Raw genomic sequence first — 144,179 nt, 5'->3', positions numbered from 1 at the left:
ATTGAGGTACTTACCATCTATACCCATTTTGTTGGGAGTTCTGTCATGAATGGATGTTGAATTTTGTCAAATGCTTTTTCTCCATCTATGGATATGATCACGTGATTTTAGTCCTTCTTTTGGTTGATATAGTGGAAGATGTTGAAGGTTTTTTTAATAATGTACCATACATTCATCCCTGGAATAAATCCCACTTGACCATGATGGATGATCTTTTTGATGTATTTTTGAATTCAGTGTGCTAATATTTTGTTGAGTATTTTTGCATGAATATTCATCAGGGATATTGGCCTGTAATTTTCCTTTTTTGTGGTGTCTTTGGTTTTGGTATTAGACTGATGCCAGCCCCATAGAATGAGTTTGGAAATATTCCCTCCTCTTCTACTTTTTGGAAAACTTTAAGGAGGATGGGTATTAGGTCTTCTCTAAATGTCTGATAAAATTCAGTGGTGACACCATCTGGTCCAGGATTTTTGTTCTTGGGTAGTTTTTTGACTATCAATTCAATATCATTGCTGATAATTGGTCTTTTCAGATATTCTGTTTCTTCCTGGGTCAGTCTTGGAAGGTTGTATTTTTCTAGAAAGTTGTCCATTTCTTCTAGATTATCCAATTTGTTAGCATATAATTTTTCATAGTATTCTCTAAAAATTCTTTGTATTTCTGAGGTGTCTGTATTTTTTCTTTCTCATTTCTGATTTTCTTTATGTGTGCAGAATCTTTTTTTCTTGATAAGTCTGGCTAGGAGTTTATTTATTTTGTTGATATTCTTGAAGAACCACCTCCTGGTTACACTGGTTGCCTCTGTTGTTTTATTCTTCTCAATTTTATTTATTTCTTCTCTGATCTTTATTACATCCCTCCTTCTACTGATTTTGTTCTTCTTTTTCTAGTTTATTTAATTGTGAGTTTAGACTGTTCATTTGGGAATGTTCTTTCTTGAGATAGGCCTATATTGCTATATTCTTTCCTCTAAGAACTGCCTTCACTGCATCCACAGAATTTGGAATGTTGAGCTGTTGTTTTCATTTGTCTCCATATATTGCTTGATCTCTGTTTTTATTTGGTCATTGATCCATTGATTATTTAGGAGCATATTGTTAAGCCGCCATGTGTTTGTGGACCTTTTTGTTTTCTTTGCACAATTTATTTCTAATTTATACCTTTGTGATCTGAGAAGTTGGTTGGTATAATTTCAATTTTTTTTAATTTACTGATGTTCTTTTTGTGGCCTAGTATGTCATCCATTTTAGAAAATGTTCCATGTGCACTTCAGAAGAATGTGTATCCTTTTGCTTTTGGGTGGAATGTTCTGTAGATGTCTGTTAGTTCTATCTGTTCCAATGTGTTGTTCAGTGCCTCTGTCTCCTTATCTTCTGATTGGTTGATCCATCTTTTGGAGAGAATGGTGTATTGAAGACTCATAAAATGAATGCATTGCATTCTGATTCCCCATTTAATTCTGTCAGTATTTATTACACGCATTTGGGTGCTCCTATGTTGGGTGCATAGATATTTATAATGGTTATTTCCTCTTGTTGGACTGACCCCTTTATCATTACAAAATGTTCTTCTTTGTCCCTTGTTATTTTCTTTGTTTTGAAGTCTATTTTATCTGATACAAATACTGCAACTCCCACTTTTTTCACCCTATTGTTTGCATGAAATACCTTTTTCCATCCCTTCACTTTTAGACAGTGTATGTCTTTGGGTTTGAAGTGAGTCTCTTGTAGGCAGCATATGGATGAGTCTTGTTTTTTACTTGTTCTGTAGCTCTCTGTCTTTTGATTGGTGCATTCAGTCCATTTACACTTAGGATGATTATTCATAGATATGTACTTAGTGCCATTACAGGCTTTGGATTCGTGGTTACTAAAGGTTCAAGTGCAGCTTCTTCACTATTTAACAGTGTAACTTAACTCTATTTCACTATTACAAACATTATCTAAAGGTTCTTTTTGTTTTTCTCCCTTCTTTTTCTTCTTCCTCCACTCTTTATATATTAGATATCATATTCTGTACTCTTTGTGTATCCCTTCACTGACTTTGTGGGTATCTGATTGAATTTTGCATTTTCTTACTAATTAATTTGCCTACTTTATTTACTGTGGTTTTATTTGCTCTGGTGACAGTTATTTAGCCTTAGGCTCACGTTTATCTAGAGCAGTCTCTTTAAAATACACTGTAGAGATGGTTTGTGGGTGATAAATTCCCTCAACTTGTGCTTATCTGGAAATTATTTAATCCTTGCTTCAAATTTAAATGATAATTTTGCTGGGTTGAGTACTCCTAGTTTGAGGCCCTTGGGTTTCATTGCAGTGAATATGTCATGCCACTCCCTTCTGGCCTGTAAGGTTTCTGTTGAGAAGTCTGATGATAGCCTGTTGGGTTTTCCTTTGTAGGTCATCTTTTCTCTCTCTGTGGCTGCTTTTAACATTGTTCTTGTCCTTAATCTTTGCCATTTTAATGAGTATATGTCTTGGTGTTGTCTCCCTTGGGTCCCTTGTCTTGGGAGATCTGTGCACTTCCATGGCCTGAGAGACTATGTCCTTCCCTAGATTTGGGAAATTTTAAGCAATTATTTCCCCAAAGACACTTTCTATCCCTTTTCTCTCTTTTTCTTCTGATACCCCTATAATTTGATTATTATTCTGTTTTGATTGGTTGCAGTTTCCATTCCTAGAGATTTTTTTTATTTCTCTGCCTTAGCTTCTTTGTATTCCTATTCTCAAATTCCTATTCCATTTACTATCTCCTCTACCTCTTCTAATCTGCTTTTATATCCCTTCATTATATGTTTCCTTTCAGATACTGTAGTTTTCAAAATGTCTACTTCACCCTTGAATTTGTCCCTTAGGTCTTGAATGTTTTTCTGTAGCTCTGTTAGCATGCTTGATTTTTATTTTGAAATATTTTTCAGGAAGATTGGTGATTTCAGTTCACTGAGCCCTCTTTCTGGTGTTTGAGGGATTTTGGATAGCAGAAAATTCTTCGGCTTTTTCATAATCTTACTGGATAATGAGGAATAATAGGTTTGTGCAGGCTGCGCCCTCTAGTTCTGGGAAGCTCTACTCTTCAGAGCTGCCCAGCACCTGGGGCAATGGAGAGGGTCACAGGCGATTGCTGGTGCTTGCTGGGAAAAGAGAGCTGTTTCCTGCTTCCAGGTCATAGTGCCTGCCTCCACTGTCAGGACCAGTGGGCCAAGCATGCAGGGAGCAGCCTCTTGGATATGCCCTTGTGGCTGCTGTAGGTGGGATTGCCATTTGGCTGGCCTGGTGCAATGGTGGGGGACAGCAGGTTTGTGTGCAGTTGCTCACCAGGAGGAAGGAGATGGTGGGCTGTGTATCCCCATGGAGGGCTTTGGGGCTGTGTTAGCAGCCAGGGGGATGGAGGGTCTAAAGCTCCTAAAAGTTCCCAACCTGCTGGGCTAAGTGCTGGGACAATTTTGTCCACTTGTTCCTTCTCCTGAGCAGCAAGCTCTGTGTAATCCTTGCTCTCTTTAGAAGCCCCCTCACTGTTGGGAACTCTTTCAAAGCATCTGCCTTTCTTTTATCCCAGAGGAGCCACTTGTGGGAACCTGTTCTCCACAAGTGGCTGGAATCTCTGTCTCTTCAAATATTCTGCCTGTCTTGTTTTCCAATCCCTCTAATCTCCAGAGCACCATGCAATGTTGGTTTGTGCTTCCAGAGACTATTTCCAGGGCTGGGTATTTAGCAGTCCTGGGCTTCTACTCTGTCCCTGCTTTTTCTTTTCCTCCTGCCTGTGAGCTGGGGTGGGAGGAAGGCTGGGTCCCACCAGATCATGGCTTTGTTACTTTACCCTTTTCCATGAGGTCTGCTCTTTTTCCAGATGTAGGCCAGTTGTTGCAATCTTCTTAATGGTCACTCTTTTAGGATTAGTTGTATTTGCTGTATTTTTGTATTATACGTGGTTTTGGGAGGAGATTTCTGCCTCATTTCTCACACTGCCATCTTTTTCCCCAACTATCAATCTCAAAGTATATTAACTTTCAAGTTACTATTGCCATTCACGTGACTGATATGATAAAAGATTGTTGAAGGCCAGCAGGATGTTGGACAATATCCTGCTGGCCTTCAACAATCTCCCAGATTCTACTTTTCCAAACTTGTTTCAAACAGACCTTCTATCAGCTAGTACTTCTCTTTATTTTCCTGATAATCATTTTATGTACCTCTACTTTATCCACAAGGATATTAAAATATTTGAGTTATATCTGCTACATCTTTTTGCATTGCAAGCCTTAGCACTATTAAGGTTTTTTTTAAAAAAAGACTCTAGTTTAGACATGACTACTTCTTGGCCCATTTTAGCCTCTAGAGAAATTATTTTCACAGAGAAGACAAGTTGATTCTACAGCATCTTACTGCACAGATGGACAGTAACTGTAATGGGGTATGTGGTGGGGACTTTATAATGGGGGGAATCTAGTAACTACAATGTTGATCATGTAAGTGTATATTAATGATACCAAAAGAAAAAAACAAGAGACAAATGATTTTATTCTTTTTCTCTCTTAAGGGCTCAGAGTTTTATAATTTTACAATAATACCATAAATTGCCATAAAGCTCATGTTTATTAATTTCCTGTTCCACCCTCTTCCTTCTATGGAATATGAATATGGCATTAGCCCACTTCTGGTCCTGTACCATCCCCCCATACTGTGCTGCTCATTAGAGACCTTTGCCCACTCTCAGGCCAGTACTCATTGGCACTCTTCATGCATTCTGCAATGGTGACCTTGCTTCCCAAGCTAGTTCATTCCATCTATGTACACTTATTTGAGGATGTTTCATTATATTGAGTCAATCTATATTTCCTTTCAGGCATCTACTTAATGATACACCAATGAACAAACATAACAAAATGAAGAACACAAGGAAAGAGAATATACTAACCATTCCATATTTTATAAGTACTATAAACCCTGAGGTGTCACACTTCTTAAATTATTGAAAGAATGAATAAAGTATAAAGTATTCTCATCCAGAAAACCCAATCCTGTTAATCAACAGTAAAATTCAAACCCTTATATTTGAATTTGGTTAATATACTCTTTGCTCTAACACACTACAAGGGTGGTCATAACTTATTTATTTTGTTTCACTTTCTTCTGAAATATACATTTTCTGCCAAGTTTTTAAATCAATAAGCAGAATATTTCTTCAGTTACTTACTGTGCATGAAAAAAACCAAGACGACAGAAACAGAGCACAGCTCTGAAAATTAAAGACCAGTTTTAAAATATTTTCAGATATGAAAATATTTCAGTAGCTTTAGACACCATCAGAAAAGGAGTGTTCTGCCTGTCAGCAAAGAATACTGTTACATGCAGGCAATAAGCCAATATGAAGATATATAAAATAAGTTATTGTGTGATAATTAATAAAGAACAATAAATATAGCTGAGATAATGAAAAATGTATTTTTTAAACTATAGGTCCTACTTTTAGGCTATTCCTTGAAACACACTTCAGATGCAATAAAGAGTTAAGTTCTAAAAAGAAAATAATAAATGTATAAAGACTCCTGCACATAAAAGAACAATCGGTATGAAAGGACAATTCCCCAAAAATGAAAAGGGAACATTTTAACAAATATATTGAAAGAAAAATGTTTATCCTCATGAGAAGCCAAATAAATAAATAGTATAATAATATGTAGTGATTAATTTCAACAAATCAGCAATGGTTTAAATCTGATACACACACATACAGTAATGCCAGTTGGTGGAAGGTGAAAGAGACACATTTATGGCAACATAAATGAGTGCAAATTACTTAAAAATTCAATTGAAAAGAACATCTGTCAATATCTGTTTCTAAAAAGCCTTAAAAACACTAATTTACTTAATTTACTAATTTCATTTTTGGAAATATTACTAGAATCTCCTCCTTCCCTTTTCTGTGTGGCAATGTCTTACTAAACATCTAGCTAAACCCGTGTCTTCTTCCGCAGCTGGCCTGAGCTTCATTTCTTTCTGACGCTTAGTGGCTTACTGTCTTAGCACAGGAAATGTTTTCCCCCTTGTTCATGCTGGTCTAGCCTTGCTGGAAGGGGTTTCTGATTATTTGTAAGGTATGGCTCTGTGTGGTTGTGGAGGACACAGGGAGTGAGAGGCAGGACACAGCAAGGAACTCACATTTCTATCCGGAGTCAATGATATGCTCTTTCTAATAGTGAGCAGCCCTTTGTTCTTACAGGCAATATAATCCTTAATTACAGAAAAGCAAGATCAGAGGTCACATTGCAAAGAAGAAAAAGGAGATGGAAAGAAAGGTAAAGTTATCTCTGCTGGTGCTGCCAATGAGCAAGCAAGTCCAGTAACAGTAAGGCTGGAATGGAAAAGATTCAGGTCAAAAATGTTGCTTTGTTGTAGTGATGAGATGACATTTCACGGCCAACCTCAGAAAAGCAGGCAAGTTTAATCAGAGAGCTACATTGGTGGGAAGGAGGTCACCTCCATGCTAGGCTTTCTGGACACCAAGTGAAGGGTCTGATTCCAAGCTTCATAGGTTGGAAGAGAAGAGAAACAGAGAAACCTCAGAAAGGTTTGCAAAGGCAGGGAAATGATATGAAACAAAATAAATGCAGGCTTGTACACATACACAGACACAAACACACAGCTCTTCATTTCTTTGTTCATCTTTCTGGACTTCCAATACACAGAATTGAGCTATTTATACTCATTAGTCAACAGTACACTACAATTATCAGCCAGTAAGACAACTACTTTTATTGTATTTTTATTATTTTTTAACTTTCATGTCCTATCACCAAATCCACTCCAACTCCTTAAAACTCATTCTCATAAATTATCATTCATGCCTGTGTTCCATATATTTTGATACAGATATTTAATTGGGAAATATGGACTTGCCAATTTTTTAGTTTAGAACTAATCTGAGGGAATTATAAATATTAATTTGGGGGCTGGGGAGGCATAGATATATCGGTATTACATTCTCTGTAATTTTCTACATACTTGCATTATTTTAAAAATATAAATATACATATTTAATAGACAGCTAGTTTGGCTTTTTGATAAACACAAAACTATTGCGCTACAATTCCCATGCTGTTTTCTCCCTTTCTTTAAACAAACTTCAATACTCTTGGGAGCTAACCATGTTGGTTTAAGCAAATATGTTCCTTGGTATTGATACATTATATTCTGGGTCATGTATTTTGCATATTTTTCAATAGCCATGCTTCCAGCCATTTCCTTCAAAATGTCTTACTTTGGATTTAAGACTTTCTCTGCAGTCTTGCTGAGCCTCCAGGTACATTCACACTCAATTTCAACAAACCCTGATAGGTTGGCTATGCCAGCTGACACTCATTACCAGCAGGGCATGGAAGTTGCCACGTAAGCTTACACCCATAATATTACATTGTTTTTCATGTTTATCATTTGGTACTATATAAAGTATAAAGTAACATCGCCTTGTTACATAAGGGGATAAACATTATGTCATAGTCTTATAAGATTATTTGAATTTTTCTCTCTATTCATACAGAATGGCCTTTTCATATTCTTTGTTCAATTTTTCCACTGGAGAATTTGCCTTTTTCTTACTTACTGTTGTTCTTTTTTTTTCTATATAATAATACATTGTCAGCGTTATCTCTTTTTTGTTGATCTCTTTTTTGATGTAAATATGACTTTTTTTAAGTGGCTTTTAGATCTTTTTTATTTTTTGCCATCCAAAGACCCAGAAATATATTTCCTTACACTCTTAGTAGTTTCATAGTTTTATCTTCCACATTTAATTTTATTTGTATATGTTGTTATATAGGATTCTATGATATTGTGATTCATAATAAGAAATATATATATTTCATCTTGAACCTTGTTCCTGGCACAGAGCTCCTAAAACTCTTAAAATTTCCTGAGTGATAAAAGAGTGGCAACATTTCCTTTTGTTATTCATAACAATCTCCTTTCAATCAGAACTGAGTTTATTTTAATGAAAAGACTTTTGGAAAGCTCATAAGATGGGGTTGATTGCCAGGGGAACCAACCACCTGATTAGACAGTTAGGCCTTTCAGCTGCACACCCCATATTTGGGCTGGGAAGAGGGGCTGGAGAATGAGTTAATCACTAATGGCCAGTGATTCAGTCAGTCATGCCTATGTCATGAAGCCTCCACAAAAATCCAAAAGAACAGGAATGAGAAGTTTCTGGGTTTGGTGAATATGTGTGGGATGGGAGGGTGTCAAGCCTAGAGAGAGCATGGAAGCCCTGGGCCCCCTTCCCCATGCCTTGCTCTATGGATCTCTTCCATTTGGTGGTCTTGATCTTTATCCTTTTATAATAAAACCATAATCTAGAAAGTAAACTGTTTTCCTGAGGTCTGTGAACCATTCCAGCAACAGCTAGAGGAGAAAGTGGTGGGAACCTCTGATTTATGCAGCCAGTTGGTCAGGATCACAACCGACAATCTGAAGGTGCTGGAGAGTCAGTTCGTATGCCCAGGTAGATAGTAGTAATCTGAGTTAAACTGAAACATGCCCAGCTGGTATCTGAAAATTGTTTTGGTGAGAGAAAACCCTGACCATGTTTGGTGAGCAGAATTATCAGAAGGGTCCTGGAAGTGCTGGAAGAGAGAGTATGTTCTGCAAATACACAGAAAAATAGTTTTTCTTTTTCAGGTTCCAGTATAGTTATCTTTTATTGTAAATTTTTACTGTATACTAAGCCAGTTTTTCAGCACCCTCTACTAAATAATTTGTTGTTTCCTCCCTCTTTTGTGACATAATCCTGTACAACCAGTTCCCACATTTATGCAAATCTCTCTCTGGGCCTCTAACATGTTCAATTGATCTATTTCATCCTATGTCATATTATTCAATTTTTATCACTATGCCTGTAAGTCCTCAAAATGGCAAGTGCTTTTTCACAAAAATTAGCTATTTGATAAGCCTCATTATTCCATGTACTTCTTAGAATCTTGTTCTTTCCAAATCTTGGCAGAGCTTTGATTAAAGTCGCATGGAATTTATAGAATAAACTCAGGATAGTGACAGCTTTACAAGGTTAAAATTTATACTAATAAACAGATATATCTCATTTTTCACTCAGATTTTCTTTTATCCTCTTTAATTAAATTCAGATGTTCCTTTATAAAGGTTTTCTTTCTTTGTTGGATTAATTCCTGAATACTTTATTTTAATATTTGTTTTGTATTGTGTTTTTAGTTACTTAGAGCTGTTTTAACAGATGGCCTTTGGCTCTTACGTTTTGGACCAGGAGGACTGTTGAATTGTCTTATCCGTTCTAATGACTGTTTTAGGATCCTTCTGTGTTTACTAGGTAGATGATAGTATCACCTGCAAATAATGACTTTGTGTTTCCCTTACGACATCTGTATTTATTTTTTCTTGCCCTTGTCCTAAGCATTTACCAGGGGCTTCAGTACTACAGTGATTAATACTGCATATTCTAAAATTTGGAGATTCATTTAGTCCTATTGGGATCAGTTAGAGAAAAGATGAATATCACGTAGGTTTGCCAAGGACAGAATGTCCAGTTTCAACCAGAGGTAGTCACATTTTCTTTTTTATGACTTTGTCAAATTATGATTGAGTAAATCATCTGGATTAGATATTCTAAAAGAAAAAAGGGGGAGATGATTTCTCAAACTGCTATCCATGATATTATACATGTGAAAGGACATTGGCTCTATTGCCTACATATCCTGAGAATGGCTCATAAAATGGCAGAACAAAAGTCCTTACACTGAGAGATTAGGGAGATTTTATTATTCTCACACTACCTTCCAAAACTGGCCTAACCCCACCAAAGGGATGGAAATTCATCAACCAATGCCAATCAACTTCTTTTCAAATTGTAGTATTACTTTCCTTTGGCTAGAGCATGGAAACAAGTGTTGAGTGTTGTGGACTGGTGGGTAAGCCTGATTCTGCATGGCAGGAAACCTAGATGATAAAATGAAGCCAAATGCACCCTTCTAGACAACGTGAGAACAAGAGATTTCGATTTCTTTTTCCTTTGGCTAATAATTTTATCATCTTCAGAAAAAGAGACAGCTTTGAGGAGGCTCCTGTGCAAAGCTACAAAACATTAAATGGCATTTGAAATGAAGGAAAAGGATACTATTCTGGCATCATTTATGAAATGAACCCATGAATTCATTTTAACTTTATAGAACAATCATTCACAGATTTGGAGATTAGCAGCCTAGCTCAGGGAAGTCAAGGAAGGGAAGTCTCAAACTAATTAATAAGGAAGTAAAAGTTAACTCTTAAGAAAAACTGTCATTTTTTCAAAGCAGATCTAAACCAAAATCAGAAAAGAACTGCCACTCTTTATATTTACTAAGTATAGCAATGGAGGGAACATTGTATCCAACCAAGGAAACTCTACTGCCTGGGCTGCTGATTTTTAACAGTAAAGTTGGGTAACAACATTAGCAGAATGTGATCCCCAGATTATGCTGCTACTTAGGAACATTATCTGTGGGTATAACTTGAAAATGCAGCCTCATGCATAACCAAAGACAAGCCAAACGCCAAGAAAGGGCAGTTTCCCAGAGCAAGTCCTCAAGTGTTCTCCTGAGGCACTATGTCTCCCGAATGCCACCCTCCTAAGGGAGAGATGCTCAAACAGAAAGCTCCCACATCAAGTAAACCAGCTTGAGGAAAGTTCCTCCTAACTTGATCCACTCAGTAGTGGACGGAAGGAAGTTTTAGTGCGAGGCTACCTGATTTCACTTAACCACAAAGCCTGAACTCTGTAGCTGTGGCCTCATATGAATATGCTTTCTCTGTGATGGCTAAATGGCTGCTACTGACACCACTTTCCCAGGAAGAGTGGTCAGAAACCAGGTATCACTGACTTTGAAATATAGCCTCTTTAAATAAGTGTGTGTATGTATGCTTTTTACCACACTGAACTAATTTTGAATTTTTTCCCGTTGGTTAGAGAGTAAGGTTTCATGTCTCTGTGAGGTGCCCAGTATTGCACAAGGTTCTGAGTTTAGGCTGATGTATGTGACAAGTGTAACCCCTGCCAGCAGGAAAAACAGATCGAAAATAGTGGTATTAATTACAAATGAGTTTTTAGACAGTTTCAAGTGAACAAAGTGCTGAGAAAGAGAAAAATAGGATATTCTGGGGACCACCGTGTGAACTCTAACCTCATCAGGGTTGGAGGTAGAAGGAGCCAGAAGTGTATTCCCAGACACTTAAGCAGACAACCGAAAGGACAGTCAGAGCTGGGCACGTGAAGATGACAGGAGGAGGGCTCCAGGCACCCAGCCACATCACTCATGAAGACCCAGAGGGCAAAGAAAATGAATTCATCTTCTTGGGGATTCACAGTGGCAAAGCTGTCTGTTCCAAAAGAGAAATCTGATTCTTTCATCCTCTTTGCCCAAGATTACTCCATCATATGCACATTTTAATTGACTCCATCCATGCCTCAAGGATTCAAGACTGAACATTCAAAACTTTATGTTCAGATCAAACTTATTATTTCTAAACTCCCAAATAGCCTTTCTTATTATTCCTTCTTAAATTCCTTTTTTAATTTCCCTAACAGAGCCCAATTCTTCTATCTTAGCATAACTCCAGATCAACCACCTAGGATTATCCAATGGCATTATCTGCATGAAGTAATTACTTTTTTCTTTTGCAACTATTTCATATTCCAAGATAAGTCTTTAGGCTTTAAGGCATGTACTTACTGTACAGTTTGCAAATTTTCTTGGAAGTTAAAAATGAGGAGTCAGCAGTTTACTCCACTGACTGAAAAAGAAACTTTACAAAACCATTCTACCTATGCCTCTTTGACACCTACAAAACCTTGATTAATTCCTTAAGATGTCAAAAATGGCAGTTCAGTGTATGCCATTTGTTGAAGATTAGGAACCTTTGTTCTGGGCATTTGAATAATAGTTTTATGATAATGTGCAATTGTAGTGAGTACCAGTCACACTGAATCATTTACTCTGGAATTGAAAACTAGAAAAAGTGTCCTGCCTGATAAAACAACAGGAAAGTGACTTGTGAAGGGACTTGGAATATAAGGTATTTTATTAAAAATCTACCTGATAACAAGAACGAAAGATTGGAATATAATGGCCTAGAATATATTTTCTTTTTCATCAGTAATTCTTAAGTGTTTACTACATTGACATTTGAAATTGTATATGCAGGTGTGTCTTGTTTCACACAACAGATGTCTTCCTAAAAAGATACATAGAAATTACTAAAAAGGAACTCACATTATACATGTGCTGAGGAAACTTCCTGTTAAAGACAATCTGATAGACGCTCCTTTACAAGGATAGTTCCAGTATGCAAATGACTCCTATCAATGGGACTTGTGTCATGAGCTAATTTGGGCTTTGTTTCAGGTGTGCCTGAAAAGTATGGAACATAAATCTCATACAATTGTTTCCGGCTTTGGAACTTATGTGGAATTTAAGAAAAGAGCACCGTGCTAAAGAAGAGGGAGAAATGAAGGAAGGGAGGGCAAAGGGAAAGAGGAAGAGGAAAACAAGGAAAAAAGAAAAATGAGTCATAATATTCTGTTGTGTTGAGCTCCAAAACAGCCATGGGTGCCATGCTCAGATCTGAGAACACCTCCATAGAATCTGTTGGCACTCACTGTTTTTCACATGGTATCTTTGTGTAGGGATATGTTTGTCATTAAAAGCTTGATACACATTTTCAGTGGCTCGGGCCATCTGAGTCAGGCCAAGAGGTGGCAAGTACAGTGTATAAAAAGAAATGCTTATGGACTTTGAACTAACTGGAAATTACCTCAAATCCAAAACAGGTACCAAAAAAATAGGCCATGATGAAAAAGAGCCCCGCTCTAAGACTCTAGAATCTGCCTATTGGGATGGACACAGAGTCATAAACGTTACCCAGGCTTTCCTTGCATCATTTTCTTGTTGAGGCAAATCCCTTTGTGATAACCCTGCCCTAATGATGCCCAATCACATCTTGATAAGGATACCTGATACTCTCCAGCCCTATCGCTCAATCCTTGTGATTTTAAGTATTCATCTTGTCCCACTTCAAATTATGTACTAAGAACATTATTGTGTTTTAAACAATGTAATAGTGCATTTAATACTCCCAAATCCTAAACCTATGTAAAAATCCCCCTCTTTCTGATAGTCCCTTTTTTTTTTTTTCATTTTCAGAGTAATTACGTAAGGCTCCAAGAGTTTGAATTACCTATCCATACTTTCAAGGCTAAGTGGCAAGGCATGATTTTTAACACATATTCCAAAGTCTTGATCTTTCCATACTGAAAACATGATGAAAAAATAAGAGTCAATACTTGAAGGAATGAATGCATTAGTAAAAGAAAACAAAACACTAACTACTCAGTAATTATCAAAAGAAGAAATCAAAATGACAGAATTATGAAATTCTATATAATAGAAATGATATGGGTTATCTGGAAAAGAATGGCCTCCCTTCCAAAGCTCATTCCACAAGTCTCCCAACCCAAGTGCTGGTGGAAAGAGGCAGGATTCACAAGCTTATCTTCCACATGTGCTAAATGTGGTGCGCATTCCTGGATTTCTTCCCTAACCAACAGCTGTCCCCCAGGCTGTCCAAATCCCTACCGTTGGTTTGTATTCTCCTAGTTATTTCCCTTCTAAAAGGAACATGTCTATTACAAGATACCATGGTTTATCTGTTTTTGTGCCTACTTTCTACACTAGATCGCAGTAACATACTTCCCACTCAGAAGAATCTCACTGAATATGTGTCAAATAAATGGATAGGGAAAGAAATAACATTGTTTAGTCTTTCTGTGCTGTCCTGCTTGAGTGCTATGCACTCAGAGACCGCAAGCCTCACAGGGCAGAGGGCGTGTGCATTACGCATTCTTTTCCAAGTCCCTCTCTGTACCTAGCTCAGAGCTGGGCACAGTGTACACCTGGTTGTTCTATACACAATGCTGTGTTGGCTGATAGGTGGATTCCATATTCCAAGACCTTGAAGGAGCACAATTATGTGGGCATTAGCATATTTGTCAGTTCCCAAGATCTCCTTTTTAAGCATTTCCCCTCTTTGGGATGGTCCCTGTATTCCTCATGCTTCTGGTCCCCCGCCATACCAAAGCCACCCTCGGGAAAGAGCATCATTAGGGCAATGAGTGAAGTTGGTGAGTTCTCTTGAGCAAGATCCTGCCTATGGTCCATGTGGAAGGAAGGGCTTCTCTCCTTCCTCCCCCCTTTAGAGGATCTACTCAACAGAGAAAGAAACACTGCAGGTTTGAATGTCTTCCTGGTCATCCTGAAACACAGAATAAATGGCTAATTCTCATGCACACGGTCATCTATACAAAGGCATTCTAATTGGTGGGCTCTAATGTTGATTGCTTCATGAGCAGGATGTTAGCTATGATCCATAAATGCATGCATGATTTACACTGTGCATGTCATGAGCCACCAGCTATAGTCACCCCTGATTCTTTTCGGTGGAATTAACTGAAAGAAATAAAAGGTGCCCCCCAGAGTTAGCCTGAATTAATCAAGACAGGTGGTTTACAGTGGCAACAGTGTTTTCATTTGACTTATTTTATTTATCTCAGCCAAGCCAGGACCTACCATGAGTACCTGACAGTAAAAGTACACAGGCTCTCAGGACTCGGCAGTGAAACCAAGACGTGAAGAAGCCAACCAGCACTTATCTCTAATGCACTTGGTAAGGTTTAGTTAAGTCCTGGGGATGGGGGGGGGGAGTTCTTTGTGATGTTCAGATTGCATATATTCTCAAAGGTCAAAGATTATGAAGATAGAGAGGAATACTGACTTAGTACACACTCCTCAACTGGATCAGAAGGACACTTCCAACATTTTAAATCTTAATCATTGTTTTACTATTAAAATCCTGGAATTGACTGATCACACTTAGGGCATTCAACTGAGAAAATGTATTGCCAGTGGTGGTGGTTTTTGTTTGGTTCAAAGACAGTGGTGGGTGCATCTATAGGACAAGGAAGGGTGGGGAGGGGCTCCTTCTGCCCTCTTCCATTTGTCTCCTCACATGAGGCCTCCAAGCCCCAGTGAACACATGTACCTTCTGAACCTTGATTTCAGAGGTCTTTCTCACGGTACAAGGGACTTCACAATGTTAAAATAGCAACCTGTATTACAGTATTGTGCAAGTTCCCATTGATGTCACTTAGCAGGCTGAAAGAATATTCTTGAGGGAATTTGAATTTACTTTGTTGAAATCATTTTCTTAATGCACTCATGTTAGTCAAGAAAGTAAATTTTATTAAAAAAAATAAATACCTACTGATGCCACCCTCTGGGAAAAGAATGGAAAGGAAGACCCAATTTTCCCTGAAGGCTTCCCTGGTCCCTCCAAGACTGAGACCAGCACACAGGGACGTCTGATGTGTGAGAAGGGAGTACCAAGAGTCAGCTAAGGGTAATTAAAAGCACCGGTCAGCCAAGTACAGATGAGAAAAGAACATGCTACTTAGACTAATCAACATTTTATTAGCTGAAAACTGAAGGAAAGAGCAGCAGCTGACCTCATGAGAGAAGGCCGAACTCATTCTAATCAGAATTAAGTTATGCAAAAAGCCTTAAAGTGAGAGAGCACAGGACCCTTCAGGAACTCTCCGAAAGCCATTTTCAGGAGTGTCTCTAAGAGCCTGCGGTAAAAAGGGAAAGAGCTGGCGAAACAACTCAGGGCTGCTCACAAGGGTACTTTATCATGTGGCTCCTTGGAGACATAAAGTTTTTTAAAGTTTAAAAGTGACCACTGAAAATAAAATTGCTTTTTAGAAGACTAAAGTTGGCTTTAGAGGGAGTGGTTGTAAGTGGAAAAACCCAGAAAGAACAAAGACCAGGGGGGCAAGTAGCAAGGACTTCTTGGGAAACGGGACTGTGGCCTGAGAAAGTGTAAGACCAAGGGCACAAGAGGGAGGAGGGGTTTGCAGACAGTCAGTATGCAGAATGAATGGGATGTTCTACTGGACTAGATAGAAAAGCAGATGGAAGGGGTAAAACAACCTGAGTTTCTGGCTTATGGCTTCTACTAGGAGGGGTGGTGCCAATCACTGGGGCTTCATATAGGAAGGTGAGGGGCTTGCCCAGGGACCCTGCTGGTGCTGGTGGTAGTGTTTGGAGAGGTGGAAGAAGAATATACATGTGAACTGCTTTTTAATTTTTCAAATATGTATCTAAAAATGTGAATTTCACCAAATTCACTCTTCCAACCTATTAGCTTTCAGATCCCGAAGCCCTAACTCATTACAAAACCTTTTATCAGGTAGTTGTTTAATCAGCAGAGCTCCTCAACTCTGTTATTCATCACTTATCTTAAAATATAATTAATGCACAGTTTATGATGTCCTTAACAGAGATTATAGGATGAGTTTTACTTTTTTTTTTTTTTTGCTTTTTTTTTTTTTTTTTTTTTTTGTTTTTTTTTTTTTTTTTTTTTTTTTTTTTTTTTTTTTTTTTTTTTTTTTTTTTGAGAGGGCATCTCTCATATTTATTGATCAAATGGATGAGTTTTACTTTTTAAAGGGGCTGAGAGTATTTTTAATACTGCAAGACTTTTTTTTTAATTAAAAATTATCTATTACTTTCAGTTTAAATTTCTAACACCTCGAGGAGGAAGATCAAGAGTGGGTTATAGTCTCTCTGGTTACAGAGGGAAAAGCCCAGCATCACAAGGTTTGCGACTTGGCCAGGGTCACCCGCAGGCGGTGTCCTTGCCCCAGGAGCTCCGTCTGTCCAGTCCTTGCCTGGGGCTCATTACTCTTCCGCCCTGTCCACAAAGGGCATCGTGCTGAGTTCAGCCAACAAGCCTCTCATTGGCCATTAGAACTTAGCACTGTTACTATCACTGCTGTTATTTTACTTGGAAAGTTCACTGCCCTGACCAATCTTCAGACAAATGGAATTGTCCTTTTATTTTAAAGCACAGTGCATAAAAACAATGCATGAAAAAAAATGTCATCCATGGTTGTTATGAGAATATTTTCCCCTCAAATGCACTTTAGAGCCTGGTTCACCAACAAACTGCCCACACTGGGAAGGCACGCTAATAAAAGCACAAGCATTATGGAGGTGGGAACACTTGAAGCCACATTTGCATATGCTGCAAGACTCACAATGTAATGGATTTCTAACTAATTAGCATGATTTCCCAGACTGAATTATGCCACATGTAGGAGTAGCTGGATATAAAAATAAATTTGATTATAATGTGCATAAATTGCTCATTTCTTACAGAATTATAGCTTTTTCTTAAGTGAATGCCCAACTTCCCCAAATTGTCAATGAAAATGTGTTTCCAAACGGCTGCGCTTTTTTGGGCTTTGCTGTTTCCCGGGAGTTTGGCTCCTCGTGGCAGCTGCTTTGCTGGAACATGACATACACAGCACATCAGGCAATGAGTGTGACCTACATTCAGGATGTTTATGAGTTCTGCCGAAATTGGGTAATTTCACTCACTGTTTTGTTCTTCTGCTGATGTGAGGGGTCTTTGAGCACCTTTTCAGGCAATAAGTCCCTCGATGCTAAGAGGAAGGTACAGTGATTATAGGAGAACAAGATAAAAAGGTGCAAATCCACCATGGCATATTTCTCCCAGTCCTGTGCCAGGTTTTGTCTGAAAGGGATAAAATCAGTGACAAATGTGCCTCTCTATTCCATGGACCTCCCATTATCGTAATTCATACACACACAATTCAGAAAAAACAAGACAGAATGTAACCAAATGCTAAATGGCAGGGTACCAACTCTATATTCTATAGTTCAAAGGACAGGAAATACCTTCTTCCAAAGGCAAACATATGGCACTTAATAAGGAGAATAGGTAAGACTTGGATGATTGAAGTATAGAAGATATTCTGCATCTGAATCTAGAATAAAGGTGAGAAAAGCATCTTTCTTTCATGCACAGATTCATCCATTCATTATTAGGCTTCTACTGCATGTGACCTATAGTGATCCTGTATGTGTGATGTGTCATTAAGTAACATCCCATAGGTGTTTTACACATACAAAAAAGTATTCTTTGTCAATATACTTAGGATGCATTGATTAAACAAAGTTTTAAGATGTCTATTTTAAGACTTCTCAGTATTTAGTGTTTCCAAAACGTTGAATGAGGGGAAGCTTTGTTTTAAATTTTGAACCATGATAGCCAAGGAATTTTTTTTTTAAATCACATACAGATTCCATTTAAGCAAAAGAAGCTACATAAGAAAAGAATTATGAAAACTTTATAATATTAAGGAAGATTTGCTGCCTTCTTCATCAATCCCAAATCACAAAAACATAGTATCAATTATCATTTCTTGACTACCTGTTATGTGCCAGGCACTGTGGTACGTATTTGACATGCATTTTGTGTAGCTGTCACAAAAACTTTCTAGATCATCTATAGCTATTTCTATATACAGATGAGAAAACTAAGGATGACAGATTAAGGATCTTACAGGTCACATAGTTTGTAACTGGCAGAATCCATGCTATCTATGTCTACAGATGGCATTTCGTTAAATCATATTTTGTATTAGTTTTGTTTTGTGTCTGACTCACTTGCAATGGAAGTACTAGAATAACAATGGATATAGTCAGGGAAGTTTAATACAACTGATGGTTGAGCATAAGTCCACAGACAAGTTCAACCAGTGTTTTTAGATGAAGAAAGGAATGCATTGTTTATTTTCAATAGGGGGTATACATTAAGGACAAACGAAGTTCACATCCCGTTTACCGTAGGGAAGTTACTTTAAGGATCTGATTCAGAAAAACTAAGAACTATTCAAAAAATAGAAAGACTTTGGATCTAGGAAGAAGGGGACCCAGCAAGGCCAAACAACCTACAGAGTCTGTATTTACACTACTAAGATTCAAGCTCCAACTTTAGAATGGTAGCCTCAAATTTGGAGTAGAAAGTAGACCGCTCCTATGGGGAGGATCGGTCCACCAGCTCCAATGTTTTCTTCTCCAAACTATAAACATTCAGTATTTGATTAGTAGATATCAAATGAGATCATCTTTTTCCCAATCTCTTATATATCAGTTCTCATAAGCGTCAACTGACCATTAGGAGGTCAGGATGAGGCTTGAGGTTGAATGTACAATGTAGGTCACCTAGGGACCCAGGGGCTCACTGCAACACAGTGGGACTAAAGTGATTCATCCGGCAGAATAGAACAAAGTTAATCCAACACTGTAGTTTTCACAACATCAGTACCTCTTACTCTAAATTGACCCTTTCAAGCACAAATGAATAGCTGGCCCTTTGGTTGGCCTCAGTAACAAAACCTGAAAGCAAGTTTGCCTTCAGCCTGAAGTGGGCAGTCACACCCACTGTGTAATTAGTGATGACCAGCGGGAAGTTCAATTATGTTTTTTTACATGGTCTGAAAAAGCTGATTTGTCCTCATTCAGTTAACCCAATAGGGAGTGTTGGACACAAAAAAACAACTGATTCCCAAATCCCACTTTAATTATTTGTTGTAGGCCCCAGTGGCCAATTTCATCAGAGAGTTTGTTCCGTTTGGGCAAGAATGCTTATTCAGAGTACCGTGGAGACTTATTTCCAGAGATGGCAAAAAAAAATGTGTGCTCCTGAAATGAAGCCTCTCCATTATTCACAGAAAATATAAAGGCACTGTTTCTATTAACTTTCCAGCTATCACTGATTTCATTTAAACCAAAATATCAGATTTAGTCTATTCAGAATACTGTAATCACAACATAGTTATCACTTTGAATTGCTGGTATTTCTATCTATTCCATTTTAGTTCTTAATTTGTTTCTTTTTTTTTTTTAACATGTTACACCTCAGTATTTTAATTATGTTCCGCTGAATGTATCTGAATGCTCACAGCATGCTTCATTATTTATATTAGTAGAAAACCACATAAAATCAAATTGCATGCTGACATTCTATAATTTGTACTTGCATATCTCTAAAATATTCTATATCTACAGGAACTATTCAACAGTGGCTCTAGATATGCTAGGATTTTTAAATTTAACTGAATTTTAATGTACTCCCGAAATAAAATTTGAGTTTTTACTAGAAAATGGCTTATCTGATTATTCATATTCTACAATTATTATTAACTGCTCCTATTCTCCATTTGATTGAATTGTAAAAAGGTGAATTCCTTCTCTTCTTACCCCAGGAATTAAGCTATAATTTCTATACATTTTGAGTTTTCCATATCTAAATTGGAAATTATGATAGAACTACTGAAATATCAAGTATAAATAAAATATAAACCTTTTTTTAAATTAGAAATGGACATTGCCGTTTAATTTTACAGTAAGGAGGTCTATGGCCATGCTGCCTTTCGCACCATAAATTTCTTCCGTGTTAAGTAGACACTTTATTAAAAAGTTGGTTTAAACTCTCTCCTTCTTCATTTGGAGTTAAGAACTGGGAGTCCCGGAAAGAATTACGAGAGCCTATGCTTTCATTCTCAGCGCTCACCCCGAGGACGGAGCTGCACACCTGGGTCCGGGCAAAACCACCTCTCCATCAGTTTTGTCTGAGACTAGGAGTCGCCAAATATGTGCTTTATTTTGGTTTTTAGCCTTATTCTAAAGGGAAAAAAGGCAGAAAAATAGCAGAGAAAACTGCCGAAATCTAGTCTCTGAATGATCAGGGAATGCAGAGGATATTCGTATACATTTTCTCCCTGATTACAATCTCCTCTAATATGCCACATACCACCGCGAAAGAGGAGGGGGAGTCCATTTAGTTGCGGGCCTCAGTGAGATCTAGTCAGTCCTTAAAGAGTGAGTAAATCAATAGAATAAGACAAATAATGACATTTCAGATTAAGAGAGTACCTAAACAATTTCCTGAAGGAAGAGTGTAAATTTTAAAATAGCTCCGTGGTAAGAAAAGCATGAAAATGGGGTTTGGGGTTGGTTCAAACACGCAGCAAGTATGCACGTGGCATGCATGAGTAACATTCAGAACAGAGCACCCCTGCACAGGTGAGAAGGAAGGCCGCATCCACCTACTCAAGAGGCAGTGGAGAGCTTCTGAATGAGTATCTGTGTGCAGGAGGATAGAGATGGTCAGGTTTGTTGCTAGAATGTGAATCTGGCGGTGAATGCCCGATACTGGGGATATCACTGGAGGCAGAGCGAACAACTGTGAGGCTGAAGCAACCCAGGAAATAGCTGATTCAATTTAAGTCCAATTCAGCAATTTAGTGAATGCGAAACTGAGAGGGGCGCAGTGCTACACGTTGCAGGCGTAAGTGGTAAGACAGTCTTTGTTTTCTGAAGTCGTGGGCATATTACATATGTAGGTAAGTATTGGAAGAAAAAAGGAAGGAGACAGGGCAGGAGGAAATGAGGGAGCTCGGAAACACGGAAGGGAAGCAGCAGCAGGCAGAAAGTAAGGAGAGATGGGACTGAGGACGGTCAGGTAAGGAAAGGATTTACCCAGAGACAAAAAAATTAAAGACAAATAAAAATAGAAAAGTAACCCATGCAACTATCTGTTAAAACCTCTAAGCATTTTAAAGACATTATTCCTAAGAAAAATACAAGAATATCAGTGCTCATAAGTATCTATGACCTTTCCTTTTCTCTGAACACACAGACAGAGATGAGCAGAAAGGGTGTGAACCTCTTAAAGCACGTCCCATAATCTCCCGCGTGCAGTTCTCTGTCTCTCCGTGAGCTGCCTTGATGTGGTCGACTCTACAGACCCACAGGACAGCCAAACCACAGAACGGAGGAACACTGGATTCTGAATGACTGAGTGGAACAGGATCTCCCCAGTTACCGACCGACATGCTGCACTAGTGACATAAATAATGACTAAATGTTTACTGTTTTAAAGCCGTTTGAGTGCCTTAGTCTACACTTATAAGGAAAAATATGTACAACTACCAGACACTAATATGACTGATATTATAAGCATGTTCTACTAAGCTTTCAAGGAACAGATAATTATGAGTAATTAAAATAACTAGGCTTTGAGAAAATACCCCAATAAATTTTAGAAATCACCAAAGCCTGACACTGTATGTATATGTTTCTTTATGAAATAATATAATTTATCAGTAGAGATGTACATAAATGTAATATAAATACCATTTTGTAATTAAAATAGTAAGGGTATATTCTACAACAATGTAAAATTTATCCAAAAAAGGTAGAAACTTATTAGAAAACATAATATATTGTATTGCCCTAAGTGATTGGATAAGAACTATAATATCATCTTGAAGAAAAGACTTAATAAAAGTCAAAGTTCATTTATGAAATAAAAAATTATCTTAGTAAAACAGGAACAGAAGACGATTAATATGGTAATGAATATATAAATAATATTAACAGCAAATATCATCATAGAGGCACTCACATACATTAAAGGCCACTAACAAGACAAGAGTTCCCTATTACCTTATAATTCTATAACTATTAATTTTCTGGGTGGAAAAAAGAGATGTAATATAATAAAAAATTAGAGACCAAATTTCAGTCTTTATAGTATGATTGTAAGATTATGTGAGTGTAAGATTCAATCCAAGGAGTTATTAATACATTATTGTATTATTATAAAGATCTATTGCTAAGTGTTAGAAAATATAAACAACCCAAAAGGATCAAAAAGTTTAAAAAAATAGAAAGGCAATTTCACAAAAGATCTATAAACATATAAAGACTGCACAAGTGCAATCACAAAACAAGGAATGCAAATTAGAACCATAATACACGATTTTTCTCTATCAAGCCGTCAAAGACAAAAAAAAGGTAACTGCCAATGTTGTCAAGGGCTGGAGGAAAACAGAAATGCTTCCATAGCACTGCAGGTACATAAATTGGTACAACCTTATTGAGTGGCCAAATGTACCACATTTTTTTAAAAGCCTAAGAAGGTGCAACCATCTGATTAGCAATTTTTCACTTCAGGTGACTATTGGTACAGATAAAAGTAGTAATTTACAAATAAGGCTTTTTCTAGCAACATTGCTTATACAGCCAAAAAAAAGAAAAAGAATTAAATTTTCTATGGTAGCAACATGGTGGTTGAATAAATGTTGGTGTATCATGTAATAGAATAATAGGGAAGCATTAAAAACATTATGCAGAGAAATTCAGTGGCCTGAAAATATGCTCATGAAAAATGTTTTAGGCTTAACAATATAGCTAATACATATCATAAAATAAAGTGCTTTCAATTTGCATGACATACACAAGTGAAAGTATACACTGATGCACACATATACACCTCTCACGTTCATCAAACTAAATTATAATGAGAGGAATAATTCTGTGATTATTTCTGGGAAATAAGTGTTCTTAACCTTTTTAAAATTTTCTTTTACTTACATTTATTTTAGAAAATACACAAAATAATTGTGCATTTAAGTAAACAAATGTGTTATTTTAAGAAATAAAGAAGCTCAGAAAAGACATTCTAAGGAAACAGCTATTATGTTTTTCTCATATAGTAAGAATACCTCACTTGGGTAATAGAGATATCTTAATTCATGGGTGGTCATGAATATTTCTTTAACTGGGTTAACTCCCTCTAGAAAAATCACTTTCTGTCTCCAAGCCTCAGTTTAACCCTTAGCAAAAAAAAAGGAGGATTCAGGATTGAAGTGAATGATCCTCAAAACCCTTCAAGATTCCATGTTTATCAAAAATATTTTGCATACACATGTAACTTTTTGGCATTATTCCCCTTCTTAACCCGTAAGCTCCCATATCCTGATTAATTGATGATGGAAAATGTATGTGTTTTCTTCCATTTCCAAAGTGGTTAGGTAAGAAGGTCCATAAGAAAATTTGGGAGTCTGGTTTCCACTGTCCTAGTGAGTCTTGCAGACAAGAGTGGCCCAGAGGATGGAATCTGGGGGGCTGAAGGGCGGAATCTGGAACAGGCATGTTAGATGAACCAGTGAAGTGCTGACACCAGAACTCTGAGTAATGTAAATCATGCAACCATATATTTTATCCTATAAACAGGGACCTTAATAATTATTGAACTAACTAGTAAAAGGAGCCTAACCGAGGAAAAGTAGGATGTAAATTCCAAATAAGACCTGGAATTTGGAAAAATAATATTATTCTCTCTGAATAAAAACTAAGAAGAAAGGAGGGAGGTTATATTTGGGTGGCAAAATCTGTCAAGGAGGTTTGCTGGCAACTAAGAATGTATCAGACTTACTTCAGACAGGAGATCTGTGAACTTCTCAGTGACCTAAGACTTCCCGGATTCTATTCCATGTTCACATGGCCTGCCTACTTGAGCATAATTTACACCCCTGGTAAAATTTTAAGAACCCAAGAATGATCTTATTTACCACCATATTTCCTTCAGTCACTAAACACATCCTTACTCTTAACAGTGGCCGTGGGGTATCCAACACGTGACCAAGGTGAACAACCATTCCAGTTTGAGGATTTTCTCAGGATATAGGACTTTCAGTGCTAAAACCAGGCACACAAGGATGGCTGGTCAAGAGGCCGGTAGATCAGAACCCTATTCTGGTAAGTTACCCTATTAATTTCCCCTCTATCCATTTCTGGTATTTTTGACATTTTGGTTCTCTAATCTGTGTATAATACGTGCACTGAATATTGTTATGGGCTGAATTGTGTCCCATCAAATTTCCTATGTTGAAGTCCTAACCTCTAGTACCTTAGAATGTGACTGTATTTGGAGAGGGTCTTTAAAGAGGTAAAGTGGAACACGTTCACATGGGTGAAGCCTTAATCCAGTATGACTGGTGTCCTCAGAAGAGAAGGAGACACAGGAATACAGGGGAAAGGCCATTTAATTAAGTACACGGGAAGAAGACAACCATTTAGAGGCCAATGAGAGAGACCTCAGAAGAAACCAGCCCTACCAGCACTTTGCTCGTGGACTTCCAGTCGTCACAACTATGAGGAACAACATTTCTGTTGTTTAAGCCCCCCAGTCTTTGGTACTTCGTTATGGCAGTAAACAAGTTGTAAACTAATACAAATATACTATAAAAGAAATTCTCTTAACTTCATTGCCTAGGAAACTTGAAAATCTGAATTCCCCAAAGGAATAGTTTTCCTGGTTGTTGGAAATATGGCAATCTATCTTGTTGCAATGTAATTATTTTTCAGTAATTTGTACACTAGGAATAGCTGTCCAGATTTTTCACAGGGCTTTAAATTGCATTTCAATTCTCTTTCATTAAGAAACCTGTCATGATTTGCATTCTGTCCATCTGTCCAAGTTCATTTCATCTCTCTGAGGAGTTGACCTGTCTCTTTCTGTTTAGTACATATAATTGGTTTTGATGTCCATGTTAGATCAAGTTTAATTATCAGGTGGCCAATAGTCCCCAGTGGCTTAGTTATTTTAAGTTTACTCATTTAGAATATATTGTTATTTAACAACATATCAGTACTGAAATTATCCTAGTTAGAGTCTGTCATTTAAGCCTTTACAAATCACATCCTCAGTGCATTATGGATTTGTTCACTAATTACTAAGTATACTATGAAAAAGCAAATTAACATTCTGAAAATTAGTATCATACTCACAAAAGTGAAAAAGTACCTTATTTTTTTCCTCATTGGGAAGACTTTAAGTCTAATCCTTTATTCTTCCTTTAGTGAACTTGTAGTGAAACAGAAACAAAGGTTCTTGGTCTCAGGAGATGAAACAATTCTTACTTCCTGGAGGACCACTATTACTATTAGACCCAGACTAAGGTAACTAGCGATTAGGACCAGTGTTGGCTCTAGACCCTACTTCACATCTAGTTGCTGAGATCTCCCTCCCTCAACAGATGGGCTGACCTCAGTCATTCTCTCCTGACATTCATACCTGTTATTCTCTTTCTCCCAGTGCACCAACAAACCCACTTTGCTGTAATTAGAAAGACTTCCCTTTCTGTCTTTTTCATTATACTATTCTCTGAAAAGGATTATGGACTCTTAAAAATATTTTCTCATCTATATGATGGAGCAACAGAGGCTCACATCATCTGAATGTAATTTCCAAAACATAGTAGGGAGTTAAACATTGGGTCAACTGAGTTTTAAGATGAGACTGAATTCCCTCTTTGGATTGCTCAGATGGTACAGACCTAAGAGAGCCCAGCCTGTGCCTAGCACTTGGCACACAGTAGGCCTTCGATAAACACTTTCTGATTTCACTTAGCCAATATTTTAAGAATAGTCACTCTAAGAAAGCAATTTGGCAAAGGGAACTCTCAAGGTTAGATGTCACATATATTCCAAACCCTCCCCATGGAGATGAAGTATGAACAACAGAGTTGGATGACCTTGAGGGGAAGCATTCCCACTTGCCTAATAAGGACAACTGCAAAAACAAAGGGAATGAGGTCAGGGTAAGGACTGCAGGCAGCTACATGGAAACAAGCAGAATGTTCTTGAAAGCTTGGAAATGCAGGCAACTAAACTCAGGAGAATCAGAGGATTGGTTCCTTTTGGATACCCCCACTTATTTAAGCTTAGTTTTGATGCAAGACACCCTCAAAAGATGGCCCTGGCACAGTTAGCCCTGAGTGCTTCAGCCTATTCCAAGGAGCCAGTGTTTGAGGCCTGCCTGCAGAGGCTTGTAACAGGGGGTGGAGGTGGGGAGGTCATGTGTTCTGGGGCAGGCTCAGGTAATAATGCCTTCTGATTGGGAAGCAATAAGCATAAAAAATATAAATATGATCCAACTGTGAATTCTCCTTGATCTGTTCAAGACAATATGTTTATTTTGTGCAGGACAGCATTTATAATCACATGCCACTATTCTTCAAAATTGGACATTACAAGCTCTTTACATTTCTAAAAATATTTCACTCCATATTGCTTGAGAATCATCTAATAGGATTTCCTAAGCATTTAATTTTGTCTTTTTTTGGGACTTTTCTTTCTCCTTATTTTTTGCATGTTTAGTTACCCAAACATTTTCATAATACATAATTCATACTACACTAAAAGATGGAATAAATGGTCTTAGAGATAAAAATCTTCCATATCTCAAATTGGCTTTGGTGAATACTTTCCTCATCAGCCCTTTATTATATGAATTACACCTTATTTATAGCAAACCTTGCCTTAAAATCACTCACCCAATTGAAAGACTTATTTTACTGTCATATGTGATTTCTCTTTTGATGTCTCCTGAAGCCAGAAGACTTGCTAATGTTGAATCATTTTTATGTCTTTTAGGATGGGTATCAGAAATACATTTAGCTGCAAGTTAAAAAAAAAAACTTCCAGAAAACCTGGTTGAATGGTTGAAATAAGACAATTACTTTTGTCTTCAATAAAAAATCTCAGAGACAGCCAGGGTTAGCAGAGTTGCCAGCACGGACTCCAGCTGCTTCTAGTATTGCATTAGGCTGTAGTCTGTCCTCATGATCCAAGATGAGCGCTAGAGCTCAGGGTCACATCCACAGACAAAGAAAGGAAGAGAAACCTGCCACCCGACTCTACCCTGCAAGGGAACTTCCCAGAAGTCCATGTCACAATTGTATTTACATCTTACTCACCAAAACTAGTCTCAGGGCCACACTTACAATCAGGAGAGTTTTGGAAATGCAGTTTTCAGTAAACCCATAGGCAGCTAGGAAAAATCAATGCTGCATTTCATGGAAAATCAGGAGAAGAGATACTGAGAAGCAATTAACAGTTTCTTATACAGGAGATTTAAAGAAATGGCTGTTATCGTTAGGAAGTCATACTGAATCACGAGCCCAACAGTGGCCAGTGGAACCAGAGTCAGATTAAGACAAGCAGACTGCCAGGAATGGCCGGCAGTCCCTGAGACGATGGGTGAAAGGTGACGCCACACCTCACTTTGAAGCAAGAGAGGAGAAGGCGAGGGGGGTCAGAGGCAAAGATGCTTTTCCTCTGTTCACTCTCGTATTTATTATGTGCTTTCAAATCTTTACATCATGATTAAAAATACCACAGGTTCAGATCACAAGAGTGCAGAAAGTCACAGGATGTAATCATTCTTAAGCCTTTCATGCAATCAAAGGCTCTCAATAATCAAAGTGTTGATTATTATCAGAGACACAAAGCAGAGCCCTACGTGTGCTAAGTGGTTGGTTAAACTAGAAATATACTATGTAAAAACAGTATTTGTGAAAAACACCTTCAGGCTCATGGGAACTGCAGGAGGGGGCGACCCTCACAGCCTTCCAATGATGAAGTCCTTCCGCAGACGCCAGAATTCCAAGGGTCTACGCCCCATTCAGGGGTCCCAGGAAGCCCTCTGGAGATCCCTACCAATGCCTTAGCAAGCCAGGCACTGTGCACAGCCCTGTCATTAACATTTCCATCCCCCACAGTAGACAGTTACATGCAAAACAAACTGTCTGAATGAAGAAATGAACAATGAAGTAATGTCTTCCTAATGTAAGTTAAAATAGATAACGAGTATTTCCCTTGAATCTGCTCAATTTCAAGAACTCTGTGACCATCCCCTGCCCTGTGATTGTTAAATGATATGAGGTCCGGGTGAAATGTGACTGCAATGGAAATCAGTAGTTGTCGGTCTGGTCACATTTCTGCCTCTACTTGCTATGTGACCTTGAGTTATTTACTTTTATTGAGACTGAGTTTCCTCACTTATAAAAGAGGCATAAAATACTTTCTCATTGATCTATACATTAATTCAACAGATATTTATTGATTGGTTATTAGGTACTAGTCCTATGCTGGACACTGAGGAGGTAAATAATGCATAGTACACACTCTCCTGGTGCTTAGCAGAGAAGATAAATATTTAAAATAATCCCTTATATAAATATATTTTGGCAAATTATTTAAAGGAAATGCAGTGTGCCATAAGGCATTATGGACATCCTTACCTTAAATCACAAAGCTTTTGTAAGAGATATGCAACATGGGACTGTTATGGTGCCTGAAGCTAATGAGTGTTCAGCAGATGCTATTTCTTTCCTTACTCTCCTTAAGTTAGAGATGAAAAACCATACAGGATGGTTTAAAGCACAGCATTGTCCTCTGGAGGTAAGCACTGACAATATCGTACTGCATGCAACCGTATTCAGTGTTGAAAGATCAAGTTGATTGGAGGAGAAACAGAAGTCAAGGAGGATTTAAAGAGGATGCCACATTTAAACCAGATCTTTCAGGAAGAGGACTGAAGCATAAAGGGAAGGAGAGGCATTTCAAAGGAAGGAACACCTTGAGATGCTCTAGCCCTAACGTGTGCCCGCCCTCCAGGGAAACGGGGAGCCCATCATGACATGCACCCTCCCTCCAGTTCTTCAACTTCAGGCATCTGTCTCCTTCACTTCTTCATATACTCCTCTCTCATCCTATAAGGATTTAATGCCTTTAAATTTCTCCTTCCCTGTCCCTCTTCAGGAAAAAAAAAAATTCTGATTGAATCTGCTCACACTGTGAAGTTCATGATACACCAACTTGAAAACTCCTCAATGCAGCACTCTGATAAGTCACGAAATCCAAACAAAGGGCCTAACACAGTCAGCGCTATTTTGAAATTAAGTGATGAACTTCAGTAATAAGCTAAAAATGATCATTTTGTTTATTCTCTCTTAAAAGCACTGCAAATCTTATGTCTTCAAGTGAAACACAGAAATACCTATCAACAGAATAAAAATCCGACAGTTCTGATTACAGTTATGGAAACCAATACAAGTGGAAATATTACCTAAGGTGATTAAACCTAATCTCTTAGCACTAAACTAAGTAGTTCTGGGGACTGGGTAGATGGTTGTGTATCATTTTATGAAAATTGTAAGAATTAAGATATATTAAATAATTTATTAAAATCAAGGCCTGTATCCAGTCAGCCAATTTTTTAAGGAAAAGTAAAGCACATATAAAGATGAGTTCATCCACCCAGGTATGATAAAACAGGCTAAATGAACAGAAGTGAAAACATGGCATAAAATGACAATATCCAAATGAAAGGACAGAAGTGACAACCAGGAATGGGTTCTGAGTAGGATGCCAGGAGCATTGTGTGGGAAGCCAAGGCTAGTTCGTGAAAAAGAATTAAAATTCCATGTCATGTTGAGTCAAAATTAATTAAAGAGTTGTCAAAGCTATGGAATTTAAAAAATGAGCAAGCAGGTGGAAGAGATGTTTGGAAGGCAATGGGCCTTTTTCCGCACCCCAGAAATCATGCTCACATTGTTCTCCTCTTACTATGAGACTCAGGAACAGTGCATTATTGCATCCTTGCTTGCATTCCCATTGGACTTTAAGAAGGTCTTCACAACACTGGTTGAATGAGTGCATGAAACAGAACAGACCAGACACGAAGGACCCTAGGACAGGTATCTGTCACATCCAACTCCATTTACTTACAGCCCGCTGAGTCAGTGCCAGAACTTCTTCCCTGCTAATTTCAAGTTCCAGGAATTTCAATTGGCACTACTTGTTGCAACCGATTTATTAAATGACTTAAGACTCCAAAAATGAATATGCACTGGACACAGAGGAAAACAATCATTTCCGTAGCTATGTCCTACAAATTCACAAAACCTCTAAGTCCATACATTGCAAGCTCCAGATGGCATATTGCCACTCAACTAAAGACATTTTTTTCCTACATTGCTTGTTTGGCATAGACTTTATTCCTGAGTTCATTAGTGAGTAAAACAGATTGGGACAAAATATTTCCACAGTCCAGGGACAACTAAGCATAATCACCATTTCTAGGGAATCTTTCTCTTGTCTCAGACATGTCAGGGTCCTTAAAGAGACCTGAATAAGCGATTAAGAAAACAAAAAATTCAGCAGAACCAGAAAGGGTAGCCATGGTAGCCATGAATATGTAGGTGATAGCATGAAAATAGTTTTCTTCCCCCCACTAGAACATAAGCTCCGTGAGAGAACAGGTCTTTCTTTCTTGTTCATTGCTGTTTCTTCACTGGCTAGGAATTTATTTGGTATATGATTGGTGTATAACAAATATATTTTTTGTGATTGAATTACTGTTACCTCATTAGACTGTAAACCAAATGGGAGCAGAATTGTGTTAGTCTTGTTTACTGATGCATCCTCAGGACCTGGCATCTAGGAAATATTTAAAATTTGAAAAACAATATTATGGATGAGGAAATTTAGAAAAATTAAGTAAATTTCCTTAGGTCATTTAGCTGTTAAGGGCAGAACCAAGGTTCAAACCCAGGCCTTCCTAATTCTAGACTATTAATAATAATGAAGCACCTGGCACATAACAGTTGCTCAAAGAATTCCTTTCTTCTTAATTCTCTATTCTTGTCTTTTTAAAATAAACCTATATAAATCCTTTCAAAGTTATAATTAGTGGAAATGTACCATTTGGAATCTATATGTTCTATGTAACATTCTTTAAATATTTGTATATGTCGGCTCAGTTCATGTACTAATTTCCTAGGACATTTTGGAAATGTATAGTTGTTTCAATCACCTTATTACCTTTTTATTCTATTTCAGGGCCTGGAACCAAGAGCTAAAACTCTTAATATTTCATTTATTTTGAGTCCACAATAAAATTTATAAGAGTATAAAACAGATATTCTAATGGTCACTCTAAGGTATCCAGTAAATTCAGTAACATTGTATGGCAAACGTAACACCTTGTACAACCCATGCACCGTTCAGGACCTTGGAGGAGAATACATGGGGGAGAACGCGTTGTCTACACTTTTAACTTTAAAGCAGCTCAAGTCATAAGAGAAGAAAGGAAACCTGAAGTACTTTAGTTTTCTGTGGATTCTATGAATGTAAAAATGATCCATTCTCCTACTTTTCTCCTGTCTTTAATATTTATTGAAATAGCTGGAGGCTTCTGAAATGATATGTCCCAGATAACTGCCCTCAGGTAAACATGGAATTGCTCTTGGAAAAGTTATCCCGAGGAGGGATACAAGATGACATGTGGTTGTCTTTGGGTTGATGCACTAAGACTAGAGATTCAGCCTATTTTAGTCTATTAGGCTAGCCTGGTATGTTGGGCTGAATTCTCTTGGCCTTTGTGATACAGCTTTAAAAAAAAAGAGAGAGAGAGAGAGAGAAAGAGATTGAGATAAAAGTTTTTTCTAAAACAAGTTGAAGGTAACAATCTAATTATGATATATCCTACAATTTTACCCAAAAGATAGGCAGTTTAGAGCTCTTTGATACATATATTAATTTATATATCTGTTAATTTATATATGTGTTCACTTATTTATATCATTAGTAAATTGATGTCTATAAAAGTGGGTTTATTTCATTTCTTTTTATCTGTTTCCTTTCTCCAACTGAGGGAACCATCTGGGCTGAATACAGTAAATCATTAGGGCAAAAAAAAATGATTTTAATGAAATGAAATAGCATGTCCTAATTAGGATTCCTTATTAGTATACTTTTACACTACCCACTAATTATTGGTTATTTTCTTGAAAAATATTATCCAGAAATTATGTTTGCAGAATGCTGTGGTGATGGACAGGCAGCACCATGCTCTCTCATCTCTTCTTTAAAACCAGTTGGACTTGGGTGTCTTATTTTGGTCATATTCCAGAAGCACATTGTTTTCTTAATTGGCACGCTAGTATTCTCCTGGCACTGTCCCCACATTCAAAGCCATATTTGTTTTTCATATCTGAGATTTCTATTTTTACATTCATCAGATCTGGTAACTGATTTTGTATTTTGCTATTATTTGTACATTCTGCTTGGTTTTGTGAGGCACATCTAAAATGTATGTTTTTAATCTTATTTTTCTCTCTCTTTTTCCTCTGCATGACTTTTTTAAATAAAACGATTGTCATTGAATTTTCTCCGCTAGTATTATCATTCAAATATTCTTGAATTTTAACTTGCATAAATTTTTAAAGTATGTCTGGTTAATGAATTATTTATGGCCTACTTTTTAGCTGGGAGCTTCATTTTGCACCGATTGTCCAGCCATCCCTTGATGAACCTAATAGTGAATTTATCATTTATAGGCACTATGGCTCTGGATGGAGTAATATTCTCAGCAGTGGGCTTGAATTCCCTGCCAAAGGACTGCTACCTTTGTCAGAAGAAGGCTGAAGAAAATCAGAGAAAGATTAATAAAGGACTTCTGAAATATTAGCAGCCTACATCATTACTACACTCACATTAGCATCACCTGATGCAAACAAATGAAGACATAACAAATAGCAGAGTACAGATCTTCCTTTGTTTATGATGGGTTACCTCCCAATAAGCTCATCACGTACTGAAAATATCCTAAGTTGAAAATGCATTTAATACACCTAATTTACTAAACATCATAGCTTAGCATAGCTACCTTAAGCCTGCTCAGAACACTCCCATTAGCCTATAGTTGGCACAATCATCTACTACAAAGTCTATTATATAATAATGTTGACTATCTCATGTAATTTATTGAATACTATACTAAAAAGTGAAAAATGGAATGGTTGTCTGGGTGCAGGGGGATTATAAGTGCATGGGTTGCTTCCCCCCGTGATAGCATGGGCACCTGGGAGCTGGGCTCACTGCCACTACGCAGCACCATGAGAGAGGATGGTACTGCATGTCATTAGCCCAGGAAAAGTTCCAAATTCAAAATTCCAAGTATGGCTTCTACAGAATACATTGCTTTCCTACCACTGTGAAGTAGAAAAGTCAAAAGTGAACCATGATAAGTCAGAGACCATCTGTACATACCACAAAACATGCGTGCAAATGAAAATATAAAGTAATAACAATTTGGAAACAAACCATTTTGGGGCATGAAAGAATAACAATTCAAGAATCGATCACAGTTGAACTTCACTTAAAAAGATTTTCCAAACTATATACAAAAAGACTTTAGGTATCCTTTGAAATCTATTTTAAAGAAACAAAAGAGGGCATTGACACTATTCAACAAGAGAAAGCAAATGCATTTGTATGAATAAAAAACATGCAATAGAGCAATTAGGATAATCATTGGAGCATTGAAAAGTGCAGTAGGACAGCAGAAAAACAATAGGAAGAATAAAGAAAGGAAAATACCAAACACTAAGTCACAGAGAAAAGAATGTGGATGTCTAACCTGTGAATAATAGAAATTCTCCACATATACACACAAAGAACAAAAACCACAGCATTAACTCCATTACTTAAGTGTTCTCTGCCTCATTTTCATGAAGGATTTCAGGCAAAATATAAAAGTATTATGTACTTCATTTTTACATTAAATAGCATCACTGTTTCAGGTATTTAGGTCTTTAGTAGCGCAGTACCATTTTGAAGTTGCATTTATACAGCTGTCATGTATCTCTTATTAAAACTCTTTTATGCATTTTATATTTTGTTGCTAAAGTCAATGAAATGCCAATTTCCATTTTTTTAAGCAGATTATTGCTTGCAATATGTATCTTATGAACTTCCTGATATGCTAATTCCCTTGCAAAAGCCAATACATTTTAGCATATTCTTTTAAAATAATTTGATTTGTTCTGCTATTTAAATCTTCCTTTTAATATTTATTCTCATTAATTCTACATGTTTTATTCAAAAATAATAAGAATGATGAGACTACAAACGATTTTTACATAACTATTTGCAAAAAAATTAAAAAATTCCTATGATTTTATCCTACAAGCAAACAGAAAAATTGATTCATGATTTAACAAACATTATCATTTAAGTAATAAACTTTATTATTTTAAGTAATGAGTATTTTCAAGATGAATTTTGTTTTCAATAGCAGTTAAATTTTACCAAGTTATTTTGCATTGAAATGTGTTTTTCTTCTTTAAGCTTATTAATTATTAGTATATTAGAGATTTCTCAATTTTACTATTTTATATTTGCAGTATTTTAGAAATTGAGCATAGTCCTATTAAAATCCTATAGGCATTTTTACTTGCTTGTGTTTATTTTGTTTTTCATATGTGGATAAAGCAAATTATATTTTTATTTGGAAAGATAGCATTAGATGAGAATGTGAAAATGAAGGAAGCTAAAGTCACCTTTAAGCATATGCTGTAAAAGTGTAACAAATAACTAGACTGTACGAGTTTTAAAAGTGTGTAACATAAACACAAAACAGTATGAAGGTGAAGGAAATTAGAATCAAATTAGATAATGTAAAAGAAGTAATAACTAAAATAGAAATGTATTTAAAATTTTGACACAATTAAATATGGATAAAATACCTTATTGTTGAAACAAAGTCACCTACCAAAGAACTCTCCAGGATCTGGGTTAATTATTTCTTTCTCAGACAGTTCTGTACTCTTCTTACCAGTTAAAGGGATTTTTTTTTTTTAATTCTCAAGAATAAAGAGAAAGTGTCTTCTGTAATCTCATTATTGTATGTGCATACGTGACGTGTTCTCCTTTGTGCTGGTGTGATGGTGTGTGTGTGAGAGAGGGTGGGAGGGAGGGAGAAAGACGGTGCCCGTGTGCATCTGGCATCCTGGTTAACTAACAAAACTTCTTACTCCACTCAGCTTTTATATTTCTGAAGGTCTAGTACAAATTGAGGTCATAATTTATACTGAAAGCTTTACTTGCTGTTCTTTAAATGACCTCAGTCTAACCGATCTCCACCTCCAATTTTATTTTCTAAAGTGGATATTCTCTTATACTAATTTATACCCTGAAATGTTCATATTCGCAGTTTATTGCAAAAGGAAATAAGCATTTATATATTTGGAATAAACCAGACACATCTAGTTATCTGGATTATTTGCAGTGCCTGTTGCTCTTTGAGGGTCATATCTAAGAGTCGGAAAGTGTACCAGCCCCTGAACATTACTATAATTGTGAAAACAGGGCGGGGGGACAAATGTCCCATGAGTCAGTAGAGGTCCACTGGGGTCTGCAGACACTGGAAGTTAGCTGAGTGCCGAGAGGGCAAAGAATGGCTCTGCTACATGTGCATTTAATCTATACTAGCTGGCACAAGATGAATGAAGGGTGTGAGAAAGTGCAGAGAGAAAAGACACTGAGAGGCACCCCTGTTCTATACTTTGCCTTCCCTGAAGGAGAGATTTTCCTTTCAAATTTAATTACTTAATATTTTTAAAAGACATTATGGAGGACATAAGAGTGAAAAACTGTACCAAGTAAACAGAAACATTGGAGAACAGCTACATAAAGTGGAGGATCAAGAAAACAAGAACTACAAGGGGGAAGAAAGTGGTTGTGCTGAATTAACCTATTCAAACATAGGGCAAATCTCTCCAACTCATTTTTCTCCCACTGCAGAGAAAAGTCCCTGCAGGCAGGGGTTTTGCCCTTCTGTTCACCATTTTAGACATACCACATGCGTAGCATGCACACATCCATCCTTACAGCGGGTATGTGCTGAACACCTGCTACGTCTCAGGCACTATGCTGGTTCTAGGTGCACATCAGTGAGTGAAACAGGTAACAAAATCTTGACCTTGTGAACTTAATGTTCTAGACCTAAGAGATACAAAATAAACTTAACTAAATTACATGTTAAAAGGTGACCAGCGCTATGGGGAAAAAAATAGATCAGCTTAAAGGAAACAAAGAAGGCAAAAATGAGGGATACGGTTAACAATGATCAAAGGTCAAGCAAGATCCGAGCAGGAAGGTGGTATTTTGGTAAAGACATGGAGGCACTGAGAGAGTAAGCTATGCCACTACCTGAGCAAAGTTCAATTTACTGTCTTTTTGGGATATAAGTTCCCAAAGTTAATTTTGTCAATTGTTAAAATAAAATAACTTATACTTAAAACATAGACTGTAGAATGTTTTGAAAGAAAACACTTTAACATTTACAGTAAAGACATACCAAAACCTATCTTAAACCCTACTCCTCCACCTTGGGAAAATTAAATTAATACATTTTCTCACCTGTATAATGGGCTTTTAAGTTATATCTACCATTTAGGTATATGATGCATGACAATAGTCCTCACAAGTCTTGGCACATGGCACATATTATATACAAGTGAGTTACTCATTCACACAGCAAATATTTATATGATGATAATAATGATCATGAATCAAAATCATTATATCCTGTTCATAAACTGACCCTTATTCTTTTCAGTAGAAAAATTTTAAATGGCTTTAGAGTTCCTAATGTGACCATTACATAAATTAAGTTCCATTATCTTGTCATGTTTTAAATGTACTGTTCAAGAATTTATCATTAACGATTTAAACTTATTTTCATGCTAATATTTTTTCAATTCAGATACAGTATTATTTACTATGAAGTGACATATTAATATTCATTAAATCATTTATTCAATCTGCTTTAATTCATTCTATCACTATTAGTTGAGTGAACTGTACCTCAACTGGTCCCTTAGTTCTGTCTAGTAATCACGCTCTTGTTTTCTAATCTATTCAGTCTTGTGTTCTGGAAATTACTGTCCACATTCTCCTAAATGGAAATTGAATTTCCAAGCATGACTGCTCCAACAGACAAAGACTTTTATGACCTGGCCTTGGACATCCATAGCATCTCTTCTGCCATATCCTACAGTCAGTCATAAGCTCACCCGGGTTCAAGAGAAGAGCAACCATACCTCTTTCTTGAGAGTAGGAGCATCAGAGAATTTGCAGGCTGTATTTTACAACTGCCAGTCTGACCTCTTGCCATAATTTATTTATATGCCTCTCACATACGAAATACACTCAACCCCTGAGAACTGTAGAAGTTTGAGCACAGCAGGACTCCATTCAAACCTCTGCACTAACAGACGCCAGACTCTCGGATGGCTTCTAGCAGCACAAGGCTGTGTCTAGGATGACCAGAGCACCCCATTAAAATGCCTGCCTGAGAAAGCTCAGGGCTGCCAGGAGAATTTATTGTTTATTGTAGCCAACACAGGAAGACAGGCCCCAACCCCCTGTCTAGAGCATTTAGTCTAAAGGGCTACGACTAGGAATCCTTCCTCTCTTCCTTTGAGATGTATATGAATCTCCTGCAATTCAGGAATCTCTTTCTCAAGGACTGAAAGCTGCTCTTTGAAGTGTAATCATGAGGAAGGACAGGTCCTCTGTTTTGCAGTCTCTGTGGGAGGATAGGATCCTAGCTTCAATAATTGCCAGTTTGGCAGACCCAGCTGGCCTAATGACATTCACACCGGCCCCCCTTTGTTACTGTTCATCTGAACCGCCCCGCACTGTCTCTTCTTCCTTACTCCCTCACTATCCCTTAAAGCACCTAGTCACCTCTGCACACGGGGATGGAGCTGTAGCTCTTTGTACTGCATCTCTCAGTTTGAAGAACTGTAAACTAAAAAGAAAAATTATCCTAAGCATTCATACCCAAAATACAATGGCACCGCAGATCTAGATAGCTACCACAGACATTCTCCGGGATGCACACAACGGTCATTCGTTCAAAGCAATTCGGAATTTCAGTTGGGCATGCTGTCCAGTTCCCTGGTCAACGTGCATTCCTACTCGCAGGACGCCATTCACTCTAGCTCTCAGCTCTGCATCCTGGATTGGTTGTTTCATCCTCTGGGTCAACATTTCTGTTTTTCATAATCAATAGCCTATGTTTATGACCAAATGGACTTCTCTGCCTGCTTCCTGCTTGTAACATGGTGAGAGGGGTGGTGTCCAAAGCCTCATTTTTCATCTTGTACTGTCTTTGTCTTTTTGGTCCAAACTGCTTTAACAAAATCCTTAAAAACTTCGTGAATTTGCTGTGTTTCAATTTATAACCCACTTCATCAAACAAAACATATCCACAATTCTCTTAAAAATAAGGCCTTCTCTCTTACCTTGGGCTTCCCGTGAGGTTGTGGTATAATGCCTTTAAGGTTTTCCAAAGTCTATCATCAAGAGAAGCTAAGCAAGAGATGCCCTAAAGATCCTTAGAAGGACATTTATGTAATTGGAAGTGTTTATGAATCATCTTCTTAAATCTCCCTGAGGTTTTAACAAAGGGTTTTACAGGTAAACCTTGCTTCACCTTTATCCTAAGATGTATTTCTGATAGCATCCTGGGTTTTATTTTTCCCTGAGGTCCTTTTGTACTCAGAAAGAAAAAAAAATCTTTTGTAGTCCAGGGGCTTCCTATTTCCAGTCTGGAAGAAGCTGGGAAATCACCACTCCAACCTAACAAGCAAAAAGCTTAACAAATTGGAAAAAACTACTGTGTCTGGTACTTTAACAATGGATGCAAGTCATTATATATCAGTCCAAATCCAAAGACATGCACTACCAAGAGGGAACCCTAATGTAAACTCTGGACCCTCTGATGATAATGGTCAATATAGGCTCATCAATTGTAGCAAATGTACCACTGTGGTGGTAGATGCTGATACTGGGGGAAAATACAGATGTGAGAAGGTACAAGGTAGGTGGGAAATAGGTGTAACTTCCACTCAGTTTTGTTGTGATCTTAAAACTGCTTTAAATATAAAGTCTATTTAAACAAAACAAACTTTTGCCTTGAAAGAGTTGAAAAATAAGTTTGTTTCTGAGCCCAGCAAGTCCTCCTTCCTTTATTATTTTCTCTAAAATTTGCTTGAACGTATAAAGAGTTTAATTGTTCACCTCTATCTTCTTAGACACAGCTAACAGAAATCAGTAGGTATTTTCAAAAACAGCCTGAAAATTTCCTTAGCCAAATCCATCAGTTAATATACATAAATATTACATTTTTTACACCAACACAGATGATAGATGTGCTCAAATTTCTGCCACCACATAACAAAGCTCCTTTTATTTTTCACCCTCCAATAAAAATGTCCTTCCTGTCCTGACAGCCTTGACTTCCAATCCTTCTGAAGCCCTTCAGATTTTATGAAAAGTCTCCTTAAATTCCTTCTTATTTTAACTAACATACTAGCTTGCATAACTAAAATTAAAGGACCTTTCCACTTTTACCAGGCACCCAGTTCCAAAACTAATGTTATATATTTAAAGTTTTTACAATAGCAAATCCCCACTTGTGATACCAAATTCACGTTCTACGTATATAATAATTAACTTCGCTGTTTAAAACAACTGTTTTTTATGGTCTCAGATATTTTAGGACAGGAACTGGGACAGGGATCAATAAGGATGACTGATCTCTGCTCTGTTGTATCCAGGCCTCCGGTGGGAAGACACAAGGGTATAGGAGTGCACATCAGCCTGTGGCCTAGAACCATCTAAAGGTTTATTTACTTATATGGCTGGTGCCTTGCTTGTGATGACTTGATAACTAGGGTGCCTACACAGGGCCCCTCCATGTGGCTTGCCTTCTTTATAGCCTAGTAACCTCACTGCTCACAGACTTCTTCCGTGGCAGATTGCAGGTTCAGGTATAAATGTTCAAGGACACAAGGCAGAATCTGCATCATCTCTTACGATGGAGACTGAGAAGTCACCTGGTATCACTTCTACTGTGCTATTTTGGTTGAAACTCTCACAAATCTACACAGATGCAAGAAGAGAGAAATGAGATCTATTCTTTATAGAGGTCATCTGTAAAACAGGAGCTACTATTGTGGCCTATTTGGAAAAAAAATCTAATCACTTACCAATAAATTAGTTAAGTATGTGGTTTAGTAATCATTAACTTATTCATATCTCACACACACACACACACACATGCACCCAATGTAGGTTGCCCCGGGATATGAATGTGATTAATGTTCAAATTACTTTGAATAAGTTTACAGTTTAATTTGTACTTTCTGATGTCAAATAATCAAGGAAAAATGTAATTATATAATAATAAGTAATACCAAGCTAGTAATCTGGAGTAGTTACAAACATGAGCTTTGTGGTTCTGTTATGAAGCTATGAAACGCTAATCAACTTATTAAGACTGTCAAAGCTTCAGGGTTTCTTTTACATGACTTTAATAGACATTTGAGTTACGTGGAGTAGACTGCACCCATTACAACTGTAAACTTTGATGAGTGCTGACAGATACACACACCCATGCAGCCAATGTAATATACACCCAATGAAACCACCATCACAACCAAGACATGGAACGCTACCATCTCCTCCCCAAACTTCTTTCTGTTTCTTTTCAATTCATTCTTTCCCCCACTCCTGGCTCTAAGCAACCACTGATCTATTTTTAATAACTATAGATTTGTATTTTCTAGAATTTTTAAAAACTAGAATCTTAGAGTTTTTTTTTTTTTTTTTTTTGCTTCGGACTTCTTTCAACCAGCATATTGATTTCTGAGATTCATCAATGTTACTATGAGCATCAGTACTTTCCTCTTTTCTGTTGAGTAGCACTCCATGGTACAGATATAACACATTTTACTTACCCATTAACCTACTGGGAGACAGTTGGGTCATTTATAGTCTGGGATTATAATGAATAAAGTTTTTACAAATTTTTGTGTAGATATTTATTCTCACATCTTTTGGGCAGATACCTAGACTAGACTGGCTGGATCATGTGGGAGATGCATGCTCAACAAGAAAATGGCCAAACTGCCTTCTAAAGTGCTTGTACCATTTTTATATTCCCATCAGCTATGGATGAGCATTCCACTTAGTCAGTCTCAATTTTTGCATCTGCAACATGGGAACTATATCTCAACATGTTTAAAAACTATATAAAATAATGTAATTGAATTGCTCTCACAGGGCTATGGGCACATAGGTAGTGAAGAGCTGGGGGCTATTTGTACAATAAGCCAGAATGTGATACTTTATCAGGAGGTAGGAATTCAGAATAAGGATGCAAATACAATAGGATGAATCAGGAGGTCTCCAAGGAGGGTTGGTATTTGAAGTAATCATTGAATAATGAAGAGGACACGGATTAGTGGAGAAGAATCAAACATTCCATAAAGACATTATTATTAAAATAATATTTTAAGCAGAAACATATGAAAGGACACATAGCAAAGCCTTAATCATGGTTTCCTTTGAGAGAAGGGGAGGTAGAAGTGGGAGGACCACTCTGAGGAGGAAGAATATCTTTTCATTCATCTACCACTTCATTCATTCATTCATTCACTGATAAAAATGGAGAATTTGTGACGTGAACTTGGAGGCATAGCTGGGCACTGTCTCTGCCCTCTTGGAATTCATATTAAATTCAGGGAGACAGGTAAAATATAGATAAACAGACAAACAAAAAAATGATACACATTGTAGTAAGTGGCATGGACAGAAAATAAGACCAAGGATGGGAATGAAGAGTAGAATTCATCTTGCATGAGGAAATCTTGGAAGGGCTTTAGGATGAAGTGATATTTAAGGTGACTTCTAAAAAGCAAGAAAAATTCAACATGTGGAAAGTATAAGAAAGGAGGCTGGAAACAGATAAGATAATGTTTGCATTAGCAAAAACACTGAATGAGAAAAGGTGTGATGTATCTTAGGTTCCAAAAGAATGACTTCCTGGCTGTTAGTGGAGAAAGAGAGGAAGGCTGGCACTAAATGAACTTGGAGTAAAAGGCAGGGATCAGCAGTAATTCCACTCCTAGGAATTTACCCAAAGAAAACAAGATCTCTGATTCAGAAAGACATATGCACGCCTATGTTTATTGCAGCACTATTTACAATACCCAAGAAATGGAAGCAACCTAAGTGCCTATCAGTAGATGAATGGGTAAAGAAGATGTGGTACATATACACAATGGAATACTATTCAGCCATAAGAAGAAAACAAATCCTACCATTTGCAACAACATGGATGGAGCTAGAGGGTATTATGCTCAGTGAAATAAGCCAGGCAGAGAAAGACAAGCACCAAATGATTTCCCTCATTTGCGGAGTATAACAATGAAGCAAAATTAAAGGAACAAAACAGGAGCAGATTCATAGATTCCAAGAAAGGACTAGTGGGTGAGGAGAGTGAGTGGGAGGGAGGGAGAAGTGGATTAAGGGACATTATAAGTAGCACTCACAATATAGGTAGGTCATGGGGAAGGCAGTATATAGCATGGAGAAGACAAGTAATGACTCTATAGCATTTTAATAAACTGATGGACGGTGATTGCAATAAGGGTGTACTTGATAATATGGGTGAATGTTGAAACCACAATATTGCTCATTTGAAACCTTCATAAGATTGTATATCAATGCTACTTTAATAAAAAAAAAGAAAGATAAGTTCTAGAGATCTGTTTCAAAACAAAGATCGTTTAAATGGTAATATTTGTGTTAGCTTACATTAACTGTTTTTTACCACAATAAAAAAATTCATTAAAAAAAAAAGGCAGGGATCAGAAAACAGCCTTATGTGATGTGGAAAAGCATTCCATTTTATCTTAGGTGCTATGGGAAGCCACTACGGAATTTACAACAAAGATATAGAATGATGCAGTTTATATTTTGAGAGAAAAACAGATTTCTATGAGAACAGTGGACTGGAAGGGAGGGCAACAGTTGAAGTCTTAAAACAGTTGGGAGACTGTGGTTCTATTTTATCCAAGAGATGGCTTAACACATAGGTGAGTGCAGGGAAGAAAACACATAAGCCATTTGCATCACGTGTGAGCATTCAACAAACTGGCAGTGAATATAGCAGAATTAAGTTGAGACATATTTTAAAGTTAATTAATAAGACTTATTGATCGAATAAATAAGGGTGGGAAGGAAAATGAGACCAAGCCAGACTTAAAGTCTTATGCTTTGAACACCTGATTGAAAGGTGGCACTGATTATAGAAATGAATAAAATAGATTACGCTTGAGATGTTCAATCATCCATGGACTTATGACATGCTTCCTTTGAGATATCTGTGAGACAAGGAGAGAGAGATCAAAAAGGTATTAAATATATATGTTGGAAGCTCAGGCATGCAATCTGAGATGGAGGTATAAATTTAAAATTCATCAGCCTAAATTAGAAACACATATATGACAATGATTTAAATGATTCAAGGAGAGAATGGAGAGATTGAAGATAAAGGGGTCCAGGCCTGAAATCCAAAAACCCACCATTTAGAGGCCCAGGAGAAAGAACTAGCCAAAGAGTCCCGGAAGGAATGTCCAATGAAGTACGGGAAAACCAGAGGAAATTCTGTCAGAAAAACCTAAGATGGGTGGACATTTCAAGACAAGTTTGAAGAATGAAAAGCTGAATAAGGTGGAGACACAGAAGAATTCTAACGTGGAAGTGGCCATGCAAGAACCATTTCAATGGAGATAAGGCAGAAGCTAGATTAGGGTGAGTTGATAGGCTGGGAATGAAGAGAACCTGGAGTATGTAATAAAAGCCAACATGGCCATCGAAAGGGACAGAGCACTGGACAGGCAGGCATGTCTAGCAGGAGTGTTTCACTTAGCTGCTTATTTGGGGGGCCATGACTGTATGTCTGTCTGCTGATGGAGAAGGTCTAGAAGAGAGAGAGAGAGAGACTGGTGATGCAGAAGGGGAGGGGCAGCCAAAGGAGGCAAAGTCGTAGGAGGTGGGAGGGCTTGGGGACCAGAGCACTTTTTACTTAAAGGATCCCCTATTGTTTTCATTGATACTCAGTGAGCCTGCCCTGGGTTTTTCAAAAAACAAACAACAACAACAAACTGACCAGCAATCAAAAAGAAAAAATTCAGCATGTAGATTTATTTATCACTTAGGTCCCTCACAGAAACTTCAAGGAACAACTTTAAATGAATTACAAGGGTACAAACGTAATGTGAAATATTGAAACAGGAGCATAACAGTAATTGCTAAGCAATGACAGAAATGGGATGGGTTTGGGAGATAACTCTTTTAAAAACTGTAAATAATTGTGCACTGTTGGTGGGAATGTAAAATAGCACAGCCATTATGGCAAACACTATGGAGGTTCCTCAAAAAATTAAAAATACAAATGCCACGTGACCCAGCAATTCACCCTTCTGGAAACAAAAACACTAATTCAAAAAGACATATGCACCCCTATGTTTACTGCAGCACTATTTACAATAGCCAAGATATGGAAGCAACAGTAGTGTCCAGTGATAGACAAGTGGATAAAGAAGATGGTGTGTCTGTGTAATATTACTCAGCCATAAAAAAGAATGAAATCTTACTTTTGCAGGAACATGGAAGGACCTAGAAGGCAGAATGTGCTAAATGATTAAGTCAGAGAAAGACAAATACCATGTGACTTCACTTATATGTGGAATCTAAAAAATAAAAGCAAAACAGAAATAGACTCATAAATATAGAGAACTGGTGGTTGCCTTAGGAAGAATGGTGGGGGGGGGGGGACCACCAAAATAAGTGAAGGGGATAAAGAGATACAAACTTATAATTATAAAATACATGACAAGGATCAAAAGCACAACATAGGAAATACAGCCAATGATATTGTAATAACTGCACAGTGACAGATGGTACTAGACTTATGGTGAGCAATTCATAATGTATATAATTGTCAAGTCACCATGTTTTCCACCTGAAATATATTTTATATCAACTATACTTCAGTAAAAAAACAAAAATAAAACAAACCTTATTGGTTAGAAGTTACTGTAAAGAAGAACAAAATTTGAAGTAAACTTTCTGGACATCAAAGCAAAAGACAAATTTAATACGATGAATAACAAAATAAGGCATCATAAAAAGGGACTCTTCTACAAATTAAGGGATATACTAACTATGACAGGTTTTTAAAAACTCTGGTTATTATCGAAGAATATATGGATGTCTTAGAAGTTTTACAAAAATTTCAGAGATACTTTTTAAAGGGCCATTTTCTAACGGGTTCTCAAAAAAAGAAAAAAAAAAGCTGATGACAGAATTTTAAACTCAAGTTCCCTAATACATTTCTGTGAGGAGCTAATACTCTCCCATTCAGGTATTTATGGGCAAGGAAGTATTGTGGTTTGGAATAAAAAATAAGTAACCCCTCAGGAAGGAAGTATTTAGCTGCTTCTTTCCCTTGTCCGTCCTTTCATCTCCCCCAGAGTATCAGCTCTTTCACGCAAAGGTAGGAATGGCACATTCTGGCCCTGTGTGTATTTTATTTGCAGGGAGTGGGGAAATACAGGGGACGAGGCATAAGAGATTGAAAAGGACAGAAGGGATAGGAAGGGGCTGGAGTGATCTGAGCACAGCGAGCACCAGCACAGGAGCGTGAGACCCGCTGAGCTGTGTGACTCCGAAGCCAGCCGCCAATGAGCCCTCGGAGCTAGGGAGGCAGGTTATTATTGTGTTTAGTAGGCAATGAGGGAAGGACATTTCCTTGAGCGAGGGAATAATAAAGTGAAAATGCTTTCATGTGTTACTTAGTTTACTCTTCACCTGGAAAAAGGTGGAAGGAAGTAGAAGAAGTCGAGGCAGGGCGCCATTTAGGAGAGAAATCAGTAATCCAGGAAAGTCACAAGGATCAGGAGTTGGAGGCTTCAGAAATAATGAGGGGATAACGCTCCAGAAAGAGTCTCAGGTACTGAACAGAAAACCTCATTGACTGAGCAAATGTGACTGGTAAAAATGAAATTCTTTAGGCCAAGGTATGTGTCCTGGGAGAAGCCCTTATCACCAAAAGAAAAGCCAGTTGATGGAAAAGCAGATTACGTATTTGTGTGGGAAGCTAAAATGTTCGTTAGTTTCTCTTCATCTTTGAAGACTTTCTAATGATCTGTTACATAAAATAATTGACCTTTGTGATTACAAAAAATTAAATAGTCCTTTACTCCTTCAGTTCTGCCTTTGGTGTCACTCCCTTGAATAGCTCAAGGACAATTTAATCTGTTTTGGTTAATTAATTCAGGTTCAAAACACTAGGTGCACCTGCTGCTCCCAATTAGTAAATCAGATAGACCATGAGTTGTAGGTTCTCCTCTACATCCAGGTACCTTAGAGTGCACAATAATGGGTATTTACAGGCACTTGCTTGAAGCACCTGAGTGCCAAGTCAGTTTCCCTTGGTATAAAAGACAATTTAACGTTTAGCTATATCTGGTCCAAATTTAATTAACTGGGGGTCCTAGTTGCCCAAAGAAGCAATCAAACACATTGAGGACAAAACTGGAACTTGAATAAAGACAAGCAGCTTCCTTTTTATTCCTCTTGAAATGTTAGTGAAATTAGGAAAAGGTACTACTGCTGAACCCAAATACATCCACGGCTCCTCCGAGGATGATGGTGGCGACGATGATGACGTGATAACAAGCACAACCACTGTGGCGACCGCAGGGGTGGCAAAGGTGGATTTCAGAGTGACAGCATTTAAGATTTCGGAATCCAGCCATGTTTAACAAATTGTGTTGTCAGCAGTGACTCACATTAATGGAGTCATTATCAGAAAATTGCATATAATTCCTGTGATTCCAAGTCCTCAGGATAATATGGCTGTTCTGCTAGGAGATTTAGAAGCTGCTTGCCCTGTGTAATTTTGGAAATTGCTCTGATACAGCTCCTGTGGATTCCGAGCCCAGAGCAGGCCCATCACACGGGGTTGGGCTCCTGGGGACAGCGCTCTGTGAGGAAGTCACCTGCCTGGTTGCCAGTGCAGGCTGACACTCATCCCGTAACAATACATTCTCCCACTTATTTAGTACACCCAACTCTCTTGCCTGCATTTGACAGTGCAGAAGGAGTAACATGCTTATTTTACTCTAATTATGCTTTAGAAAATTGCCCCATTTCAAAATTATAATGTCAAAAATTACCTGCCACCGGGTCTTTAGAAGAATAGTCAACCCTCACTGACTTCTTTCAAATGTCAGCACCAGACTCTCTGGCTCTGTTCAATAGACACTGGGCTATGGCGATCTCTTAAAATAATTTTTTCTTTTTCTGAGATAGTATCTCCTGTTAGATAAATTCTGGTTGCAGTGTTTTACTATTTTTCATCTTCCAGGAGGGAAGCGGTAATGCCCTTCTCCGTGTCCTTCACAGTGATTCGTCTTTGCTTCTCATTATACAGAGTCTGCTTAAGTCATGGTGCCTGCTGCCAGTTCCATTAAACTGCAGAAGGAACTGCCAGGCCACAATTTATGCTGCAATATCATAAAATTAACTTTCATGCAGAAATCCTGATCCTCCATCCCCACCCCACCCCCACTTACTCATTTTTATGCTGAAGAAATCCTGATGATTTCTATTGGAAGGATTAGTTGTCTTTTTCTTCCGAATGGACAAATTGGGCAGAATTTTGGTTTGAAGAGCAAAAGAAAATAGAGTAAAAGCTTAATTCAAATTTTCTTCTTAATGAGTACAAAATTCTTCTTGTCTTACTGCACTAGATTTAAAACAGAAATGTGCACATGGAATCCAGTGCAAGGTGGTGGGGGTGGGAGGGCGCGTATATGGATCGCGACAGTCTTCTCCCTAACCTTGAATCAAAGATCTCCATCCCTAAGGCAGGCCCTCCTAACTCCTTGCTATGCATTCGGCGCCTAGCAGATATTGTTCCCTTATCTACTGGGCTCTGGGCTCTGTGTTCCTACATCTTATTACCCACTGCACCACCTGGAACCTGGGCTCAACAGTGTTCCTAACTATCAACGCTCCCCTCTTCTAGCAGCCAGCGGGCTCAAAGCTGGAAATGCAGCTAAGTCGAGGCCTTCAACTCTAAACGAGCCCAGTGATGTCTCCATGCATGCCTGCTGGGCCACAACCTTTGACAGGGTTTGAGGAATGAAACATGGCAGATTTAGGATTCTATTTTTCCTGTATGAACCAATTATCTTACCCCTCAACAAATTGCATTGACCCCACTCCATTTTCCTTTCTTCTTAATCAAATAAAATACTCTTCCTGAATACAGGAGGTAAAAGTAAGGATGTTACTGTCATCTAAGGGCTTTCAGGGAAGAAAATCCTTTTCTGATATTATCAATACCAGTAAAAACAAAATGGTAGTTGTTCTTAGAACCAATTATAATATTTTAAACTCAGAGTTGCTCTTCAGTGATGAGCAAAAACTTTTTAATTTAACAAATTTTTGTATAGACACTTTCTGATATTACAGGACAGAGTAAGGAAACCTAATCTAAGATACTATCTTTACAGTTAACATTTCTTTCTTTCCAACACAAGAATGTTATATGGTGAAAGATGACTACTGCAAAACTGGTATTATATTTCCATATTATCTCATTCTACTTATTTTTTCTGAATGGTGTTAGAAGAATATTTACATATGCAAATATTGAAAGGAATACTGTTATAGTTCAAAGTGTTTCACAGTGAAGGCTGTCTTAAGAAGAAAATCTTTCACCCAAGAGTCTAAAAATATAGATGAATGTGATAGATTTACTACCCTGCTTCAAAGAGAATATTCTGTTATGTTCTGAGAAAGGCATAGGAAATATTTACCCCATGACAATGAAGCCTACTGGACACTAATCCTATGGCTAATCTCACTAGCATAATATCACATTTAGCCAATCTCTACTGAGCTTCCATGCGTAGTTTATGTACAAAAGTGTGCAAAGTAAACAGACTGAGTGGAATGTGTGTGTAAAGAGGTCAGCAAGCAGATCTTGGCACCTACCAGTCACGTATATGGCCTCAACTTAAATACAGCAAGCAGGCAATATGTAGAGTTGGTAGAAACTGCTTAAATCAATGGCATGCCATTCTTTTGATTAAACAGATGTGTCCCTGAGCTGGGTTTTGATCTAGCAGGGTCTCAAAAAAAAAAAAAAGACTTCCACTGGATGGCATGACTGAAGCTAATGAAAAACAGACGTAGGTAATATCTCATTAATTTAACTAAGTGTTTCTGAACAGGTTCCAAATCTGGTGTGAATTACAAAGACTCAACTGCAGTTTAAAGCCAGAAAATAAATATGTTTTCTGCCAAAAGCACTTAAATAGTTACTGAATTGCCAGTCATTTAAATTATAGGTCCACACTAAATTTATCCATTCCTTTAATGTAATGAAGATAGCATCGCTACCTGAGAGCATGTTGAAGAGACAATATGAGCCCTCCTTCGTTTACCACCACTGTGCTGCAGCCACAGGATATGATTGTGTCATCTTAGGACAAGAGAAGAGACATGTGACTATATACATGCTGAGTCCATTTACAATTCTAGATAATAACTGCTCATTACATGAAGAATTTGTCTTCATCTGACCTCCGTGTGTGTGTGTGTGTATGTCTATCTTAGCAATGGGAGTAGATAAATCCAGAATATATACATATATAGGGGTGTGTGTGCATATATGTGTATCTAGTGAACACTTCTGACTATCCTTACTTCACTCATGCATGCCTCTCCTTTTCCTGCCCACAGGTCATTTTCCGTCCTGTTCCTGTAGCTTAGAATGGCTGCTTTTCCCTTTTCTCCAAACAAAAATCTCAATAATTCTTAATGCTTTACATAAATACTAGTTGTTTAATGCAGCTTTTCAGATACCTTCAGCCCATCAAACCGTTCCTAATTAGAAATTCCCATATCCTACTGTATGCACCTCTCCTAGAGAACAGGATTCATTCTATTTTGTATTAAAGTTATTTTTTTACACATTTATTCTTATAAATACACAGTCCTTAGAATGCGAGGTCCAAAACGTACTCATCTTTATATTTCAGCCAGTACTAAGCATAGAACATAAATATCCTAAATCCAAAGTATGTGCTTATTAGAATTAACCTATCCATCTCTGTTTTTTTTTCTGTGAAGAAAGAATACTAATGGATCTGTTTTAAAGACTTTGTGCAGTCTCAGGAATTGCAACACCAGGTATTACTACTTACACAAGGTCTACTAAGTAACAGTCATTGATGACACCAGCATGTTTCTTCAGCCTGCTTGGCCAAAATGAAATGTATGACTTGTGAACATACACACCAACTGTCAGGCATTGGGGATAATTATTTTAAAACTCTTACTTTAAACATTAACTCAGAGACTAGATAAGCCAAAAGAAACAATTTAAATTTGCTCACTGATCCTGGCTCACACAATTTCTTGTGTGGCCTCAGGCACTTCATGCCTTGTCTCTGGAATTCAATTTCTTTATCTTTTTCTGCCATTATTATGCACTTTTTCACTTTAACAAAACACTAGAAAGATCCTAAACCAGCTGAGGAAATAGGCATTTAGTCTCATTTCACCATGACTAGACGGTGTGACTTGAGGCAACCCCCTGCCCTCTCTAGGATGCTCAGGAACCAATCCTGGGATACTGAACTAACTAGGTCACTCGATCGATGTACTCGTGATTCATCACAGGATGAGCACTTCAGGATGTAATTCTTGATGGTCAAATGATTATGATGAAAGGACTAAGTTCCTGGGCAGGTAGGCTATTTCATATTTACTTTCTTGAGAATATACATGTTACTTCCTAGTCAAAAATTGTTTTAAAGTGTTTAAAATCCAGGTTTCTTTCACAGCCCTGACCCACTGTGAACACTGGCACATTATCCAGGACACACTGTGTAATGATAAATTCTGTATGTCAACTTGGTTCGACTAACAGGTCCCTAGATTAAGCATTCTTTTTAAGAGTGTCTATAAGGGTATGTTTTGCCAATGGGTTTCAGCCACAGACTGTGGATTCAGTGAGACCAGAGAAATGACAGTGGCACGTACGTTCTTGAGGTGAAAGGATTATACCCAACTTTATTCCCACAGTGGCAGGTCCATCACCAGAATCCTGTCCCCTCAGAGTGAGTCTGCGTGCCGGTCTCTGCCTCTGGGCCTCTCTGCCCTCACAGCCACCTCAATCTCAGTCCTTGGTGCTGCCACCACTCTAATCTCTGCTTTCCTGCAGCCTTGCAGCCCTGCCACCCTGTCACCCAGAGTACTGGGTGGAGCTCTTTATACAGAGTCAATAACAACGCATTGCCCACACATGTGTAGTGAGCTAGCCAGCCAGGGCCAGGTGAGAATCCTGGCCACAGGAACCTTCACTTTATCCACAGGGTGTTTTCTGGATGATGTTAGCATTTGAATCAGTGGATTCTGCAAAGTAGGTTACCCTCCCCAGTATGGATGGGTGTTATCCAATCTGTTGAGGGCTTGAATAGAACCAAAAGACAGAGGAAGAAGTAATGTGCCTTTTTTTTTTTGCTTCCTGACTCCCTGCTTGAGCTGAGACACCCATCTTCTCCTGTCCGTGAGTGAAGATTTATACCACTGCTGCCCTGGTTCTCAGGCCTTCAGACTTGACTACAACCGCACCACCAGCTTTCCCGTGTCTCCGGCTTGCAGATGGTGCATCGCAGGACTTCTCAACCTTCATAACTGTGCAAGCCAATTCCTCAACAGGTGATGGTATTTATGCATATGCTCTTTCTCTGGTAAACCCTGATACAAACAAGACATCACTGAAGAGCTGAATTTCCGAACAGGACTCAGTTGAAAAGATTTCAGCTTACTAGAGTCACAGACATAGGCCACTGATGCCTCCACTTCAAGTGCCCTTTTAATATCTCCTTTTTATTGACACACACATTCAGACATTCATTGAATGCCTGCTCTCACAATCTACCATTCCTACACACATATTCATCAAAAGAATGATCCCTTTTCACCCCTCAGTACCTCCACCTGAAAACAGGTAACTCCTCCATACCTTTCTGCATAAAAAACATTGGGTTTTCGAGTTGAAAATCCTCCTGTCTCCTGCGAAAATCAGAGGGCTGATTTCAAAAAGCATAACAGCAACGCCATTTCATTAATTAATTCATCAATGGGATAAAACTTGTCATTTTAACTTGTTTCTGAGATTCCAATCAAAGCCTAATTAGCATAAACATTTCAACATGTGTCGGATATTAGCAGCAGGCATCAGGAAATGAAGGCTTCCAGCATGGAGGGGTAAGGAGGCAGAAAAGGTCATCCTTGTAGCCAAATGGATATGTTTTTGTTAAAATTGAGCATCCAAGAAAATGTTACAATTTGATGCATACAAAGAGCAATCCTTCGTGTGGACCTGATCAATCAGTACAGTTGCAAACTTTTCACTCTACAGGCAGGGAAACAAACATTTGGAATAGCCAGACCTGTCCAAAAGCGATGTGAGGTACTCCGGGGAGAGTGAGATTCCTGTCATGGAAAGCACTTATAAACTAGACTGAGAGACTGGAGCAAGCCTGATAATCGCAGCTGGAGCACACAGTGGATGTAGATGAGGGAGAGAGTAAGTTCTGTCTCTGTGCGGATTTCCTAAGGTCAACTGGTCAGTAGCAGGACTCAACTGGATGTCAGAGGGTCTATCTAGTTCAACTACCTTGATCTACTTCTATCCTGGGCACTGAAAAGACCCGAGGGGTATGAGACTTTGCTGACTTGAGCTGAAGTAGCTAATAGCTTGTCTCATAGCCAATGCAGACCTGCAGAACACTAAATACACTGGATTCCCGGGAAGACCAGAGGACTGGAGAACAGCGCTCACCCACGGAATTGCAGAGAGGAGGAACTCCATGCACACCTCCCAGGTTAGCTAAACCCAGTCTAGGCTTCCAGATGCCCCACCACAAAATACCAAACAGTCTGACAGCAAAGGAACATGAGAGGCACAAACCTCTGATGGTGGCAGACGTCCCTGCTCCGCCTTGAAGAGTCAATGGAAAACTAAAGGAGTAACGGACACGGGGCTCCCAGCTTTGCCCTGCAGCTGTAACAGTGTCCTCTGGACTCCCTTCGCTTCCTCAGCTCCCTGGCTGTACCATTTCTCCTGTGCCTTTAGACAAGTCTGAAAGAAAAATTCTTCCTTCGATCACAATCTCCCCAGCAGGGGCTGTGGCTACCAATTTCACAGTTTTCCTCAGAGCAATGACAGGTTACCTCGGTTTCATTTCTGAGTCTGATGCCCTCAATTGCTGCCCATTTCATATCTATGTCAATGTGGAATTGTCTATTTTTATTTGAAGTTTTTAGAAACACCGAAGAGAAGCCTTGGCCTTTTCCTTCAAATAACTGCTCCGACAGCTTTATGGATGGCTAGTTAGTTTCTTCCTGACCTCCCTGAGAGGTCCCATCAGCTCTAACCCAGTTTCCTCTAAATTCTATATTCCCAGCTCTGAGACAGCATCAGATGGTTGTATCTTGTTCCACAATCCATAATTCTCAGCTTCAAAGTTCAGTGCCAAATAAGATTGCACAGTGTTAGATAACCTTTTGTATCACCCCTTCAGCAGTAATTAAATCCTACTCATTCCATGATGCCTGCAGAAAACCTAGGCCCACTGCTCGTTTTCAAGTACAAAAATGAAGCAAAACAAAATAAAGAAAAAATATTTACAGAAATAAAGAACAGTGACTCCAGGATCTGTGGCTTCTTCTTCATTACCTGTTCTCATTAGCAAAGTCAGGGAACAGAGGGAGACCTGCAGGTGAGAAGTAAGGAGGTGGCTGAGCTGAGGTGGATGTGTCAGGGCCCTTTGGGGGGGCTTCTGCTCCAGCAGAACCAAGAGCAGGGTCTTAGTCTGTAAATGGCAGGTCCATAAATCATTTAAAAACCTTAAGTAGGCCTTGTTAGGCAAACTAGGTAGGCTGCATGAGACCCCCACGGTAAGTGATCAGTGTATGAATCTTCTCTCCGGTTAAGGAAGAGACAGTACTTACTGGGCTCCTAGTGTATGCCTACCCAGTTATTATACTTACCATATATTTAACACCTACTATCCAATTTACTTCCATGATTTCTCATCTTTATTGCATGCCTGCATCTATTTCTATTTTACAAATAAAGAAACAGACTGAGAAGATTTAAGAGCCTTACCCAGGATTTATGAATAGTAGAACTGGCATGTGAACCTGGTTCTTTCTACAGGAAAATGTACACTCTTTCCACTGTGCCGTGTTACTGCACCGTACCTAAGGTGCAGCATCCATCCTTTCTCTCAGCATCTGTTTTGAACACCTACCTTCACAAGAAAACACTACTCTACCAAAACTGGCTAACACCTACCTCACCCAAGTTCAGAAAAGCTCAGTGGACCAGACATTGCTTTCATCCCTGATTCCTGTCGTGGCTCATCTCTGAAACTAGCAGGGAAGAGGGTTCTAGGAAATGAAAGACACAGACCTTGCCCTCAGGAGCTTGGAATCAAGTTGGGATGGCAAAGATGCACAGAGAATAACAACACCTCAAGACAAAGAGGCCCACACAACAGACACTGGATGAGTGACTACAAGTTCTTGGGTTAGAGTCCAAGAGAAGGAGAACAGCCTGAATTAGAGGTTAGAGCTCCCAGGGAATGAAGCATGAATGAGGGAGTGCTTGAAGGGGCCTCTGAAAGTCAGTTGTTTGAAGAGATAGACCAGAAGTGGTAAGACCTTCAAAATATAAAAAGTCATAAAGGTGAAACTACAGAAGTGGACTTTATCCTTTATTCTGTTAAATTGGTGCATCACATTTATTGATTTGGGTCATCAATAAATAACCCAAATCAGTGATGCACCATTCTTGAGTTCCAGGAATAAATCCCACTTGATCATGGTGTGTAATCCTTTCACTGTGCTGTTGAATTCAGTTTGTATTTTGTTGAAGATTTTTGTGTCCATATTCATCAGCAATATTGGCCTGTGATTTTCTTTAATTGAGGAGTCCTTATCTGACTTTAATGTGAGGATATGTGGCCTCATTTAATATGTTTGGGAATGTTCCTCCTCTCTTCAATTTATAGGAAGAGTTTGAGAATGACTGGTGCTAATTCTTCCTTAAATGTGTGAATTATAATGTGTCCTCTTTTGATTGCAATTTTATTTGACCCTTCTTTTTTTCTTTTTTGGTTAGTCAAACTAAAAGCTTGCCAATTGTGTTTATCTTTTTTTAAAAAACCTTCTAGTTTCATTGATCTTTTTATTGTGTTTCTGGACCCTTTCATTTATTTCTTCTTACATCTTTGTTATTTCCTTCTGTGAATTTTGGGCATAGTTTGTTGTTTTTCTAGTACTTGAGGTGTAAAATTAGCTTTTTTTATTTGAGATCTTTCTTTTTTCTTAGTATAGGCATTTATCACTATTACCTTCCCTCTCACAACTGCTTTTACTGGTTCCCATAAGTTTTAGTATGTTGTATTTCCATTTTCAGTTTTTTCAAGGTTGTTTTTTTTTTACTGTACTTTTGATTTCTTCTTTGACCCATATGTTGTTCAGGACTTTGTTAAGTTTGTACCCATTTGTTAATTTTCCAATTTTCCTACTGTTACTGATGTCTAGCTTCATACCACTGTGGTTGGAAAACACACTTGACATGATTTCAATCTTCTTAAATTTGTTAGGACTAGTTTTTTGTCTCTTATCCTAATACAATTAAGTTTTACAAGGGCAAAGAACCCATTAAACGTTAATTGTTAAGTCCTTCCACATGTAGTTGTGGTATTTGAAAATCTGGAGTTTATTCAGCCTTTCTGTGTGACTAGGAATTTTTAACCCTGTAAGTAATGAGTTGAGAAAAAAAATGCAGAGAGCCACAATGAAACATACTTGAAGGTGCAGAGCCAAGGCTTAATAAAAACTGACAACAGAAGATATGCCTGGCAATGTGAGGGGAAAAGCCTCCATGATTACATCACCATCCCCACAAACTGCCACCACCAGGGAAGCTGCAAGTCCTAGGGCCTGTGAGGTTTTCAAAAATCATAAAATCTACAATGGAGCAAGAAAGAAGCCAGCCTGACTCAGGAGAGGGCTTCCTGAAGCAATAGGCAGAGGATTTTACTAGACATCAGAAGAAACATCAATCTTAGATGATAGCTCTGAACCCTCAATGACTCAGATAAAACATCTTGGGAAGTCAAACAGATGATCTTGATCTAGGTACACCTTAGAATAACCCAGTAATTGAAAAATGAACAAGGTTGTATGCACATACAAGAACACTTATAGAGATTTGAGTTGGAGAAATAGAAAAGTATTAAAATCTTATATAATAAATGGTATTTGATATAATATACAAAGTTCAAATTAATTGGATGATAACATACAGTTCCTTGGCAGACATTTCTTAGCCCTGCAGTGAATAAAATCATTGGATATTCTTGTTTTTATGTATCTTGTTTTATATATCCAAACATATATTTCCTTTGTGCATTCTGTGAAAGATTCAGAACATTTTCTTATTTTTAAAATTTTTGCATGCATTTTAACTTATGACTGTTAGATATAACTCTCACTTAGATCATTAACATAAACCTCTTCCAGGTCTCTGTTTCCATACTTGGCCCCTTAAAACAATTCAAATGTTGCTTTTTAGAGACAGGGCCAACTTTTCCATTAGGCCCACTGGCAAAATGCTTAGGCTTCATATTACTTTTAAGGGCCCATGGAGATGGTTTAATTTCCCTTAAAATCAGAATTTTAAAAAATGAAATTTTAGGTCAAAGAGAATTTATTTAATATGCTCACCTTAACACCAATGCAGTCATAAAATATAAATTTTAATAATTTTTAAATTCGTAATTTTTTTTTAATGACCGAAGATGCCCATAAAGGTAAAAGAGCCTAGGGCTCAAGAAAGACATAATGTAGTCCTGTTCAGATGGATTCTTTCTGAAATCAAAATCATATCTATGCCACTCTTCTGTTCTGAGACCTTAAAGAGTTTTACTAGCTGGTACTGTACAGAGAAGACAAATACAGCACCTCCTGGAATCTGGCTTCTACCACACTTTTTCGCATCATCTTGCTTTATCATGACCCCATCCCGAGTTGTTCCTGGGTATTAGTTTTATTGATGTAGTCAGTCTCTATTCTATGTCTCTACGACATCCATCCTGCTCCTCTCTTAGATGTTAACCTCAAAAAATGGCACACACCTCTTTGTATATGCAGTTATCATCCAGATAATATGGAGAGGGTATTTATCAATTTTTCCAGTAAAAGATAAATTTTCTCTCTCCATGTTTACCAAAGTCCTGCTCCCATGCAAATTCCACAGAAAAATGTCATCTCCCCTAAGATTCCTCAGATTCCCCTCCATAACATAATCTTTATCTCCGTAGTGTTCTTTTCACCACCCTTCTCATGATCTCTTAGATTTCACAGTACCTATAATCAATATAATTATCCACCTAAAGCTGTTTTACCGTATGGAGAGTCAGCTACTTTGTAGCAAGAACAATGCACTCTCATCTCTGATACTTCCTGCCTTCCATGTTTGGTGTATCAGCTCATCATGGGTGGATCACTGGACTGAGTCAACAGCCCGTGTTTCTACTCTGGGTTTAGTCTGAGATTAGCGCAAGTCACCTCATATCTCACTTCATTCCTCCGGGTTTGTTTTCTCACCTGTAGATACAGGGGATGACTAATAACTATTCCCAGGAAACTTCTAGCTCTGGCGTTCTCCAGTTTGACGACCCACTGATGCTGGTCCTCCTATGATCAAATATGAATTAGGAAGTGCCAAGGGCCTCCAGGAGATACAGGATGGGGATATATTCCATATGACAGCTGAGGACTCTTTCCGCAGGCTGGCAGTGACGTGAGCCTTCAGGTACAGGCCACAAACCATGGAACTTCTTGTCACTTAATAAAGCTCACCTCACCTCTCAGGGTTTCCTAGCTTTTCAGCTATTTTAACCTTTAGGCATCACATGGGTTCCTAATCTCCTTGGGTTCTGGGATCAGGGTCTGAGGATACTAAATGAGATTTCTCCAAACAAAAGCAATAGTTTTCCCTCGCCAAAGACACACAAGGTCTTGATAAAATTCATGTTCAGTGCATGGAAATAACTACATAGGCCAGAGGAAGGGACTGTTAAAAGTCCTCTTTTTGCTTGCTTTAAATCTCTCTTTTCATTTGGATTTTACAGATTTTTTTGTTCTCTTCCTTTTGCTCCGTTAACACCAAAAGAGAGGCAGCTGGGGACCCCAGGGAATAAGACATTTTGGAAGAATATTGTCAAGGAAGTCCCCAGATTAGAAATTTGTATGGTTAATCTTGTAGGGAATCTTGGAGTTCTCTGAGCTTGCCTTGTTTTTATTCACATTTTCAGGATGTTTGCTGTCAGCCCAACTTCACCAACTTAAGATAACTCAGATTCCACCAGTATGCTGTCCTCATTTTTCAAAAAAAAAAAAATTGCAGCCATCCATAGTCATGGGTATCCAAGACTATGACCCTGATTCATCCATTATCTTTATTCTTGCTCTCTTCAGAATAAAACAACATTGTGTGGCAGACAAGGCTGACCTGGAGTCACTAATAGCCTTAAATTGTGACCAAACCTTTACTTGAAGCCTCTTCAATGATTTTTTAACTTGAATACCAACTAGAAAATGATTATTTAACACCCACTGTAGGGTCAGAATTTTACCATGCACTTTACATTCATTATCTCACTTGAACACACAAAAACCCTACGGAATAACTGCTAATTGTGTCATTTCAAAGATGAGAAAGCTGAGGACCAGAAAAATGACCTCTCTGCAATCACCCAACCAGGAGGGGCAGGTACGGGCCATCAGTACCCCTGCTGTGATCCGGTAACATCCTCTTCTCAGGTGCCTCTATGCTTTATAATTACCACTTTTGCTGCTGGCCCCCACACCAGGCTATGAACCCCTAAAGTGTAGGATTGTATGTTTTCTTCTTTGCTTGCACAGAGGCTAACACAGTGCCTTTCATGGAACTGCTACTGTTTGTTTTAGTCTCCGTGTAGCCTGAGAAGGGAGAGACAGAGCTACAGTAAGCAAACACGGCTGCCTGCATATATGCACAGAGGTGGTATTGATGTCTCTGGGGGAGTACGTGGGTTTGGACTGACTGAGTGAAGCTACCCGGCATTTCCATAAAGGGAAGACTGCCCGGGCAAAGGCATCAGAGAACTGAAGGTATGCGACCTGACCACATTTGAACTGGCATGGCACCATTAGCTGATACTGGAAGTAAGAAATGAGAAATTACTGGCTGATGGGATTAGCCTGGGCTCAGAAGCACTGCCTCTGAATGTCTAGGTTCTGGTCTTGCAATTTCTCAAGCTCACCCAAGGGCAACGATTGGTCTCACCCACACACCTTCCACCCACACATTTTCACTAAATGAGGAGCGCTTAGCTTTAAGGTGAGCTCCTTACCTTTGATATTCTGACAAGAAATGTACATTGCTGTCTGCCAAACCTCCCCCACTGACCTGCCGTTATTCTTGGAAGGAAATAAGGAAACAGAAGTTTAGGAGGGGGCTGGTTTCTTGCAGTTGCTCATTTAGAAAAGTCATTTCCAATCGCACTAGGTGCTTCGATTGCCCTATTTTCCTGAAATTAATTCTCAATTTTATGGGTACAATTTGTTTCCTTTAAGTCTCTAATTATGCTTTTAACATTCACTCTTTCAAACTCCAGCCATTAGTGACTTAATATGGTGTTACCAGGAGAGAGAGGGAGTTAGGAGTGTGGGTGGGAATTAGAAGAGCAGAAGTTGCACCTGTGCTTGGATTGGTTTGAAATTGACATCCCCTGGAGGAAAGTGAAAAGAAAAATCTGAAAAGTCACCAAAACAGACTGAAGCAGAGTCTGAAAATTAGTATTTAAGGTATTAGGCTGGGAAGGGCTTGAGAGGTAATCGCAAAGTTCACTCTAAACTTACTGAACATGGGGTCTGATGTGGGATTTCAGACCAAATGAGCAGAATCAGAAAACACAGGTATCATCAGACAGCAAGACATGCACAAGTTACAAAATGCTAAGGCTGGAGCAGACCTTTTAAGGACATGAAAAAATCTAAGGAAAGAGACAAGAAATGGCTCAAAGACTCGACAAAAACTTTGAAAGTTGAATCACTGAATGGCTGGGAACAGTCTGGAGGCAGGGGGGAGATAGAAGAAAAGCACTAAAGCGGAATTATCAGACCTTAAATGAATCATCAATAAACATCGACTGAGCAGCCACAATGCTGTGGCTTAAAAGCAGAGGCATACCAAACGGTCTCTGTGCCTCCTAACCCCCTGCCAAACGCACATACTACCCATTCGTGTTGACACAGTCTGTGTGGATCTGATGACAGTACATGATTTAAACCCTTCAATGGCATAGGGTTCTAGGAATGAGATCAAGGGGAGCAGATGCAGGCATGGATGGCTTCACGAGGTGTTCAAACAGGGAAACACAAGGCGTGCACTACACTGTAGACTTGAGAGGAGGGAAAAAAAGACCTTGCCTTAGGACTAAAGATGCCAGAGTTTGAGAAAACCAAAGGCCTGCCAGGAGGACCTTAGAAAGGAAGCACAGGAGAAGACCAGCCAGTCATGGGCATTCACTTTTTGAAGTCTAGGCAGCAAAAAAGTAGAAACATCCTCTCTCTTATCGACAAAGTGAATGGCTGGGACGGGCAGAAGAAGGGATGATCCCTGTTGGTGGGTGAGAAGACAATCACCCATGAAGCCACAAGTTGTTTGGAACAGAAAAATTCCAAATTAAAAAAATACAGCCTGTCAATGCTCAGAAAAGTCAAAAAACCAATGGATCGTGAGACGTCCTCCTCAGAGGAGAGAAATTTACAGCTGGAGTAGAAGGATGATCAGGTATTAGAGAAACAGGAAAATGGAGACTCTCAGAGAGGAGGAAGACCTGAGAAAGAATAGAAAGTGAGTGAAAAGTGTACATGGTGTGCAGAAGACAGAGAAGCCCACAGCTGACAGGTGATGGGCACAGCTGCAGTGAGGTGGTCAAAGCCGGCTGTGGGGAGCCTTGAACTCTATGTTAAATCTGGATAATACTACATAATACTGAAGATTTCTAAGCAGGAATCTGATGCGAAGATGGTTCGTTGTAATCTTTCAACTTTTTGCCAATGATTTTGATACTGACTCCTCACCCTAAGAGCCTGATAATCTCCAGGGATGGGAGAGGTTAACAGCAGAAGAAACATTTTTCAGAGCTTGAGAGTCCTAACTGGTGTACGTTTTGGGAAATATACATGCTGTACATCTTAGGAAAGCATGGGCCCATTTACTAAATAATGATCTGACATCAGAATTCCATGTGTCACCCACTCAGCAATGCCTTCTGCACCCAAGTCTCTTAAAACCCTACATGTGCAGGAATGTAGCACCCTGGTTCTGTTGTACCAGCCACACAAGTGTGTGCCATCGTCATATGTTTGCCATTAAAATAGGCGTTCGATATGCACAGGTGTGCCACCTACAAAGGTGTGTCCTCCATATAGGCATACAATAGCTAGCTTATCTGTGGTATTAGTGAGAGATACATAGCTCCTCTCATTCCAGCATCTGTCTACATGGTCTCCAGGAAAGAAAAATATATGGAATTTTCTTCCTGAGCACTGTGACTGCCTCAGGTGAGGAGCCACACAGCCTCCCCTGTTTGGTAGCAAGCCCCACCTTCTTGACTCATCTTTCAAGTCTCAGGATGAAGGAATAAAATATTTTGCTCTAAATTCATCCTAAAGAAACTGCAGAAACCAGTAACATGTAAACACACACAAAGAAACAAAACAGCCCAAAATTATTTTCATAGGTTTGTATCAATGGGTGCAAATTTAAGGAAAAGCCATTACATATCAAAATGGAGAATCATGTAGCCATCTTACCTCTTACTTATCCTCTCTCTCCCCTTGCATAGGAAGCAAAGAGAACTCAAGATTCACACTCCCCCACAAGAACTTCTTTAATTTGAAGATGAACTTGAGTATGACCTCAAAGAATTCAAAACTGACACCATGTTAGTCCTCTAATAAACCGGACTTGGAAATAACTGATCTCAAGGAACATTCAATCAAAACCAAAGTCTTATCTTTCTCCCAAAACAGGACAGTGGAGAATTGACTGTGATGTCCTGGAAAAATCGAAGGAGAAATAACATCAGACTAGTTTGTTCCAGAAAACAAGGCGACAAGAAATTGATGGCATTTCACCTGTGGTTTGACTAAAAATGATCCGCGGCTCAGAAACCATGTCACTTGGCTCCATTAAAATCCAGCACAGAGATAGAGGGAGAGACTAAGGAACATGGCAGCAACATTTCTGAGGTTATTTTCATGTAGAATCTAAGGACATTCTGGAACCAATCACTAAAAGTTCTTTCAATAGGTAAAAGTTTTCCACCCAAATCACACAGAGTTCTCAGTCCCTCTTCTCTCAGTTTCTCCTTCACAGATGTAGTACAAGAGAGCAAATGAAGGAAAGATGGACGGTACAACATCTTTCTCATATCCTGCTCAGTAATATCATTTATGAAGAAATGGAATGGGCTTGCCATCTGACCTCTTATCATGACCTTAAGGATGGGTAAAGTTAACCAGAGGAGCAGATGCCAATCTCTAAAGAACCAGGAGGGGCTCACCCATATGGACGATGACATCGTGTTCCCAAATTATTTTTACCAAAAAAGCAAAACAAAAAAACAACAGCACTAAGGTCTGTCTTGGATTTTCTTTCTGAAAAGAATCAGAACAGGGCCAAGGCTAGATCAGTTCTAGGAGGTCACTCTCTTTCAGTTGAATGGTGACATGCTTTACTGAATCCCTACTTTTTTCGCAAAACCCACACTTGCTCATCTATGCTACAGCCTACGAAACATGTTGTGCATATCAGTCATGTGACTCCTGGTAGAAAAAATAATACAGCCTGTGAACAACTTCAGGTGAGAGAAAGATCTATGCAGGGAAACATATCTGATACATAAAAGTAAAAAAAATTTAACACCCTCATTTGCATCATGAATATCCATTGTCAAACTAACAAAGACATAGTGAACTCAGGCCAGCTTAACCCCAAACAGAACTTCCATCTAAAGGAATCAGTTTTCTGACCTAAACTTCCATCTGTCCAATCCAAGATGGTTTGTGATTAATCAAGTAAACAAGGAAAACTAAGATTCTTACTGATTTCTGAATAGAACATGAAATCATTCCATGAAATAAGACAGTGAAATAAACTGTATCATGAGAACTCTGGGAACCACTATTACATGAAGATGGAAAAGACACCTTTGAGGAGCTCACATGTTAATGGGAGAGACCAAACATACATACGTATTTTTCTTTTATGCATCTATTGTTCTGTATGTACCTATCTTCTGTGGCAAGGACTCTAACTGGTCTATGTGAATGATGCTATGTAAAGGCAAAGGAAAGAAAGTGAGTCCATAAGAGGGGCCCAAAGATGATTTCTTGAATGAAGAGTCTTGAAGGATGAGTGGGAATAAGCCTGAGAAGAACTGGCAGGTGTTACCAGCAGTGAGGCGGCAGAAGCCACACAGGGAGATGGGGATGACACCTTGTCTTGGGAAATCCAACAGACAATCTCTCATGGGTAAAAGCCAACAAAACTTTGTTAAGGAAAATACATCAGTCAAGATCTCCCAGAAAACAAAAAGTAAAGCAAATTTAGGAAAATCTCAGTGAAGTTTAACAAAGGATTTATTTATAAAGATGTGTGCAGGGTGTTGAGAAATGACAAGGGATGATACAAGCCTCCCAGACTAAAGGGGCAGTGTGGGGAGAATTAATGGGAGTCCTCAATCAGCAGAAGGGATATTCTTTACTGCAAGCACAGAGGAAGGGAGGATACTCCTGGTCTCACTCTTGACCTCCCCCAGCTTCTACTGGTGCTCCTCACTGGCCAAAGCCCACTGCATCCAGAGGCCAAGGAAGCCAGCTGATGCAGTCCTTCACAGTCAGAAACCCTCCATGCAAAGCAGGCTGGAGAAGGGTGACGTGTAGATCTAGGTGACTAGGTGACAATCTAAAATACCCAGCAGAGAAGAATACGCACTGGGGTCAGTCCAAGACAGGGAATCACTATTAATAGTTTACCCCTTGCCTGAAGAAGCCTTTCCAGATCTTACAATCAGATACTACTTTCTGCCATCCGGAGAACTTTCTTTTCTTTACATCTAACCCTTATTTTACCATGACTTATTTCATGGTTGGTTGGATGCCTATTTGTCTCCATAAATAAGTTCTGAGATCTTCTAGGAAAAACACTGTATGTCTGAGTCAGCTTTGGATTTCCAGCTCTCAGCATATCACCCACTTTTTGTTAAAACGGATATAAAAAATTGCATCAACATCTGAGTAATTCCCCATATCAAGGAGCTATGCGAGGTATGAAAACCACCCGTACCTTCTTACCATTCTCAACATGCCCAGACAACCTACTGTGCCTGCATGTTCATGCATCTGAAAAGGAGAGATTATCCTTCAAATGATACATAGGAGTAAAATGCAATACAATTATTCAGGGACCAATGGAAAAGCCAAACATATATATTAATATAGATATTGACTGAAAAGCATCCTTCTTATTAAGTCAATAAGACCAATATTCAAAACCATTGAGAGTCAGACAACAAGAGTTTTCTGAGTCACTATTCTTCCCAAGATGCCAGTGATAAATACTTTCAGACCCGTGGTCTCATTTGATGGTCAGAAGAACTCCATGGAGTAGGGGATTATTATCTGCATTTTATAGACAAGGAAACTAGAGCTGAGAAAGATTAAGATGTAACCTTTAGTGACAGACATAAACACAACTCCATTTCAGCTGAAGTCCCCTTCTCACCATGTAAGAGTGATTTTTTTCTTTGATTAGAGATACAAATGTAAGCATGAAGTTCTTATGCATTTTACTATAAATCTATGAAACTGCAAGCCACTGGTTAGAGTTCATGGTAATGAGTTTTTAGGGGAAAGAGTGAAAGTCATTCTGGGAAGCCAGGAAATTTGTTTACTAGCTGAAGAAAAATATTAGAAAGCAAAAGAGACTGTGGCAGAAAAAAGTAAAAATTGTCATGATTTGTAGCTCTGGGTGCCAACTTCATTAATTAATGCAGACTTAAAATCCTTTCAAGAATATGAGCTAAAGGCCTAGAACTACTGCTGGTGTAGATAGTAAATACAGATCAAATGGGTTTCATTTAAAATATGCTGGCTTCAGATAAGGTTAATTAGCAGAATGACAAAAACAGTCAATAAAATAGGAACAAATCTTATTCTTAAATGCTGGCAACAATTAGTGGAATTAATCAGAAATTGTTCCTCCTGCCCATTTGTACACAAAACCTTTATACTAGTTTCTGGTTGTGTCTTTTATTGTTATTGTTTTCTTGTGTTGGAATAATACCTATTTTGTTCTTTGTTGGCCAGAGGTGCTAATGGGAATAGCACCTGGATGTTACATGGATGCTGGACTCCCCCAGACTACAGAGGGGTAAGTATTCAGAGGATATGGCTATAAAAAAAAAGATGATTGACATTTGAAAAAAATTTTTTTCAGAGTTTTAACTATATTAAAACAGTAGTCTCTACCAGAGGCTCGAGAGGACTCTAAAAAGTAAATACCTTGCAACAGAATTCATATTCAGACTAAGAACCTACTGAAGAACACAGTAATAATATCTGTATAATGTAAGAGGTGGGGAACTTTTTCTCCAAGGTTTTGAAACTAATTCTTTAGTTTCAATGGCCTATAGATCCACATCAGGGAAAGACAGAAGGGGTAGAAGTGGTCAGGGAGTTGGGGAGGGGAATTTAGGAGAAAATGGAGAGAGAGGCTTTGGGGGGAAGACAGATAAAATAGGCCAAGAGGCCACTATAGTGGATAAAAACAGGTTTTTCCTCTTTAGAGCATTTTTTTCCAAAGCATGGTTATCTGCTTCTTTTGATGGCTCTCAATTTCCTGGTTATTTGTTGTTTTGATTATATATGGCTAGGTATCAAACTATCCCCTAACCTTCATAATAATTTTATTCACTTGCTCCAATTCTATAATCTGGGCAGAGCCCAGGAAGGGCGGCACCTCTCTTTCCTGGGGCATCAGCTGGAGAGTTGACTAGGGATGAACTCCACTTCTGGGATGACCTCACACTTGTGTCCAGAGGTTTGCTGGGCCTGTCCGCTGGGTGCTCAGCTGGCCTTGCTGGCTGAGCCTCAGTTCTCCACATGGCCTCTCTGTGTGGCCAGGTAGGGCTTCTCATCACACTGTGGAATCACAGCAGTTGAATGTGTTACATGGATGATGGACTCCCCAGACTACACAGGGGAAAGTATCCAAGTGTCAAGGCTTAGGTCTGAAACAGGCATAGCATGATTTTTGCCATCTTAATCATTAGAGTACGTTGAGGGCCAGATTCAAGGAAAGAGGCCACAGAATGTCATGGATATCAGAGGATATGGCTATAAAAAAAGATGATTGACATCACCTGCCTATAAAAAAAGATGATTGACAGTTGAAAAAAAAATTTCTTACAGATTTTTAACTATATTAAAACAGTAGTCTCTACCAGAGGCTCGAGAGGACTCTAAAAAGTAAATACCTTCCAACAGAATTCATATTCAGACTAAGAACCTACTGAAGAACACAGTAATAATATCTGTATAATGTAAGAGGTGGGGGACTTTTTCTCCAAGGTTTCGAAACTAATTCTTTATGATGGCCTATAGATCCACTTTGTTTCCCTGCCTCAATACAATATTTACTTAGCTTACACTCTCTTATGTGCTTACTCAGCAAAGTTGTACTGTTCCCCTGCTTTGGTGGCACATGCTATGGAAGGTACGATGATGTATGTTAAAAGGAAGCCATGTGCTAAGACAGAGTCTACAAATATTGGTCTCATGTGGATTGAGTCTATTTGAGAAAAGCAGCTTAAAGAGGAATTCGCAGCTTTGCTTTCTCCTAGAACGAATAAGGCCTTCCAAGATTTGTATTGTGGAATATATGGGAAAAGAGAACTACTATAGTAGAGAGAACAAGCCATCTTAATTGAGTTTGTCACAGATTTTTCTATTCACCTGGGATAGCTCACCACCACCACAACCCATAAGCCTCAGTTTCTTCATCTTTAATAATCTAGATATGAGGACTGAGATGGAATAAAAATAGGACCTAATAAGAGACATGAAGTATATCACATACTGTAAAGTATTGCTCAGAAGTAACTGTTTCATATATAAAGATCTATTTTCAAAGACTCCAGTTGTGTTTTATTTCTGGAAAATGCTTCGCCTGATGATCTCACACATGGGGACTGCAGATCCCTACTGTTGTAACTCTCATTGCAGGTATTTTTGAGTACTCCATATAAAGAAAATATTTTAGGATTCTTACAGTTGCTAAAGAAGTAGCCAGAATATAAATGGTAATTATAGGTGAGGAACACCACTTAAGAGACACTGAATGTGGAGTATAGTGTCTCCAGCCCACCTGACATTTTCAACAAGAAAACTCTTGCCAACAGTAATTACCTGAACCTCACCTAGTCATGCCTAAAGATGAGAATATGTCCCTTCAAACAAACAACGTTGAGTTCTCTCTGAAAATATCAGATCATGAACATTGACTTTGCCTTGTGATTCACACTTTCTTAAACACCCTGGAGAATATACAAGAAGGATAAACTTTCAGAGCCTCCTGAGGAATTTATTACCTATTACCACTTCAAAATAGCCTATAATGCCACAGCAGGCTAGATGGGGCAGTGGAGGGGAGTTGATAGGAGCTATTACAGCTAGAGAAAGTACAGACAAATGCGAGCTGGAGCAGGAAGGAAAGATTCCCTGAAGATGGGGACCAAACTCGCATTTAATATCCATTTCTGTATCCAAGCATTAACAAGCGGTTGACAGTAGTGTATGGACTTCAACAGGTTCTTGAGGATCAAGATGCTGAGAGAGACAGACAGACAGACAGACAGAAAAAGATGCAAGAAAGTATTTCAGATGGAGGAAGACACTTGTGATTAGGATGACTGGAACAGATGTTCCCCACTAAGAATTTAGGAGATGAGGTTGGCTAGGTAAGGGAATGTCAGCTGTCAGAGCTTCTGAGTCCCGGCCCAGGATCCTAGGCTTTTCATCTGATAGGCAATGAGGAGCAATTATTTTATGCTTTTAAGTATAATATTCCATTTTGTTAAAAAATAATGGAGTATGAAAATTTTCTGTAGTTACATTTCCAATATTGAGAGTTCAAAGTCTTGCAGAATTCTCATGTTAAGGAATAAAGAAAGTCCTTAAACACCGAGTAATTTTTCAATGATGAAATTGTCTTTGATTAGTCATGAGGATATTTCATTTCTGATTGTGTCTCCTTTCATCTATTTTTATTTTATGCATTTCTTAGATACCGAAAATCTACTCCTTTGAAACCCTAATAAGAGATCTCTTTTTGTGCTGATTTTTTCACTTCTGCACAAAAAGGTATTATGTTTGTAAAGATGCTACATAACAGGCACAGCGGCAAATGACACAAGGCCCCTGGAAAAGTGGTGGCCTTGTAGGAGAGTTATTACTGTCTTCAAACAAATGCCTAGGGAGGCCTCCTTTAGGAACTTCAGTATGAGGGTAAACAGTCTGAGTCAGGTGAAAAACCTGAGCTAGGTGATCAAGAAAATAAAATATGCAAAGAGAATTATATCTCATGCAAGGGTCTGTTTGGTTGTGAATTATGAAAATAAGGTGTGACTTTGATTTTTTTTTTTGCATATAGTATCAGAATCTAATCAGCTCTCCTAACCTATGGAGTGAGAAGTGCCTAGTGAACCCATACTTACCTATGTTTACGGATGCAGAAAGGTAGTCAAGCCAGCAGATAACTCAATGCTGGCAGAGCCTGGCTAAACATTCAGATAAACACAAAAGTCAGGTGGACAAGCAAGCCTCGGCAGCCCCCTGAGGCGCAACTGAGCTAGCCGTGCCTGCTCCTCTGGAGTCTACAGGAATGCTCATTTTAAACCAGCCTAGCTCTGTACTTAGCAAATCTCCAACCCTTGCACACAGATTTAGAATTGTACCTGACATATCCTAAAATGATACTTTGATTTTTCACTCTCAAACCATGCAATTTTGCTTTCTAAAACTTCAGCTGAGAATGAATGCACTTAACATTTGGCTTTGGCAGGAAGAAAATGTTCCAGTGTAGAAATATGTCTCCCTGAACACAACTGTTAATTCAAAGTCTGTATTTGCAATGAAAGAGAATGGGTATGTAACACATAGTAGGTATTTAGTGGCATTGTGACTCTGAATTCCATGAGCTAGGCAGTCAGAACTCATAATTGCATATGTAATTTGGACAAGTTATAAATGAATTCAGTGGTGCTCAGAACAACAAGAGATGCGAGAAACAGAGATATCTGAGAAAAAAATAGACAATGAAGAAACTAGATGCCCTAGGGGATAATCCATAGAAAGAAGCATGCATCTCATCCTATTTTATCCCTTAAAAGTGCAATACCAGAGTACAGGATAACCACCACCCTCCAGCCTCCCATAAAGAGAGACTGTAAACAGATGGTCCCAGGAATTTGTTCTAAAGACAGGACAGTTAAAAGAAATGGCACTATATTTGAGTTCTACTTCCAAATAGGACTTGCTGTGTGACATCAGGAAAATTGCTTCACTTCCCCAGGCCATGGTCTCATCAGCTAAAGAAAGGGGTTGAATTAAATGGACATAGGCAATGTCCTGGTTATATATAATGACCCAAGGGGTTATTTTCTCTCCCCAATGCTCTACCATCATTTCAAATCTTCCCAGAAAGGAAATTTTGCTTCCAAGTAGGCATTTTTATAAGCTGTAATACTGGAATTATCAAACATGAGATAGACAAATATCAAACCTGAGCTCCTGGGAAGATGAAGGTCCAATTAGGAAGCCTGATGCAGGTTATTTGTCAGAGGGAGGCACTGAAATGGCCAAATGCACAGCTGCAAAGAAAATGAGGGAGTCTGCCTGCAAAGAGCTACAGATACTAACTCAGCCATTTATTTATTGACAGGACTCCATGTCAGACACCATTCTAGATGGGTGGATCTGATAGAGAACAAAACAGAAAAAGCCCCTTTGCGCCTGGTGACCAATTCTAGTGAGGGGAGATAGACAATCAACAAAAAAGTAAACAGTATGTTAGGCAGGATTAAGCACCAAGAAGAGAAATGAAGCAGCCTAATGGGAGAACAATGTGTATATGAGGAATGCTACAGAAGATAGACTGTTGGCATAGGCCTTTCTAAGGAGGTGTTATTAGAGCAGAAATCTGCAGGAAATGAATAAGCAGACATGTGGGTAACTCAGAGAAAATCATTCCAGCCTGGAGTATCAGAGAGGGCAAAGTAAGCCATAAGGCTTCAGTGTGCTTGGTGAGCTGGAGGAAACGTTAAGGAGGCCAATGTGGCTCTGGGAGGACAGGAAGTCAACAAAAGGAGAAAGGCTGACAGAGCAAGTGGCCAGCGTATGCAGGACAATGTAGGGGCTTCTGCTGGTAGGGGTATGGCTTATCTTCCGAGTCAAGTAGGAAACCATTAGAAGACATTGAGTAGACTAGTAACATGTTCTAACTTAAGCTTTTAGAAAATATTTCTGGATGTGAACGGATTATAGAGAATGGATTTCACAGAAGTGTGTAAGAAGATTGGTTTAGGAGGTTTTTGCAATATGCTAATAAGCCAGAGATGGCAGTGGTTTAGGCTTGGCTGGTAGTGAGGGAGTTGGGAACAGGTAAGTCATGTATGCATTCATTTCATAGCTGACAGGATTTGCTGATGGGTTGATATGACACCCCAAAGTATAAAGTGTTCTCTGTCTGTAGGTCCACAAGATGAATTCTTGGCAGAGGGAGACAGAAGTACAAATGAAATCCCAGGAAATTTGACCCCACCAGGACTTGGGACAATGACATAACCAAGGTGTCTGGCTGAGAGTAAAGGGAGGCAGGCATATATGAGGAGTCTAACTTAACATTCTTCAGTGCATATAGATCTCAAAGGGGGTGAGTCACAAGGCAATTCCATACCACACTATGGTGGTGGTTGATCAGCCTTTATCTCCTTGTAGTTACGAAGTCAGACATAAAGCCACCATATGTAGGGTAAAAAAGGCACCATGGCCATATGATGACAAATTTGAAGTAAGAAAAATGCAGCTTCACCCAGGTGGAGTCTGGTGAACAAGAAAATCTGATTGGGAACTCAAACACTTGGAGTTCAAACATAGGCAATCTAAAGGGAAATCACAAGCTTGACTTTATAGTTGGTTGCTTTGACTGTCAGTAGCACTCAGATAATTGGCAGTAGCAGCATCTCACCACAGTTTTCTTTTCAGAATATGCCAGAATCTGAAGTGCTTGTTGTAACCATATCACAAGGGATATGCAGTGAGCTTTGACAACTCCAGCCATGGTTTTGTGTCTGTGAATTACGCGTCTCCTGTAATGACACTTGGTACTGTCCATGGTGACTGTAAAGATAATCTACCCCAGAAAACTTGGTGTCATGCATGTACACACTCACACACACTCAGTCTTACTCATTGTTATGCAAATTTGATTGATACTGATGTTTTAATATACTATATATATTTATGGAGTACGGAGAGGGACTTGATAATATAGGTGAAGTAATCACAATGTTGCTCATGTGAAACCTTCATAATATGGGTTTAAAGATATACCATATTGAAATCCCATATATGAAAACATGGGATTAAAGATGCAAAAGGAGGATCTAGATAAGAAAATGTGAAAACTTGTTTACAAAATTTAGTTGTAAAAGACATGGAAGAAAAAGGATGATAATCTGAGAAGGAAAGAGGCTTGAGTGAAGGATTATATGTGTGGGGGACCATTTTTTTTCCCAATGATACCTTAATTTAAAAAAAGAAAGAAAAATATACTATATATATATATATATATATATATATATATATATATATATATTTTAAACATTGAGTCTATTGGGAATAAATTCAGTTGTAAATTCCTTGCCTCTTGCAAAGTATTTAATGCCATGCTAAGGGTTGCCTCACTTCAAAATGTCCAATTATCCATGATATTTTCTTAGATTAATAATAATTAATTGACAGCACATTGTTTGTTAATCCATGCATAAGACTTTTCAAAAAGAATTTGACATTTAAGAGATGAGCCCAACAATGAAATGTCAGAACGAGATATGGGACGCAGGAGCAAGCAGCAGTTCCCATCTTTCCCCATCACCTCTTATGCATATCGTTTTCCAGCTATTCCCCCAGTCGCTTGAATTTCCTGTTTTACTCAATCTGAACAGGTAGACTCAAAATGGAGACAAATCTCCAGCCAGGCTGGTAGTGGTGTAAGGGCGGCTGGATTTTCACAGCACTAGACCAGTTGGTAGCTCACAGGCTCTGCCCTAATGAGCGTGAGAGAGTACTCATGCTCAGACACTTCTCCTGACGTCTAATTCTGAGCCTGAGATTTCAGCATTCTGGATGTATCCCCTTGTGCTGTGGATTGTCTCTCTGGACTCTTAAATTCCATGTTTCCCTAGAAAGGTCTGCACCCGGAGTCCACCCGAACAGGTTCACTGGAGGCTGCCCTCTGTGACCAGCAGGGAGAAGCACCTGCAGGGAGGGAGGACGGGGGGCTTGCTGCTACGGGAAGGTTTGAGATGCCCCCAGAAAGGGCACACCCTGGGAGGGAAAGATTCCACAAGGACACCTTTTCATCTTATTTAAAACTTGGCCTTTCCCAATAACTGAGGACTGAGGGCTGAAACAGGAGAAAAACAGGGAACTGGACACTGGATTTGGCAAGACGAGGGTCGTCTGACCTTGTACCATTCAGTGTTGGGAATGAAAGGCCAAATGGAGTGAGATGAAGTGAGAACGGGACACTCCATGCTCATAATAAAACGACAGAACTGGGCAGCAGAAGCACAGAGTGCTTGGACCTGTCTTTGGGTGCTGTTGTCTGAGCATGCCCGCGATCTCCGCACCACACAACTACCTGAATTCAGAAGGACCCAAGCACTTTGAACGAATACCGCCCCTAGGGAATTCACTGAAAACATGGGATTAAAGATGTGAAAGGAGGATCTCGATAAGAAAGTCTGAAAACTTGTTTACAAAATTCAGTTGTAAAAGACATGGAAGAAAAAGGATGATAATCTGAGAAGAGGTTTGAGTGAAGGATTATGTGTGTGGGGGACCATTTTTTCCCCCAATAATAAGCTAACATTTATTGAATGTTTTTTACATTTCAGGGATAGACTTATGTTTTTCTACATATATTCACTCCTTTAAGACTCAAAACAGCCGTATGAGGAAGGCATTATTATCCTCTATTTACAGAAGAGAAAAATGAAGCAGAGATAGAGATTTGTCAACTTGGTTAAGGTCCCGTAGAAAGTAAATGGAAACATCAACATTTTATCCCAGGTGGTCTGGCTGCAAAGTCTGTGCGATTAACTGTAAACTGTAATGGTTTACTGGTTCCCTAAGAAATTAAGTCTCCAAGATTTGTATATTCCCTGCCTTAGCACCATAGTAATATACTGTTATTTACTTGCTTACATCTCTGTGTCTTTATTTCTCTAGGCTGCATAATTCCTAAAAGCAGTAACTCAATTTCCTTTGTCTTTTCAAGAACTTGAACAGTACTTAGTATAACAACAACAACGCTGGATATTTGTCTAGGATTGACAATATGCCCGACAATACAGAAATGTTTTGTTCAATCTGTGGGGGTTTAGTTTTTTGTGTTTTTTTTGTGGGGGGAGGGGAGGCAAGCAGGAAGAGTTATTGGGAGGCAGGACAGGGGAGAGGGAAGAAAAGGGAAGAAAAGAAAGATAGGTAGGTTGATTCAAACTGGAGAGGCAATCTGCCACGAAGAAAAAGAGGGTAAAGAGCCAGTAGAGGAGCAGGTATTTTATGAGAACATGAACTGGATTTTATTTTTGCTCGGCTCAGTGTTTCGAAAATTCAGTCTAAGGTTTAATGTAAATCTGTTTGAAAGGAGTTGCTAAATTTTAACTGGGAATATTTCCTTGTGCTAAATAATCTTTATAGCATTCTAAATTATAGCCAAGTAGCAATATCATTACAGGGCTGTTTAGCCACAGCAGTTTCTGTGGAAAGCCAGGAGAAGGTGATGATGCATATCAAAATATATAATAAAGAACTTTTAAAAATTATGAGTATCTTTATTTACTCAAAATACTTTTTATTTGGCCATTTTAATGCATTCAAGATTAAAGGAGAGAATGAAACTAACCAGTGGGAACTGCAAAATGTCTGTGAAATGATAATAATAATTTTTTTTTTTTTTTTTTTACTCTTGCAGTACTTTCCAGGAGAGAAGGTCAAAGCACTTTACAACCATTAGCACATTCAGCCTCACAGAAGCCTGTGGGATACGTAGGTGGTAAGCAGTTTGAGTTCACTTTGTGGGAAAAGAAAATGGAGACACGTGTTAAGTGGAAATACTAAGAGACTGACATGTAAGTCAGAGCGGCACTCGGATGCCCTGAGTTACCCGGGCATCACCCACCCTGGGCTACCCACTGTACACAATGGGCTTGTGAAGACCGCCTGTGGCCCCGCAGTACAGCCGTGCCTCCCCCTTGCAATGTAGCATCCAGAGTTCCTGTCACATAGCACCCAGAGAAAATGTGGGTACACTGACAGATGGGGGTGAGGTGTCAGCTCTAACTCACTGCCCCACCCACAGCATATCCCTGAGAGAATACAGCCTCGGCCTGAATGCTTGTATTCACAAGAAGCTCACACTCGCGTGGTTGCCCCTTCTACACTGACCTGCTCCAAGTAGAAGGATGAGGGCATAGAATCTATTAAGAGCTTGTTGACTGAGGGAAATTGGGTAGAACTGAGGAACCAACGCAACTTCCATAATTCATGAGTTCTCAACTCTCTGAAGCTAAATATACTCATCCACAGAGCAGTCATTCAACTTATTGCTGTCAAACCACTTTTCCTATAGGGGTTGCGTATAAGGACAAAGACAGTGAGACCAGGAATGAGACCACGCTCTTGACATTCCCTCCCCCCAGCCAGAACCACTCCAGACCACTCAATGTTCTCACCTGTCTGTTGAAGACTCCTGTTCCAGCCCAGCCTATGAATGCTTCAGAGGTCCTTTAGTCCACTTCCAGTTCTTTACAGGTGCAAGACTTGTGAGAGTTTCATAATAAAGTCAGAAAATTAATCATCTCTGTGTGACAGAAACATAGCAAGCCCAAACTCATGGACTGTTTTAACTGAAATCACACTGGAATGACTCCCATATTTTAAGAGATGTTGGAGCTCAGCCTGAGACCTAGGATACATCTGGACATCAAGGTCCACTCCTTTGTACAGTTACTAGAGAGCAAAAACCTATTCGTGTGTCCCCTGGGCACCACTATGTACAAGCATGAGGCAAGAATGGTGAGGAGTGCATTTCTATGGTCCTTAGAGATGGAAATATCAGCCCACCAAGAACTGGATAACAGTCTACCCGCATATAGGAACAGTTGTGAGGCAGGTGCATGCAGTATCTAAGGACACTGCTGAAAGGCAGGCATGGGGCTCAGAGAGGGAAGGATCCCCAAAGGAGATGGGAATTGAGCACATTCTTGAACAATGGGCAGATGTATAGTTGTGGAAAAGAAGCCAGGATATTTTGTGTTTTTGTTTTATGATGTATCCTCATCACCAAGAATAGAGTATTTGTTTAATAAGTGAGTAGCTGAAGGTATCCCACGGAAAGAGTCTTCAGGCATAAAGTGAAAACTATAAGATGCTCTCACTTTTCAGAGAGAAGATTAGTATCTCAAAGTCTATGATGTATCAAGTGATGATAGGGAATAAAAGAACAAAAAGTAAAGAGTTTAAAAAGATCACACCATGACTTATTTCTACCTAGGAAAGATAGGCATGCAATAACCACCATATAAATGCTACTGACTTGACTGAATTACCACTCTGCAAAGCCTACCGCCTTAAATTTAGCTCTGGGGTGCCCTGCTGACAAGCTGTCTGGCTCCCTTGTAAGCCACCCAGAATCAGAATGGAGTAGGAGCACATCAGTCTGAATCAGGGCCTGGCTCTGAACAGCATGAGATGCCTAGCATGTAGTCTGGACTTCATGCCTGTGCCTGGTCGCACCCCTGTCTCATGACAGCGAGCAGATGCGCAAATGCGCTGCTATTTGCTGGTGAGAAGTGCCATCTGCATATTGCAAGAGACTGTTTAGCATTGTGCTAAACGGGATCACAATGGGGAGAAATGATCTATTACAGACCTGATGTAGGTTTCCTTCACTTCTGACTGCAGAAGGAATGCCCCAACACAGACAAGAGTGTCCCGCTGGTGCAGAAAAAATTTCCCCAACTAATATCTCCTATCCCCTAAAAAAACCTCCTCTAATCTTAGACTGTATCAAGACCCAGGTCCTGATTATTTTGGAAGTAACACTAATTTTAAGTAATACTGTTGCATTATTTGTTCATTCCTTTTCTACTGAGGTATAGTTTATATATAGCACAATATAAAATCCTAATTTCTGATGCATGCAACAACATGGATAAACCTCAAAGATATTATGCTGAGCAAAAGTCATCAGGCACAAAACAGCATATAGAGAAAAACCATTTATATGAAATAAAGTTCAACGAGTAGAAAAACTGATTTACAGTGGTATTTGTTTCTAATTGAGGTTATCTAAACTTTCTCCTTGAAGATGCCAGTGACAGGTTATTTGGTTTAATTTGCACTGGAATTGTTCCTTCCTCTGTGAATACTTGACATAACCTCTGAAATTTCTCTATGAAGTAGTAAGGAAGAAGATGGATGGTGCTCAAGGATGACCTTCAGGGTCTTCTACTCCTTTTATCATGTCAAAAGACACAAAATCAAGGGATTCTATAATAGGACTAGTCTACTGTAACATCTTGTACAAAGGCCACATTGCACAGATGGGAATAGTAAGGATACACAGAGGGTCACAGTGGCAAAGCCTCCACCCAAATCCACATCTCGCGACTCATAATTCACATCAGCTCATGAAAGCGCAAGAAAGCATCTCTATACACAGGTGCGGTGCACACAAAAGTTTCAGTTGGTTTCAAAGTCTGTACCTACTGGCTCACACAACAGTTTAATGAGTTTAAGAGTTCAGAAAGGTATAAGAAATATCTAGTTTCTTTATCTGAACTTACTAAGAATCCCACTACCATAATCAAAAGGGATTTTAAAATGTGTGACTTACGAACACCGAGGCAGATAGACTCAAAACTGAATTCTCATATAATTTGGGTATTCCTGATTACAGGGATATGTGGTTCCTGTAACTCAGGTTTAAAGCCAAATAAAATGGGGAAGATATTTATCCAGAGTGCAAAGTCAATTTGATAGTTACAGCATGGGAATTTATTAATACCACAGTACAATTTCAGCTAGCACATTCATTTTTTTTTTAGGATTTTATTTCAGAGCAAACATAAACCTTCAGACCATCCGCTTAAGTAACATGTTCCAGCTCCACCATAAAGCCTCTTCTCTGCCCCCAGCCACGCCTCTGGCTGATGAACGTTGGCATGCACATCATTCGGACTCTCTTAAAACTGATCTCATGCTGTCACGTGTCAGCAGGTAATTCTTAAGTTTTCGGTACCTATTTACTTTTTTTTTTTTTACTAAGGTATCAAGGTATCAGTGTTACACAATCTTATGAAGGTTTCAAATGAACAACATTGTGGTTTCAACATTCACCCATATTATCAAGTTCCCCCCACCCCGCCCCCACTGCAGTCACTGTCAGTGTAGTAAGATGCTGTAGAGTCATTACTTGTCTTCTCCGTGCTGTACTGCCTTCCCAGTGAACTACTAATACGCTGATTGCTAATTACAGTGCCTCTTAATCCCCTTCTCCCCACCTCCCCAACGACCCTCCCCCACCCGTTCTCTTTGGTAACTGCTAGTCCATTCTTGGAGTCTGTGAGTCTGCTGTTTTGTTCCTTCAGTTTTGCTTTGTTGTTATACTCCACACATGAGTGAAACCATTTGGTACTCATCTTTCTGTGCCTGGCATATTTCACTGAGCAAAATACCCTCTTGTTCCATCCATGTTGTTGCAAATGGAGGGTTTTCTTTTCTTTTTATGGCTGAATAACATTCCATTGTGTATATGTACCACATCTTCTTTAAGTAACTATTTACTTTTATGAGTCCTATCCCAACCCTGAAGTATTTAGGGCAGGAACCGAGTCTTATATAACATTTTAAGCCTCAGTTTCTTTATCCATAAAATGATGATAATATCAGTATCTTAGGGTAGTGGTAAGGATCACATTCATAGATTGCTAAACATTTGTCACAGTGCCTAATATATTCAATTTCAGTAAATGGGAGCTATCATCATTATCGTGGTCACCAACATGAGTATTGCTCTCATCACATTCCTCAAAGCACATAAGAAGGAGATTTGAACCCACAGAAGATGATGGAATGTTTAATGCTTCCAGGGTATCTGACCCAACTCAATACCCGAGGCAGAGCACACCCTGAGAGGTGCTTAGCCAGCCTCTGCCTGAAATCTTGTAGCGACAAGATGCTCACCATTCCCAGGGTAGCCCCTTCCAACCCTGATGCTCTCCACCCAAGGGCCCATCTCCATGCTTACAGTTGCATCTTTGAGTCTAAGAAACACTTCTTGCATGAGTCAATAGTTTCTCCTCATCAAGCTCTACAGAGGTGACCGATGAAGGCTCCCAGGCTCCCCAGAGTCTGAAATATGCTTGATACCAAATAAATGTTGTGCTGACTTGGCAATGCCACTGCTTAGTCCTGGTCCTTGTTCAAGTGGCCCTTTTGGCTCCCATTTCATGCCCTGCCTGCCACACATTCTGCATCCTTTCCTCTGAGCCTAGGTTAACAGTCATTGGAAGTCTGGTAGAGGGCCAGAAATCCTGGCTTTGCCAGCCCCTGCAGCCACAGAAGAACAAGTATGATTCCACTCCAGTGGGCCTTGTCACAGAAGAAAGAGTGGCACCCACTTTCCTACTGGGATATAAATGGGAGTTATTTTTATATATAGTTATATGCATAGATTATACCAACTCATTTTGTTTGCAACAAAACTGAAATACTGCTAATAATTATTTTTATCAACAACTCTGATCTTCTCTGGCTCATGGCTTAGTGAATATATATATATATTTTCAAAAATCAATATTTAATAAAGTTATCAGTGTTTGTGTCCTAAATTGAACCCCTCCTGCTGCCCCTGCATGCACACACACACACTCTCTCTCTCTCTCATTTTCTTTTTTGAGAAACTGAAGATATTGCTCTTTATGCTCCCTGCTCACAGCTCTTTACTTCAAAGAACAACGTTTCCTTAAAGTAGTTGTCTCACCACATTCTAAGCATTTTAAGGGTCTAAAAATTTTAGCCACTCCCATATTCCTGCAGCAAGGATGGCAAAATGTTTTGCTCTGACACATACATGATGTATCAGGCCTGCTAGTCTGTATCGTGTACTGCTGTACGCAGTACACTGTTCCTACCAGGTCTCCTGGCCTCCGTGCCAGTCACAAAGCAAAGATCAGAAATATGACTCATTAGAGAGTCGCTACTTCTCACACTATCCATTATTATTGACCACTTACACCAGAAATTCTTATAAAATAAATCCCAACTCACAAGTCTCTTTCAAGAAACAGCAAGAAATATGTAAAGAAACAGGATAAATAATCACTTTATTTAGTGGTTGTCAAGTCCCCAGGGAGGATATAGAATTCTCCAAATTATTTAACAATTTTCCAAAATTATCATGATTTCCCCAGTTGTATCGATGACCTTTATCACATGGAAGGTATTCCAAGGCAAATAATAGTGATGAAAATAATAACTAGATGATAATAGCTAATGTTTTCCACATGCTAACTGTACACTTGATGTTAGTTAAGCACTTTAAAAGAATTATCTCCCTTATCACAAAAATACCTAAGGAGATATATTATCAGCACCATTTTGAAGATGAGGAAATAAATGCTATAAGAAATCATTTTTCAAAATCAGTCCTAGTTAGATGATGAATTAGGATGAGGAGCTTTTTAACATGGAAAGACCTAACATGTGAGTCCTAAGCTTTCTTTGCCAGTGACCACCTGGCCTCACACCCCTGATCAAATTCTGATGTTGCCACTGTAATGGTGACAAGAAGCACAGAAAAATGAACCCAGCGCATGACAACCAATTCTTCTTAAGGCGTGCTATGTAGCAGAACTAAGCGTTCATTCCAGGTCATCCTGTTATGAACCCTGTTCTGATTCTGTTACACACTCAAGATTTCAAGTCCATGTAACCCTAGTAGCCCAGAGAGGATAATATGAAAAGGTAAATGGCATTTAGTATATGATTATGTGAAAGGAAATCATTCATCTCTACCAATATTTCAATATAGAGCCTTTTATAGTCAAGCCACCTATGTTGCCATCGCACTCTGTCATTTACTGTGTGACTTTTAAGTTATTTAAACTCCGCTAGTTTAATTTTCATCATCTATAAAATGTGGATAACAATGGTAGCTATCTCACTGGGAACTCACAAGTTTCAAGTTAAGCAATGTATTTGGAGCACTTAAGAATGATTGGCACATAATAAATGCTCAATAAATAGTGAAATATTTCTAACTGTAATCTATCATCATCATCAAAGCATAAGATACTTTCTGCTTTAGACAATTTACTCACAGATATCTAGTTTCCATGAAATTAGAAAAGTGCCCTCAAGATCAGCAAATCATAATATGTATCCAGTGAAGAAAATTCCTCTTAAATTTCACAGGTGACTGTGAAATCCTCATTCACAAGATTTTCTGAAGGAAAAATAAGCATTAAATTCAACTTGAGGTCTTGAATTGTTTGTTTACTACCTAACTGAACATAGATATTTTCCTCCATATTCTGGTCTACATGTGGCCATTTTTTCTCATCTATTTCCTTTAATTCCATTTCAGAACTTAGTGGAAACTTTGAGCTATTTAAAATCCCATCATACTATTCCTCAAAAATGACTGCCATTTCCATTTAAAATAGTTTTAATATATAAACAAGTGTTTGGAGATCCTATAAAATTTCAAGTTTTAAGAACCATTTTAAAATGTGTAGGACAAGCATAACCTATTTTAACAGGCACTATAATTTAAGAAGCAAAGCTTGATGTGAAAACTACCTTGTGTCTGCCATGTAAGAGCTGTGTAAACTAGAAGGGAACACTTAGAGAACCTCAGGTTCACATGGAAATTAAAGGCCATCCTATGTCCTTCAGGACAGTGTGGTTAAGACTGCGTATGGCCGTGTGTAGTGTGTAGAGCGCTCGGGAGATGGGAGGTGGTTGCGAGGCCATCAGCAGTTTCTTGGAAGTAACTTCTGGCCATTTTGCCTGAAAGAAAAAGCATACCAGAAATCGTGCCCTTGGGGTAAGATTCGTTTTTATTAGTTTTACCTTTAAAAGGAAAAACTGCTTCTCAAAAACATTTTCCCCAAATTGTAGCCATCTTAAGGTAAAAGTTGAGGCCCACCTACCAGGAAACGGAACAGTAAAACCTTTAAGTTCTGTCACCATTAAACATCTTTTGATTTTATCCTGTGTATTGTATATGTTTTCTTGGATTTTAGTTATCGCTGCAACAAAACTGCTCATCATGTTTTTTGCCCTTTCTGAGGCCAAACTAAGCACCTTAAGTAAGAAAAAGGGAAAGAATTAATGTTTACTGGACACCTAATATGTGCCATACCTATTTGCTTGCTTGCTTATTAATATCTATTTACATATACAGTATCTAAGCATCTCTGTCCAGATGTGCTATTACACATTTTACAGATAAGGAAAATGAGGCTCAGAACCTCACTTATGGTCACACAACCAATAAATGTCTACGATGATTATGAGTGCTACATACTTTTATTTAATTGGCCCTTTTATCACTACAAAAGGTTCCTCTTAATCTTAGCAATACTCTCTACCTTAAGGTTTATTTTAATTAATATTAGCCTAGCCACTCCAACCTTCTTGTTTATAGAGCATATTGTTTTCATCCAACTACTTAAAAACTATCTGTGCCTTTGTATCTAAAATGTCTTTCTTGTTGACAGATTTTAGTCAGGTCTTACGTTTTCATCCATTCGGATAATCTCTGCCCTGTAGTTGGAGCATTTACCCCATTAATACCTCATGTGATTACTGACACCAATGAATTCAAAGTTACCGTTGTATTATTTGCTTTTTGTTCCCTGTAATTTTTGTTCCTCTGGTTTTCCTTTCCTGCCATTTATTTTAATTATTTGGTATCTTTTATAATACCATTTTAATTTATCTGTTGGCTTTTTAATCCATACTTCCGTAAAGTTGCCCTACTGATTCAAATATGCATCCTTCATCTTTTAAAGTATAGAGTTAATATTGTATTACTTCACTTATAAATGCAGAAAACTTGAAACTTAAGTCTATTTATTCCCTATATGTGAGAATTGTCATAGTTATTACATGTACATATGTTATCAACTCCAGAAGATAATGTTACCATTCTTCCTTTAAACAGACGTAAGTATTTTACAGAAAAAATTATGCTAAAACTTGGGTGGTACAAGTAAGCTAGAGAGAAAGAGATGGAGGCAAGAGATGTTTAGTAGCTCACATCTTACAGATGATCTGTATCTAAATGTACACAACTCAAGCCAGGCTTCACTTGTACTAGACACACAGTCTAGTACTGAATGGTTCTGGATTCCAGGGTAGTGAAGAAGGGAGATACAAGGAAAACCTGTGAGTGTGGCATCATGGAAATCAAGAGCAAAAGAAAGAACACTTAGAGGGAAAGGGAATGTTGGTAGAACCAAATACCCCCCGAGCTATCTAGTAGGTTAAGGACTAAACATTCTCACTGAATTTAGTATCATGGGGGTCAATGGTAACCTAAGCAAAAAATATTTTCTGCCGAGAGACAGAAGTAGGGGCCAGATTGGAGTGGGCTAGTGAATGAGTGGAAGTTTGCAATATATGAAGTTTGAAAGTTAACAGTTCCTTAGAGGATTAACTGTGAGGAGGGGAGATAATAAAGACATCTGGAAAGTGAAGATGGCATTTGAGAGACCATATATTATACCAAAATAATTATTGTTCATTTGTTAAAGACAGGGTGAACTTCAACGTTTCAATCATGATGGGGAAGAGGAGAGTTGGGAGAGACAAAGATAAAAGAGCAAGGTCATAAGGGAGTGGGAATCCTGCCACAAGCAGAGGTTGATCTTACACAAGAAGAAGGACCCCATCCTGGTTATGATGAGGAAAACAAGAGTGGAGGTGGAGGGCAGGCAGCAAAAGGTGAGAGAATCCTCACCTGCATTTACCTTTCTTTGTATGAAGCAAGGTCATTTGTTGAGAGTGAAGGGAGGAGGAGGTGAAACTGTAGGTTTGGAAGAAGTCAAAAAGGGTATAAAACATCAGTGTAGTGAAAGGAGATTAGAAAAACGTAGTAGAAGAGCTGGTGAGAAGTGCACAGGGCCACCTGGGCATGGAGATCACAGATGGATAGTGGAACTAATCAGCCTGCTAATAAATGCATGTCTCCTTTGAATTCTAATTCTATCCAGAATATAATTAAGTTCCTAAGGATACAGTGATAATTCAGGTATATACCCTGTCCTTAAGGAGCTATCAAAAATAGAATGTATGCATAAAAAGTTGTAAGTGAAGGAAGTACATAAAATAGGAATATGAGTACAGAAGTGGTACCCTGTCAGTTTGGAGAAGCTTAAAGGGTCTGGTTTTACTTTGATGGGCAGAGCACCAAGCTGTGAACTGATTTCTAGGACCACCACATTGCTGATTAAACATGCACCAGGAGATGAATCACTTTCTACTCTTACCAAAATTCTCCTACATGGAACCAAAGTCTTTAGAGAGCAAAGATTAAGCCAACTTCTGCAATATCAGGTGCGGCTGAAGAGGACTGGGAATCCAAAAGCCAGAGCCCACCTTTCTTCACTTCAGGAGATAAAGGCTACCCACTGCCATACAGACAACCCCCATGAGAGCAATGGAAGGTGAACAGGCTGCTCCAGTGGCAGAAAAAGGGAGGAAGAAGTGAAGACACTGGAAAAATGAGACAATCTAATTTAGAAAACTGTTCTTTAAACTCCCTCACAAACAACTTCTGGAAAATCTGTAGTGTACCTACAAAGAGCGTGGGATACAAACAATGCTACTGAAGAGTCTGACCCTTCTCAGCAATAGAACACTGACGTCTCACTCTTCCAAACGCTCCTAGCATTTTCTCGCTGCCACTCTTTCGACACTGATCCCGCATTAGGGTCTAAACTGTAATTGGGTTCTTTCCTCACTTCTAGACTATAAGCTGGTCTTTCCGAAGGAAAGACCCGGGTCCCCCTCACTTTTCTATCTTCCTGTAACATGAACACAGAGTAAATGCTCATCGCACCTAAAACGCAAGACCAATAAATCGGTTGGTACCATGTAGATAAGGATTTCTGCCACAGATCCTAAACTGGTCTCCAGACAAAGACCAAAGTATCCTACAAATACACCCCCCACCCCAATTTTCTTAACCTACAACAATATGAACTCTATCTAAACTATAACATCTATTTTGAAAGTTATTTCCCCTTTGCTGGTAGCTCTGTGACATCACCTGCCCGCCAGGTTAAGCTACCCACTGACAATGGCTTATAAACAGTACTTGATTTCATTGACAGCTCTGAGCCAGTCCTGGGAGGTGTGGCTACCAAGTGAATCAGGAATAATTTTTCTTATTTTTGTGTGTGTGTTTTAGACAAATGTTGGCTTAGATTTAACCCAAAGCAATCTTTGGAGGCAGGCTGGCTCTCTGAGGAATGCCAGCCTATGACAGAAGAGCTGGCACCCCCCTTCTACAACCTCACAACCAGGTTTCAGGCCACTGCCAACCCCTAACTCGATTTTTTTGTCTGTAATTCAATGAGAGGTTTTTGCTTCCAAATCACTTTCAAATCCGCCAGCTGTGCCTCCTCCTGGTGCACGATAGGTACATTGCCTTCCAATTGAATTATCACCCTATTTATCTATTTTTCTATATTAAAGTCTGGTTAGCTGTTCTCTTCCAATGCCCTGGGGCCTGGCCCCTTCCTTAGCAGAGCCTACCATGACTTTCTCAGAAATAGCACTAGGTAGACACATTAAGCTTCAATATTAAACAAGCTGTAGGAAACTTCTGAGTTTCTCCCACAAAAAAGGAACAAAATCTCGACATACCTATAAATATGTGTTGTTTTTTCAATCCAGTCTCAAACTGTTTGTTACATTTTAATGCACATTAATGTATGCAAACTAAGCTCTCAAAAGAAAAACAGTGGCTTAGTGAGTGTTAAGAATGACAAAACCCAAGACTAATTGAATCCCGTAAGGGACTTGCAGATAATTTTAAATGAAAAATTCTCTGCCTCCTTTCCTTATTACTTGAGGAAAATCTGGTGCACATGGAGGAAAAAGAAAACACTGAGCCTGAGATAAAACATTTCCAAAAAGTTGTCTGCATAGGAAGCTCCTTATGGTGGCATTAACTGCCTTCGCTGGACCAGCCAAGGGTTCATCTGGATATGACATCACTGTCTGCAGAGATGCACTCCCAGATCTGCCCACAGAAAGACACAGATTGCATGGCTTTGGAAGGGATATTTAAGGGCTGCTCCATCTTTGTGTCTGACACCGATCCTACAGGGAAACCTAAGCAGGGAGGTGGGAAGAGTCTGTGGCTTCATTGGGCATTGCATGGGTGTGTGCCCATCCCTTCGGCCTCTTACACAGTTTATATTATCAGCTCAGTCTCTGAATGGTCCAAAATTCACAGAAGAAGGGAAGTAAGGAGATAGCCAAGTAATTACAACAGATGTTGAAGGTGAATTATTTTATACTAAATTACTCTATCCTTGTAAATGAATGGGATTATTTCTGGGGGAAAAAGAGAGAAAATTATGTTTACCCAGGTGGAAAGTTTTATTTTCAGTCATAAGCTGAGGCTTCATATCCCATTAGGCAGCAAAGGGAAATAACTCTTTTAGCCTATTCTTCTTCCTGTCAGTTTTGATTTAAATGAAATTGAAAAAAAAATTAATGAGGGACCAGGTCAAAGGATTCTAGCTATCAAAATCAGAGGGCCTGGTAAGGACGTCTTGAGGCAGGTCACCAAACTGAAGAATAAATGTAGTTTGTAGAGAAGCCAGTTGATACTAAAGGGGCTTAAACAGGGACTCAAGATCCTCTATCACTCTAGCTGCTAAGGCTTCTTTCCCTGTAAAGAAGGTGAGGCGACTTAACTCTCATCAGGAGCTGCCATGCAGGAAGGACTGTCTTCACACACAAGGCCGGCGAGCTAAGTGGTGGGGAGGAAGTGCTCCCCAGTGGATGAGGAGACTCCACCTCCAGCCACATACCTGCATCCCGTATGGAAAATACAGGAAGGCAGAGTGGAGAGGTTAGACTTCAATGCACTGGGAGATTTGGAAGCAGCCTCAGCAACAGGAGCAGGCAAAATGCAAAGATGCACTAAAATGAAAGGATCCGGGCAGCCTGGTGCAACAGGGCCTCACTATCAATGCGAGTTATTTCAGAATTCACCACTTCCCACCTGGGTCAGAGGGCACGCCACCAGGATCTACGCTTGGCAGCATCTTCTTTCCCCCTGAGCCCTTAGGAATGGAAATCCATAGTAAAATATTTCAATACCTATGGTCCAGAGAATTTGTATTCCCAAAATGATGATTACACCACTGGCTTTACCTCAGTTCCTTAGGAGGTCCTGATCAGTATCTTGGTGAAGAAAGTTGCAACTCAGAGAAAAGAAAGCTTGCTAATTCCACCAAACTTTTTTCTCTGATGGTAGTATTAGTCCACAGTGACAGTGTATTTTCCGATAAAATCTGTGATCTTTTCCCTTAGGATGTTACCCAGCTGAGTATATTGAACACCTTCCCAGATTCACGGTAACTCCTTCCCTTCATCTGTCTTGTCTTTTCTCAAAGGCTGTTCCTTTCTAGTCCCTGACATGGTGTTCTCCTGTTAACCCCTACCTCGTCAGGCATGTACTCTGTGGTTTTAGGCATTTCATGCATGATTGCCCCTTTTGTTTTTTTCTCACATTTTTTTTTTGCTTCCTGGACCTTGAATCACTTTTTGGTGCAATATTTCAAGACATTTATTTTTCATACAAATTTGTAATTTATCTCTCTTTCCTTTCTGATCACAGCACATTTCACGCTCCTTAACACTGAGTGGAGAACCTCTCCTGGAAGAGTCGCCCATGAAAGAAGGAAAGGAAGAAAAATGAGGTGCTATCATCATACAGCCAGTTTATGTACTTGAATGACTCTAGAAGATGTTGTATTGACCTGGAATAAAGGTGATGTTTTTGGTCAGTGCCAAGGTTCACAGTTCACAGACATGTAGGTAATCTGCAAAGGAGAGAGTGAGTTTCTCCTTCTCCAACATGATTATTATTTTAATCCTTGGAATCAATCTTAAAAACCATACTACCAAACATGAGTTAAATCATCTTTCTTAAAAGATGGTCTTCAAGGTTAGCAGACACTGTGATAAAAATAAATTAAAGCTCAAAAAGAGGTGAAAATCAAGAGATCCTTAGCACAGAAGAAGGAGATGTGTTTTTAACTGAATTTCAAAGCCATATGGAGAGCTGATGAGGTGGAGAAATGTAAGCAGGATTTTTTTCCAGATGGTGGGCACTTGAGTTGAGGAGCTGAATTTTGTAGAGGCCGAGGACCCAGGGAAAAAGGATGTCGAGGGTATAAAGAATTGACTCTCAAGGTCAAAGGAAATGAAGTATTCAATTGCGAATGATAGTTAATAAAAAAATGAAAGGTGCTAGGTAAGAGGTGACACGTGGAGGCAGCTGGTGGTTTCCAAAAAATTTCTCAGTAAATGTAAACTTAGAAGTATATAAGGGAAACTCACTGATGCAGCAACGACAACAAAAAATGCTGTGTGTTCCCCTAGAATAAAGAAAAGGTGATCTACATACAGAAAGCATACTTAGGTGGAAGAAAAGATAATCAGTGTTTCTCAAAATGTGGTCCCTAACTACAGATGATTCTTACAGTCACTGTATAATGAAAAGATTGCTGATAACAAATTTGCTACAGATAGACCCAAGTGCAAAAAGAACGGCGATACACGAGGGAATGCTCCTGGGGCCCCTCAAACTGGTGGCTTATCTTGAAATAGATTATTTGTTATATAAAAATATTTTCTATTTATTCATGTATTTTATCTATTTTTATGTATTATATATAAATATATTAAAAATTTATTACATATAAGTAAAAGATATATTTAACAATAAGAGCAAAAATTAAGTGTAAAAATAATTACTTGAAGGATACTATCTTATATAGGAACTACAAAGCTTCCATTAATCAGTCTGATGAGATGATGGGGATTTCTGAATAATGTCATTTTTTATTTGATGGTTAACTGGAAAAGTCTTTCTGATACTATGGCTCTGTTTGTTTAAAGTCAATATCCCTCTAAAGAGCAGAGAAATCATGGCATTCTTGGTGTTTGGGTCACTAGGGACCTTGTAGCTTTTCAGGCTAATCACAGCAGACAAAATGTTTTAACAATCTTATGTGGATACACACACACACACACACACACACACGCAAAGACTGGGATAGCTGTATTTACTCTAAGAGAAACCTGAAAACTTTCTTTTAAAGGTACGTTTTTTATAATTTATTACAAATAAATAAAAACATGATTTTTGAAGTTTCAGTTCTTACGATTTTTAGTTATTTTCTTGTTTTTTTGAAAGGTAAACAAAAGGCAGCATTTAAAAACATTATTATAAGGGTCTTAAAGAGGCCTGTAAAGTGAGGATATTGCTTTGCCAGGAAGTATCTTTTTGTCAAGATTTCCCCTAAAGTAAGTCTATTACTATGCCGATATGCAGCTCATGAAGGCTATTCTAAGTCAAAGGGTAATGGTTGAAAAATTCTTCTTACTGATTCATTGTAAAATGGAAAATGTAAAAATACTTCCTTTTCATGAAGACAAATTGCATTTTTAAATTCTCCTAATGAAGCAGCATTCATCAATGCTTACTCATTTGTCTTTGCAGGGGGAGTTCTGGGGCACAGATAAGAAGATTAATGTCTCTGAACTTTTCAACACATTGAGTTCAGTTATGGTCCTCCCCTAGTGAGTGGATTTAAGTCAGTATCATTACTAACATTCTCAGTAACATTTTTAGATTTGCATTCAGTTACTATCTTTTTTTTCCCCAGACTCAGTGAGTCCAACCTGATACCACAGTTTATGTTTCTAATTCACCAAGAATATGATTTCAATTTCTTTTCATATTGGTGAAAATAAAACGTGGCCAAGAGGGATGGGATGGTAGTATGAAAGTTAATAATGTTTGAGGGCTTTAAGGAATGAGGAAGAAGACAGGCCCTTTATTCTCTTAAAAATCATTCATTTATCAAAACATTTATTAAGCATTTCCTCTAAAGTAGGTATTGAAGAAGGCTATGGAGAAGAAAAAACAATAATAAACCTGCCTTTCTCCAAAGACTCAAAATTTGGGGGGAGGCAGCCAAGAAAAAAAAATACATGCCATATGTGGGGACACAGCACTACTCAATGGAAGGAGAAACATTTTATTATTAGAAAAGTATTCAAAGAGGAGAGTCGTTTGATAGGAAAATAGCAAATAAGGCTTAGGTATTTCATTGGATTGAATAATGCCCCCTCTGCCCCAAATTCCTATCTATGAGAAATCTATAAATATGACCTTATTTAAAAATAAGGTGCTGGCAGATGTAATGAAGATAAGATTATTCTGGATTAGGATAGAACCTAATGCAAAAATTGATGTCCTTATAAAAAGAGGAAATTTGGATAGAGACACATAGGGAGAATGCCATATATTGATGAAGACAATATTGGAGTGATGCATCAACAAACCAAGAATACTTAGGATTGCTGGCAACCACCATAACCTAGGTAGAGGTGAGAAAGACTGCTTCCTTGAAGCCTTCACAGACAACATGACTCTACTGACATTTGGATTTGGGATTTCTCGACTCAAAAACTGAGAGACAATAACATTCTTTTTTTTTTCTAAGCCACACAATTTATTTCGTTATGGCAACCTTAGGAAAACTAATACAGGTATATGTAATATAAGGAAAAGAATGTTTCCAGGTAAGGAAAAGAATGTTTCCAGGTATGGAAAATGAGTTTTATAGAAAATGAGCTTTTCAGGAGGCCAGAAATAGAGATTAAAGTAGATGGCATTATCAGGAAATGTGATTGGAAAGGTAAACTTGGCACAAATGATGAAAAAGATGATAGTCACCTTGTATACCCAATATGGACATAAAAATTACTAAATATTTTAGGTCATGTTCTCGTACATATGCCCTAGTAAGTGGTGCACACTCTAAGTTGGAAGGAAAAGGAAGTCCAAGAATAGTTTACACAGGGCTGGGAAGAAGCAGAATTGTTTTTGTTTTTGTTCAGAAAAACTACTCTGAGTGTCCTCTATACAAGTGTAGGTAAAGAGGAGGGGTGAAGAGATTATAAGCAGGGAGACCAGACAGGAGGATGTTACCATGGTTCAAAGGAGAGACTGAAGTAGATGGTTAAGGAGCATCACTTATAATAAGGATGGACTAGCTTGTATATACTAGCCTTCAACCACAAACTCTGGTCAAAAGAAAAAAGAAAAAACAATGTTGAAGTCATTGGAGAGTAATCAAAATCAGGCAGAAATTGAAGGGGTACAACCCTTGAAAGCAACAAAACTAGGTGAGAGCCATATTAAGCCAGTTGTACCCTGAGGGCATTCTCCTGTTCACGCTGTATGGATAGAGCTCACGCAAAAACTGATCATCTCATCTGGCAAGGAGTAAGGGAAGAGTTCAGAGCTGCCAAAGAGATGGAAAATGGAGGAGAGAAACCCCCAAAAGGGGCAGAAACAGGGACAGACCCAAATTCTGCATATCAATATTATTCAAATCTTGATTGACTTCTAATCAGGATATGTATAGAACAAAAGTAGAAACCAAGTTTCAAACTGGAAGTACTGGAAGGGTTAAAAATCTGAGCAGAGATTTTTAACAGCTCCTCAATGCTGGGTAGGAACACTTCAGAGTTCAAGTCCTACTATGTTAAAAAGCATTGGTAAACAATTTAGACCTATCCTTAAAATCCTAGAATGGCAATTCTATGAAAGTAAGAACATGTCCAGGACTAAGGACTTTACCCTTAGGATTACAGACAGAATTGAAATATAAAAGCCTCCAGCTCAACTTTCTAGTGTCAAGATGACATACAAGTAATTTAGCTTTCTGAAAAAATAATATCAAAGAATACTTATAAGTTAACAATCTAGAGTGTTTATATTTCAGTCATAGTATTTTATGCACAATCACATATTACTGTACATACTAAAGAGAGGTCATCTATATTCAAGAGAAAAAAATACATGTAGAAGAAGTCCTAAAATGATCCATATTGGAATTGGCAGACATTAGTGTAAAGGACCCAGTAAAATGTGTCATTTTTTTTCAGGAAAAAGTTGGTGTATCAGATGAAGAAAAGTAATTTTTAGAAAAATAATTAAATCTTTAAAGAAGAATTAAATGGACCAGAAAAGAGGGTGGCATGAGAAGTGAGGCAGATACCTCCTCCCAAAACCATATATAACATGAAAATACAGCAAAAACAACTATTCCTAAAAGAGTAACCAGAAGGAAGACTGAAACAGACAGCCTACATCTGGGGAAAAGAGAAGACCTCATGGAAAAGGGTAAAGTAATGAAGCCATGATCCAGAGGGACCCAGGGCCTCCCTCAACCCCAGCTCCCTGGCAGGAGGAGGAGAAACAAAGCAGGGAGGGAGTAAAAGCAAAGGGCTGTAAAACATCCAGCCCTGGAGATCTACTCTGGGAGTGCAAACCCACATTGCATGGTGCTCTGGAGATGAGAAGGGTTGGAAAGCAAAGACAGGTGGAGCACTCAAAGAAATTGAGATTCCAGCTGCTTGTGAAGAACAGGTACTCACAACCGGCCACTCTGGGACAAAAGAAAGATGGGCACTTTGAAAGATTTCCTAACAGTGAGAGGGCTGCAAAAGTGACAAGGATTATACAGAGCTTGCTGCTCAGGAGAAAAGACACGTGGACAAAATCATCCTGGCACACTCAGCCAAGCAGGTTGGAAACTTTCAGGAACTTCAGGCACTCCATTCCTCTGGCTGGCGCTACAGCTCCAAGGCTACCCACTGCAATATGCAGCTTGCAGCTTCCTCCTCCAAGCCAGTACCTGCACACAAACCTGCTTCCTCCACCAATGTGCCAAGCCAACTGGAGGGCAGCTCTGCCTGTGAAAGCTACAGAACCATAAAGCAGAGGCTGTTTCTGGCACACTTGGCTCACTGGCCCTGGCAGTGGAGGCAGATACTATGACCACGAAGCAGGAAAGGGATCTTCCAGGCACCGGAGCTGCTCCCTGGCAACCCCTGCCATCACTCCAGGGCCTGAGAAGCTCCAGAGAGTAGAGCATCTGGGCACTAGGGGCACTGCTGACATAAAGTTATTATTCAATACTATTCTGTAGGATTATGAAAAGGCAGAAGAACCTTGTTCAATCCAAAATCCCAGAAACAGCAGAAAGAGGGCTCAGTGAACCTAAAATCACCAATCTTCCTGATAAAGATTTCAAAATAAAAATCATTAACATGCTAACAGAGCTACAGAAAAAATATTAAAGATCTCAGGGACATATTCAAGAGAGACATTTAAAAATATACAGTATTTGAAATGAAACATACAATGGAGAGATTTAAAAGCACAATAGAAATGGTAGAGATGTTAAAAGGAATACAAATTAAATAAAAGGAATGCAAAGAAGTTGAGGCAGAGAGAGAAAAAGGGATCTCTAGGAATGAAAGAATAATAAGACAAATCTGTGACCAATCCAAACAGCAGAATATTCACATTATAGGGACACCAGAAGAAAGAGAGAAAAAAGGACAGAAAGTGTCTCTGAAGAAATAATTGCTGAAAATTTCCCCAGTCTGGAGAAAGAAATAGTCTCTCAGCCAGGGGAGTTCACAGATTTCCATGGTGACACAAGGGACCCAAAGAAGAAAAAACCAAGACATATAAAAATTAAAATGACAAAGATCAAGGACAAGGACAGAGTATTAAAAGCAACAGAGAGAGAAAAAAGATCACATACAAAGGAAAACCCATTAGGTTATCATCAGATTTCTCAGCAGAAATGCTACAGGCCAGAAGGGAGTGGCATGATATATTTAATGCAATAAAACAGAAGGGCCTTGAACCAAGAATACTCTACCCAGCAAGATTATCATTTAAATTTGAAGGAGGGATTAAACAATTTCCAGATAAGCAAAACTTGAGGGAGTTTACCTTCCACAAACCATCTCTACAATGTATTTTCAAGGAACTGTACTAGATAGAAGTGCTCCTAAGGCTAAATAACTGTCACCAGAGAAAATAAAACCACAGCAAAAGAAGTAAACCAATTAATTACTAAGCAAGTGCAAACTTAAATTAGCTACCTACAAAGTCAGTCAAGGGATACACAAAGAGTACAGAATATGACACATAACATACAAAGACTGGACGAGGAAGAAAAAGAATGCAGAAAAAAAAGAACTTTTAGATTGTATTTGTAATAGTGTAATAAGTGAGTTAAGTTAGACTGCTAGATAGTAAAGAAGCTGCCCTTGAACCTATGACAACCACAAATCCAAAAACTGCAATGGCAGTAAGTACATATCTATCATAATCACCGTAAATGTAAATGGAATGAATGCACCAATAAAAAGACACAGAGTTACAGAAGAGACATACACAGACTAAAAGTGAAGGGATGGAAAAAGATATTTCATGCAAACAATAGGTAGAAAAAGTGGGAGTTGCAGTACTTGTATCAGACAAAATAGACTTGAAAATAAAAAAAGTAACAAGAGACAAAGGACATTATATAATGATTAAGGGGTTAATCCAACAAGGGGATATAACCATTATAAATATCTATGTACCCAACATAGGAGCACCCAAATATGTACAATAAATACTAACAGAATTAAAGGGAGAAATAGAATGCAATGCTTTCATTTTAGGAGACTTCAACACACCACTCAATCCAAAGGACAGATCATACATACAGAAAATAAGTAAGGAGACAGAGATACCAAACAACACATTAGAACAGACAGACCTAAAAGACATCTACAGAACACTCCATCCAAAAGCAGAAGTATACACATCATTCTCAAGGACACATGGAATATTTTTCAGAATAGATCACATACTTGGCCTCAAAAAGAGCCTCAGTATATTCAAATTTCAAATTGTACCAACCAGCTTCTCAGACCAAAAAGGTATGAATGAGAAATAAATTGTGCAAATAAAACAAAAAAACCCACAAATACATGGAAGCTTAACATGTTCCTAAATAATCAATAGGTCAATAACCAAATTAAAACAAAGATCAAGCAATACATAGAAAACAACAGCTGAACACCCCAATGTCTGTGGGATGCAGTGAAGGCAGTTCTAAGAGTAAAGTATATAGTAATACAAGCCTATCTCAAGAAAGAAGAACAATCCCAAATGAACAGTCTAAACCCACAATTAATGAAACTAGAAAAAGTAAAACAACTGAGACCCAAAGTCAGTAGAAGGAGGGACATAATAAATATCACAGAAGAAATAAATAAAATTGAGAAGAATAAAACAACAGAAAGAATTAATGAAACCAAGAGCTGGTTTTTGAGAAAATAAACAAAATATATAAACCCCTAGCCAGACTTATGAAGAAAAACACAGAGTCAGAGTCTACACACATAAATATAATCAGAAATGAGAAAGGAAAAATCACTATGAACAACATAGAAATACAAAGAATTATTACAGAACACTATGAAAAATTATATGCTAATAAATCGGATAACCTAGAATAAATAGACAACTTTCTAGAAAAAAACAACCTTCCAAGACTAACCCAGGAAGAACCAGAAAATCTGAACAGATCAATTACCAGCAATGAAATTGAATTGGTAATCAAAAAATTACCTAAGAACAAAATTCCTGGACCAGATGACTTCACCACTGAATTTTATCAGACATTTAGAGAAGACTTATCACTCTAACACCAAAAACAGTCAAAGACACCACAAAAAAAAGAATATTACAGACCAATATCTCTGATGAACATAGATGCAAAAATACTCAACAAAATATTAGCAAACTGAATTCAAAAACATATCAAAAAGATCATACATCATGATCAAGTAGGATTTTTTCCAGGGATGCAAGGATGGCACAACATTCAAAAATCCATCAACATCATACACATCAACAAATAGAAGGACAAAAATCACGTGATCAACTCCAGAGAGGCTGAAAAAGCATTTGACAAAATTTAACATCCATTCATGATAAAAACTCTCAACAAAATGGGTATAGAGGGCAAGTACCTCAACATAATGAAACCATATATGACAAACTCACAGCCAGCATCGTACTTAACAGCAAAAAGCTGAAAGTTTTTCCTCTAAGATTGGGAACAAGACAAGGATGCCCACTCTCCCCACTTTTATTCTACATAGTACTGGAGGTCCTAGCCATGGCAATCAGACAACACAAAGAAATAAAAGGCATCCAGATTGGTAAGGAAGAAGTTAAACTGTCCCTGTTTGCAGATGACATGATACTGTATGTAAAAATCCCTAAATAATACACTCCAAAACTACTAGAACTAATAACTGAATTCATCAAGGTTACAGAATACACAGTTAATACACAGTAATCTGTCACAATCCTATATACTAACAATGAACTAGCAAAAAGAAAAATCAGGAAAATTCCATTTACAATTGCATCTAGAAGAATAAAATACCTAGGAATAAACCTAACCAAGGAGGTGAAAGACCCTATACTCTGAAAACTATAAGATCCTCATGAGAGAAATTAAAGAAGACACCAATAAATGGAAATACATCCCATGTTCATAGATAGGAAGAATTAATATTGTCAAAATGGCTATCCTGCCTAAAGCAATCTACAGATTCAACATAATCCCTATCAATTCACTGACAGCATTCTTCAACAAACTAGAACAAACAGTTCTAAAATTCATAGAGAACCACAAAAGACCCTGGATAGCCACAGCAATCCTGAGAAGGAAGAATAAAGCTTTGGGAGTACTCTCCCCAACTTCAAGCTCTATTACAAAGCCACAGTAATCAAAACAATTTTGTACCAGCACTAGAACAGACCCATAGATCAATGGAATAGAATAGTGAGTCCAGATACAAACCCACACAAGATGGTCAATTAATATATGATAAAGGAGCCATGGATATACAATGGGGAAATGAAAGCCTCTTCAACAACTGGTGTTGGCAAAACTGGACAGTTACACGCAAGAGAACAAAACTGGATTACTGTCTAATTCCATATGCAAAAGTCAACTCAAAATGGATAAAAGACCTGAATGTAAGTCATGAAACCATAAAGCTCTTAGAAGAAAACATAGGCCAAAATCTCTTGAATATAAATATAAGCAGCTTTTTTCCTGAACACATCTCTTCGGGCAAGGGAAACAAAAGTAAAAATGAACAAATGAGACTACATCAAGCTAAAAAGTTTCTGTACAGCAAAGGACACCATCAGTAGAACAAAAAAGCATCCTACAATATGGGAGAATACATCCATAATGACATACCCGATAAGAGGTTAACATCCAAGTTATATAAAGAACTCACATGCTTCAACATCCAAAATGCAAATAACCGGATTACAAAATGGGCAGAGGATCTGAACAGATACTTCTCCAAAGAAGAAACTGGGATAGCCAAGAGGCACATGAAAAGATGCTCCACATCACTAATCATCAGGGAAATGCAAATTAAAACCACAGTGAAATACCACCTCATACCAGTTAGGATGGCCAACATCCAAAAGACCAACAACAACAAATGTTGGCAAGGAATGTGGAGAAAGGGGAACTGTCCTACACTGCTGGTGGGAATATAAGTTAGTTGAACCATTGTGGAAAGCAGTATGGAGGTTCCCCAAAAAACTAAAAATGGAAATACCATTTGACCCAGGAATTCTACTCCTAGGAATTTACCCAAGGAAACAACACCATGTATTCAAAAAGACAGATGCACCCCTATGTTTATGACAGCAGTATTTACAATAGCCAAGACATGGAAGCAACCCAAGTGTCCCTCAGTAAATGAATGGATAAGGAAGAAGTGGTAATATACATAATGGAATAGTATTCAGCTATAAGGAAAATACAAATTCTACCATTTGCAACAACAAGGATGGAGCTGGAGGGTATTATGCTCAGTGAAATAAGACAGGCAGAGAAAGACAAGTACCAAATGATTTCACTCATTTGTGGAGTATGAAAACAAAGCAAAACTGAAGGAACAAAACAGCAGCAGATTCACAGACTCCAAGAAGGGACTAGCAGTTACCAAAAGGAAAGGGGGTGGGGAGAGCAGGTGGGAAGGGAGGGAGAAGGGGATTAAGGGAATATGATTGGCACACCTATTGTAGGGGGGCAAGGGGAAGGCAGTATAGCACCAAGAAGACAAGTAGTGACTCTATAGCATCTTATACACTGATGGACACTGACTGTAATGGGGTATGTGGGCGGGACTTGATTATATGGGTAAATGTAGTAACCACAATGTTGCTCATGTGAAACCTTCATAAGATTGTACATCAATGATACCTTAATAAAAAAAAAGAAGAATGAAATAGAAAAGCTAGAACTGAAAAACACAGATAAGATTTTTAAAAAATCAGTGAATGGAACTGAGTGGATTGGACACAGCAGGTAAAGAAACAGTTAATTTATAGGTAAGTCAATGGAGAGTCTCCATCCAGAAGCACTGATAGAAGAAAACAACAAAGTCTCAATAATATCAAGACCTCCAACATACATGTTGTGGGGGCCCCAAAAAGAAATAAAAGAGAAAATGGGTCTGAAAAGAATACTGACTCAAATTTTTCCCATTGATATCTTCAGATATCAACCAAAATAGATCCAAGATGCTCAGCAAACCACATCAGGTAAATATGGAGAAACCCAGGCTTATGCATTCCACATTCAAATACACAAAGGAAAAATCAAAAGAGACATATTTATTCAGTATTCTCATGTTGTCTTAACAGAATTACCCTTCTATGCTTATGAAATGCCTCTCTTTACCACGTGATACTTCTCACCTTAAAGTCTGATATCATTAGAGATACTCCACTTTCTTAAGCCTAATGGTTGAACTTTGTGTTTTTCATCCCTTTAGTTCTACCTATAGGTATACATTAGTATATTTACATTAGTATATTTAGATATAGCTGATATGGAATTTTTATACAGTTTGACTCGAGAAGAAAGTCTCTTAATTGTGAGATTGTATGTATTGATATTCAAATACATAAAGGAAAATTAAAAGGAAAAAATCCTGAAGTGAAAAAAAGGCATAATTGGAGACGTAAGCACCCCTTTTTTTGGTAATTGATAGACAAGTCGACAAAAAGTTCAATGAGGATAAAGAATATTTGAATAGCAATAGATGTTATCTTGATTTAATTAATACTTATGCAGTACTACATCTAACAACCTTAAATACACTCTTTTAAAGCAGATTTGGATAGAGCACCAAAAGCATGATATGTATGCTATAAAACATAGTCTCACTACTTTTAAAGGACTGAAATCACTTACAGTGTATTCTCTGACAACAACAGAATTAAATTACAGCCAATAACAATAACCACTACTGATTTTACAGATCTAAAAAATGATAGAAATTATTATGAGCAGCTTTATATCAGTAAAATCAACAATCTGAAAAGAAAAAAAAATTCTTCAAAAAACGCTATTTATCAAATTGGCCACAAGTAGCAATAGAAAATATGAATAACCCTAGTCTTTTGAAAGAAATTAAAATATATTGTTTAAACCTTTCCCTAAAGGAAAACTCCAGGCCCAGATGGCCTCCCTAGTAAAATCTATCAACCACTTAAATTACACGTGATACCAAACTTACACAAACTCATTCATAAAACAGAGATTCAGATATACTTCCAGGGTTACAGGAAAATAAAATTACAGACAAAAATCACTATAAAAGATAGAAATTCAAGGTGACTTGGACACCAATTAGATATTAGATGATATTAAAGTTTCTGCTCTATGTCTTGGTATGATAATGATATTTTGGCCATATTTTAAAATAATTCTTTTCTTTTTGAAATACATACCGAAATATTCCCAAGTAAAGGGATATTAAGTTGAGCCATACAAAACTGATCTCTTTATTGATCAAAAATTCTCAAATATCAGCAATTCATAATTCAACCTAATATGATCTCTGGAACTTTTTCATCATAAGCCAATAGGAAGGGTAGAATGAATGTAAGAGGGTAAGTAAAACAAGAATGCTGAGATGACTGCTCGATTTGGATACTCCTTTTCCCACATGATAGTCTCAGTACATAAAAACTGCTGTTCGTTCTACTTATCACATGACCAGTGTTATACATGCTAAGGGACACATCTCAGATCCCAGGGGAGGGATGCAGCACACGAGACCATCACAGTCCACACACGCTGGATATTGTCAATTGGTAGATGAGTATGTGCCAACCACGGATGCCCTGGTCATGACATTTTTTTTGTTAAGATACTCCACTTTTTTCATGATTTCTAAGAGCCATTTCAATTCAGTTATTCTCTCTCACGCATTACATTTGGAAATTCTTAAGCAAAACGAAGTCTCTGTGAAAATCACAGCACATTAGTAAATTGCTCAGAATTATACTTGAATTAGTCAATTTTTGAGGAATGTTACACACATTATCTTTCTTGTAAATTTCAAAAGGCATTGCAAAGTGAAATCTAGTCACTGATTTAAAGACTTGAATCTTTCAAAGGAGGGTTTCAGATCCCCTTTCTGTTCATGAGTTGCTCAATCTGGGATTTAAATAGAAAATAGTGTCTAATATGTGGGAACTCAGTTCCTCATTCTCTTCTTGGAACAGAGGCTCATCATCAGAATATCTCAGAAGTGTAAATTCTACTCCCAATTTCAAAACTTTCACACACACACCTTCCTCCAACCATTCCCTACAGTGAGAAAGAAAAGTGTTCTTTTTGTGCATCTGGCAACAGTACTCCACAGTACTCCACAGTACTCAGGCTGCGTGGATTTTGTATCAGCCTGGGTCCAATGAGGAAACAGAAATCACATGATAATTCTAAACAGGGAAGCTTGATATAAAGAATTATTAAGTGATAATGGGAGAATTAGAAAAAAATGCACAGAGACCTCTGACAGGTTCTCTAAGGCTGATGGTGAGCATGCAGGGCAAGACACCACTGGAAGAGGGATGCCTCACCAAGGCTGGGGTTCTACCACGGAGAATGAGTAGTTGCATGAGTCGCAGACTGCCAGCAGGTGGGAAGTTGGCTGGTTAGCCCAGGCCAGAGCTTGTCCACCGTGATTGAGCAAACAGGAACAACCTACCAAGTCACTGGCGAGCAGACGGGCTGAGGGAATCGGGGCATTACTGCAGGCATACATCATGGAGTGCATGGTGTCCATGCTAGGAGAACAGCAAAGAAGTGGTCCCAGGCCTGGGCTGGGGCTGGGAGGTTTCCAAGTCTCTGTGCTTGGGTGCGTGGCTGGGGCAAGGCAACAACTGGATGTTCCGGTACACACACCACAGACCAGTCGTGCAGCAGGAGCAATAGAAGTGAACACAGCAACCAGAAGTAGGAAGACACATGCTCTCCTCAGACAGCATCCCTCCATGTTCTCTCCTGACAAGGCCTCACATTCTGCTCTTTATTAAGGAGAAAGGTTTAATCATTAACAGAGCAGAAGGATAAATTTAAAGCTGACAATAAATCCAGTTCTGGCTAGTGGATTCTGGGTTTCATTATGCAGGCATGGTCCCCCAAAAGGAAGCCAAGATCAAACTGAGTGATTTCTGTGGCATCCTCAGTTCCATGAATATGGCTTTACACCCCAAGGATCACCAAATTATTCATGTGATGGTTAAGAATTTCATAGTGAACTCTGGAGATGGGCTTCCTTGGACTAAATCCCGGCTTGTCCACTTTCCAGCTATGTGACTTTGGGGTAGTGATTATCCTCTCTGTTTCTTCATCTAAAAGTGGGAATAATCAATCCCACTCCTTGAAGTTATTAGAAAGATTAAATGACAATATAGGTTAGAGCTTAAAACAGTCCCTTGCTCACAGTCAGGGCTCAACAAATGTTAGCTTCCACAAATGTCTGCTTTAATAGTATTATTCACTGAGCACCTATGAGATAGATGCTTCATGTCCTGGAAAGAGTTAACAAAAGTCTGGGAGTCCTGTGCAACCTTTTTCACTTCAATAAATGGTATTTCTTGCACTGACCTCTATTGGCCTTATCATGTTTCCTCTTGCAGTGCCCAGAAATTACAACGGCATTGCTTGGTGCTTAAATTCCACAGAATACCAGTTCATTATATCCACTCAAAACCCTCCCACCATATTTAACTCCTCACTGGCTCTCCCAAATGTATGCACCTCTTTCTTTGCCTCCATTGTACAACCTGAGATATTTTTTCCAGCCATGTGTTCCTCAACTCAGGTGCAGATAAATTATATTCTCTAAACAGAAAGACAACTTGTATAGGGGTCCAAAAAAGATGCTCAATTTTGAAATTCTAAATTTGAATGTCCTCATTTTCTGAGAATGTTTTCTACTTCATTTATTTAAAACCTAATTTATGCAATGAGACTGCCAGGAACATATGCCAGCTAGTCTTAAATGCTAAAATGAGAATCACTAGGTTTCCCATTACGACCTTTGGGTACAGCTCTAATCTTCCAGTTTTGAAATATTCACTTCTCTGGGAGTTGGGTGGGTAGGTGGGTGATAAAATTAACATGAAGACACTTCTACTTTCTAATTTCTTCTCCACTTCTGCTCATTATTCTGAGAGTGATACCTAAACTTTTTACTTCATTACCTGTCAAAATGATTAATGTTAGGTCAGATAAAAAAATCTTTTGTTTTCAAGTCCAAAGGGTCAAGAGTGATTCTCAGACAGAATTCTGACATATTCCAGGCCAGTTCAACACAAAAAAGCAAATGGAACCTGGGGGCACATTGACAGCTCCATGTGCATGCCTCAATCATGGAAGTGACACAACATATTAAAGCTATTTTAATACTTCAATCTTCCTCATTATACTGAACATTTCCCTGCAGACAGACACCATGTCTTATTCATACTATAACCCGAGTAACTACGATATTTTTAGCATATACTATGTACCTAACACATGTGATACATAAATTAATACCTGAAATTTGAAAGTTGAGGCTTCACTTGCTCATTTTCCTAAATCCTTTTTGGGAAATACAATCCATCCAGTCTTGTAGTATTGACATAAGATCTTTTTCAGTCCACAACCTACAGAAAAATATTTCCACCAAAGCTGAATGGCTCACAGGATTTATTTTTGTGTCAACTGGTACAGGCCAGGAATACCCAAACTTCCACAGGGTGCCTAAGTAATTGTTTGTCCTTTTTGAGGATATTCAATGACAAAAATATCCAAAGTCAAGCATGAAAACCTCTGTAATACTCAGCAACTTTCTTCATCCAACAAATCTCCCCACATGAAAGCAAGTGTGTCTCAGTGAAAAAGTTTTAAGCAAAGTATCAGGAGAATTCAGATGTAAGTGTCTGAAGTTGCTGATCCTACTTGCATTAGAGCAAACCCAGCCACAAAGAAAAACAGAGAAACCTCAAAGGATGAATCCAAAATGCAAATACTCACTGTGGTAAGTCAATCACAATCATGCCCTATGGTACAAAGCCCCAAGTACAAGGTATTGGCAAAGACACTGACCAATTTTCCAAGAAGAGACAGAAGAAAGGAAACACACAATTCATAATACTGAGAGACAGAGAGAAAGAGAGAGAGAACATTGAATGGAGAGATCAGAGCAAAATGAAGGTGGGTGTTTTAGAGAATCAAATAAAGAAGGTAACAAATCAGATGCCTCTATGACATGCAGATTGATGTTTCTCCATTACTACAGGTCATCACTATATACTGGAACAACCCACAGGATGACAGTGGAGTCAAGGGGAATTCAGAATAAAAATGCAATAGTCACATTGTAGAATTTTTCTGGAAAGATAACTCATTCATTCATTTATTCAATAAGTCTTTGTTGATTACCCTCAGATGTCACACATTGTTCCAAAACCAAGATAAATCAGATAGTGTTCCTACCACAAGAGAGTACAGTGTTTATTGCAGATAAATATATATACGCAAACAGCTGAATTATTGCATAACATCTTAAGTGCTATAATAGAAGCAGGAACACTTCCATGAGAACACAGAAGTATGAATATTAAGTATACATGGTATGGTAGCAGATTAGGAAGTTAAAGCAGTGTAGATTAGCTTTGTTTCAGTAAGCATGGGCTACTCTAACAAATACCATAGACTGAGCTAGCTTAAATAACAGAAATTTATTTCTCACGGTTCTGGGGGCTGAGAAGTCCAAGGTCAAGAGACAAGACAATCAGGTTCAGGTGAGGACTGCCTTCCTGTTTTATAGACAGCTACCATCCAACTGTATCCTTACATGACAGAGAGAAAGCATGGTCTCTTGTGTCTCTTTTTATACTAATCCTATCATGAGGGCTCCACTGTCATGACCTAATTACCTTCCAAAGGCCCCATCTCCAAGTACTATCAAATTAGGGATCAGGGCCTCAACATCTGAATGGGGGAAGAGGGGAAGGCATAAACAGTCCTTTCAGTCCTTCATTCCTTCACTGGGTTACAGCAAAAACCCTCCTACTGTTCTTCCCTCCAGTCTAGACTCCCTGCAAGCCATTTCTCATAAAGGAACTAGATTAATCTTCGTAAAACGTAGATCTGTTTATGTCGCAGCCCTGCTTTGAAGTTTTCAATTGCTCCCCATTCCCCTTGAAATACACAAGATCACCCTTGGCATGGTTTAAAAAACCTGCAGGATCTACAGCTTTGCTTTTAGGTCAGTTTCATCTTGCTTCTCTCAACTATGCAAATAGCTATATGCACATTTACCAGCATTGCCATAACAAAACACTATAGACTGGGTGGCTAAAATAACATATACTCATTTCATCATAGTTCTGGAAACCAGAAGTCCAAGATCAAGGTGCTGAGAGTTTGATTTCTCTGGAGGCCCCTCGCCTTGGCTTGCACGTGGCTGTCTTCTCCCAGTTTCCTTAGGTAGACTTTCTTCTGTGTATACATACCCTGATGTATCTTTGGGATTCCAAATTTTCTTTTCATGTGAAGACACAGTCAGATTGGATTACAGCCCAACCTAATCACCTCATTTTCACTCAATTATCTCTTTAAAGGTCCTGTCTCTAGACAGAGTCACATTCTCAGGTATTGACCATTAGGGCTTCAACATTTGGATTTCTTTTCAATTCCTAAAACATGCCATGATTTTTCTCAAGTTACTATTTCTTGGGTACTTTTACCCTCTTTCTTCGGTAGGTTAACACCTATTTATTCTTGAAATCTCAGAAAGTTTCCTAAATCCAGTGTTGGATGAGATGCACAATTATATAGATACTATTAAAACATTTACAGAAATTTGTCATATTGTAATTACTCATTATTGTTGTATTAATCATCTCTTACCTTGAAACAATGCATGCATTCTGTGAACACAAGAACAATGACTTTGATGCCTATATCTAATTCCTAACTCATATAATCAAATCATATTCTATTTTTTTCTGTTTGCATTTGTATTCTCTAATTAAGAGAAATCAATTGTCCTCGTATTAGTTACAAATTTCTGTCCTCTAGCTGTTATCTTATTTTTAATTATCCTGAGTCCTTTGCCTTTGTCTTCTGTGTTCTTTTTATTCAAAATACAGATTCACTTGTCAATTATCTCTGTTCTTCTGGTTTCTATTTTACTCATTGTGGTCTAAAATGGAGTTTCTCTAGACATTAATTTGTGTTTCTTATAATTCATGATCTCCTTTTTCATCCCAGTCTGTTATTCTATTATCTCCTCTGTAAGACATACAAAGAAGTGAACAATCATAGAACCAATGGTAAGTATTAAAATAACAGAAGTAAAAGCTACCCTTTGCAGACAAAGAGGAAAATAATAAAATCAATCAATAATAAAGGCAGAAACAAATATAATCAAAAAAAGTCAATCCCAGAAGGCAGAAAAAAGGAGAAAGTCAGCAATAATAAGCAGTCATCTAATGTTAGGGATGTTCCAGTGTAAATACATTTTATAAAGTCACAAAAATTTCAAGCATAGCCCTAATTCTCCAAATACAAAGGAAATATGTACTTATTTACCTACTTGCATACAGTAAAATAACAAATATTTTAATCCAAATAAACTGCTTAGAGAGTTAATTTTATAAGAAAATGAATCCAAAGTTCAATATGGAGGGATAAAAAATATGTAGAAGGTGATCTGACTAAAAAGGAAGTTGGTAGAGCAGTAGCCATATCAGAAAAGAAAATGACAAGGTAAAAGTATCAATAATGAGAAAAACTTTTATCTTAAAGTATATTGACTAAGAAGAAAATCATTAGGAATTTTAATGTCTTGTAGATGTAGAAATTATGAAGCAAAATTATAGGACTACTCCAAAAATCAAAAAAGAATATTAATCATAGGAAGAAATTTTAATGATCTATTCCAGAAATGGATTGCTATGCAAACAAATATAGAATTTTTGAAAAGCAGTGTAAAAAGATTATTCTAATTTTTATAGAGATAACCCTTCACCTAACAAATAACATGTATTATTTTTAACCATATAGGACATTACTAAAACTGATAATGCAGTATAATATTTCATAATATCTAAAAATTGTTTGTAAGATGTACTATAGTTAATTTAGCACAAAGAAATAGATAGTAATAAGAAGGAAAAAATAGAGTAAAATAATAAGTAGAAAGGAAATAATAAAGATTAGAACAGAAATAAATGAAACTGAGAACAGGAAAACAATAGAAAAGATTAACAAAATTAAGAGTTGGTTCTTTAAAAATTAAACAAAATTGACAAACCTCTAGGTAAACTAACCAAGAAAACAAGAGAAAGAACCCAAGTCACTAAAACTATAATTGAAAGAGAAAACATTACACAACTGATACCACAGTAATACAAAGATCATTAGGCCCTACTAAGAACAACAAACGAAACAACTTAGAAGAAATTAGTAAATTCCTACAAGCATACAACCTACCAAAACTGAATCATGAAGAAACAAAATCTGAGCAGAACTATTAAGGAGTAAGGATATTAAATCAATAATCAGAAACCTCCCCACAAAGAAAAACTCAGCACCAGATGGCTTCAAGGTGAATTTTACTACACACTTAAAGAATTAACACCAATGCTTCTCAAACTTCCAAAAAATAAAAGAGCAAAGAAAACTCCAAAGCTCATTATATGAAGACAGCATTATCTGATACCGAAGCCAGAAGGAAACAAGTACTCAAAAATAGTGCTGGGACCCAAACTTGCTACATGGGAAAACAGCAACTTAAGTCCATATGCAATAATTTCCACAAATATTTAAAAACTAGATTTTTTAACCACATTGTAAAATTATTCAGAAAAAAATGCTTCCTATGTGTTAATGAATCACAAACAAAGAAAAGTCAAACAACAGAACTGGAGAAGAGACTTGCAGTACCTAAAATTTAAAAAGTGCCAATGTCCAGAATACATTGGACTGTTTAGGAAGAAATCATGCAATCTAATTAAAAAATGAGCTGAAATGATTTAATTTCAAGAATTCAAAATATCTGGACATGAAGGAAAAAGTGGGCAAAGATATAGATGAAACAACATTGCTTATTCTTTAAGTTGGATGACAGGTATACAGAAAGGAGAAATCATTACATTATTTTTCCTACTTGTAGGTTGTCAATTTTTGACTTCCCAAAACACCTCCAATAAACTTTGTGATTTACCAAGGCTAAATTTATCAGACTTACTATAGTAAAGAACACCTTGACAGAGTCATAGTACTGACTCAGGATGAAAATATCAAGGGAGAACATTTACAGGTTTTAAAGTTTCGGCTCACGTGATTTAAGCTAGCTCTTTCAAGCTACAGACCTGCTTGGTCTGGAGAGAAGTCTGTGACATATTGTGGTGGACACAGTCATGCAATGATTTTGAATTGAGTCATGATAAATAAACTTGTTCGACAAGCAAGTTGTTTACCCACGTGTGAAATCTAATTATCTTGTAGGGCAACCATTTGCCCAGATGGGCAAACTCCTTGCCCAGGTCTATTGGTGTACAAGAATTTACTGAAGCAAATAGTGAAAATATTCATTGTTTTACAGCCTCATATTCTTGGGCAAGAATTTCCTGGAATATGTCATGTTAGATTTGCTGACACAGGTGGTCTTAGTTCTCAGTCATGATACCTAAGCTATGAGGACACAGATTTCAGAATATGTTTTCCATACCCATTTCTTTTTTTAAATAGGCAGATCATGAAAGAGTATCACCAAAGGCCAGCAAACATGAAGAACTACTCATCTTCTTTAATTATCAGGGAAAATTATCTCTATATTATTTAAAGCAATTAAATAAGAAAAATCAAAAATACCACCAACATCTGACAAAGACAGAGAAGACAAACTCTTATACCGAGCTGGTAGGAGAGTAAACTGGTAAAACATTTTACAGGGCAACTTGTCACTATCTAGATATTGAGGTATATAAACTGGATATTGAGGTGACTCAACTATGCTGAATATATGCCCAAGAGAAACTCTTGTACATATTTACCATAGAAAATAAGCATGAAAATATCCATGGCAGCAGTGTCCTTAGTTAAGAGAATGAATAATAAATTACTGTGCTTTCACACAATTCATATAGCAACAAAAAACAGATTAACCTGTGAACATGGATAGATCTCAAAAACATAATACTGAGAAAAAATCTTCTGGAATAACACACACACTCTGACAACATTAATAGACATTTCCAAAACAATGCAAAGCCATGCTTTGCTTACAGATACATAAGCAAGGAAAAAATTAAAACATGAAAGAAAAGGCACATGTCATATTGTGGATACCTTTTTTCTCTGGGAAAAGGAGGTAAGATAATGTGATTGCAGTGGGGAGCAAAGAGGACTTTACCACCTTCCATAATGTTATATATCTCTTATTTAAAAAAACAATAAAATGAAATCTGAAGCAAAAGCAATAAAATGTTAACATTTTCTTCATTCTGGCTGGCAGGTACTTGTGGATTTGATATTGTATTATGTGTATTTTCCTATAGTTTTAGAACCTATCAAATTTCATTAAGGGGGAATGAAAATGTTCATCAAGTGGGAAGAGGGTTCAGCACAAGCTGAGAAAAAGCAGAATCTAGGGCAGCTAGTCTATTTCACCTGGCATTCCCCTGAGACTGGCAATCCCCAAACCAAAATCTTTTACATTTGAACACTTACCCTGTTTTTCTAGTTAGTTTAAAATCCCACTGGAGCATATCCTAACCCCACAAAATCTCTTTTCCCATTAATATAATAATCAACAGGAGCATTGCTTCCTCTCTGTGGATATTTGGTGCACAACTGATTATGTTTTTGTGCAATAAATTTCTTTTCATTCAAACTTCAACTGAATATTGGTGAAGGATCCAGAGAAAAGAGGAGAAAGAGTACAAGAGCCGAAGTAAGAAAATAAAAGAATATTTGTGCTAATGTCTAAGTTTATCAAGGCACAGATCCCAAATGATCTAACATGGTGGTAACTTCCAACCAAGAGGAGATGTATCTCGGTCACTTTACCAGCTGGGGAAATAAAATATATTGAACGAGAGGATGAGAGCGAGAGAGATCTTATCCCAAGTATAAATGGTCCCATTTTCCTCTAGCTCAAGGTTATCTGACACAACACTGATCACGCTGTTTCTCTCAAGCCCCATCCTTTAGAAACTGTAGCAAATGGAGAACTTTACCCTAAGTTGGGAGGAAAGCAGACTTTCCCACTACTAGAGGTCAAGAAACAGAAACACTAGTGAAAATCTTTGCAGAGATTACATCGAGTGAAGAGAAATACGGCAAGTCATTCACTGAGCAATGATGAAACAAAGAAGTTAAGGTAAATGTAAGTAACTCAAGATAGTGGTATCAGGGAGTTCCTGTGGCCTGGGGGCTCATAAGCATATTGAAAGTTGTTGAAGGCATCGGAGGAGATGGACTTTCCCAGGTAGAATGTCTTGAAATAACTGGAGAGAGAGCAGGAATAGAAAAAAGACAAATTATAAGTTGCCTACAAAGGAAAAGAAACCAATGAAAAAGAATAATAGAGGAGTAGTCAAAGAGTCACCTTGGGAATCAGTAGAGGGTGTGGTAGAATTCAAGAAATGAAATGCTTTTTCTATATATGATTAGAAGGTCAATAGTACTGAATGCCTTGAGATATCTTAAGCTGAAGCTTGAAATGATTCGATTGCATTGAATATTTCGGAGGTCCAGGGTAAATGTGTGAGCAGGGCTAATGGGAATGGAGTAATGGAAACTCTTGTGTCGGCATGGGGAGTGAATGGGAAGAGAGGAAATGGCTGTGTGTCTATGTGATACTCCAGAGTATTTAAAAGCATTTAAAAGTGCTCAGTGTGAGACAGGACAAATACATATTAAGTTAAACCTGGGCATTTTGCTGCTAAACTCTACCAGAATTTAAAAGAGTAACTTCCAAAATCAGAAAAACACATTTTGCTGTAAAAAAACACTGTACATTTAATTGATTTATTCAATCTCTGGTAAATGCACTTTAAATCAGCTATTGATTTATAAAAGAAAAAGAACACATGACTTGTTTTTAAATCATTATGTAAGTTTCTCCTGATTTCAGTTATTTTATATTATGTATTTCATCTTACTGAGGCATAATTAAAATGCACAGTTCTGAGTTTGGATAAGTGGATAGTTATAAATTCTCCACTCAGATCAGGCTAGAGTATTTCTATCACCCAGGAAAGTTCCCACAGGTTATATTCAATCTCTTTCCATATTCTCAGTGCCTAGCATTTACTCACTGGTTTGCAGAATGCCATAAAATAGAATCATAGAGTATGTAGTACAGGGCGTTACACACTTAAGAGTTCATTTGAGATTTATCTATACTGTTGCATGTATCTACAGTACTCATTTGTATGGATGTACCACAGTTTGTTTACCCATCCAACAAGTGAAGAGCATTTGTGTTGTTTGCAGTTTGCGTTATTAATAAAGCCACCACAAACATATGCATATGTGTGAGAAACTAAGTTTTCAGTTAGCTTGGGTAACTACTTAGGAATGGGATTACCTATCATACATGAGGTAGAATTTTGTTTTGTTTCTTTCTTGTTTCATCTTCCTGGCCATTTAATCAATGCATAGTGATACCACATTTTGGTTTAATATGTCCCTAGTAACAAATAATATTCAGCATTTGTATTCAGCATCTCATACTGCCATTTGTATATTATCCTTGGTAAAGTGCCTATTCAAATACTTTGCCCATTATGTTTTATTACATTGTTTCTCTTTTTTATTATTGAGTTTTGAATGTTCTTTATAAATTCTGGATAGAAATCCTTTAGCAGATGTGTGTTTGGCAAATATTTTTCCCAATCAATAGCGTGTCTTTTCATTTTCCTAATACTGCCTTTTGAAAAGCAGAAGTTTCATATGCTTTGTTTTTATTTTTAAATGAAGCCCAGTTTACTATGTTTTTGGTGTCATTTCTAAGCAAGCTGTGCCTAAAATAAATTTACAAATATCTTCTCCTACATTTTCTTCCAGAAGTTTTATGATTTTAGGTTTTGCATTAGTATGAGGATACATTTGAGTTAATTTATATATCTGATGTGAGCGTGGGTGTCAAGATCCATTTTTGACTTACAGATATCAATAGTTCCTGAACCATTTATGGAAAACCCTCTCATTTCTACAGTGAATTGCTTTCAGTCATTGTTAAAAATAAGTTGTTCATACACGTGTGGATTTGTTTCTGGACCCTTGACCCAATTTCACTGATTTTTATGTATAGCTTATCACCAATACCACACTCGTTTACAATGGCTTTATAGTAATATAGTAAATATTAAAATTGGATAGCATGGTTCCTTCAATATTTTTTTTTCAAAATTTTTTTAGACATTCTAGCTCCTTTGCATTTTCATATACATCTAATTCATTTTAGAATTTGTTTAATTCCTTCAAAATATCCTATTCGGATTTTGATAGGATAGCATCGAGTCTATGTATTAGTTTGTGGAGAATTGACACATTAGCCATACTCAGCCCTTCAAACCATTAACAAGGTATAATTACACATATATTTAGTACTTCTTTGACTTCAGCAGTATTTTGTAGTTTTCTTCATACACAACTTATACTTTAATAGTTTTGTATCTAACTCTTCCATGCATTGGTTCTACTGTAAATTTTTCAGTGTTATTTTAAGCTGTTTATTACTAGCATATAGAAAAAGAATTTCTTCTAATTTTTGTACCAGAAATCTTACTTGAGTCATTCATTAGTTCAAACAGCTTTTCTTTGTAGAATTGTAAGCATTTTCTATGTCAGCAATCTTATCAACTGCAAATTAGAGAGAATTTAATTACTTCTTTTACAGTTGGGATGCCTTTTTATTCTTCCTACTTTTCTACATTGGCTAGAACACCCAGCACAATGCTGGTTGGGGCTGGTGAGGGTAGATGTACTTGGCTAGTTCCCTCTTAGAAAGCACTTAGTCTTTAACCATTTAAGTATGTTGTTGGCTAAGCACGTTTTGTAGATTACTTTGTCTGGTTGAGGAAGTTTCCTTCTATTTTTAGTTTGCTCTGTTTTATTGTAAGTGGATTTTGTAACATTGTAAGTTTTTACTTTTCAAGTGCTTTTTCTGCACCTACTGAGAAGACCACGTCTTTTTTTTCTCTTTAATTTGTTGAAATGGTGAATTACATCTATTGATTTTCAAATGCTGCACCAACCTTGAATTAGTGGGATAAGCCCATTTGGTCATTGTATAATCTTTTTCATGGATTTGATCTGCTAATATGTTGTTGAGGATTTTTGTGTGTTTTCATGAAGCATGTTAGTCTGTATTCTCTTTTCTTATACTGTCTTTATCTGTTTATATTTTCAGGGTGATGTTGGTCTCAAAAATTGAGCTGGGAAGTGTCTCCTACCTCTCTATTTTCTGAAAATTGGTGGTTTAAAAAAAATGTATTGAGAGTTTTAATCTAAAGATATACTGTATTTGGAATTCTTTTAAAAACATTTCCAAAGGTTACCATATATAAAACAGGATCAAAATTAAAAATAAGTAAAACCAACTATTTCAAAATAGAGAATATTAAATGAACCGTATATAAATATATATGTACATTTTATGAGATGTAGTGTCATAAATATATGATATTATTTGATACTGGGTATGGACGTATTATCATATTGAGGAAATCCATAATACTAGATAGGCAAACATAATTGAAAGAGAAATTGTAAAAATGACAGTTGCCTGCTGATGCACAGTAGTCAGAGGAGGCTAAGCCTTAGTGTTCATTAGTTCTTTGCAGCACAGATTTAAAAATAAGTGGTGTGTCTGTTAGTCACATGCAAACTCACTCCAGGTAACTGAGTTACTACAGAAGATGTTACATTTATGATATTTGCTCTGGCAGACATATGCCCAGGACCCTTTGGAGACAGAGAAGGATATCCACATTTCAAAAGGCAAAACCAAGAAATACATGGTTAGTAAAACTCACCGAGGGGTTTTTATTGCTCCTCGGTTCTAGTGATTGTTGGTGCTTGGTGGTTCAGTAGGAGATTGGCTCAAGCTAAATTGGTGGAAATGGGGAAATGATGAAACATGGAATAAAAGTGAAACCAGATTTCTTAATTAGAATTAAGACTTTACGGAATCTCAAATATTTATGGTTTTGAAACATGAATGATCTGGGTATCTAGAAAGAAAAAAAATAGCTAATTGTGTCTGTAACTTAGAGAATGGACTCAACAAGAAAATCTTAAAATGTATGCCTGTGTCCTCCAGGCCTAGTCCCAAACCTGGCATGTAATAAATGCTCAATAAATGTTATTTCTTCTTGGAAGTTCATAGAGGATATAAAGAACTTTTGTTCATGAATATTAGCTTCCATATAATTTTCCAAGAACCTTCTTTTAAACTTGTGCATATAAACTATAGAGAACTATCAATAAAAGCACATTACTGTATAGAGGGTAAACTGTTTAGCCCGTCCAATTTTCACATCAAAAGTTGTCATTGTTCTTTTTTCTAGGGGTATCGCATCCCGTTTCTTGCTAATTTGCTTCTTTATTTTTCTAATCTGATTAATACATTTCCATTTTTATTAAGTATAATAGATAGCTGATCTAATTTGGAACTTATAAATTACAGTTATATGTGATTTGATTATAGCACATAACTCTAATAGACTAGCAATCTTTTCAGAGATTAGAAGTGCTACTTAGTTCCCTCTTTATGGATGATTAATTTTCAGTGGTTATCAACTCTCAAACTGAAAATTAAGCAATACATATTTGCTTTGTGGATGACCAGTTTTATTAAAGTAGAATTGATGCAATTAATTACAATACCCTATGAAGAGAAGCCAAAATTAAAATGCCTTAAAAGAAGCAGGCATGTATCTATTGTCAATGGTAAAATTCAGTTACTGTTGTAAAGAAATAGTGCGAGACAGTTGATGATTTATGCAACAATATGAGAATCAAGAACAAACTATTTCTAGATTTCTTGGGTTTTATCAATAACCATTTAAGGTAAAATGACTTAAAGATGATAAATGTTTCATTTCACTCAACAGAAATCTTTCCATCCCCATGGGTACTCAGAGGCAGCTACTGTCTGTGGTGCTGACCAATACTCAAAACAGGAGAAAATTGTCCACTGAAGTCCAAGTATTTATTTATTAGGCTTGTTTGAATATCACTTCTGAACTAAAATAATGCGACTAGTGCTCTGAGAACTAAGAATGGGTAGTTTGGTCTTCCAACTACCTTGAAATTCTGTGAACCAGAGATTCTGTGGCATTGTTCCTACCAGCGAAGCCCATCACAGAGGCAGGTGGGACTCTCCTAGTGGTGGCTTCTTAGAGAGGTGAGGAAATAGGCCCAGAGAGGCCATCTCTACAGAGATTTCCCTTTGTAATATGGAACTCTTCTGTCAGACTATCATTGATAATGTCATTAATTAAAGTTATGGATAAAATATAAGATCTACTAAGCTTGCACAGAGGGCAAGATAGTGGTCATAGCTCTAAAGTTATTGATCATATCTTTATGCAAAACAATTTATTGGATCTTATTGTCTATGACAGCTAGCTGAGAGTATAAGTTTTGGTAGAGTTTTGAAAAAAAAATATCATCTGGAATGATGAGATTCTGAAAGGGTAATGGAATGATCCTGAATGTCTGGTATTCCTGTGGCTGGGCCTTCCATAAGTAAAGAAATCAATGACAAAGAATACTACTACTAAATCTATAATCTTTGCCTTCATTCTTGCTTATAATAAACATAAATGTGGTCAGAATTTTTACAGTGGATGAAAAAAATCTATCTACATTCCCTCCAAAATGAAGCTTTAGCCCTGAAATAGGCTCATTTTAGCATCACTATTATATTCTTTAAGTAATTCTCCAAAAAACAAAGGCAAATAATAGTATTTATTCTTCCTCCTCATGATACTATTTTTGTTAGAAACATAAATCCTTTAATACGCAAAGAAGACATATTCTCTGCTATTCTGTTTCCCATTTAAACCCAGAACCTATTTGAAGCCTCAGCCTTTACCCAGAGCTCCTGCTCCATTAGACAATTTATAGTATTTTAAGCTTATTATCTCTTAGAACATGCATTTTTCCAAAAATGTTTAACCTCCTCTCTTCTGTCTGATAGAGTCTATTTTCCCCCAAAGTTACAGTTTAAATGTTAAATGCTCTGTGAATATTTCTGTCTGCACGTGAAGAAGCATTACTTTCAGGTAGTCAAATGATATTGAATTGGTCTCTCCAGGCTGACCAAGGTCACACCCTGAGCTGACTGAACAAGGAACATTCACTGGGCACTTATTATTTGGCAATGCTGTGCAGAGGGCTTTGAATGTACTTTTATTTAATTAATTAAATATAGTTAGCCTCTATTGAACATCTTTTTATGTACCAGACACTGTCTTTGGTGTTTTACATATTTTATTTTAATGCTTACAATAATACTCTGAAGGAGATGCTTTATTATCCCCAAATTCCTATTCAGGAAACCTAAAAGAGAAATTGGCAAATAAATGTTGGAAGAAGGATTTAAATTCAGCTATCCTTGTTCCAGAGTCCCTCTGTAACTATGATATCTATGTTGTGAGACCATATTATGCATCATACAGGCACATACAGAACATTCCATAAGTAACTAGAGAATATTTCTTGTCTTAGATCCTGTTCAGCCCTTATCCACAAATACTTTTGTTATTTCCATAAATCCCCCAAGTAAAGAAGACCTTGACATGTTGTTAAATATGTATGTGTGTGTGTGTATATATGTAAGTGTATATATAGATATATAGATACACACAGACACACACACACACCCCAAGTGTCTTGACATTTTTGATTCAAGAATCCAAAATAGGTAAGTAATTTTTCAGGTAAAGTATAATACCATTAGCTCACCATTCCATGAATGGAGATTCCAAATTCTACGTATAAATGTGATAGGCAGAATAGTGTCCCCACAATAGATGTCCAAGGGGGCTCATTATTCAGTGGTTTTTTCTTAAACACCTCATTTTCTTGTGGGCTCCCTGTTTCCACATTTTTTGGTGTCTCAATGCTTCTTTTGATTTCGCCTCTCCAGACAGTAAGCCTCCAGGCCCCTATCAAGTAGGGGAGAGGCAACCTCCAGGCTGTGAGAGGTGAGGGAGGAAGGGACGTGTGTGCACAGAGAAAGAGCTCCAAGGTCCTAAGTCCTTCTTAGACAATAGCCCAAATTAATTACTTTATCCTTTTTTGATGATGAACATGTTTTTATTTCTCTTGTAATTAAAAAGTGTGAATATTCTATAATTCAGCCATGGCCTTCACTTCCAGGTAACTTCTTCATTGGGTCTCAATTACCTCTTAAATAACACACTGTTGTTCCAGAAGGCAGTTAGCTTTTCTTCATTCAGTCAGGTAACATCCAAAGATAAATCCCACAGGGATGAGTATATGTGACGAGGGATGAACCCAATGGTCACACACAATCTGAAATAAATTCACCACGACGGCTCAGCCCTAGTGCCAACAACCCAAGGCCAACAGGCAACAGTGGGTTCAGCCCCCAAATGAATTTAAAACAAAGGAGACCTAAATGTGTAGCTTCATGTAAACGTGTAAGTTATCAGGTCAGACACAGAAACAGAGTTATTCAAATATAGTTGATTAAAAAACAAACTTGAAACAATGGCAGATGGGGAAACTGAAATTTTCCTGGAGGACAAGGATATGCATTTGGATTTTATAGAGACAATGCTCCTATTTGCATAAATCATTGAAGACAGAATATCAGGTATCAGCAAGCCTGAGTGGTGATATAAGTTCTGGGGGTGGGAGGGATGTGGTGGGTGTTAGGAAGATCTCTGTCCTTACTGAAAAGCTGTCACCTAAGTGAATGAAGATTTTGGTGGGATGGGGGGGACCTACACTCAAGCAAAAACACAACACAAAACAAAAACCCTATGATTTATGCACACAGGGCACATGTGCTAAAGAGGAAGATACAGGGCTGGAGAGAGAGTGGACCAGTCCCTTATCTCTGGTGTCATTTCAAATCTGATAAGAGTTTGGCACTTACTGACCAGTCTCAGATATCACCAAGGATGTTTCTGGTCAGCTCTACTTTTCAATTGATTTTCATACTAAAATACATGCAAATATATCTGATTTCAATTAGAAATGGCTCTAAGCCCCATAACAGCACAAAATCTAGGGAAATTCTAGATAAGAAACTATGAAATTATTCATTCTGTATGCACACACATTTTAGTAACCACTTATCAAGTCTCTGCAGAATTACCAAAATAAATGAATGCCAGCAAAGATTTAATTACCATTTTTCACTCTACTGTAGTATTATGACACAAGCTCTGTTTTAACTAAGATATTGCTTTTTACATAGATCACGAATGGTTTCAGTGTGTTTTGTCTTTTTCTTTAACAGTGTTTTTCTTTAAAGAGATAAGTACCATACCAAAGTATCTATTAAATTCACCTTTAATTAATTGTATAGTTCTGGAGACTATAGATACAGAGGGCTTCATCTAGCAAGTACACTGCTTAAAAGTTGTTAAAGGTTATTTTTTGTTTTTGTTTTTGTTTTTTGTTTTTTTATTTTGGTATCATTAATCTACAATTACATGAGGAACATTATGTTTACTAGACTCCCCCCTTCACCAAGTCCCCCCCACATACCCCATTAGTCACTGTCCATCAGCATAGTGAGATGCTGTAAAATCACTATTTGTCTTCTCTGTGTTGCACTACCCTCCCCGTGCCCCACCCCACATTATACATGCTAATCATAAGGCCCCCTTTCTTCTTCCACCCCTTCTCCCTCCCTTCCCACCCATCCTCCCCAGTCCCTTTCCCTTTGGTAACTGTTAGTTCTTTCTTGGGTTCTGTGCTTCTGCTGCCATTATGTTCCTTCAGTTTTTCCTTTGTTCTTATACTCCACAAATGAGTGAAATCATTTGGTACTTGTCTTTCTCCACCTGGCTTATTTCACTGAGCATAATACCCTCTAGCTCCATCCATGTTGTTGCAAATGGTAGGATTTGTTCTCTTCTTATGGCTGAATAATATTCCATCATGTTAAATGTTTTTTTATTAAAGCATCATTGGTATACAATCCTATGAAGGTTTCACATGAGCAACATTATGGTTTCAACATTTACACTTGTTCATTTTTGAGCAATGAGGATCTAGAAAGAAATCCTGAAATTCTATATATCTGTTCCTCAAGAACTGAAAAAGATGTGAGATGCTATTATACTCCAAGCTAGTACGTTAATTTGGTCCAGTTTCATAGATGCTGGTAGCAGACATGAGTTTCTTGGGTCAGGAAGGAGGGAGGATATCTTACAGCAATAACAGTAGGCACAGTTATCACAGTTTCTGTGTGCTGGTTATCTAAGCACCTATTCCTTATCTATGCCTATCTAAGAGGGGAAATAAATCCTGCACACCCTGTGGGTTGTGTTACAGGAAACCCAGATTTTTCACAATGGGCAGTAAGCATGCCTGCCCTTTGCTCTGGAGGGAAGCACTATCTCCATCTTCCAAGCTTTTCCAGTAAAAAATACATTCACTCTTGAAAAGATTGTCCAAAATCATAGAAATCTAGGTTCTCTTACAGGACATGCAGAAGAAATGTGAGAAAGACACAAAGAAATATCTCCCAACAACATCCACCTCTCTTTTCTATGTCATCTTAGCATCTGGTCAGTTTTTCCGTGACCATGTCACTGCCAGCCATTCTAAACCATCTGACTGGCAGAACTGGGAGTCAAATCTTTCCGTTAAACTCATAGAGCATATAATGAAAGCTACCGTCAAGAGGACTTCAGGCACCAGGATGAGCCCACTGTGCAATGCTGTGCCCACCTAGAGTCCTATACCCATGGAGCATTGTCTCCAACACTACTTGGATGTACCTTAATGTTAATATCCATAATAAATCTGATTTTTAGAAGGCCTTTGAAATAATTCACAGTACTCATTTCCCTTCTCAGAAAAACTAGAGATGTTAAATGACATTTAGCATAAACTCCTCCTTTTACAGGTAAGAAAAATGACACCCAAGCAGAAGAAGTATTATTTGTTTGAAGGCACAAAACAAAGGATTAACCCAGGTCTCTGAACTCTCTGTCTCCTTCATGGCTGCTAGCTGGAAAAGTCATGTTCCCTGGCACACCGCCATGTCTGATACTGGGCCTGGGGAACCGGAACATAAGCCAACACTCTTCATCTCCATAATGGACTAGCGAATAGGTTAGTGCTGAACTGCATGTTACCAGATAGTTTAGAAAAATATTGCGATTAATTTATATTGAAACAAGAGAGGGATGAAGAGATTTTAAAAGACAAGAGATCCCAGCTACTGAAAGAATAAAAGGCAAGCACACTAAATCCAGAAATGTTGACGGCCAGGTCACAGCTGGCCGAGGAGGCGCTGCCTCCGTGGGGGTCAAGAGCAAGACCAGATGAGGGGGGAGGCAGTGCTGCAGAAGACTGTGAAAGTCACAAGAGAGGAGTGGACTCCTGAAAAGTGGTAGCCAGGGACCCTTACCCTGACCCACCCCAGCCTTCAGGCAAGGTCAAGGTTATGTTTGAGTGTAGAGAGGACTCAGTTACAGTATATATATGTTACATATGCTCTGAGCCATGGTAAGATTATCTAGGGAACAAGTGAGTTATAAATCCACAATACAAAATAGATATATATATATATATTGGAAATATTCATCAGTTGGGATTTTCTTGTTTTCAGTTTGTTGTTATGTCTGCCAGACCTTAGAAAGACCTTAGAAATGAATTACTATGAATCAATTGATCTGAAATGTTTACTCTTCTAAGCAATAAGAAATCATTCAAAATAAAAAAATATTTAGTATTTGTGTGCGTGTGTGTGTGTGTACACATTCTGATTCATCAATATATCAGACATCTACCATTCTTCAATAAATAATCATTCATTCCACATGTACCAACTACATAATGGCTTAGCTCTCTAGTAATCACTGAGAGGACAGCAATGCCACACAGACAAAAATCTCTGTCCCAGAAGTATTCACATTTCAGCTAGGAAGTAAGATCATTTCATTTATACAATACACATAACAATTGTAGGTACATTAATATGCTATTGTAATATATAGTATACACCTAATATATGATATACCTACCAATGTTAGGTGTATTAATATCATTTGCATATAGTACTATATGATATATACCTAATATGATAGTATATATCCATTATATATAATATACCTGACAATGCCAGTCTGTAAGAGAAAGAAGGCAGAGACTCAGTATGTATAATAACTAAGAGCAGAACCACTGAATACCTCCACCAAGTACAGCTGCGGCCTTGACTGAGGTACTCAATGATCTACACCTTAGCAGCTTCTCCTTTTCTAGTACATACCTCACAAGATTTTTCAGATGTTAAATGAATTAACATCTGAAAAGTGCTTATTATGCTGCCTGGCACATGGTAAGCCCTCTATAAATATCAGATATTACTACCATGGAATGTAGGCGAGACAGATTACTAAATGCTAATCAGAATAGGTTAGATTCTATTGTTTTTCTCTTCAAAAGCGTCCCTCTATTTCTATAACTTGCTTTTGAAACCTGAGTTCCAAATGCATCAGCCTCTTCATCTTTCTCTGAACACGCCTCACCATCACACATGCACCCAAGCACACCTATGACATTTCACAGGCTATGTTCCCTGAACGCCAGCCCAGCCATGTCTGCCAACTTGCGAGGACTCGTCCTTCCTCCTTCATGAAGTCCTCCCGACTTATTCTAGGTGAAATCACCTTTTTAGCTCCTCTGCCTTCCCAAAGCTCTCTCCTTTTCTATGCCATTTTCCAGGCAGGCAATTTTTAGCAAAACACTTGAACCTGTTTCAGTATCCTTACTGGTAAGGTGGGGGTAATAATAACACCTAATCTTATCAGGTCATTGTGAGGACGGATGCATGTAAAGTGCTCATAAAAAGGCTGGTACATAATGCTCAACACTATTGGCATTGTTTTCATCATTATTAGAAGCATTATGTGTCATGTTATAAGTATGCATTTTTGTTTGCTTCTCACTAGTATTTAAATTATTAGCATGAAGGGAAGGGCCCACATCAAGCTTTTCTCATCTTTGTATCCTCAGCACCAATCATAGTGCCTGGGATGTGAAAGAACCAAATCAATAATGGATAATTCATTTATTTTATACCTCTAGCATAGCAGCTCATAGAGAGTAGATGCTCAAAACTTTTTCAGAAAAGAACTAAATGAAGTCTTAGCCATGGTATGATTTAAGCATGTCCATTCATGTACAATCTCTAAAATTATTTTGACTATTTCATGCAAGGAAAAAAAAAGCTTGTCTTGATTTATCTTGGAAGTGATAAAATACTGCATCAGATTGAGTGGTATAGACTGAAAGTTTTGTCTCCCAAAGTTCATGTGTTGAAATACTAACCTGTAATGCTATGGCATTAAGAGGTAGCATCTTTAGAAAGTGATTAGGTCACAAGGGCTCTGAAGAGAGCTTCCATCAGCCCATTACCATGTTGGTAGCATGATCTTGAGCTTCCAAACTACAGAATCAAGAGAAATAAGTTTTTGTTATTTATACGCCACCTGGTATATGGCACTTTGTTATTACAGCCTGAATTGACTATGGCAATGAGTCAAGAATGCATATTGTTTTTCAAAAAGATACCCTAAAAAGAGTAATGAAAGAATAGATAACTAGCAAGATCATGAAAAAAAAATTAGAGTAAATACATACTTAGAGTGATTAATCCAAAAGAAGTCAAAAAATAAGAAAATACAAAAGTAGTTGTAAAACTAGAAACCAAATAGTAAGTTGGAAGACAGATATAACCCAAAATATATTAATACATTAAATGTAATTGTTTAAATGCTCAATTGAAAGGCAAGGTTTATCAGAATGACTATAAAATCTAAATATTGTTTACAAAAGATACAACATAAATATAAAAACACAGTGGCTGAAAATAAATGAATCAAAGTTGACATAAAAAATTAAAAATCAATCTACCACATGATCCAGCAACTGAACTTCTAGGTATATATCCAAAGGAAATGAAAACAGAATATCAAAGAGATATATGTGCTCTGAAGTTCACTATTCACAATAGCCAAGATACAAAAATAACCTGAAGTGCCTTTCAACAGATGAATGGATAGAGATGTCACACACACACACACACAGGAACATTATTCAGCCACAAGAAAGAAGGAAATGCTGCTGTTTGTGACAACCTGGATGGACCTTGAGGGCATTATGCTAAATGAAATAAGTCAGAGAAAGACAAATACTGTATAATGTCACTTATATGTAGAATCTAAACAAAAAAAAAACAAAACAAAATTCATAGATACAAAGAACAGATCAGTGATTGCCAAAGGTAGGCAGTAAGGGATGAGCAAAATGGGTGAATGTGGTTAAAAGTACTAACTTCCAGTTATGACAAGTCAGTCATGGGCCTGTAACATACAGAATGGTGACTATAGTTAATACTGTACTGTATATTGAAAGCTGCTAAGAGAGTAAATCTTAAAAGTTCTCATCACAAGAAAAAAACTAAATATGTGAGGTGATAGATATTAACTTGTGGTAATGATTTCACAATATATACATACATCAAATCATTATGTTGTATACCTCAAACTAATACAATGTCATGTCACATATATCTCAATTTAGTTGGAAAAAGGCACTTGTAACAACTAAGAATAAAGGGAAAATTTTGGTGTGATACAGTAGTATACATTTAAAAAGACTATAACAATAAGCCTAAATGCTACTCTATAAAATTGGGAATAAATCAAGTAAGCCAGCTATCTCCATTTCTATTCAGTCTTGTGCTGGAGGTCTTAGTGCAATGGGACAAGAAAATATAAAAGATATAAGACTTGGCAAGAAAGTAATAAAAATATCATTAACATAAAGAAATCTAAAATAAAGTAGTCAAACTATTAAAAATAAAAGTTAAATTTGACAAGTTCGCTTTTTATAGTTACATAAAAACCAGTGGTCCTTCTGTAAAACAAAACAATGAAGCAGAAATAAAATGTTTCAAATGCCTTCATTTACAAAGAAAATTCTTTAGGACACAAAAAGCACTAACCCACACAGAAACGATTTGACTACTTGAATATCAAGAATATCCCTTCATTAAAAAAGACACAAACCATGGATTGAGAAAAGATATTTGCAATGCATATATTCAATAAAGGACTCCAGAATATATGAAGAATTTCTACAAATCAGTAAGACAAAATCATGCAACACCACAGATGTGTGGGCAGAAGCCCAAATGGGCATTTCATACATACACACACACACACACACACACACACATACAATTACACAATCCAAATGGTCCAATAAATATGTGGGAAGGTGCATGAGCTCTTAACCATCAGATAATTGCAAATTAATACCGCAATTAAATGCCACTATGCAAAAATATGAAAATACTAACTGCTGCAGAATATGTGAAGCAACTAAAACTCTCTTTCAATGCTTAGTGGGAATGGCAATCTAAAAAACACTTTAGAAAATATTTTGATAGCATTTGCTAAAGCTTAGCCCAAGTTTATTTTATGGCATAGCAATTCCATTCCTAAGTATATACCCAACAGAAACGTGTGCATTGGGGCAGTTACAGACATAAGCCAGAATACAGCAGTACTATTCCTAATAGCTAAATACAGAAAGTAACCCACATGGTCTTCAACAGTAACATGGATAAACTGTGATAGACTCACAAAGTTGCAAAATACATGATAAGAATAAACAACTGTGATATGACACAACATGAATGAATTTCAAAACAACAATGCTGAGAGGAAGAAGGTAATTACATAGAAATTCAAACTGTGTGATTCCATTCCTAAAAATTTCAAAGATGGCCAGAATTAACTGATGGTGTTGTAACTAAAGTGGTTAACGTTTTTTTAAAATAAGGTATCACTAATATACAATCTTATGAAGTTTTCACATGAGCAACATTGTGGTTTCGACATTCACAATAATACCAAGTCCCCCCACCAACCTCAAATCCATTGCAGTCAGTGTCTAACAGCAAAGTAAGATGCTATAGCATCATTAAAAGTGGTTAACTTTGGTAAGTGAAAGGGAAACAAAGCTTCCAGGTTACTGAAATAATCTGTATTTTGATCTGCGTAGCAGTTGCATGAAAATGTTCACATTTTTTAAGTCTTTGAGCTACGTACTTACGATTAGTGTACTGTTCTTCATGTATTTTTTCAATAAAAATGATGCATATATATGTGTATGTATGTATGTATATAAATGGGAGAGGGTGACATGTTTTAAGAATTTAGCCATATTGAACCAGCTTTCATAAATGTAGTGAATGTGAAAGAAAGATAATTCACCTTTGCCATGTATCATTCCTCCACAATATGCAATCCTTTATGTCAGAAAAAGCTCATAATTAAAGAAATTCCAGAAATACACACAGAGATTGTTGTGAAATCTGGAATCACAGTCAGTACGGTAAGACCTTTTTTATTAAAAAGCTATAGAAATATTTTGGGATCAGTTGTTAAATAACTTCATAGATATAAACATGTTAAATCAAAGTTTGCTAAAAAAAAGAAAAAACTATTTTAATAATAAACACTATCCTATCTCAAATAGATTGAAAATCCTGGTGGAAAGTAATCTTTTTTTTTGCCTCACCACACACACACACACACACACACACACGCACTCTGTTGGTGTGTAAATTAGGCCCCTGTACATGGAGGGCAGGGCGAAACTGCAGAGAGTGGCGGACCTCTCCAGACTGCTGGGTGACAGGTGCAAGCAGCAAGGGACCTTGCATACAGGGCTGGCCCTGGGCAGCCGCAGGATGAGTAGATCTCTGTACCAAGTGTACACCAGAATCTTTAAAGTTTATATGGAGGCCTGAACTGGGTTCAGTCACATATTCAGCACAGATGTCTCTCAACACCTTACTCTCTCAAGGGCACATCCCTGAAACAGCTCCCAGTGTGGAAATGGTGGGCAGAACATCCATTCCACGCTGGAAGTGAGGAGCCTCTGATTGCCCAGGTCCAGCTCTCTGGTCAACCCAAGGTCACACCCTCTCAATGACCTCATCCAACACTCCACCTCTTGTGACTGGATCCTACAATGTATATGCACCCCTCTTCTGAAACATGCCCTGAATAGTCAGCAAGTGGGTCACTGGCATGGAGATGGCTTATTGGGCATCCGTCTGGTTGCATGGGAGGCAGATACCCCAGCAACAGTATAGGCACATCCAAGAGGAAACACAGATCAAGATAATGATTCCCAAAACAACACTTTTTTTATCCTTCAAGAGCCCAATTATCTGAACCAGTGATTTATTCAGTCCCCTAGGCTGGGGTCGGATCACTCGGGACATTCACTTGTGTCCTCATGCAATTTAATAAAGATGATGCATTAGCAGACTCATCAGGTATGAAAACATAACGGTCTGTTTGTTTAGTTAAGGGTGCTTCCTAACAAGGCAGTAATAATGTCCAAAGCCATCTTATTTTGAAGGACGGTTTTTCTCATTAGAAACATTTCAGTGTTCAGTAAGGACGACCTTTGTCATCGACCATTCAAGCCTTTCTTGGTGAATTTAGTAAGGACGTCCATGTGTGCTAGGATGTCTCCCAGACCAATGGAGGGAATAAAGACGGGGCCAAGTAATCGTACCAGGGGAAAACAGATCAGGCCCACTTGGCCTAAAGGCGGAGGAGGATGGCAGCTTTAGAGACCTGACCTGGTCGTGCATACCGTGTGTGCTGCCAGGGGAGGCAGCCCTGGCAGGCATGATGAGGAGATGCACTGGTGGGTAAGAAATGCCAGACTAGGCCCCCAACTTTCTCCCCTCTTTCCATGGTGCACTCTGTTGTAAGCGCAATGTGTTTCAATGGATCTGGCTTACCGCAAAACAAAGGAATCCCAGTGGAGATTGAGTAGTGATCCCTCACCCAGGGGAGTGAAATAATTTATCCATCCCAGTGGGTGTCTTACTGCAAATTCAGTGGATGACATCTTTCCCAGGTATGACAGGGCTTGGCGTTCTCAGCAGCGTGGTCCATAGTGAGAGTCAGAGCAACGTCTGTCTCTGGCGGTTTCCACACCTTTACAGTGCTGGCTGTCTCTGCAGGGTCCTTAGTCTAGCCTAAGGGTCAATTGGTCCTATAGATCGATCAGATATATTAAAACCTAAACTGTACTTTACTCCAGGGCGGTTTTACCTACCAACGATTTTATCTATTGTTTTAACATTCCCATCTTAATTTCTAGCAATATTGCTGCTTCTAAGAAATGAGGGAGAGATGAAAATCTCCACTAAATGTCACATTCTTCTAACTAGCCTTGCATATCATGACTTTTGAAATGTGGTCCCTGATCACTGAATGTTGGATAAGGGCATCTATACATGGTACTCACCTTCACTGATGCCCTAATGGTGGCAGCCTGGTTGGCACGGCTATGGGGGAGAGCTTGGGTTAGGCTACATTCAGCGTCCATATAAACCAAAGCATACTTAGAACCCTCAGCAGGAGGGGGCAATATAATCAGTGTGTCAAACCCTCGCAGGCTGAGAATTCTGGTGAAGAGTCCCAGGTTCCTTCTGCAGTTGCCTTGGGCATTGTTTAGAACATGGAGGACATGCTGTTACTGACATGAACTGTATTTCAAGATCAATCCAGCATCCTTGGCAATGCCAACCAACTCTGGTGCTCTGACAGCTGCTTTTCCTCTGCACCCCATCTGCTGTACCTACTGGTGAGTTGCTAAGGTTTGTATCGGGGCTAGAGAATCAGCTCCCTGACTGCCCAGTGTCGTCAGTGCCTTTTGAGCCAGGATGTAGGAAACAGCAAGGGCTATTTCAGGTTCTTGAAAATCTCTTCCCATATATCCTGACCCCACAAGGGTTTGTTCATGATCACTGTCCAAGCCACAGACTTAATCCTTTTAGAACAGCCCAGCTGTCAGGGGGAGACCAAAGAAACATGCAGAGCGAGACCAAGAAAGAGACCACTCCAGATTAGTAGGTAGCAGACTTAATAAGGAGGGGAACTTACATATGAGGCTTTTGTCCTCGGTAGCCACAAGACGCACAGATCTCCATGCCTGCCCATCAGACACTTAAAAGTTTATGTAGAATCCGTAACTTGGGTTAGGCTTGGGTTCAGTTCTATATTCAGTCCAGATGGTCTCAACACCCTTACTCTCTCAAGGCTACGTTTTAGGAACAGCTCCTAGGATGGGAACGGCAGGCAGAATGTACATTCCAGGGACAGGGAACAGGGAAAGAGCATCTGATTACTCAAGTCCAGTTCACAGGTCAACTGGCAGCCCTCTCAATGACCTCCTCTCAAACACACACACACACACACACACACACACACACACACACACACACACACACACACACACACACACACACACACACACACACACACACACACACACACACTCCTTCCCTTCCTGTAGTAAGAACGATAAGACACATAAACAAAATATCCAGGCAGGACTTGAATGGGAGGCAGGGGAAGTGTGAGGTACAAATATACTGTCAGAGACCCATGGTCAAGTTTCTGATTTCCATGTTGGACCCAGACACCGTATCTTGTCAGGGAATCTAGAGATGACTGAACTAAAGACAAGTCAATTAACTAAAATCCTAAGAAATAGACACTGATGTCAATCATTAGTGAGAGAGAAAACTCCGAAGCAAGCCAGAACATTCTCACTGTTCTGTCAATATATACTCTGTCTTAAATAGGAACGTGAGGAGTCAGGATATTCTTAGACTTTGGCAGGAGAAATAAGTGGCCTAATTCTGATGCGAGTGGCATTGACCAATGAGTGCCTAACAGTTCCATGCCCACTGTGGGATTACAGACAGCTGGCTGTGGTCCAGACACACATGCCAGTACCTTCCCTCTGGAGTAACAAGAGAGAAACACAGATAATTCTGGGCTCTTACATCAATTTTCTCACTTTCATGTTGGTCTGTCCTTGTTGATTCACTCAGCCTCTTCTAGATACAATAATAATGTTGGACAAGACTATTCACAGTGTGTGAATTTTACTGAGTCCTCCCAAACAGATCTCCACATCTAGAGATACTTTAATTTTCTATGAAGTAACCTCACGACTCTATCAGAAAGGGGTAATATAATGCAGAGGAAAATAATCGGTAATTGAAAATTTTCATTAATGTATGTGAAAACAGAAGTTTATTAAGAATCATTGGACATCTAGTTTAAAAATAATTCAAAACTGCACATTCAATAAAAGAATTCCCATAGCAGGAGATAAATACCTTATCCTTGCTTAAAACAAAGCCGTTACCAAAATTTGAAAATTTCAAAGCTCCCTTGAGGCAACTTCCTACCAACCAATCCCACTGACAGTCCTGAGAGAAGCGAACCTGACGCTATTTACAATAAGACCTCCTTTGTCCAGGTTTGGAAGCAAAGGATGCGTTTTATCCTGTAAATTGATGAGAAGTCAACAGGAACGTGAAACCTAATCACATACATAAGCAGAAATCACTTTTAAAAAATCTACAAGCCAATAAACCCTGCAGAGAGTAATGTAGGTGAGATCTACACTGTTCAATTCTTCTAGAAAACTATCCAGTAAATCATTAAATCATACAGATTATGGTCTGCCTAATGCTAAGTACTTGAATATTTATATCATTCATTGTAAATGATGTGTGACATAACCCAATGGACACTTTTTATGTTCTAGGTACTGGATTATCATGCAAACATCACTGGACACTGGGGAACACCCTAAAATAGCAGTGTACATTTTATTTAAAACCAAGGCAGGTGTCAAGTCGCACAGGGTGTCCATCGCATACCTCTTGAAGCAGCAAATGAAGACTATGAAGGGATTATAATAAACGGAGCCCCAGGAGGTGTGCAATGTGCCAGTATTCAAATACTCTTAATCTAAGAAAAATTTATTTCATAAAGATACATGGCTCCATTACAAAAGGGGGAAATATTATAAAGTACAATTTTATTAATTGATGCCAGTATTACTACCTCAGACAACCGACTTGGTATACCACGCCTCTCTGACCCCCAATCCCATAGGACACAATGAGCTAGAAGAAAGTAATTAGAACCCACGTCCTATCTGAGAACTCCTTTGTTTTCGATTATATTTTCCTATAGACACAATTGTGTGTATATCTGCGGTATCTTTGATCTCCCTTCCATCCATATGCATAACCTCTGTACCCTATTTGTATTGTTTGTACATCTCCCCGAACGTCTTCAACACCTCCCAATTCACCGTCCCTGTAAAAGGCATCAGTGGGCTTTCAGGGCTGCTTCTTGATCATTAATAAAGACATCACATTTTCTAAAAAACTCACCTTTGTTAAAAATATTTTTGCAACTTCAAATTATATAAAGCCTAAAATAGGAGTAATTTGAAGACATTGCCACATATTACTATCCTTTGCATACCATCTTTTAGCTCATTTTCAGTTCTTGAAGCTGAATTTTTCTGGTTTGATTTGAATCAATTTTGCCAGTAAAATCTCACTGATATCCTACCAATTACTCTAAGAGGAGAATATAGGATGAGCCCTACACTTAATCTTCTCTATTCATCTCTGAATTTAGCTATTCTACCATGAACGCTATTTAATTGTGTGTGAGTGTGTGTGTGTGTGCACGCGTGCGCCTGTGTGCACGTGCATGTGTTGAAGGACAGTGGTGCTGGGGGATGGAGAGTGTTTTTAAGAATACACAATTCACAAAAATAGGTTTACTATTCTGAGAGAGAGCAGAATGAAAGTAAACAAGAAATGAGCTCTGGCTCTAATCAGGTGAACAAACAGAGAAAAAAATACGGAGCTCAGAACAGTATCTGCCCCTTAGACCTAGGAAAGCACGGCCCTTGCCTAAGGCGGCCTGGTGCTCCAAAGCTCCTTTCTTGAACTTTTCTAATTTCGACCCTCATCACCCTCAGGTGCCTGAGACTAACTGGAGTCGGCAGTGCCCTGGAGCAGAACACCCTGAGCTGTTTGTCTCTTTCAGGGCATGCTGGCATTCTCTTCCCACCCATCTCTCACTGCAGGGGGTTCAACCAGTTGAACAGCTGGAGCGTACGAGTCACTGCAGGCCCATGGTTGGATCCCAATCCCAGGAAAATGACTTGACAGGTGAATTTTTCCCTTTCGCAGGCTCAGGATTTTCATAGGTTTGTAAGAAACTGGTCCACAGGAATGGTGCTGCCATGGTGATTTGGGGTGATGCAGATTGTTCATATAGATGGGACAGTCCCGTACCCCCAGGGCAGCATATTCTACGGGGTGTCCTCTATTAGAATGTGTGGATGACAGGAAATCCCTGTTAGTTACAGAGAATTCTACACAGATGAGTCATTGGAAACCCCACTTTAAAAAACAAATTTTTTAAAAATATTTTAAAATAATCTGGCTATAGTATCCATACTTGACTTGAAATTATGTCATGAAATCTTGGTACTGACTAGTTATGTAAAAACTCATACATTTTCTTTCCTTTGACCATGTTGGGAAAATACCCACACAGTGATACCTAAGTAAGTTCAAGTGTACATGTGGTTAACATGTACAATTTACTTTAAAAGGTCATTTAAAGGACATTATGCTTGATAACGTGGGTGGGCCTCATCCAAGCAGTTGAAGGACCTTAAAAGCAAACCTGGTATTTCCTTGACCCAGTTGTGCCTCTGAACCACAGCAGCAGTTCATGCCTGAGGATTTCCAGGCTGCCACCTGTCCTATCAATTTTGGACTTGTCAGTCCCCACAAGCACATAGGCCAATTTCTTAAAATTAATCAAAACCATCATCTATCCATCTATCCATGCTACTGGTTCTGTTTCTCTCATAGAAACCTAAAATACAGGGCACGTATATCACTCCTAAATGTTCAGATACATTTCCTGGCATCTAATCTCCTTGGGCCAATGTGGAAGATGCCCTGCCTTCACTCAATCATCATTGTGCCCAGAGGAGCTGACCCACTGACTGACCAGGCAGGGTCACAGGCCCGCCACTAGAGATAGGAGCTAAGTCATCTCCCTCAAAGGCATGATCAAAGTGTCAAGGCAACATAGCAAAGAAAAGGTGGATGCTGGATAGGCAGTCACACCAAACCTCCAACAAAGAGGACTTACACACTTGCCTTGTCTCAAAACTGACAATAGGTGCCAAGCAGATGTAATCTGAATAAAACCTCCAAATGTTTTGAGATCTTACCAACCTGGTTTATATGGCAGGAGTCAAAATTTCCTCCTCGAGTGCAGTTCACTTGGGTATTAGATAATTTCAAGTAGATACACCAGTCTTTACTTGTATTCCTTGATTTTTTTTTTCAACAGTCCAACACAGAGGCATGGCCATGGACACTTACCTGCAGTTTTGCTGCCACTGGTTTTCTACCACTTAGTTAGATTTCTTACTTCCCTCATTGTCAAGTTGACCTTTGCTGTTTCATACCTGTACTATGTTTTCTCTGGCTCTTGAACCTGTAAAGACTAGCAGCTGGTAAATTTGCATTTTATTGGTGGGCTTGATTCTGTTCACAATAGTTATGCTAGTTAGGAAATGAAGAAAGAACTGGGCTCAGGTGGAGAAGGACCCAGCACTGCTGAAGGATCCATCTGGACTGGACTTTGGCATTCATAACACAATTGCCCTGAAGGCAATGTAGTCCCAGAAATCAAGAAGCTTCCCAGGCAGTGTGTTCCAAGGGCCAAGGTTTATCAGAGAGATCATTAGTGCTGGAGTGCCCAGAGGTCCTGAGTCCTGAGTTGGAGCTTGGGTTTGAGTCGGACTCTGTGCAGTGGGTCAGACTGGTTATGGAGGAGGTGCAATATAGGCGTTCTGTGTAAGATACCACTGAGAATAATCTCCTCCTGTGTGGAATTGGAAAGTGCTCAGCCTGGCTGGAAAAGGGAGTATATTTTAACACTGAGAGAGGCAAGTATGGAAAGAAAGGCTGTGGCCAAACCATTAAAAGCTCTGGCTGCCATTCATAATAATGCAAACTGGGAAAGAAGGATTATTTTTTCATCCAGGAAACAACATGATGAAATAGATGTTTTAGAAGAATGTTTTGGTGTCGCTATTATACAGAGAGCCTGCAACCAGGAGTTGCTGCAGAACCTTCTCACAAATGTGGCTTGAAATCCATACAAATAGTCATTGCATTCATTTGGGATTTATGCTACCTTGCAATGCTCAAAGAATCCTTTCAAAAATATAGGATGACAAAGGAAAAATAATGATAAAATTGAAATATATTATGAACGCATCAGAAATACACACAGATTTTCAGCACAGTAATGTTAGTGCAGTTATATGTATTGATTCCTCATTCAAATACAATTAAGCTTTGAAATCAACTGCATATTGCTTCAGTTGAAAAGGATATATTTCTTCAGTACTTAACAGATGTCCAAACTGTGTCTAGGAATGATAGAAAAATGGGTAGGTAAATTGTTCTATTTTAACTTCAAGCTAAATTAACTCTTTCTGGTTTCAGATGCCTTTCGTGTTTATTGTTCTTTATAGTTTCCTTATCATTTTTACACTGTTCACCTCTGTGAATCTTTATACAGTTCCATTTTACAGACAAGAACAATGAAGTCCACAGATGGCAAATCATTTATCACACATATTAACTGCTATTTAGTAGCAGAGCTGGACAGAGCTTGGACCTGGGCACCATGCAGCGTGGAATGAGCTGTCAATCTGGAAGGGACCTGTGAGATCAGGGTGAAGCAAATCAAGACAAAGACAAACCAGTCAAAAAAGACTGATAATAAGCATCTCAGCTCAGAGAAAAACAACTGATTTGAAAATGGGGAGAAATACTCTTTAGACTCTGCCTCCTTTTTTTCCCCCAAATCACATTACTTTCCAACCAGTGAAAACAAGCAAGCTGAAGATTCCCAGGAGTGGAAGCAGCTCTCCTTCCCTTTGCTTACTCAGAACCAAGCATGTTCACATTTCGTGGATCAGTGCTATCCTCCTGAAGTGAAGGCACGGTACTGCCAGAGGAGCCCAGGGCAGCAGACTAGATGGCTCTTATCCTATTTGCCTCAGGACAGGCAACATCAACTTGCATGCTACCAGACAATTAAGATTTCCATTATGGTTATGTGGGTAAGGCCCTGCAAGTGCGCCCGGAGGACAGCTGAACAAACTAATAGCCAATCTGTGTTCTTCTCCTCATGCCAGGCTTGCCCTATTACAAGGCTGTGTCTACCCATTTTCTCAAAAATGCCATGTGGGCTTAAAGTGGCCCTGACATAAGGTAGCTCCTGTAGAAGGCCTGGCCATAGTTTTCCACAGGATGGGACTCTGTGTATTTCATGTGTATTTGTATGTGTTCTGTGAGCAAATAAGAATACAAGTTAATCAGATGAGTAAACCAGCTACTCAAATCTATCAAAAACATGTTATGCTTTTAGAAAAAGTTTACTCACTTTATTGAAGAATCTAAAAGCGTGTATCGTAAAATCATTTGTGTTACACAGGGACCTAGCAGGAAGATCAAGAGAAGCAAGACAAGTAGCTCAATGTCTTGCCAACTTTCTTCCCACCCTGGTGAGGCTACCAAGACACTTCCCAGGTTCTAGAACCGAAGGGAATGTAGTGAGTCTCCCACCTGCCCTTTCAAAGCCGTCTACTCTAGTCTTCATCCCACACTCCCTCTTTCTCTCCATCACTCTGTGCTACCTAATGCCTAAATTCTGGCATCATTCCAGGATACTGCTTACTAGATTGTATTTGGACTAATGTCTCCTGCCTACAAAGCACCGCTGCCCCCTTCCTGCACACAGACTCTGCTCCCATAACCCTTGTGAAGGACAGAGCCCTGGCTGAGTGTGGACCTGTGGACGTGTACACTAAGCATTGTCCCATTGGAGGCAACTGGACATGACCCATATTAAATGTCTAAAGGCATGTTTTGAGCCATACATATTTTATACTTGGAAAAATGAAGGGCTACCATCATGGGTCCAAGATAACTAATATGGAAAGACAGGGACAGTAGAATATTTCTGAGGAAATCTCCCTATCAAACTACAGCCTCCCCTCATCACCTCACCTGTAAGATCTGGCCATCCAAGTGTGCGGAGCATGAATGGCAATTACCTGAATGAGTACGCAGGCTTAGAGGGAGTCAATAAGTGTCTACTTTGGTAGACCTTGTCACTTGCAATTTGCATCAACCCTCCTTCCTCAACACAGGATGATCTAGGTTGAGAAGTAAGGAGAGGCTCAGGAATATCCAGGCTTAATTGGCTGGCATTTGAATGGAAGGTGCAGTGGTGAGCCAAGGGCAGATGTATGTGAGTGGGAGTCAAGAAATCACTTGAGGGGAATCAACAAGACATGTAATTAAATGAAAGACTTCAAGCCTGATGCTTGGGATGGTCTGACTCAATTTTAGGAAAAGGGAGTCAGGCTTAAAGCTAATCTTCAAAGGGCAGAAAATAGATCTGTGCACTCACGTGGCACCTCGCCTTTATGTGGGCTCTGGTGGTCACAATTGCAAAGTGATGCTTGTTTCATCCCAGGAACTATTTTAAATGCTTTCCATGCTTTAACTAATTCAACTCTCATATCCTATAAGGGAGGTACTATTATTGCCATCCCCATTTTACAGATTAGGAAAATTGTGGTTCAATACAGTTAAGTAAATTTGACAATGTTAGTAAATGACCCCAAAGCATATGGTCTTTACTACTGTATTATACTGTGTACCCAAATTAGGAAGGCATGTCTTTCTTCTTTGAAAGTCATGAGAAATCTATCAGAGATAGTGAAAGCTAATAAAGCGAGAATCCCAGAAATATGTCACAAGGAAAAGAAAATAGCCAGAATTTAGACTTAACTGTCGAGAATGGCTTGAGGGATTCTGCCCCCACACGTAAAATTTATTCTTGCTGCTCAGTCCCTCTGCTGGGAGTGACTCCATTGATTCCTTGTCCAGGTTAAACCTCATAATCTCCATGCTTTTCTTTTATATTTTAGTTGATCCCAGCATGGATTATGAGGTTCATCCATGCTAATAGGAACTCCTTATTCAGAGACAGACAGGACATCAGGAGAGAGAAATTCTGAAATGGGAGGGCAGGGTAAAAGAGAGAGGCAGAAAGGGCTGGAAGAAAATGGGAGGACCCTAGGAAAGTCTGTGAGAAAAGTGGAATTTTTTTTTTAATTGGAGTCATGATACTCTCAATCCAGAAATAAATTGACTTGCATCCTGGAAAATATAAAATGTATCCTCAGATGGAGAAATAGCATTACCTACGTTTGAAACCCAAAGGAGAAAGTATGTATTTGACAGTAATGGATTTTCCATAATTAGCATTTTTCACTTTAGATACTTAAGAGACTAGGCAACATAAGGAATAACAAAGGATACATATCACTGTTCTTCACCATCCGTGGCACAGGACACTGAGTCCAAAGAGATCTAACAGCTTGCCCCAAGGCACTCAACTAGGCAGCGGCAGAACCCAACGGGTGCTCAGGTACAGCCTCAGAGCCCGTCATCTTCCCATCGACCCTGGTCCGCCTTCCATGTGGGGCCGGCAGTGGGTGAGATGCGGGCCAGGTGAAGGCCACAAACAGTGACTGGGACCACAGCCCCGCACTGGGTTCAAGGTAAACCTCACATAATTAAAACAGAGCAACACTTTTCAGTTCAACAAATACATACTCTGGTGTCCCAGCACTCTGTTATATACTCCTGGGAAAACAAGTGGAAGACTCATCAAGGGAGGAGACCCTTGGCATCTCAGAACATGGAAAAACAGAAGCATTTTTGTACAACTTCAATGTGTCTTAAGCCCAATTAGGGGAAAGCATACAACATCCAGAGGACCTAGACAACAACTCCCATTTGGGGGTTATGCAGAAAGAGTGAGAAGGAGCATTTACACTGGGTCTAAAGGCCCACAGGACAGCCTGCAGCTGGAATCACTGGCCCAGCTGGAACGCTGAAGCAAAAAGGAAGCCAAGAGGTATGACTGCAGATCACATCTGGGACTCAGCACAAATGACTATACACAAGTGAGCGGGGCAAGGATGGGCCGTATAATGAAGAAGGGAGCAAGATTCAGAGGCCAACCCAAGTTGGATGTGGAGAGAAAGCTTCAGGCCAGAGTTCAGAAGAGCAAAGAAGCTAAAAGTATGCAGTTTTATTATTCAGTGTAAAAACTCTGATCTTCAAGTGCAAGTCTCATACCACCGCTATTAGAACAACCCCTGAGGAGTCACTCACGCAAAAAAATGCTTCATTGCCTTGTTATCAGACTCCTAAGTTTGCGCTGCCAGATAAGTAGACACACGCTCCATTACATCTTGTGAATATCATAGCCTTTGTTCAAGTATCACACAGAAATCCTAGGACTATGTCATTTACCCTACCATGTATTTTTTTTTTACTCAATTTAAAAATACAACACAAAAGATACACATAATGGCAAGGCAACCATTCCCAAAGACTGAATTTTAGTTTAAAAATGGAAATTGGGAGGTAGACAGAGTGTTCAGTTGATATCCACCATATGAAATGTGAAACACAAAGTACTTCTGACTTAAATATTCACAAATGAAAAGGTTTGTAGATTGTCCTTTTTTACCTCACCAAGTTGAGATAGAATCAATAAATTCATACCCCTTGGTTAGATGATTTGGGAGATACATACGAGCAGAAAATATATATTTTTGCCTCCAAGGACTTTGTGGCTTTATTGGAAAGATGAGTCTTACTGTGAGTAGCAGCCCTGTGCTGATGGATTGAGAGAAGGGATGTGTAGTCACCACATTTCACATGATTATATACTTCCAGGGCAAATAGGTAATTCTAAAATGCTTTGAAAATAGCTTCCTTCAATAGTTTTCCCTGCATGTGTTTTTTGAATGTCTGGTACGCCCTAGATACTGTACACACCGAGAAGGCGGAGTGCTTTCTGCCCTCGAGCAGACCAGCAAGCAAGAAAGACATAAGCCGCACACAGCTACATATGACAGGGGTGTGGGGGCTGCGCTGTGGAAGTCCAGAGGAAGGGTGACTACCTCTTTTACCATGTATGATTTTATTCCTCAAAAAATTCCTTCCACAAAGACTAATGCCAGGAAACTTCTGTCTAGTTTTTGCTGCCACGACCACAAAATTCATACTGGGGAAGTCACCCTGCTGACCGTGAGTGAACAGTGTATCCAGTGCTCATCATTAATTTTAGTCTAATATGTAATAGAGGGTGAGAATCATGCCCAGTTTCGATTTAATTCCTGAAGAATTCTGATGACCATTAGACAGGATGCTTTATCTAAGCTGAAGAGCACAGAGCAAAATTGAAGATGAGACTTCTAAACCTCAGATTGTTTTGGTGGTGAGCGTCAGGGTCGAGAACAGGGAGAGGCAAGCAGGGCTGCCAGAGAGAAGCACTCACTCCCCCTGGACAATCCTGACAGTGAACGCCTCCAAAAATCTGTGCCCTAGGGCCCTAACTTGCCTCACTCTAGTCCCAACCCTGGAGTGAACAATTTAAAGGGAGAAAAAATAAAATGAAATATTGTTAAAAGAAGCCTATAGCAGCCAGAGAAATGGACCCAGACCATCCATTTCAGAAAGGCCTTTCTCCATGCCACACTGCCCCCTTTACAACAGCCCAGGAATAAGCCCCAGTGATTCCCTGCTGCAGACACAGGCTCAGAATATTTATTGGGTCTCTTTCTTCCTTTGACTAAGCCTGGTCAAGGTCGCCCGTGACTTGGCTATAATCAATGAAGGACACCTCCAAGTAATTAGATTAGGGCTACTTTTGAGAGAATCTTTATGTACTGTTTTAAAATGCACTCAGGTTTTATTTTAATCAGTATGGCAACACGCAACAGACACTCAGATGAAGAAGATACTATATTCACAGATCCTAGATACAAGAGGTATGGCCTACCATGCAGGGTCATACGGTGAAGCACTGGACTTGGTCAGAAGACAGAGGCAGCAGCGGAAAATAAGGGCAAGAGCCTTTATTGTAGTTTTCCACAGGAAGGAATAGGCAAGGCAGGGCAGCAGGTGCATAGACAGATTTAGGATTGGCCAGCTTGAACAATTCCAGCATGGAGAGGGTGCCCCTACTTACCAGACACCAGCCCGTGGAGTGATTAGGGCAACGGAATTAGTGGATCCCCGGGTAAGAGCAGGATGAAGAGGTATGACTCTAGAAGGGTTAGTTTGCTTATGAAAGGTGCACTTCCTGGTGGACAAGTTGTTTGCTCTCTCTAGGAGAGAGAAAAGCTAACTTTGGGAGTGAAGTTCTTTCCAGTGTTAGCAAAATCCCCAAGATGTCAAAACATCAGAATAAAGAAGACATGCTTAGCATACACCCGTATTTTAACAGTTGCTGTCCACTAAATTTCTAGAATTCCTGAGGCCTGCAGGAGAGCTGAGCTCTCTTTTCTCAGTAATTATGTGGAGGCATTAATGCAGCAAAATTTGAAAAAACTTACAATATCACTGCATGGGCTATAATCAGAAGGCCTGGGCTTCCCAGAGTTTTCAACCCAGCATAATTCACAACTGTAAAACTCTTTTTAAAAGTGCATAGACAGAAAGCTCTTACTGTACTCTAAGTGCACATTTTTAACATTTACCCAAACTCAACACCCTAGGGTTTTAATCACCAAAAAGCTTATATAAAAGGTGCAAAAACCACGGGCCTCTTTCCATATTGTGTTTTGTGAAAGAGGAAAAACAAAGTGTACAAAAGCTATAAAGACAAACTCAGGTTTCCCTGGAGCCACTGGGAACAAAGTTGCTGACATGGACACTCAGCTTCCAGGTGAAATTAAATGTGTCCGAAGTCCCTTCACAAACATGGGTGGCCTCTTCTTCATTCCCACTACATGAGGTACAGGGTGAGATTGTTAGTGCTAGGAAAGCTGCCAGCTCAGGAGAAAACTGAAGAAAAGAACAACTTACAATTATTAAGGCACTGTATGATCTGATGAACCAAAAGGGCCTAGAAGAATGAAATTTTGTTCAGCTTGTGTTAACAATGTTGGAAGTGTGAGAAATGGAAATGAACTTATTAGTTTTGAGATATTTGAGAGGTGCAACCATCAAAGGGGCATAATTAGAAGCAAGTGTTTAGAGCAAAAATGGTAAGAGATTCATGGCGAATAATCAAGGATTAATTTCAGATCTGCTATGTCTCCAAAGCTATAAAGACAGTCACCGAGAACATTGAACAATCCTTTTTCCATCTCAGGAACTCTCCCTAACAACTTGCATTCTTGTTCGGAAAGATTGCATGGGAAAACCCCCATTCTAGGGGTGGTTCGTGGTTTTCCTCAGTGTATCAGTGCTTGGGTTGAATTTTTTGTACCCTCAAAGGAAAATCTTTTTAAGTCCTAAACCTCAGAACCTCAACATGTTACCTTACTTGAAAATAGGGTCATTGCAGATGTTAAGATGAGATTGTACTGGAACTAGCATGGGCTACTAATCCATTATGATTGGTGTTCTTCTAGGAAAATGGCCATGTGAAGACACAGAAACACAGGAAGATCCATGTTGGCATAGGAAGACTGGAGTTAGGCAGCTGTAAGCCAAGGGATGCCAAGGATTGCAAGCAAACCACCAGAAAATAGGAAGAGGTAAGAAAGGATTCCCCTACAGGTTATAGAGGGCCCATGGCCCTGTGGACACTTGATTTCTTACCAAGGCTGAGCTTCTGTAAAACTTGAATGCCAGTGCAGAATTGTAAATGGCCAAGGAATAAGATATGACCTCATGTGACTTTTGAGAAGAATCTGAAATCAATAAACCATCCTTGACACCCTAGAGAATGGAGGGATCCCCTAGCACTGGGAAAAGAAAATAGCAAGGAAAAAAAAACCATCCAGCTATCCATTAAAAACAAAATAAAACAGAACCAACTGAAAAAACACAGCATGAGAATTTGAGTCATCTCGGTATGCGATGGCCAGTAAACATTACTCAGTGCTTGCAAGGACTGGAGGAAAGAGCGCCCTCCATCTGTTGCTCACGGGACTATAACGTGTTTGTTGTCTGGAACACAACCTGATGATGCATACCTAAGTCTGTAAAACATGCATACATTTCTCACCACGGTAATGCAGGTCCCATCTTAGGTCAGGGACCTACTCCATCTCCAAGGCACCATGTGTTGCAGTGTGTTTAGGTCTTCCAGTACACCAGAAAGTCTGAGGTCCATCACTTTCTTTGTTCCCACCACCAGCCAACATATAACACATGGGATGACGTTCTTTTCTGCAGATTTCAAATGCCCTTTAAGAGATCAAGATGTGTCACACTGCCAAATAATTGTAAGGCCATGTCTTCCTGGGGAGTTCTACAGACTGTCTGTGGGCAGTCATGCAGGGCCACCATCTCATGTCATTTGCCTACCAGAAGCAAGAGAAATTCAAAGCAATTCAGGGGTGTGCCCCAGAGCCAGAATTTTATCAGCAGCAGCCTGACAAGGTCAGGCACCATTCTGAGCACGGTTCAGTGGGACTGTATAATAAAAATAATCCCAGTGGTCTTTCCAGGGCAATCAGAATGCCCTGGAAAGTAACAGAGAAGGGTGCAGAGTGTTACTAATGAAATAAGTAGCAAGAAATAAAAGCCTACTCAAGGAAACAGACCCAGGGTGGGCATCAGCCACCCCCAAGCAACCCTGCACCCTCCTCCGTTACTACTCCTGCATTTGTCAGGACCTGACGGTGACACCTCTGTGCCCTGTGTACTTGTGCTTAAACCTTCTTCCCATCCGGGAGCATCCTCTTCCTTTTACCTTTATAAGTTCTCTTTACCCTCAAAAACAGCTACTGTATCACTCTGCAATCACGCTCATTGAACTGAAAATACATGTCCACATAAGTCTGGTACAAAAATGTTTATAGCAGCTTGATTCATAATAGCCAAAAAGTAGAAATAACCCATACATCCATCAACAAATTGATATATGTTCATACAGTGACATGCTACTCAGCAACAAGATGGGACAAACAACTGATACATGCAACAATGTGAAGTAATCTAAAAGACCTTATGGTGAATGAAAGCAGCTATATATGATTTCATTTATGTGAAGTTCTAGAACAGACAAAACTAATCTAAGTAAAAGAAATCAGCACATGGTTGTGTCCTGTGAGTAAAGGTTGAGGATTGTCTCGGAGGGGAATTTAAATGTTCAATATATTATATAAGTTCAGTGTTCAGTATAGTGATGGGGTGTGGGTTACACAGGTGTATACATCTGTCAAAATGGAATAAACTGCACACTTAGAATGTCTGCATTTCTCTGCAGGCAAGTCACACCTCGATTTTTTAAAATATCAATAAATGACTAAAAATACCATTTTAAGTCCCTTTTCTAGAGATGCCTACAGATTTTTTAGTAAAACGGATTTCCTGGTGGGTCAGGAAGAGAGAGAAAGATAGACCACATATAAGAGAACAGGATGTTCATTTCAAGGTGACCCAGGAGCTCAGAGCAAGTACGTCAAGCTGAATAACAGACAGGGGAGCTCTCCAAGCTCAGCTGTCCCCTCTTGCTCCCTGAAATTCTCACTTGGATGGATGCAGGGGTCAGCTGCCCAGGGTACACAGCAAGGTCCTGTGATGATTGCAGGATCTGTACCCCCAGTGACGACAGCCAAGTGCCTCTGCCCCACCATCAGTATCAGATAATTATCAGACAATTCCACTTAATAGCCTTGAGAGGAGTTGGCCTGAAGAACTCATCTCTTAGAGACCCAAGATTCTACAGGTATTTTTTCCTGACAGTGCCCACTGTCTGCAGCAATGTGGAGAAAAATGTTCAGTGAATGGAGTTGGACAGAGGCTAATGTCAGTGAGGCTGCTACAAATGCACTGCTGGCCCCAGGCTGAAAGGTTGTGTGGACACAGATTCAACAGAGGGAGGTGGCGAAGCTGTGTGGAAGGGCAGTGTGTGAAAGCGGAAGGTTTGTTGTCCTGAGGTTCCCCATTCACTACACGCTGACCATGACTCACGATGGCCTCATCATGTGGCCTACTGTACCACTTAATCGTTGAGTAGAAGCAGAAAAGGGGTAATCTCAACTCCTCTGTCCAGACTGAGAAGAGGTACCTTATCTCCAAGTCTGATGGAGAAGCAGGGCAGCAAAGTGGCTAAGAGCACAGACGAAAGCCAGAATGCTTAACTCTCAGCTTCGCACCACTGCTCACTGTTTGAACCTGAACAATTAATCCCCCCTTCAGTTTCTTCGTCTGTAAAAATGGAGATAACATTTATATGTAGGGCTATTGTAAAGGTTAAATGGGTTAAACGGGTAGAACGCTCAGAAAAATATCAGGCAAATGGTCAGAACACAATAAATGCTGGCGATTGTTAAAGCCTGTCTTCTCTTTGTTGTACACGCATGTATCAGTTATCCTGCTACAAGTTACCTAGATTTTCATCAGATACTCAGAGATCCAGAAAGACTAAGAACCAAGGAGGAACCACCTCAAGAAACCTTTCTTCATTTGCTGATCCTGAACCCATGAATACTCTGCTGAGAAGAACAGTGTTCCAAACACCCAGGTCAGATTTCCAGACAACCACGACCATGACTTGAAAACTCCCGTCCACATTTAATATCCCCCCTCACACACTCACCATGTTACCCAGTACCATGCAGACCCGGAGCTTCCAAAATGTACCTCCCTTGGCAGGAAGCATATGCGGAAGACCTTCTCTTTTAATATAGGTTACCTTTTTTTTTTGTTAAAGTTTCTGGAGTCTGAATTTTTCCCTAAAGAATATCTTTTCCTTCTCAGTTTTGGGGTTTGTTTGCTTACAAGTTTCATTGACTTTAGCAAGTCCAATATACAATAGCTATGTTAGGATGAAATCCATCTCACTGATTAAAGAAAAGTCTGCATTCTTCTCACTAGGTGAACAAAAGCCGTGCAGGATTAAAGCAAAGAGCATTAGAAACATAATTAAAGGAAAGAGGTGAGAAGTTTTTAAAAAGTCTATAATTTTAACTGTAGTTGGGATTATTCTCTGCTCTTTGCATTTAGTTCTGTGTAGTCATTCGGAAATCTGAAATTTAATTCTTTTACTTCTTATTTTTGCATGATTATCAGGAGCAAAGACAGAAGTGGAGAAGTTGCTTGACCAAGAGACTTATTTCGTTCACAAAATTGTACTTTTATGTTTTCCTGTTCCTTTTTTATAAACCATGAAGCAGTCTAGTCCATGGTTTCACACATCCTAATCTTCATCATAATTTCTGCTTTATAGATTCAGCTTGATAAGGAATTAAAAAATTCCAGGCATTTTATTTTAGTCAGAAAATAAATTGATGCATGACATCTGGCCTGTTCCTATGGCCTCCGTACTCTATGTTGCTTTCCCAGAACTATGATTTAATATAGGTCCAGGGTTCTTTTGAATTCATTCAGATGGTGTATATATACACTCACTTGCCAACTCCTTCTGTAATGTTGTTATAACTATGTGCTAATTATGTCAATGAATTAATTGGACCTTTGGTATGACTTCCATATCCTTCTG

The sequence above is a fragment of the Manis javanica genome, chromosome 1, assembly GCF_040802235.1.
Source record: "Manis javanica isolate MJ-LG chromosome 1, MJ_LKY, whole genome shotgun sequence".
Classification (NCBI taxonomy): Eukaryota; Metazoa; Chordata; class Mammalia; order Pholidota; family Manidae; genus Manis; species Manis javanica.
This window is presented reverse-complemented; position numbering follows the sequence as displayed.